General features: G+C 38.0%; 2 protein-coding genes across 4 annotated transcripts; both read left to right on the top strand.

Annotated features, from left to right (window-relative positions):
- Positions 1 to 73,903: 73,903 nt before the first annotated feature.
- On the top strand, positions 73,904 to 83,549 carry LOC121967143 (TVP38/TMEM64 family membrane protein YdjX-like). 3 transcript variants are annotated; one of them, XM_042517190.1, is made up of 6 exons: positions 73,906 to 74,140; positions 80,400 to 80,450; positions 81,453 to 81,716; positions 82,254 to 82,490; positions 82,595 to 82,812; positions 83,091 to 83,549. In XM_042517190.1, the coding sequence occupies exons 3-6, from the start codon at positions 81,468 to 81,470 to the stop codon at positions 83,314 to 83,316; spliced, it is 930 nt and encodes a 309-aa protein (XP_042373124.1). In that variant the 5' UTR covers positions 73,906 to 74,140; positions 80,400 to 80,450; positions 81,453 to 81,467; the 3' UTR covers positions 83,317 to 83,549. The 3 variants fall into 3 exon arrangements, with proteins under 3 accessions (XP_042373125.1, XP_042373124.1, XP_042373123.1); XM_042517191.1 differs by lacking the exon at positions 80,400 to 80,450 and having other exon boundaries at positions 73,904 to 74,140; positions 82,254 to 82,424; XM_042517189.1 differs by lacking the exon at positions 80,400 to 80,450 and having other exon boundaries at positions 73,910 to 74,140.
- Positions 83,550 to 99,364: 15,815 nt separating this feature from the next.
- Positions 99,365 to 137,571, top strand: LOC121967142 (ubiquitin carboxyl-terminal hydrolase 3-like). Its single transcript, XM_042517188.1, has 9 exons — positions 99,365 to 99,519; positions 99,715 to 99,858; positions 99,938 to 99,991; positions 105,313 to 105,418; positions 111,694 to 111,752; positions 111,840 to 111,914; positions 116,069 to 116,117; positions 134,140 to 134,216; positions 137,293 to 137,571. Exons 1-9 carry the CDS (start codon positions 99,460 to 99,462, stop codon positions 137,377 to 137,379), a joined length of 711 nt encoding a protein of 236 aa, XP_042373122.1. The 5' UTR covers positions 99,365 to 99,459; the 3' UTR covers positions 137,380 to 137,571.
- The last annotated feature ends 6,608 nt before the right edge of the window (positions 137,572 to 144,179 follow it).

Raw genomic sequence — 144,179 nt, 5'->3', positions numbered from 1 at the left:
GTGGCATCTCACTTAAGTAACCATGATGATGTGGAGCATCATCATTGGTCCACCTCTTGCCAACTCACTAATGATGTGGCAAAAAGTCAAGTCAAACTTGAATTTTCCTCTTCCTCTCAAGTCAAGTCAAACTTGACTTAATCTCTCTCATGGTTGATCTAATCCAACCATTTAATTCAAGCCAATTTAATATAATGAATCTAATTCATTTAATTAAATTGATTCAATGAGTCATAATCTAAATTAGATTCATTGAACACATGAATCAACTTGAGTCCAACTCAATTAGCCCAATTAAGATTACTCTTAATCTAATTTGATTAATCAAATGAATCTAATCCTCTTGGTTCATCATATGAACCTAATCTCCATCTAATTGTCCTTAGTGTGTGACCCTATAGGTTCTTATAACGTTGGCAATGCCCTAAACCCATTTAGGAGCATAAGTAATGAGCGGTATCTAGCAACACATCATTACTACCCAAGTTACAAGAATGTTGAAATCCAACATCACCTTGTGACTACTAATTGTGACTCCTCACAAAATATGACAAGTGTCCATCTATTCTAGACATCTAGATTGATCAATGTGAGGCATAGACAGTGTCATCCTCTGATCAATCTAAATCCTGAACTTCAAGTAGACTCACTAAATCAAATGAGCTCAATATCTCATATTGACTCATTTGGGCATGGACATGCACTTCGTGGTCTCACTCTATCAAGAATACCTATGTCTCTCCCGTCATATAGGAGGGATAGATCCCATCTACATCACTCACATCCCTCCGCAGAATTTGTTACACACCCAGTAATCGCCTTTATAGTCCACCCAGTTACAGGTGACGTTTGACGAAACCAAAGTACATAACTCCTTATGTAGGGAACCATGGTGACTTCAGGTCTAAGGACTAGTAGTCATACAAATAGCCATATGAGAAAGTATATAACACTCATATAACGATCCATGATACTTTCTCATGGCGGTTCATTCAGTATACATTCTCTAATGTATACCCATGTGTCAACTTGATATCTCTATATCCATGACTTGTGAGATCAAGTCATCGAGTTGACCTACATGCTAGTCTTATTGCATTAACATTGTCCCTGAATGTTAATATTCGACTAGGAATGATTAAGAGTAGTATTCCCTATATCATCTCACTATCGGTTCAACTAACCGATTGATATAGGTGAGAACCTTCTACTCAATGACGCTATTATACTTAGTTTATTTGGCACCAATACAAGTAAGTATAATAACCAAAACAAATGCCTTTTATTTATATAGAATATGATACAACAAGTCCATAATACAATCATCAAATGATTGACTCTAGGGCTCTAGCTAACAATCTCCCACTAGCACTAGTGCCAATCAGTGTAGGCTCTAAGCCCCAATGACCTAGTGTGACCATCATGCTTCCTCTGTGCCAAAGCCTTGGTCAAGGGATCTGCGATGTTAGCCTCTGTGTGTACTCTGCAAATCTTCACATCTCCTCTCTCGATAATCTCTCGAATGAGATGGAAGCGTCGTAGTATGTGTTTGGTCCGCTGGTGTGAGCGAGGTTCCTTCGCCTGTGCTATAGCTCCATTGTTGTCACAATGGAGCTCAATGGGGTCAGCGATACTGGGAACCACCCCAAGTTCAGTGATGAACTTGTGGATCCAAACTGCCTCCTTTGCTGCCTCTGATGCAGTAATGTACTCGGCCTCTGTCGTAGAATCAGCTACTGTGTCCTGCTTCAAACTCTTCCAGCTCACAGCACCACCATTAATGTAAAATATGAACCCTGACTGCGATCGATAATCATCCTGGTCGGTCTAGAAGCTAGCATCACTATAACCCTTTACAGCTAGCTCATCATTGCCTCCATATATCAAGAAATATTCTTTAGTCCTTCTTAAGTACTTAAGAATATTCTTGACCGCTATCCAGTGACTTTCACCTGGATCTGACTGGTATCTGCTCGTCATGCTCAAAGCATACGAGACATCAGGTCGAGTACATAGCATGGCGTACATGATAGATCCTATGGCTGAGGCATAAGGGATCTGATCCATGCGGTCTCTCTCCTCTCTAGAAGAGGGACCTTGAGTCTTCGAAAGACTCACGCCATGTGACATCGGCAGAAATCCCTTCTTGGAGTTCTGCATGGCAAACCGAAGGAGTACCTTGTCAATATATGTACTCTGACTTAGGCCAAGCAATTTCTTACATCTATCTTTATAGATCTATATCCCTAGAATGCGGGTTGCTTCACCTAAGTCCTTCATTGAGAAACATGTCCCTAGCCAAGTCTTGACAGACTGTAGCAAAGGGATGTCTTTCCCAATGAGCAGTATGTCATCCACATACAATATTAGGAAGACAACTATGTCCCCTACAACCTTCTTTTAGACACAAGGTTCATCTTCATTCTTGATGAAACCAAACTGTTTGATTGCATCATCGAATCGAAGATTCCAGCTCCGAGAAGCTTGCTTTAGTCCATAAATGGACCTATGCAACTTGCATACTCTGCTAGTATGCTTTGGATCTACAAAACCCTCAGGTTGTGTCATGTACACATCCTCGAGTAGGTTTCCATTTAGAAACGCAGTTTTGACATCCATCTGCCAGATCTCGTAATCGTGGTAAGCTGCAATAGCAAGCATGATCTGAATGGACTTAAACATCGCTATTAGTGAAAAGGTTTCATCATAGTCAATACCATAAATCTGCTTGAAACCTTTAGCTACCAAGCGACCCTTATAGATAAGTCCATCCATGTCAATCTTTCTCTTAAAGACCCACTTACACCCTATGGGTTTTACCCCTTCAGGTGGATCAACCAAAGTCCATACTTGGTTGGTGTACATGGATTCCATTTCGGATCTCATGGCTTCTAGCCATTTCTCAGAATCTGGTCTCATCACAGCTTCCTGATAGGTGGTAGGCTCATCCTCTATGAGCACAACGTCATCATGGTCAGACAAGAGAAATGAGTATCTCTCAGGCTGACGATGTACCCTATCAGACCTGCAAAGAGGTATGTCTACTTGAACTGGTTGTTGTTCCTCAACTCTTTGTGGAACAACATCATCCACAACACTTTGTGGTTCCAGTTCAACTTCCATCGAGGCTTCAGTGCTAGGATCCGCATCTTGAACTTCTTCAAGATCGAATGTACTCCCACTAGTCTTTCTAGAAACAAAGTCCCTTTCTAGAAAGACTCCAGTCTTTGCCACAACTATCTTGTGCTGACTGGGAATGTAGAAGTAATATCCCTTAGTTTCCTTGGGATATCCTATAAATAGCACTTGTTGGATTTGGGTCCTAATTTATCTGAGACTTGACGTCTAACGTAGGTCTCACATCCCCAAATCCTCATGAAAGACACTTGGGCATCTCTCCCAGTCCATATCCTATATGGTGTCTTTATCACGGCCTTGGATGAAACTCGGTTGAGTATAAAAGATGTCGTGTCTAGAGCATAGCCCCAAAGGAATGTCGGAAGATCTGTGTGACTCATCATAGATCATACCATATCTAATAGGGTACGATTCCTCCTTTCGGATACACCATTCCACTATGGTGTTCCAGGAGGAGTGAGTTGGGATAGAATCCCACACTCAGCTAGATAGTCACGAAACTCATGGCTAAGGTATTCTCCACCTCGATCTGATCGAAGTATCTTAATACTCTTGCCAAGCTGGTTCTGTACTTCATTCTTGAATTCTATGAACTTTTCAAAGGATTCAGATTTATGTGTCATTAAGTACACATAACCATATCTACTGAAGTCATTAGTAAATGTGATGAAGTACCTATAACCGCCTCTAGCAGCGACATTAAAAGGGTCACATACATCACTATGTATAAGTCCTAACAAATCAGTCGCTCTTTCGCTGTGCCCAATAAAAGGAGTCTTAGTCATCTTGCCTAGTAGGCATGACTTGCACGTCTCATAAGATTCAAAATCAAATGAGTCCAGCAAACCATCCTTATGGAGCTGGGATAAGCGCTTGTCATTTATATGACCTAAGCGACAGTGCCAGAGATAGGTTTGGTTCCGGTCATTTGACTTGAACCTCTTGGTATTTATGTTATAGATAGGGCTTTCAAGGTCTAGAATATAGAGTCCGTTTATCAGAGGTGCACTACAATAGAACATATCGTTTAAATAGACGGAACAACATTTATTCTTTATTGTAAACGATAAACCTTTCTTGTCCAAACAAGAAACTGATATAATGTTCTTAGTTAATGCAGACACATAACAACAATCGACTAACTCTAGTACAAGCCCAGAGGGCAGAGATAGAAAGTAAGTCCCTACAGCAACAGCAGCAACCTGTGCTCCATTGCCTACTCGTTGGTCCACCTCGCCCTTTGTCAATGCCCTGCTATTTCTCAGCGCCTGCACATCAGTACAAATGTGAGAAGCATATCCAGTATCTAATACCCATGATGTAGAAATAGATAGATTGACTTCTATAACATATATACCTGAAGTGGAAGTCTCACTTTGCTTCTTCTTAAGATCCTCCAAGTATACCTTGTAGTTCCTCTTCCAGTGCCCGGTCTGACCGCAGTGGAAGCAGGTAGCATCCTTGGCGACCCCTCCTTTAGGCTTCAGTGCCTTGCCTTTGCCCTTGGCTTGGGACTTTTCCTTGCCTTTGGGCTTGCCCTTGCCCTTATGTTTCTGAACCATCAGAACAGTGTTGGGCTTAGCCTTCTTAAGGTTCAGCTCAGCAGTTCTCAACATGCTAAGCAGCTCAGGCAGTGGCTTGTCAATCTCATTCATGTTGTAGTTTAGAACGAACTGACTATAGCTATCCGGTAAGGATTGCAAGATCAGGTCAGTGGCCAGCTCTTGGCCAAGTGGGAACCCCAACCTTTGTAGGTTCTCTATGTACCCAATCATTTTGAGTACATATGGGCCTACAGGAGCCCCGTCTGACATCTTTTACTGAAACAGTGCCCTTGAGATCTCAAATCTCTCATGCCTCGCTTGACCTTGATACAGTTGACGAAGATGTTCAACCATATCGTAAGCGCCCATTAACTCATGTTGCTTCTGAAGCTCAGAGTTCATGGTCGCGAGCATTAGACAAGACACATCTAATGCGTCATCTTGATGCTTCTTGAAAGCATCTCGGTCAGCTCGCGGGGCAGTGGCAGGAGGAGCCTCCGGAATGGGCTACTCCAGAACGTACAGTTTACGTTCTTGGGTGAGAACTATTCTCAAGTTCCTGTACCAGTCCAGGAAATTTGCTCCGTTGAGCTTGTCCTTCTCAAGAACAGATCACAGGGAGAAAGTGTTCATATTTGACGTCATGGTTATCTACAACAGAAAAATGCAGAAAATAAATATCATATTCTTTAAATCATTTAATTAGGCCTTCAACTAAATGATGCTCCCACTGAATTCTATAATTCATGTGGGACAAGATCCACATCATACTAACCCTTGAGTTAGCTTTGGCTAATACGCCCAAGATTTAGTATGATCGGTAGGTAACGATTACCAATTACATCTCTATGCAACTCTTGTTTATAGGATCATTATCCGCAGTTATATTAAAACTTGAGTTAGCTTTGGATAATACGCCCAAGAATTAATATAAATGTGATTTATGTCCTATCTTTCCAACTGTTGGAAGAATGCCTATAGTTGTACTCGATCCAACCGAGTTAACTAATTACTCAATCTAATTGAGTTGTACTCACCCATGCGTTGATAGGCGGGACCAAGATTGTCCCTCCGTACCCTACCAAGATAATATGCGTTGCTCTGCTTTGGCAGATTCAACAACACATGTGATCGAGGTAGTGATAGGTATCACGGCACGGTAGGCATTAGAGTTGACGTGATTTAGATCTAATCTAAACGTCGATGTTGTATCATATACTCGATATAGATCTAATCTAATCGATAGGGTGCATCTTGTACATGATGTAGATCTAATATAATCGTAAGGGTGTATCTTGTGCATGATTTAGATCTAATCTTAATCGTTAGGCACTAATTAATTACTTAATTAAACATGCATCACATACACAAGTAATTAACTAAATTTTGTGATTTTGTCATGGCCCTACTACGATCTTCTCAAGCCAATGAGAAGATCGGATGGTCAACCTAAGGTCAACAGCTTCTCAAGCTCCTTCCTTTTGACCACCTTGTGTTGCTCGCGCCTTCCTCGTAACTTCGTCTTGAGTGGACCTTCCACCGCTTCAAAATTTACATTACATTTTGAAACTCGAGTTACATTCGAGTCTAAATCTAATTTACAATCAGAATATAAATAGGGAGGCACGATGCGCAGGTCGCGTATCAAATATAGCACACACAAACACATGACGGCACGCAGGCCGTATTATAAATTACAACACAAATCCAATCATATTAGGTCTTTTTGGGCCATGACTATCACAAAAATAATATATAATTCTAAATTATATATTTTTCATAATTTTCTGTAAATTTTCATAATTTTTATAATTTTTATGAGTAAATTTTTCCCGGCGGTCCCGATTAGCGATTTCGGGCGCAATCGCGGAGCAAATCTCCTTGCAGGGTTAGGGGCAGTACCCCTACCCGCGATCTAACCATCGCGAGTTGCTCCTAAGCGATCCTACAGTGCCTTAGCCGACTGTCCCAAAAAGTTTTGGGTCGAAACATTGCCGTAACGGAAAAATCTTCTCGGTAGTCAAAGCCTACAAGTGTCTAAACACTTGTGCTTCGCTTCTACGAGAAAAATACCCTTTAAAACTATACAAATCATGAAATTACAGAAATTCACAGAATGTTTATTTTTCATAAAAACCAAAATAAACTCATATTCGCCTTCGTAAATTTCGGGCCGCGAAAATCACTTTTCGCGTCGCGGAAACCCCGAATCTCCCTAGCCAACGGATCCGTGCGAAGAATAAAATTTTTTGAAAAACTACGAGTACAAGTTTACCTAGATCTACACTTAGATCTACAAGGGAAAAATGTTATACCTTTGAAGCGAAGCCCTTCGCGTTCCCGCTCGTCCAAATGGTGCCGGATCTCGAAGTTGTCAACGTAGACAACTCTCTATATGTATCCACACAAACAACTCAATGGAGAGAGAGCCTTAGAGTGTGCTAGCACTCCAAAGGGTCTCGGCAATGGTAGAGGAGGAGAGGGAGAGGGAGAGGGAGAGCTTGAGGAAGAGAATGAAGTGAATGTGCCTTGAATGAAAAATTCATTCCATCCCCTCACAATAGTGGCCGACCACTTTCAAAAAGGTGTAACCCCCATTTCCACATTAAGTGCAATTAATGTGGAGCCATTAAAGTGAAGAATTGTAACCTCCATGAGGTGGCATCTCACTTAAGTAACCATGATGATGTGGAGCATCATCATTGGTCCACATCTTGCCAACTCACTAATGATGTGGCAAAAAGTCAAGTCAAACTTGACTTTTTCTCTTCCTCTCAAGTCAAGTCAAACTTGACTTAATCTCTCTCATGGTTGATCTAATCCAACCATTTAATTCAAGCCAATTTAATATAATGAATCTAATTCATTTAATTAAATTGATTCAATGAGTCATAATCTAAATTAGACTCATTGAACACATTAATCAACTTAAGTCCAACTCAATTAGCCCAATTAGGATTACTCTTAATCCAATTTGATTCATCAAATGAATCTAATCCTCTTGGTTCATCATATGAACCTAATCTCCATCTAATTATCCTTAGTGTGTGACCCTATAGGTTCTTGTAACGTTGGCAATGCCCTAAACCCATTTAGGAGCATAAGTAATGAGCGGTATCTAGCAACACATCATTACTACCCAAGTTACAAGAATGTTGAGATCCAACATCACCTTGTGACTACTAATTGTGACTCCTCACAAAATATGACAAGTGTCCTTCTATCCTAGACATCTAGAATGATCAATGTGAGGCATAGACCGTGTCATCCTCTGATCAATCTAAATCCTGAACTCCAAGTAGACTCACTAAATCAAATGAGTTCAATATCTCATATTGACTCATTTGGGCATGGTCATGCACTTTATGGTCTCACTCTATCACGAATACCGATGTCTCTCCCGTCATATAGGAGGGATAGATCCCATCTACATCACTCACATCCCTCCACAGAATTTGTTACACACCCAGTAATCGCCTTTATAGTCCACCCAGTTACGGGTGACGTTTGACGAAACCAAAGTACATAACTCCTTATGTAGGGAACCATGGTGACTTCAGGTCTAAGGACTAGTAGTCATACTAATAGCCACATGAGAAAGTATATGACACTCATATAACGATCCATGATACTTTCTCATGGTGGGTCATTCAGTATACATTCTCTAATGTATACCCATGTGTCAACTTGATCTCTATATCCATGACTTGTGAGATCAAGTCATCGAGTTGACCTACATGCTAGTCTTATTACATTAATATTGTCCCTGAATGTTAATACTCGACTAGGAATGATTAAGAGTAGTGTTCCCTATATCATCTCACTATCGGTTCAACTAACCGATTGATATAGGTGAGAACCTTCTACTCAAGGACGCTATTATACTTAGTTTATTTGGCACCAATACAAGTAAGTATAATAACCAAAATAAATGCCTTTTATTTATATAGAATATGATACAACAAGTCCATAATACAATCATCAAATGAATGGCTCTAGGGCTCTAGCTAACAATAAGGACTAATCCTTTGCTAGAGAGGCTAATTAGTGTTTTAGGAGTTTTTTCCAAATGAATGTTAGGAAGTGACTTGTGTAATCTAGGGATTGTATGACCGGGGGGCTGTGACAGAGGGTATCTCTTTAATTGGACTTTCTAGGTTACCTCTTCTACTTAATATCATTAATCTATTATTAGGAAGTACATTAGATAACTTTAGTGATTGTATGACAGGGGGGCTCTAGGGTATCATTTTAACTGGACTTTCTAGAGTTACTTCTTCACTTAATGACATTAGAAATGGTGTTAACTTTGTTATGCGACATGCCCAGGGTTACGCTGGACTTTAGTTAGAATCCCTACATGAGTGTAAACATGGAATTAAGTAGATGAACTATTCATAGGGGCATTAACTAGCATCATAGTAAAATTGAAACCCTAGAATCATTCCCCCAATCACTCTCTCTCCCTCTTAGCACACACTCTCTCTCTCGCTCTGTTGCTCTCACAAACTCTAGTTCTTAAGCTTACAACCAACCCTCAAACGTCTAGATAATTCGCCATATGAAATCAACTAGTGCTTAATCAACCATCCATGTGGATTGATATCTTTTTATTACTTGATGACGTAGCAGTGCACTTGCAGATACACATTATTTAGAAGTTGATCTTTATCAGGTATCATATATCCATCTTTCTGGCAGTTATCATTAAGTCTTTTATACTTAAAAACCATCCTAGACTGTCTATATTTTTTTTCAAATCTTTTATTTACCATAAAAGTTAGACTTCTATGCCTAGAAGTAGATCTTTGGATTGCTTTGAGAGCTAGTAATTGTTTAATATGCAGAGTGCATTCTTTTATTTCCTAATTGGTATATCTTAAGTCTTGAGCTTTTATGGTAAGGTTTGAGTTTATTATTGCTAATTTATAGTAGATATTATCTAATTTCCAATATTTGGTAGGATTTTCACTTATGATTTCTATTTTTTCTAATCAAAATATTAGAAAATCGAGGTATGGTTTGTAGGATCAGTTCGGTTGAGAGGAGGGTGAATCTCAACTCATCGTTTTCTTTTCGTTTCATTGTGTGTTTGTTCTATTAGAGTTGTTATTATGCAACGGAATATAATAAACAAAATAAAAAGATAAGCGAGATTTACTTGGTTCCTAACCCCCTAGAGTCAATACGTCCAAGACCTACGCACTCAAGTACGAGTCCACTAGTTGTCTCAATTCTGGAAGCTTTCTGGAGGTAGATAAATCTGTCTTAAAGTTTATCAAGTACAAGCATAAAAGATTAATAAAATAAATAAACTTGTAATAAAAATATAAACAAATACTTTATTGAGATGATCTGGAAGTCCTGAGCGTAGTGCACCCTTCCTAGAGCTTACCCAGTCTAAGAGCTTCGCCTCATAGCTTCCCTTTTGAGTGCACAGAGTATGAGGAGTTGAAGAATAGATATCTTGAACGTAGAGCCTTCATTTCCTTTAATAGAGTTGGATCAGATCCTTATCTAGATCAACTCTTTTCTGGATAAAGTCATATCTAGATGAATCATATCTAGATAAAGTCATATCTGGATGAACAAATATCTAGATCAAGCCTTATCTTTATCCATATCCTCTGGCTTATCCTTACTCCCATCGAAATCGTAAAGATGAACCAGATTTTTTTCCACATCATCTTTTCATGTCAATATTTCATAACTCAACAATTTAGACCGAACCTAGTTGGTCTACCAAATCATTGGTTTGGTCTACTAAACCGATTAGGGTCTGGTTTGACCCGAGTCAAGTCCGGTTCACCGATTTATATTTATTTGCTCTTTATTTGGCTTCTAGCTCTAGGTTCCTATAAGATAACTATAAAACACAAACAAGCAACCTAGCCTATATCTATAAGTTTACCTAACCTACTAGGTTTACCTTTTGTTTGGAGGTCCCTCCTCCAAGTCTATCACCCTACAATCCCTTAGAATTAAGATGCACTCCTATAAGTCTACCTGACCTACTAGGCTTAGCTTTTGCTTGGAGGATCCTCCTTCAAGTCTACCTCCCTTAGGACAAAGTCGTACTCCTATAAGTCTACCCGGCCTACTAGGCTTCATGCTTGGAGTTTACTCCTCCAAGACATCCTATTACCTAGGGTTACCTCCCCCTAGGACATTCAACTGCCTAGCCTGTAACACCCGACCTCCATGCCTTCTAGAAGTTGGGTTACTTTCTTTGGCTTTTCCTTCTTCTTTAATTTAAGCGCTACTCTACTTGGCAATAATTAAAGGAATTCCTTTTACTCTCTAAAATGAATCCACATACAATGCATCAATTAGCATACCTCACGTGCTAAAAGTATCAATCTGTAAAAATTAATTAAGCATTTCTTCATTTTATTACTTTAGAATCTCATGCATATTCCTTAAAAAACATGGAATCATAATATCCAACAAACATTAACTAAAACTAATCTATTTCATCACTAGCAACAGAAATACTAAACAATATCCAACATATGCAAAAATAACAATTTATAAAATCTTCTTAACAATGAATAGAAGCAAACTCTCTAAATTTTCTTAGTAATTTAAAGAAAAATCTTAATATGTTCTTAGCAAATTCCCAAGGCTTTCCATAGTCCAAGCATTACACACACCATCATGCATCCCCTTGTCACCTTCCTTCAAATTTATTTTCCTTTTCCTTTGTCTGCAGTAAGAGGAAATGCAACTAGTAAGCAACAAGGCTTAGTAAGTACTACCTAGCTCACAAAAATCTCGAGAGCATGTTTTTAAAAATACTTTTCATGCCAGAATCTTTACTACTACTTACACAGATGGTACATGTAAACATGCATAAATACTTTCATACTAATAGAGGAACTAAAACAGGTTTAACTCAAGGAAACATGCATATACAAGCATTTAACTTTCTTAAACATATACAAGCATTTACCTTCCTTAAACTCGCTTTTTCTTAACTTAACTTGAAACTTGGAAATTCTTCAACTTGAAAACTTTGCTAAAGCATATACTTGAAAATAAATAGCTTCACTTGGGATCCCTAAGGCGTAAGTACCATCTTATGCGCGTTCCCTAAAAGATTGGGGTAGCAAGCCACCAGTCCTAAAAGAGCAAACCTTGGTCTACCAGGGCCAAGACCTTGGAATTAGACACTTGGATTTATTTACGACAACCTTAGAAGTCAGGTACTGGCCTTTCAAAGTAAAATATCTTAATTACTTCTTCTTTAAATGTCTTGGCATTTTAACAAGCACCTTGCGTGCCAGAATCCCTAAAGTCTTGACTTTGGGATCTACTTAAGACCTTGGGCTTTTTCTTTCTTTTCTTTATCTTTCTTATACTTCTCCTAATCCCATGATACTGATTGAGTATTCTTCCATATGCATCTAAAAGTGAAATCAACTAGGTACACACACAATCATGCATAGAACACAAAAGAAATCTGCACATATAATATTTCTACGACGAGAAATCAATGGAAAACACCTCTTACTGTAGATGAGCAGTACTTACAGTGTTATCTTGAACTTACTAACGCGAAACCTCTCTAGGATTCTGGTGAAACTTGAGATCCTCGCGCTTTGCTTACGTCCACGCGTTCCTCTCGTCGAGACGAGTCAGAAAATATCAAAAGCTCCCTCGAAGCTCGTCCTAGCCAGCCACCACAGGAAGCCCTAAGCTTCTTTTGTTTTTTTTTTTCGCCCAAGCTAAGGAGGAGTCGGCGCACGGGAGGAAGAGGAAAGATTAGGTCGAGAAAATCCCATTATTTTACATAAGTTCTTCTATTTATGCCTAGGGACATATTTATTTCTACATAACACTATTCTGCTCTCTTTTCTTTCATCACACCCTTGTTGGGGCATCTGGTCATCCTAAACATTCTTAAGATTTTGCTTACTAAGGGGTTCTGGGGTCGAACCTCGGCTTGATAATTTTTGCCGCAACTTTATTTCTTTTGGTAAAAATACCAAACGACCTCTGAAAATTCTATAAAAATACTCTAAAAATTTCTAAAAATCTCTAGAATATTTATAAAGCATTTATAAATATTTATAAACACTTTTAGAACTCAAAACAAGGAAATTTGGGGTGTTACAATTCTCCATACCTTATAAAAAGTTCGTCCTCGAACTTAGAATAATTCTGGATATTTTTGTCTCATACTGTTCTCACGCTCCCAAGTAGCTTCCTCATGCTTCTGATTTTGCCAAATGACCTTCACTAGTGGTACTTCTTTATTTATTAGTCTCTTAACTTCTCTGTCCACTATTTGTGTAGGTCTGCTCTCATAGCTAAGATCCTCCTGGACTTGTACTGACTGAGGCTGAATCACTTGGCTGGGGTTGTAGACGCACTTCTTTAGTGTGAAGACATGAAATACATTGTGTATTGCTGACATGTCTTGTGGTAAGTCCAGCTTGTAAGCTACTTTCCCAATCCTCTCTGTAATCGGGTAGGGTCCTATGTAGCAAGGACTTAACTTGCCCTTTTTGCCAAATCTCATCACTCCCTTCATAGGAGCGACCTTGAGAAAGATCGAATCCCCTACTCGGAATTCAAGTGGCCTACGGCTTGTGTAAGCATAGCTTTTCTACCTACTTTGGGTAGTCTCGATTCTCTGTCGAATCTTCTGGATAGCCTGAGTGGTCTCATCTATCATCTCAGTCTGAATGTCCAACTCTACTTCCATTTCTTTCCTTTCACCTGCTTCTTGCCAGCAAATGGGTGATCTGCACTTCCTACCATACAACACTTCATACGGTGCCATCTTAATAGTGGTCTGATAGCTATTGTCGTAGGCGAATTCAGCTAAGTACAGATACTTGCACCAACTGCCCTTAAAATCAAATGCACAAGCCCTAAGCATATCTTCTAAAATCTGATTTACTCGTTTTGTCTGTCCATCAGTCTGAGGATGGAAGGCTGTGCTGAACTTGAATTTGGTGCCTAGTGCATTCTAAACACAATCCCAAAATTGAGAGGTGAAGCGTCCATCTCTATCAGAAACGATGGATTTCGGAACTCCATGAAGTCTGATCACTTCCTTAATTAACATATAGCTGTGCCAACTGCTCTATAGGGTAGGACACTTTGATGGCTAGAAAATGGGCAAACTTGGTCAATCTATCCACTATCACCCATATCGCATCATATCCATTAGTGGTTCTTGGAAGACCCGTTATAAAGTCCATGGATATTTCCTCCCACTTCCATTCCAGTATTGGAAGGGGTTGTAGAACTCCTCCTGGTCTCTGGTGCTCCGCTTTGACTCTCTAGCATGTCAGGCAGGTACTGACATATTTAGCAACATCTCTCTTGAGTCCAGACCACCAAAATCTCTGTTTCAAATCTTGATACATCTTGGTGGAACGAGGATGCATGGAGTAAGGTGTACTATGAGCCTCTTCTAGAGTCTTCTTTCTCAGTTCCTCATTATTGGGGACACAAAGGCAGCTTCCCAGATAGAGGATTCCACTGTCTGATACTCAAAATTCTGAATTTTCTTCTTCTTGTATCCCTTGCTTGATCTTTTGGATATCTGGATCCTCACTTTTCTTTCTCTGTATATCCTCAAGCAGGGTTGACTCTAAGGTCAATGCAGAGAGTTACTCATAAATAACTTCAACTCTAAAGTCTGACAATTCCTTCTGCAGTGGCAATGCAAATGACGACAAGGACATTAGGGGTGCATTGGATTTTCGGCTTAGTGCATCTGCCACTTTGTTAGCTTTACCTGGGTGGTAGATGATGTCACAATCATAATCTTTAACCAACTCTAGCCACCTACGTTGTCTCATGTTTAAATCTTCTGGGTAAAGAAATACTTCAAACTCTGATGGTCTGTGAAGATTCTGCACTGAACTCCATACAAATAATGTAGCCAGAGTTTTAGTGCAAAGACCACAGTTGCCAGCTCAAGATCATGAGTGGGGTAGTTCTTCTCATAGTCCTTGAGTTTTCTGGAAGCATAAGCTATAACCTTCCCCTCTTGCATGAGTACCACCCCAAGGCCCATCTTGGAAACATCACCGTATATATCAAAACTCTTGTCACTCTCTGGAACAGTTAGAATGGGGGCACTAGTTAGTCTTTTCTTCAGCTCTAGAAAATTTTGTTCACATTTATCTGACCATTCAAACTTCCTATTCTTTCTAGTTAGGGCTGTTAGTGGAGAGGCTATCCTAGAAAAGTCCTCCATGAATTTTCTATAATACCCAGCTAAACCAAGGAAGCTTCTAATCTCACTGGCGTTCTTGGGCCTACACCAGTTGTTGACTGCCTCTATTTTGGCAGGGTCCACTTGGATACCTTCTCTAGAAATGATGTGATCTAGAAATACCACATGATCTAACCAGAACTCACACTTTGAGAATTTGGCATAAAGCTATTTTTGCTGTAGGGTCTGCAATACTATTCTCAAGTGCGTGTCATGCTCCTCTGGGGTTCTCGAATAGATCAGAATGTCATCGATGAACACGATAACAAATTTGTCGAGATATTCTCTGAACACTCTGTTCATTAAGTCCATGAAGACCGCAGGGGCATTAGTTACACCAAAAGGCATGACTACAAATTCGTAGTGTCCGTATCTGGTTCTGAAAGTTGTTCTGGGTATATCACTTTCTTTCACTTTCAACTGATGGTATCCAGAGCGCAAGTCTATCTTCGAGAAAATTGTGGCCCCTCTCAGTTGGTCAAAGAGATCATCTATTCTGGGAAGAGGGTACTTGTACTTAACTGTTACTTTGTTCAGCGCTCTATAATCTATGCACATCCGCATAGATCCATCCTTCTTCTTAACGAACAACACTGGAGCTCCCCAGGGTGAATGAGTAGGGCGAATGAAGCCTTTGTCTAGAAGCTCCTGGAGTTGTTCCTGTAATTCTTTTAGCTCTGTCGAGGACATTCTATAGGGTGCCTTGGAAATTGGATCGGTATCAGGTACCAATTCAATTTCAAATTCAACTTCTCGTAGGGGAGGTAGCCCAGGTAGATCTTCTGGAAATACTTCAGGATATTCACAGACCACCCAAACCTCCTCCTTCTTGAGTTCTTTCTATTCTTCTGCATTCACTATGTATGCAAGGAACCCAGCACACCCTTTAGCTAGCATCTGGTGAGATGTTAAAGAAGATAGGAACTTCTTGGTCCTCCTCTTTGGTGCTCCCATGAACTCGAATGGGACTTCACCCTCTGGACTGAATGTTACCTTTCTCTTATGGCACTCTACGATAGTATTGTACTTGCTTAGAAAATCCATACCCAAGATGACATCATAGTCTTGCATAGCAAGTACTACTAGGTCAACATATAGCTCTCGGTCTGAAATTTTGACTGGTACAGCCCGGAACCACTGGTTGGACTCCATGACTTCCCCAAAAGGTAGGGGCATCAAGAACTTGGAGTCTATGCTCTCTGTAGACACCTGGAATTCTTTGGCAAAGGGTACTGATATAAAAGAATGGGTCGCCCCAGTATCAAATAGTGTAGTAGCTAAATGTTGAAAAATAACTACTTGACCTGTTACGACCGTGGAGGCACTAGCAGCTTCCTCCTTAGTGAGGGAGAATACTCTGGCACTGGCTGAAACTGGTGGGGCTTCCAACCTTCCTTGACTGAGCTGGGGTCCATCCAGAGTTGCAGACATATAGTGTAGCTGAGGCTTGCCCCCGTACTGCACCATCTGCTGCTGGGATGCTTTGTACTTGTTAGGGCAGTCCTTGGACCTATGTCCTTCTTGCCCACAAGTATAGCATCCTGTGACACCCAAAAGACATGTCCCTAGGTGTGTTCTCCCACATTTAGGACAGGGAGGGTACTTGACTTGCTTGCTCTCTGAACCCCCCTTTTGACTGCCTGGCCACTGCTTCCGCTTATTACTCTTGCCCTTCCAGTTATGATTACTTGACTGGGGTTTCTCACCCCCTACTATCTTGTCTTCTATCTTAACTGGCTTGAGTTGCGTTTGTTGTACCTTGATAGTATTCAGATAGTGCTCTGCGATTAATGCACTACTGACTAGCTCTTCACCAGTCTGCGGGTGGTGAGTTTCACTACTCACATTAAGTGCTATCTCTGGTCTCAGCATTCGGAGCATCAATCTGACTCACTCCCTCTCTGTACTTACTAGCTCTGGGCAGAGACGAGCTAGCCTATTGAACCTTTTGACTGCTTCTTCAACTGACAGGTCACCTTGTCTGAATTCTATAAATTCTTCATAGTGTTTATTGGTGACTCGAAGATGGAAGAATTCTTCGTAGAACTCTGTCTCAAAGTCAGCCTAGCTCATCTGGTTGGCTGCTCTCTTGCTCTTAATTCTCTCCCACCACATACGAGCATCTCTAGACAGACAGAATGAGGCACACTTGACCTTCTTGACTTCTGGCCAGTCAAGAAGCTCCATTGTGCTTTCTAGCATCTTGAACCAAGCCTGGGCATCCCAGGGCTCAGTCGTGCCCGAGAAGCTTTCCGGTTTCAGTTTCTGCCACTGGATAAGGTATGCTTCTTGTCTTTTAACTGTTGTGATGACCTCCGGGGCAGCTGGTGGGACCTCAGTCACCACTGGAGTCTCCACGTTTACAGTTGGGGGAGTGGTAGGGACTGGCTGCTGATTAGCCATCAGATTGACAATCACTTGTTGCTGCTCTGCTACTTGTCTCTGGAGTTTAGCAACAACTTCAAAAAGATTGGTCTCAGTTGTTCTGGGCTCCTCATTCTCCTGAGCTCGGTTCTCAGTACGAGTGGTATGGGGACGCCCTCTTCTTTCCATCTAGTCATGTAGAGGGAAAATTTGAAATCATCACTATACTTTCTAGATATATTTTACTGAAGCATGATTCTTGACTTTAAACACATATGAGCAGGTACTTCTAAACATTTCTCTATTCTGCAAGTAATAAAGGAAAAGCATAAAAGAAAGTATAAATACATTTTTACTTGAAGGCGGCAAGGTTGATGCTGATGTGTGTGATGCTGGAGAAAGGGAACCACTCTGATACCAACCTGTAACACCCGACCTCCATGCTTTCTAGAAGTTGGGTTACTTTCTTTGGCTTTTCCTTCTTCTTTAATTTAAGCGCTACTCTACTTGGCAATAATTAAATGAATTCCTTTTACTCTCTAAAATGAATCCATATACAATGCATCAATTAGCATACCTCACGTGCTAAAAGTATCAATCTGTAAAAACTAATTAAGCATTTCTTCATTTTATTACTTTAGAATCTCATGCATATTCCTTAAAAAACATGGAATCATAATATCCAACAAACATTAACTAAAACTAATCTATTTCATCACTAGCAACAGAAATACTAAACAATATCCAACATATGCAAAAATAACAATTTATAAAATCTTCTTAACAATGAATAGAAGCAAACTCTCTAAATTTTCTTAGTAATTTAAAGAAAAATCTTAATATGTTCTTAGCAAATTCCCAAGGCTTTCCATAGTCCAAGCATTACACACACCATCATGCATCCCCTTGTCACCTTCCTTCAAATTTATTTTCCTTTTCCTTTGTCTGCAGTAAGAGGAAATGCAACTAGTAAGCAACAAGGCTTAGTAAGTACTACCTAGCTCACAAAAATCTCGAGAGCATGTTTTTAAAAATACTTTTCATGCCAGAATCTTTACTACTACTTACACAGATGGTACATGTAAACATGCATAAATACTTTCATACTAATAGAGGAACTAAAACAGGTTTAACTCAAGGAAACATGCATATACAAGCATTTAACTTTCTTAAACATATACAAGCATTTACCTTCCTTAAACTCGCTTTTTCTTAACTTAACTTGAAACTTGGAAATTCTTCAACTTGAAAACTTTGCTAAAGCATATACTTGAAAATAAATAGCTTCACTTGGGATCCCTAAGGCGTAAGTACCATCTTATGCGCGTTCCCTAAAAGATTGGGGTAGCAAGCCACCAGTCCTAAAAGAGCAAACCTTGGTCTACCAGGGCCAAGACCTTGGAATTAGACACTTGGATTTATTTACGACAACCTTGGAAGTCAGGTACTGGCCTTTCAAAGTAAAATATCTTAATTACTTCTTCTTTAAATGTCTTGGCATTTTAACAAGCACCTTGCGTGCCAGAATCCCTAAAGTCTTGACTTTGGGATCTACTTAAGGCCTTGGCCTTTTTATTTCTTTTCTTTATCTTTCTTATACTTCTCCTAAGCCCACAATACTGATTGGGTATTCTTCCATATGCATCTACAAGTGAAATAAACTAGGTACACACACAATCATGCATAGAACACAAAAGAAATATGCACATATAATATTTCTACGACGAGAAATCAATGGAAAACACCTCTTACTGTAGATGAGCAGTACTTACAGTGTTATCTTGAACTTACTAACGCGAAACCTCTCTAGGATTCCGGTGAAACTTGATATCCTCGCGCTTTACTTACGTCCACGCGTTCCTCTCATCGAGACGAGTCAGAAAATATCAAAAGCTCCCTCGAAGCTCGTCCTAGCCGGCCACCACAGGAAGCCCTAAGCTTCTTTTGTTTTTTTTTTTCACCCAAGCCAAGGAGGAGTCGGCGCACGGGAGGAAGAGGAAAGATTAGGTCGAGAAAATCCCATTATTTCACTTAAGTAATTCTATTTATGCCTAGGGACATATTTATTTCTACATAACATTATTCTGCTCTCTTTTTTTTCAGTACACCCCTGCTAGGGCACCTGGTCATCTTAAACATTCTTAAAACTCTTAGGGTTCCGGGGTCAAACCTCGGCATGACAACTTTTTGCCGCAACTTTATTTCTTTTGGTAAAAATATCAAACGACCTCTGAAAATTCTATAAAAATACTCTAAAAATTTCTAAAAATCTCTAGCATATTTCTAAAGCATTTCTAAATATTTATAAGCAATTTTAGAACTCAAAAAAAGGAAATTTGGGGTGTTACAATTCCCCATACCTCATAAAAAGTTCATCCTCGAACCTAGAATAATTCTGGATATTTTTGTCTCATACTGTTCTTGTTAGGACCTTCGGATGGCTAGAGAGGGGGGGTGTGAATAGCCTCCTCTAAAAACTCAATTAATCTCCTCACAAAAGTTTGTTAGCACAGCGAAAATAAGCAAAAGGAAAACTGATGCAAGGAAAAGAAACAACCCACCACTAACACAACAAGGATGTACGAGGTTCGGAGATAACTTGCCCCTACTCCTCGGCGTGTCCGTAAGGTGGACGATCCCTTGATCTTTCGGTAGATCACACCCCGGACAGATTCTGGCTAAGTATTTCTCCTTCTCCGTGGAGTAACCTCTCCACAAAGTCTCAGAAAAGATTTGAAATGAAGCACAAGACTTACAGAGTTTAGTGGCTAAAAGGAATGAACAATAAACTTATAGCCACGATGAAAGCAAAGCGCAAAGACAGAAGAAGTTCCTTAGCCAAGAGCTCAAAAACACAGCACTCTTGCTTGATCGACAGAGAGTTTTTGAAAAATTCTCTCCCAAACCTCTCTTCTTCCTTCTTCTTATTCCTCTGCTTTCTCACTGTCTTCAGCCAGAGCCGAATCACTATCACCTGTATCGAATCACTGCGACCAACTCAGGCGTCGCCAATCACTCTTCCTCCTCATCTGGTTCTCTGAACTCACACCAATACCATCCATGGTCTTCACTGGTGTCTCTGAGCTCGAACCAATAAGCAAGAGTCAAGCTGTTGCAAACTGATCACAGTCAGTGAACGTTGACGCTCCAATTGCACCATTTGCAGCGAAACACAGCAGAAAGAGCACTTGGTCTTATTCTTTTGATGGAGCTTAATTTGAATTTAAGCATTGGCACGACACCTGCAACCTGTAACTCAAAAAGCTTATAGCAGATGGTTAGATCAGATGAATCAGAAATCGCAGAGAAACAGCAGAAGACAAACGACATCATTGTGGATCGGTCAACAGACCGATCCATGGCCCTCTGGACCGATCAGGACACATCCTGATCGGTCTGGGATGATGTTGATCGGTCTGTGGACCGATCAGCCTATGGGTGGATCGGTCCACAGACCGATCCCCCTATTGTTCTGAATCCCATCGCTTCTTACTGATCGGTCACCAGACCGATCAGATAACCCACAGAGAGCTATTGTGTGGTTACTGATCGGTCACGAGACCGATCAGATAACTAAGGTATCACTGGATCGGTCGACAGACCGATCCAGACGGCCAAAGTATCACTGGATCGGTCAACAGACCGATCCAATGCCTCTGTTGGTTTTAGAGCTTCCCAGCCCTAAACCCTAACGTCTTCCTGGTCCAGAGAATGAGCTACCGAGCCCTCTCTGACCTAGTCTGGAGAACAAGCTATCGAGCCATCTCCGACGTCCACGTCCGGGTCAGAGAACGAGCTACCGAGCCCTCTCTGACCTAGTCTGGAGAACGAGCTGCCGAGCCCTCTCCGACTTTGTCCGGTCCAGAGAACGAGCTACCAAGCCCTCTCTGACCTAGTTTGGAGAATGAGTTGCCGACTTCGTCAGGTCCAGAGAACGAGCTACCAAGCCCTCTCTGACTTCGCGTGCCAAGTATCTGTACTTGGACTTTTCCTCTCCACATGATCAACCTTGATCATTAATCAGTCTGAGTTTAATTAATATCTGATACAAACTTATATCAGTGTTAACATCAAAACAACAGCCAGGTCAGACTGTATTAACAATCTCCCCCTTTTTGTTGTTTGACAACACGATTTAAGTTTAGATCAGAAATGTTCATATTTTCCTAATTTTAGGGGAATCAAGATCCTCCCCCTAAGATAGATACAACACCATGTAAGGATAGGGTAATCAAGATCCTCCCCCTAAAGCCAAACTTTCATTTATCTCTAAACTTAGTTATCTTCTCCCCCTTTGTCAAACACCGAAAAGGTACGAATTAGGTAAGAAAATGTTAAAGGACTCCCCCTTAACCCATACTGTCTTTTTCTTAATCCACCTAGAATGCCCTCTAAGTGTATTATAAGACAGTAATAAAGAAATAAGAGACATACAAGACATGGCATATGAACAGCATATTAATAGCCAATAGGAAGTAAAACATAAAGAAAAGTAAGAAAATGAGCAGCATAAATATATGAAATCAGCAAGTATCCATGTCAGACATAAGTATCCAACAAACAACATCCAAAACATAGATGATCAAAATGACAGCATAGAACAATGTGTATCAATCAGCCTCCTCATCATGAGGAGCATCAGCATCATCAACTGGAGGAGTGGGTCCCTGAGGTGGCATGCCGCCGCTCGAGGATGGATAGCCCGAAAAATCCTGCGGAGGTGGGTATCTGGCCATCCATCCCATAATCGCCTGATGTGTCGCCGACTGCTGACTGCGTAACTCATCATAGCGCTGGTCAATCCGGACGTGCAGCCCGTGGAGCTCAGCAACCAGCAGCTCATCGTGTCGATCAAAACGACTCTCCAGCTCGGCGATCTGCCAGCGCAGATCAGGATCTGCGTCTCCATCGTCGGCGGCAGGAGGAGCAGCAGCCGCAACCTATCATGGAGGTGCCCGTGGTAACTCACCTAGTGCTCTCCCATCCTTCCACCGAACCTCCCCATTCTGTCCTATGATGCCAGACTTGGAAAATGCCCGTTCCCCAAGTCTGCAGTCCTGCCTGACCATCTTGACTATTCTACCCTTGGAGACATCAATCTGAAGGGTCTCGAGCCAATCTGTAATTATATGCCCATCTTGATCAATGCGGCTCTCCAACTTGGCGATCTGCCAGCGCAGATCAGGATCTGCCTCTCCATCGTCAGCAGCAGCAGCAAGAGGAGCAGCAACAGGAGCAGCCGTAACCTGTCGTGGAGGTGCCCATGGTAACTCACCTAGTGCTCTCCCATCCTTCCACCGAACCTCCCCATTCTGTCCTATGATGCCAGACTTGGAAAATGTCCGTTTCCCAAGTCTGCAGTCCTGCCTGACCATCTTGACTATTCTACCCTTGGAGACATCAATCTGAAGGGTCTCGAGCCAATCTGTAATTATATGACCATAAGGTATATAAACAGTGAAGTTGTTTGGCTCACTATAGGAGATGATCGAAGAATAGATGCTAGACATGATGTCAAAGTCGAGATGCCGACGCAATCCTTAAAGCATCAGGCAATGATATGGTCGGATCTTAGACAAGGGTTTAGATGTGATTGGCAGAAGGTAGTTTGTGACAATCTTAAAGAGAATGTAATCTGGGGCAGATAATCTCAAGGCTGCAAAAGTAGGAAAATCAACATCTAATTCATCTAGTCCACCCGGTCTAGGATGTCCGAAGAAATACTCATAAATGGAGTCAGATGAGACATCGAAGGGAGAAGGTAAGGGGTATGGTAAGTCAAGATATATGGAAAAGACATTTCCTGAACACCTACGGCAAGCTAAATAATCAAAGAAGGCTGAGAAACTGAAATCAAGAGTCTGCTTAGCAACTTTTGTTTTATAACTTACATCATTAGTTTGATGAAGATTGTTATAAAACTCAGATACCAAGTCGTAATTGATGTCCCATTCTAAGTAGACTAGAGAATCAAGTTTGTAATAGGCAATTATTTCTGACACAGATGGACAGAATTCATCCATGAATTTTTGATCCACAGACCTACAGGGAAGAAGTTTGAAGGTTCTTTGTTTAAAGGCTTCTTCAAAGTGATGGTTTGGAAATCGTCCAGAAACGGATGGTTGAGGTCGAGAGGGAGCCTTAGATTTGGACTTCTCAGACGACTTAGAGGTTCCTTCACCCACTTATTTCTTCCTAAGGTTTAACAATGTGACACAATGGGGCAAATATGTGAGCACCGAAGCCACCAACAACCGATAACCAGAACAAAATGCACAGATACGGTGAGAAATGAAACTGAAATGCCAAGGTGAGTAGTTCTAGGGAAGTATGGAGTTACCTTGGTGCCATTGGAGTATCTTTTGGCTAGGGCTTTGGCTAGGGCTTCGGCGTGCAAAGAGAAGAGAAGAGTTGAGGTGTAGGAAAGTGTCGGCTAGGGCTTCAGCGTGAAAGGAGAAGAGAAAGGATCGGGAAGATTTAAGAGAGATCGGCTAGGGTCCAGGTGTTGAAGTGATCGGACGGCTGTCCGATCAGGAGATATCAGAAACTTCCTGATCAGTCACCAGTCCGATCAGGAAACCTCCTGATCGGTCTCTGGACCGATCAGGGAACCTCCTGATCTGTCTGTAGAATGATCAGAAAATGATTAGTAGCCCTCTCTGCGTACCAGACTGACCTGATCGGTCCCCGGACCGATCAGGGAACTCCTGATTGGTCTGTAGACCGATCAGTAGGCTTCCTGGCGTACAAAATGAACCTGATCGGTCCCTGGACCGATCAGATTACAAACAAAAGGGTCTGGAGAGATTTTTGGATTGGTCGACAGACCGATCCACCTTCTCCTGATGGGGCTGTAGACCGATCAGTGTCTGATACTGAAGTTTCTCCAGTAATTTCAGTAACTGAAATTCGTAGAGGTGTTCGATAATTCGTAGAAGTTTCTCCAGTAAAACTTCCAAATTCAGTACCTAGAACCTGAAGAATCTACAAGCATAACTATTTCCTAAAGATTATGGTCTAAAATTGTTTATAGCCCGAAAGTTTCAGACATTTAGAAAAACAGACAACTCAAGGCTTGAAAACTGAAATTTTCGACCTTGTTATGTTCAGTTTCAAGTTTGTCAAAATATAACCAAATTGCTATCATTATTTCAAGGACTTGTCCTAGTTTCAATCAAAATCATGAAAAGTATCGATCAAAAGTATCAAACAATCCATCAACCAAAGTTACATAATTTCTAGGTAAAGGTCCAACCAAGTTTCCTTGGTTGGAATATATGAGTAAGATCTAGGAACCAAATACACATGAATTATGTAATGGTCTTCCCCATACTCAATTTATGTCTCTTCAACCTAATTATTCAAGGGATGCATGATACATTTTTAATAATTCGGCTGATCCTAGCATCTTACCCCATTTCTAGCAAACAAAAATAATTTGTTAAACCTTATAGTTTGTGTGAGATGTTCCCAAGTTGCCCAAATTAACTTTCCTTTTTTTCTTATCGTTTTAATTGTCCTTATTGATCATGACGCGGTCCTAATGACCTATTGAGCCAAACACATTCCCAATTCTCTCCTCAAATGACTAAATTCATTTTTCGGAAGAGGTTTGGTGAAAATATCGGCTAGGTTTGACTTCGACTCAACATATGTGAGTGCAATGTCTCCCCTAGCTACGTGATCTCTAATGAAGTGATGACGCACTTCAATATGTTTGGTCCTAGAATGATGGACTAGATTTTTTGTTAGGTTTATTGTGCTGATGTTATCACACAACACTTGCACTCCCTTATATGAAAGCCCATAATCTTCTAGGGTGTGGATCATCCACAACAATTGTGATACACTCTCTCCCATGGCAATGTATTCAGCCTCGGTTGTGGAGAGAGCAACGCAATGTTGCTTCTGACTTGACCAACTAACCAATGATGAACCTAAAAATTGGCAACCCCCACTAGTGCTTTTCCGATCCAATTTGCACCCAGCATAATCGGAGTCGGTATAACCTATCAAATCAAAAGACTCAGTACGAGGGTACCAGAGACCTACTCTAATTGTGCCCTTAAGGTATCTCAGAATTCTCTTAACTGCAATTAAATGAGATTCCTTGGCACATACTTGATATCTAGCGCACATGCCCACAGCAAAAAGTATGTCCGGTCGACTAGCTGTGAGATATAGAAGACTACCGATCATGCTTCTATATTACGTTAGATCAACTGGTTTTCCATTCTCATCATTGTCAAGGCGAGTGTTCGTCGCCATTAGAGTGGATACTTCCTTAGAGTCACTCATTTTGAATTTCTTAAGCATCTCTTGAGTGTATTTTGTTTGATGGATATAAATGCCATCTCGAGTTTGTTTGATTTCAAATCCAAGGAAGAATGTCAATTCTCCCACCAGACTCATCTCAAACTCACTTTCCATGTGAGTGATAAATTCATTCAAATAGTTCTTATTATTTGAGCCACAAATTATGTCATCGACATACACCTGGGCTACAAATATGTTTTCACCATCTTTACGCAGAAATAGTGTTGGGTCTATTTGACCTCTTACAAAACCCTTTTCTAGTAAGTAAATTGACAACCTTTCGTACCATGCTCGAGGTGCTTGTTTAAGCCCATAAAGAGCTTTCTTGAGCTTGCACACGTGGTTTGGAGCTTCGGTATTCACAAACCCTGGTGGTTGTTCAACATAGACCTCTTCTTTAATGAAACCATTTAAGAAGGCCGATTTAACGTCCATTTGATAGAGCTTGAAGCCTCTATGTGCAGCAAAAGCTAGCATTAAATGAATGGACTCTAATCGAGCCACGGGAGCATAAGTCTCATCATAATCGAGGCCTTCGACTTGACTGTAGCCCTTGGCTACAAGTCTTGCCTTGTTTCTTACGACTTCTCCCTTTTGGTTTAACTTATTTTTGAAGACCCATTTGGTTCCAATAATGGTAGTCTTCTTAGGTCTAGGAACTAAGTCTCATACTTGGCTCCTTTCAAATTGACCTAACTCATCTTGCATAGCTATGATCCAATCAGGATCGTGCAATGCCTCATCAACTAATTTTGGTTCGATTTCTGAGATCAAGGCGACCTCATTAGACTCATTTCTAAAGAATGATCTAGTCCTAACCCCTTGTTGAATGTCTCCCACAATATGGTCTTGGGGATGACTAGAGGCTATCCTAGATTGCCTTGGTGTTGGCGGTGCCTCATGAGTGGTCTCACTAGACACAGGCAAGGGCTCAGTATCAGGCAAAGGATCAGACTGAGCCCTCTCTTGCCTTTGCTCATCATCATCGGAGTCAATTTCGACTCTTTCTATGTTTTGATCATTTAAACTTAGATTTCTAAGTTCAAATTGAATTTCTCCTACATCCCTTGATTGATCATTTGATTTAGGAATTTCTTCAAATGCTACATCCGAGGACTCTTCAATTAATTTAGTCCTATTGTTGTAGACTCGATAGGCTTTGCTGATGAGAGAGTACCCGACTAGTATCCCTTCGTCAGCCTTAGCTGTGAACTTTCCAAGATGATCCTTGGTGTTCAAGATAAACACCTTACAACCAAACATCCTAAGATGTTTAATTGTAGGGGTTCTCCCAAACCAAAGTTCATGGGGAGTCTTTCCTAAAAACCTATGTATCAAGACTCGGTTTTGTACATAGCAAGCGGTATTTACAGCTTCAGCCCATAAGTAGCTCGGTAGTGAGTACTCATTGAGCATACTTCGTGCAGCCTCTTGCAAGACTTGGTTCTTTCTCTCCACAACCCCATTTTGTTGTGGGGTCCTTGGAGTAGAGAACTCATGCCTATATCCTTTTTCTTGACAAAATTCTAAAAATCTATGGTTTTGAAATTCTCCACCATGATCACTTCTAATTGTTTTAATTGTTGTTGATTTTTCATTTTCAGTTCTTCTACAAAAAGAAACAAAAACATCTATGGTTTGATCCTTATTTTTCAAAAAGAAAGTCCATGTATATCTAGTAAAATCATCAATGATCACTAAGCAGTATCTACTTTCATTCAATGAAATAACATTTCTGCAATCAAACAAATCCATATGCAATAAATCTAAAGCAGTAGATATACTTACAGTGCTTTTACCTTTATGAGACGCTTTTGTTTGCTTACCCTTTTGACATGCATCACATAATTTTGTCTTTTGGTACTTGATGCTTGGTAAGTCTCGCACTAATCCTTTGTTGGCCAGCTTTCGAATATTCTTCATGTTTACGTGAGCCAACCTCCTATGCCACAGCCATGATTCTTCTTCTTTTAACATGAAACACTTAGCAGAGGCATTAGTAGCACTTTTAAAAAATACTTGATAAATGTTATCTACCCTTGTGCCTACTAGTACCATGTCAAGTGTGTCAATGTGTTTGACCAGATATTGACTTGAATGAAACTCAATTGTGTAACCCGTATCACACAATTGGCTGACACTTAGGAGATTAAAGGTCATCCCCTTGACTAGAAGGACATTTTTAATTTGGAGACATTCGGATATATGAATATCTCCAACTCCTATAACCTTAAGGCTACCATTATTACCAAAGGACACATTACCTCTATTTTTGTTTTGAAGGGTAGTAAAGAGTGACTTGTCCCCGGTCATGTGCTTGGAGCATCCACTATCAACAAACCAAGTTGATAGATGCTCCCCCTTGACAAATGCCTACAAGACACGAAAGATAGATGTTTTAGGTACCCAAATCTTGGGACCTAATGCATCTACAATGAAAGACCTAGGAACCCATGCCTTGGTCACACCCTTCCTAGTCTCATGAACCCTAGAAGTATGTGATCTATGAAATTGGGTTCTAGACACTAGGGAAATGAAACTAGACTCCTTAGGTTGATATCCTAACCCAGCCTTGTTGTAGACCGCCCTTTGGGCATTTAGAATCATATCTAAGGTCTTAGAGCTAGTTGAGAATTTCTCAAGCATTTTCTTGAGTTTCTCAACTTCACTCTTTAAGGCTTTGTTTTCATCCTCAAGGAGCTCTTGATGTAGGTCATCAACCTCATCTTCCCTAAGAGTCTTCAAGTGTTCTACTTCATCTTTTAATGATTTGATTTCAGTTTTTGATTTCTTAAGCAAAGTAGATAAATGTGCAATAGTTTTATAGCATTTTTCTAAGTGAGGAGAAGTTACCTCTTCATCATCCGAAGATGATGAAGCCGCGGCTGATGTATCACTTCCGGAATCTGATTCCTCCCTTTCCATGAGCACTAATTGACGAGTGCTTTTCTCCTTCTTCTCTTCCTCCGATGAGCTTGAGGAGGATTCATCCCAAGTAGCTTTGAGAGCTTTCTTCTTCTTGGCCCTTTCCTCCTTCTTCTTGAGTTTTGGACACTCGCTCCGATAGTGTCATTTCTTGCTACACTCATAATACGTAACATTAGTCTTATCAACATTTTGATCAATAGACTTACCTTTCCCTTTGTATCTCCGGCTCCTTCTCATGATTCTCCTTACGAAGTTGGCCATCTCGCTTGATGATGATCCACCTTCATCATCGGACTCGGAGGAGGATGAGGATGTAGGAATCTCTTTCTCCTTCTTCTTTTCTTTCTTCCTTCTTCCATCCTTGCTCTTTTCTCCTGCAACTAAGGCAATACCTTTCTCTTTTTGACCCTTGTTAGCAAGTTCATGAAGTTCCATTTCACAAAAGAATTTATCTAATTTAACAATTGAAAGGTCCTTGGAGACCTTGTAGGCATCTACCATAGATGACCACAAGGCATTCCTCGGAAAGGCTTTGAGAGCGTACCTTACAAGATCGCGATTCTCTGCGCATTCATCTACGGAATGAAGACCATTGATGATCTCTTTGAACCTTCCGTGTAGTTCACTTACCATTTTGTTCTCCTTCATGGTGAGATTTTGTAGTTGGTTTAGGAACAAGTCTCTCTTAGCGATCCGAGAGTCTCGGGTTCCTTCTTGGAGCTCGATGAGCTTGTTCCACAAATCTTTTGCGCTCACAAATGGACCTACCTTGACAAGTTGATCTTTGGCTATCCCACATTGTAGAGTGACCACCGCCTTGGCATCGGCTTGTCCTTTGCGAGTTTGCTCGGCGGACCACCTTGATGACTCTAGTTCCTTACCTTCTTCGTCCTTCGGAGGTGTGAACCCTTCCTTGACCGAGAACCACATGGAGATGTCGGTCTTGAGATAATACTCCATACGGCTCTTCCAATATTGGAAGTCCGCTCCGTCGAAGTAGGGTGGACGATTGGTGCTAAAACCTTCCTTCATAGCCATCTTCTTGCTCTTTAGGGTGTTAATCCGGATGAAGAGCGCCTTGCTCTAATACCACTTGTTAGGACCTTCGGATGGCTAGAGAGGGGGGGTGTGAATAGCCTCCTCTAAAAACTCAATTAATCTCCTCACAAAAGTTTGTTAGCACAGCGGAAATAAGCAAAAGGAAAACTGATGCAAGGAAAAGAAACAACCCACCACTAACACAACAAGGATGTACGAGGTTCGGGGATAACTTGCCCCTACTCCTCGGCGTGTCCGTAAGGTGGACGATCCCTTGATCTTTCGGTAGATCATACCCCGGACAGATTCCGGCTAAGTATTTCTCCTTCTCGGTGGAGTAACCTCTCCACAAAGTCTCAGAAAAGATTTGAAATGAAGAACAAGACTTACAGAGTTTAGTGGCTAAAAGGAATGAACAATAAACTTACAGCCACGATGAAAGCAAAGCGCAAAGACAGAAGAAGTTCCTTAGCCAAGAGCTCAAAAACACAGCACTCTTGCTTGATCGACAGAGAGTTTTTGAAAAATCCTCTCCCAAACCTCTCTTCTTCCTTCTTCTTATTCCTCTGCTTTCTCACTGTCTTCAGCCAGAGCCGAATCACTATCACCTGTATCGAATCACTGCGACCAACTCAGGCGTCGCCAATCACTTTTCCTCCTCATCTGGTTCTCTGAACTCACACCAATACCATCCATGGTCTTCACTGGTGTCTCTGAGCTCGAACCAATAAGCAAGAGTCAAGCTGTTGCCAACTGATCACAGCCAGTGAACGTTGACGCTCCAATTGCACCATTTGCAATGAAACACAGCAGAAAGAGCACTTGGTCTTATTCTTCTGATGGAGCTTAATTTGAATTTAAGCATTGGCACGACACCTGCAACATGTAACTCAAAAAGCTTACAGCAGATGGTTAGATCAGATGAATCAGAAATCGCAGAGAAACAGCAGAAGACAAACGACATCGTTGTGGATCGGTCAACAGACTGATCCATGGCCCTCTGGACCGATCAGGACACATCCTGATCGGTCTGGGATGATGCTGATTGGTCTGTGGACCGATCATCCTATAGGTGGATCAGTTCATAGACCGATTCCCCTATTGTTCTGAATCCCATCGCTTCTTACTGATCGGTCACCAGACCGATCAGATAACCCACAGAGAGCTACTGTGTGGTTACTGATCGGTCACGAGACCGATCAGATAACTAAGGTATCACTGGATCGGTCGACAGACCGATCCAGACAGCCAAAGTATCACTGGATCGGTCAACAGACCGATCCAATGCCTCTGTTGGTTTTAGAGCTTCCCAGCCCTAAACCCTAACGTCTTCCTGGTCCAGAGAACGAGCTACCGAGCCCTCTCTGACCTAGTCTGGAGAACAAGCTACCGAGCCCTCTCTGACTTCCACGTCCGGGTCAGAGAACGAGCTACCGAGCCCTCTCTGACCTAGTCTGGAGAACGAGCTGTCGAGCCCTCTCCGACTTCGTCCGATCCAGAGAACGAGCTACCGAGCCCTCTCTGACCTAGTCCGGAGAACGAGCTGCCGAGCCCTCTCCGACTTCGTCCGGTCCAGAGAACGAGCTACCGAGCCCTCTCTAACTTCGCGTGCCAAGTATCCGTACTTGGACTTTTCCTCTCCACATGATCAACCTTGATCATTAATCAGTCTAAGTTTAATTAATATCTGATATAAATTTAAATCAGTGTCAACATCAAAACAAAAGCCAGGTCAGACTGTATTAACAGTTCTCACGCTCCCAAGTAGCTTCCTTATGCTTCTGATTTTGCCAAATGACCTTCACTAGTGGTACTTCTTTATTTCTTAGTCTCTTAACTTCTTTGTCCACTATTTGTGTAGGTCTGCTCTCATAGCTAAGATCCTCCTGGACCTGTACTGACTGAGGCTGAATCACTTGGTTGGGGTCATGGACGCACTTCTTTAGCGTGGAGACATGAAATACATTGTGTATTGTTGACATGTCTTGTGGTAAGTTCAGCTTGTAAGCTACTTTCCCAATCCTCTCTGTAATCGGGTAGGGTCCAACGTAGCGAGGACTTAACTTTCCCTTTTTGCCAAATCTCATCACTCCCTTCATAGGAGTGACCTTGAGAAAGACCGAATCCCCTACTCGGAATTCAAGTGGCCTACGGCGTGTGTCAGCATAGCTTTTCTGCCTACTTTGGGTAGTCTCGATTCTCTGTCTGATCTTCTAGATAGCCTGAGTGGTCTCATCTATCATCTCAGTCTGAATGCCCAACTCTACTTCCATTTCTTTCCTTTCACCTGCTTCTTGCCAGCAAATGGGTGATCTGCACTTCCTACCATACAACACTTCATACGGTGTCATCTTAATAGTCGTCTAATAGCTATTGTCATAGGCGAATTCAGCTAAGTATAGATACTTGCACTAACTGCCCTTAAAATCTAATGCACAAGCCCTAAACATATCTTCTAAAATCTGATTTACTCGTTCTGTCTGTCCATCAGTCTGAGGATGGAAGGTTGTGCTGAACTTGAGTTTGGTGCCTAGTGTATTCTGAACACACTCCCAAAATTAAGGGGTGAAGCGTCCATCTCTATCAGAAACGATGGATTTCGGAACTCCATGAAGTCTGATCACTTCCTTAACATATAGCTGTGCCAACTGCTCTATAGAGTAGGGCACTTTGAAGGCTAGAAAATGGGCAGACTTGGTCAATCTGTCCACTATCACCCATATCGCATCATATCCATTAGTGGTTCTTGGAAGACCCATTACAAAGTCCATGGATATTTCCTCCCACTTCCACTCCGGTATTGGAAGGGGTTGTAGGACTCCTCCTAGTCTCTGGTGCTCCGCTTTGACTCTTTGGTATGTCAGGGAGGTACTGACAAATTTAGCAACATCTCTCTTGAGTCCAGACCACCAGAATCTCTGTTTCAAATCTTGATACATCTTGGTGGAACAAGGATGCATGGAGTAAGGTGTACTATGAGCCTCTTCTAGAATCTTCTTTCTCAGTTCCTCATCATTGGGGACACAAAGGTGGCTTCCCAGATAGAGGATTCCACTGTCTGATACTCGAAATTCTGAATTTTCTTCTTTTTGTATCCCTTGCTTGATCTTTTGGATATCTGGATCCTCACTTTTCTTTCTCTGTGTATCCTCAAGCAGGGTTGACTCTAAGGTCAATGCAGAGAGTTGCCCATAAATAACTTCAACTCTAAAGTCTGACAATTCCTTCTGTAGTGGCAATGCTAATGACGACAAGGACATCAGGGGTGCATTGGATTTTCGGCTTAGTGCATCCGCCACTTTGTTAGCTTTACCTGGGTGGTAGATGATTTCACAGTCATAATCTTTAACCAACTCTAGCCACCTACATTGTCTCATGTTTAAATCTTTCTGGGTAAAGAAATACTTCAAACTCTGATGGTCTGTAAAGATTCTGCATTGAACTCCGTACAAATAATGTCGCCAGAGTTTTAATGCAAAGACCACAGCTGCTAGCTCAAGATCATGAGTGGGGTAGTTCTTCTCATAGTCCTTGAGTTGTCTGGAAGCATAAGCTATAACCTTCCCCTCTTGCATGAGTACAACCCCAAGGCCCATCTTGGAAGCATCACCGTATATATCAAAACTCTTGTCACTCTCTGGAACAGTCAGAATGGGGGAACTGGTCAGTCTTTTCTTCAGCTCTAGAAAGCTTTGTTCACATTTGTCTGACCATTCAAACTTCCCATTCTTCCTAGTTAGGGTTGTTAGTGGAGAGGCTATCCTAGAAAAGTCCTCTACGAATTTTCTATAATACCCAGCTAAACCAAGGAAGCTTCTGATCTCACTGGCGTTCTTGGGCCTACACCAGTTGTTGACTGCCTCTATTTTGGCAGGGTCCACTTGGATACCTTCTCTAGAAATGATGTGACCTAGAAATGCCACCTGATCTAACCAGAACTCGCACTTTGAGAATTTGGCATAAAGCTGTTTTTGCTATTGGGTCTGCAGTACTATTCTCAAGTGCATGTCATGCTCCTCTGGGGTTCTCGAATAGATCAGAATGTCGTCGATGAACACGATGACAATTTTATCGAGGTATTCTCTGAACACTCTGTTCATTAAGCCCATGAAGACCGCAGGGGCATTAGTCACACCAAAAGGCATGACTACAAATTCGTAGTGTCCGTATCTGGTTCTGAAAGTTGTTCTGGGTATATCACTTTCTTTCACTTTCAACTGATGGTATCCAGAGCGCAAGTCTATCTTCGAGAAAACTGTGGCCCCTCTCAGTTGGTCAAAGAGATCATCTATTCTGGGAAGAGGGTACTTGTTCTTATTTGTTACTTTGTTCAGCGCTCTATAATCTATGTGCATCCGCATAGATCCATCCTTCTTCTTAACGAACAACACTGGAGCTCCCGAGGGTGAATGACTAGGGCGGATGAAGCCTTTGTCTAGAAGCTCCTGGAGTTGTTCTTGTAATTCTTTTAGCTCTGCCGGGGGCATTCTGTAGGGCGCCTTGGAAATTGGACCGGTACTAGGTACCAATTCAACTTCTCGTAGGGGAGGTAGCCCAGGTAGATCTTCTGGAAATACTTCGGGATATTCACATATCACCTGAACCTCCTCCTTCTTGAGTTCTTTCTGTTCTTCTACATTCACTATATATGCAAGGAACCCAGCACACCCTTTAGCTAACATCTGGTGAGCTGTTAAAGAAGATAGGAACTTCTTGGTCCTCCCTTTGGTGCTCCCATGAACTCGAATGGGACTTCACCCTCTGGACTGAATGTTACCTTTCTCTTACGGCACTCTACTACAGTATTGTAATTTCTTAGAAAATCCATACCCAGGATGACATCATTGTCTTGCATAGCAAGTACTACTAGGTCAACATATAGCTCTCGGTCTGAAATTCTGACTAGTATAGCCCGGAGTCACTGGTTGGACTCCATGACTTCCCCAGAAGGTAGGGTCGTCAAGAACTTAGAGTTCATGCTCTCTGTAGACACCTGGAATTCTTTGGCAAAGGGTACTGATATAAAAGAATGGGTCACCCCAGTATCAAATTGTGCAGTAGCTATAGTATTGTACTTCAAAGGGTCCATGACGTCCAGTATCAAGTATATAGAATTTTTTTTTATTTTTATATAAATACACTCAATCAAGCATAAAATTTATTAAAATATTATTATGTTAAATCACTATTTAAAAGAAAATAGAAAATTTTCTATGGATTTTGAAAAAAAATTCAAAATATTTTTAATTTAATAGTCCTTATCATCTCACCCATTCTAAGTGTTTTAGCACAATCAATCAGGGTGCCCTTATGAGTTTTATGAGATGTTTTATCAATTTTATCTAATTTAAAATTTAAATTTGAATCTAACGATTGATTGACCTTATGTTAGATTTAAGTTTAACAGTTAGTTAATTAAATACATATTTCAAAAATTAGCTTTCAGGCAGTAGCAAGGCATATGGCCCTTCTTGGGTATCGAAGCAACGATCACTTTCTATGATAACTTTTTAATTAAATTATACATTTAATCAACTTGCTAAGAAACTCTAGTCTAACTAGTTTAGAATGTGGCGAGGTAGCTTCGATTAGTTCCACTTAGATAAGTAGACCAGAAGGATATGTCTTACCCCACTTGACTCCCTACACCAAGCTTCCCTAACATACTATTATCTCACCCAACCCTGGTGAAGGCCTCTGGAATTCCGTTCTGTTTAAATTTCCCTGTACAAAAATTGTACAAGAACAGAACTATTCCTAGCAACCCGCATATTCGATTAGACATGTGCTTGATCAATCAAGCAAGTTCTTGACGGATCAAAGCACACATTGATCGAAGTACAAGATCGCTGGCCTCTTGTGTTGGTATTCAAAATCGATACAAAGAAAAGAGAACTAATTACGCAGCGGAATTAAAGAACTAGTTGTACCTTTCCTTTGTAGCTAAAGACCTCTTGATCTTCTATCGTATTCCTCTTCTCTTCTTGGACGTCGTGTTGGTGATGATCTACCAAGACAACACCACCCTCCTTCTCTTCTCGGTTTACAAACCGCCGGCTACAAAAGGAGACTCTAGGATGGGGCACCTTCTAATCTTCTTCCTTCTCTTCTTCTTCCTCTTCTTCAAGCCGCCGACCACCAAAGGAGAAGGGGGCACTGGCCCTAAGCAAGGAGGAGGAAGGGGGGTGTTGGCCCTAGAGGGAGGAAAGGGGGCACCAGCCCTAGAGGGAGGAAAGGGGGCGCCGACCCTAGAGGGAGGAGGAGGTGGCGCCGGCCACAAGCAAGGGAGAAAGGAATTATAGAAAATTAAGTTTTAGAGGGCACCACCTACTTCTTTTATAACCTTTGTCGTTGGTTACAAAGAAAGAAAAATAACAGAATTCTATTTAGAAAAAATCTCCCTTTCTATAACCAAGTTAAACCAAACCAAGTTATGAATGAGTGGATGCGAGGCTTTATATAGAGGCTACAACAGGGACCTAGAGGAGGAATTGGTTTAGGCCTCCTGATGGGCTTGGACTTCCTGTGTTCGGCCCGAACACTCAACCCAAGTACATCAATAATAATCCATACCACTAAAGGGTTATTATTGAACTACCGCACCAATCCTATATTACAATATGTGCTCCTTCTTATCATGAGTGTGTTAATCTCCCTGTGTTTAAGATATCGTATCTCCGTTAATTAATTAAGTTACTAACAACCCAATTAATTAAGATATGATTCCAAGAGTAGTACCACTCAACTTTATTATCATGCCGGACTAAGTCCACCTGCAGGGTTTACATGATAATCCTTATAAGCTCCTCAAGGGGACATCATCAGCCTAAATAATTAGGACACGGATTCTTTCTATAACCAACAACATATCATATAAATAGTACTATTTCCCAACTCATCGGACCTATTGATTTAATGAATAAATCACACCCATTGATAAGTTAAAGAAATAAATACTAAGTATACGTGCTTGTTATTATATAGGGATTAAGAGGACGCACATCCATAATAACAGAGGTTTTGTTCTTTTATATAGTTAGTATAAATCGAACAACCTCAAACGGTCCTACTCAATACACACATAGTGTACTAGTATAGTCAAGACAGACTAATACCAAATTACACTACAACTGTTCTAATGGTTTGTCTCAATCCATCTTGGTTGTGAGCTACTATTTATAATTTATAAGAAACAGATAACATGATCTTCTATGTGGCACCACACACTCTGTTATCTACAATATAAATTAAATAGACAACTGCATTGACATATATATAAATATAAAATGCAGACATTTGACCAAAGTGATTCTCATTTCAAAATAGATGTTCATACAAAAGTTAGGTAACACCTGGTACTATCTTGGGTAAGTATCAATCAAACCTAAGTCCTTAACTATTCTAGATTAAGAATAAATAAAATACTAGTATGAACGATATGACATTTATCGATATAAATTAACATTAAATAATGCATGTCATTGGCAAGTATACATGTGTTAAACAAGTCAAATAATTTATAGTTGATTTTTCATCAACTTTTTGATTTGATCCATTCATGTGAACCCACGAATGTGTCAACCTATTTTGATACATTTTGATTTTTATTAATTTAATTATTTCATTGGATAAGCTTTATTAATTAGTTCCATAATTAGTTTTGTAGATTTCATTTTTCAATTTAGACTTGTTAAAATTTGTTGGTTTATTTGTTGGATTATGAAAATTAATTTTGAATTTTAATCTTAAATTTATAGCTTTATTATAATGAGTTAATTTCATATTTTATATTTAAATTATAATTAAAATTTAAACTTTTATTTTTTGAATTTTTAGTTTTAATTTTGAATTATTATGAATTGTATTTTTAAAATAGGAATTAATCAAATTACTTTTAAATTTATCTTGATTAATTAAGTTATTATTTAATTCTGAATTATTAAAAAATTTTACGATAGAATTTGAATTATTAGATTTATTTTAATTATTAATTAAATTTTATCTTGGTTCGTTAAATCATTAGTATTAGATTAGTTTTATCTTGATTGTTATTTTTTTTTAAGTTTGAATTTTTCTTTAGATTTGTTGAATTAAATATTCTATCAAGTATTTTATCCATGTTGAATTGGTCATTTTCTTTAATTGAATTTTTAATAATTATATATTTGATCTCATCCGGAAGCTGAGTCAGATGGACTGTCGGGTGAGGTGGCGAGGATGTTGACCGAGTCATGATGTCCCGAAGGGGGGTATGCAGAGATGGCTTCTGTGTTGACCAAGTCTTCAGAAGTCCTCTGGTCAACGCTACCTACAGCTAGCGACAGGGTCCCCCCGATCCCTGGTACCTAGAGGCTCGAGGCGGATCTAATGAACATATGAGTAACAGACTAATAATATAATCATGAAATAAATAAGGGGTGAGTACGGAGAATGTACCCTGGTCCGGGGGGCGCCCTCGGATGGGACGCGGCTTGAGTTGTCGTGATCCGGAAGAGCAGATGACTCTAATTAGGCTGGAGAGAGGGATCTGACGACGCGAAGCAGGATGCGGCACAGAGCCGGAAGACGAACTGCAGGTCGGGATATAATAGCGGCACACAGGCCGGGCTAAGACATTGGCACACAAGCCGAGATAAGACACCGGTACGCAGACCGGGATAAGATAGCGGTACGCAGATCGGGATACGAGATTGGCACTCAGACCGGGACATGAAATCGGCGCGCAGACCGGGATATGATTCAGGCACACAGGTCGAGATATGATTTCGGCACGTAGACCGGGAAATAATAACACCAAGGAGGCTAAACACGAATCACAATCTGAGACACAACCGCGGCTTGTAGGTCAGGATACGACGAGGCACACCCAAATAGGACCACGATGCGAGGATCGGGATATAGCCTCAACTAAAGGGCCGGAACACAACACAGATGGAGCATAATCAGATCGGAGCCTATTGGCGGCGAGGGCCCGAAGGCCCAACCCACATCGAAGACCTACAACCAGGCATCTGATCCGGAGGTGGCCTACGACGAGGCGATAAGGGAGGCAGCGCTACGGCGTCTTGGAGGAGACCACTGACGAGGCTGCGTTTGGCGGTTCGGCGGTCTAAAGGGCGGCAGCTGGAGGCTATGGGTGTCGGCTATTTGCGTCGTCAGCTGTATGCACGAGTGGGAGAGGAAACAGCGACGTCAAGGGGGGAGGAGGGCAGTGTCGTGAGGCTGTTTGGTGGCGTGTCGCAGGGAGGAGGAGAGTAGGGGCCGGTCTCTCTGGCGACGGTGTCACAAGGAGGAGGAAGAAGATGGTGTTGTCGCCGTCGCTGTGGGGAGGAAGAGGAGGGGCTGTCGTCGTGCTCGCGTGAGGGTGGCGCCGAGTCCGTCCAGTGGTGACGTCGCAAGGAAGAAGAAAGCTCTCCTCTCCTCTTGCTCATGGCGGCTGCGACGAGAGGAGGAGAAGAAAAAGAGAGGCGGCTCCAGCGCGAGGAAGATGGATGACTCTGAGGCAGCTCCGGCGAGAGGAGAAGAGAGAGAGCCGGTGGCCGACGTCGATGCCGGCAAGGAGCACCGGAGAGAGGAAGAAGATAATCTCCCTTGGCGGCGGAAAACAAGCCACGAAGAAGACCCTCTTCGCATGCTACAGTGTCCCCACTTTAAACCCTACCCTGTGCTTTTACCAAATTACCCCTCCCTTTTCCACTAATTCCTCCCCTACCCTAAACCATATCCACGTCACAAGCCTCCCCTTCAAGTCTAGTCAAAGGAGGTGCAAGTCCGACTGACTAGACCAAGCCCTAAAACGGAATCGCTACCGAACGCGGAATCAGATCACCGGGCTCATCTTACCACGTCGAACGAGTAGCTATGGTGATGCTGAACAAGTGACTCAAATAGTATTGAACGAGCGATGATAAATAACGCGAAGCGCATGTCGAGCAAGTGATCGATCAAATGTCGAGGGAGACCGAGTGATATCGAGAAGACGCTTGAGCGATATGGAATAGAATGATCGGGCAAGCAGAGCTGTGAGCGTGACCGAGAAAAATAACGACAAAGCGTCAATAAATCACGACCGGGAAATGGAGAGAATGATGGACGAGCAGAGCCGTGAGCGCGACCGAGAAGAAATACTGACCGAGCGACAGTAAAATCGCGACCGAACAATAAAGAGAATAATGGACGCACAAAGTCGTGAGCGCGACCGATCAAGTGTTGACCGAGCGACAAAGTAAATCACGACCTAGCAATAAAGAGCGTGACCGAGCGAGTGTCGATCGAGCGACAGTAAATCGCGACCTGGCAATAAAGAGCGTGACCAGGCGAGTGCCGACTGAGCGACTGTAAATCGCAACTAGGCAATAGGGAAACTGATAGACTAGCAATATCATGAGCGCGACTGAGAAAGTGCCAACTGAGCGATGGTAAATCGTGACCTGGCAATAAAGAGCGTGACCGAGCGAGTGTCGACCGAGTGACAAAGTAAATCGCGACCTGGCAATAAAGAGAATAATGGACGAGCAAACCCATGATCGTGACCGAGCGAGTGTCGACCGAGTGATAGTAAATTGCGACCTGGCAATAAAGAGCGTGACCAGGCGAGTGCCGACCGAGCGACAGTAAATCACGATTGGGCAATATAGAGATCGATGAACGAGCGAAGCCATGAGTGCGGCCGAGAAAAATACTGACCAAGCGTCAGTAAAATCGCACTGGGCAATCGAACAATGCCGATCTGGCAATCGAAAAATACTGAGCGGGTCGAAAGACGATGGACAAGCAGAACCGTGAGCGCAACTCAGGAAATGCTGACCGAACGTCAATAAAATCGTGACCGGGTAATAGAAAGAGTGATGCCTGGACAACAGGGAGAAACCCAAGCTAGCGGAATGACAATGGGCGAGCAGTGACAAGCGCGCGATGGAGAAAAAATGTCAAGCGATAGATCGATCGGCATAAAACCAGTAGTCGAGTGGTACCAGTGAATGGTCAAGCAAACGGCCAAGCCACATCGATGAGTGAAACACGAACTGAGAGTGTCGGGCAGGGCGGCAAGTAAACAGTAAGTGCCGATCGAGCAACAATGGTGAGCGAAAATGCGAACTGAGAGTGTAGGGCGGCAGGTGAACAGTAAGTGTCGACCGAGCAACAGCGGTGAGCGAAAATGTGAACTGAGAGTGTAGGGCGGCAGGTGAACAGTAAGTGTCGATCGAGCAACAACGGTGAGAGAAAACGCGAACTGAGTGTAGGGTAGCAGGTGAATACTAAGTGTCGACCAAGCAACATCGATGAGCAAAAACGCGAACTGAGAGTGTAGGGCGGCAGGTGAACAGTAAGTGCCGACCGAGCAACAGCGGTGAGAGAAAATGCAAACTGAGAGTGTCAGGCAGGGCGGCATGTGAATCAAGTGTGATGAGTGTCGGGCAGAGCGGCAAGTGAAGCAAGTATGATGAGTGTCCGGTAGAGCTGTAAGTGAGCGATGAGCACCGACTGAGAGGTCGTTGAGCGTGAGAGCATGCTCACTTATAACTCGCTCTGGGGCGAGAGTCTGGGACCTGACCTGCCGGTCGTTGGGCGTGAGAGCATGCTCACTTATAACTCGCACTGAGGTGAGAGTTTGGAGGTGTGAGAGCATGCTCACTTACAACTCGCACTGGGGCGAGAGTTTGGGATCGGACCTGCCGGTCGTTGGGCGTGAGACCATGCTCACTTATAACTCGCACTAGGGCGAGAGTCTGGGACCCGACCTGCCGGTCGTTGGGCGTGAGAGCATGCTCACTTATAACTAGCACTAGGGCGAGAGTCTGGGACCCGACCTACCGATCGTTGGGTCTGAGAGCATGCTCACTTATAACTCGCACTGGGGCGAGAGTCTGGAAGCGTGAGAGCATGCTCACTTATAACTCACACTGAGGTGAGAGTCTAGAGGCGTGAGAGCATGCTCACTTATAACTCACACTGAGGTGAGAGTCTAGAGGCGTGAGAGCATGCTCACTTATAACTCGCACTAGGGCGAGAGTCTGGGACCCGACCTGCTGGTCGTTGGGCGTGAGAACATGCTCACTTATAACTCGCACTTATGCGAGAGTCTGGAGGCGTGAGAGCATGCTCACTTATAAACTCGCACTAGGGCAAGAGTCTGGGACCCGACCTGCCGGTCGTTGGGCGTGAGAACATGCTCACTTATAACTCACACTGGGGCGAGAGTCTGGAGGCGTGAGAGCATGCTCACTTATAACTCGCACTGAGGTGAGAGTCTGGAATCCCGACCGGGAGGTGTTCTGGAGGCCTGACCAAGAAATGTTCTGGAGGCCTGACCAGGAAATGTTCGGGAGGCCTGACCAGGAAATGCTCTAGAGGCCTGACCAGGAAATGCTCTGGAGGTCTGACCAAGAAAAGATCTGGAAGTCTGACCAAGAAATGCTCTGGAGGCCTAACCAAGAAATGCTCTGGAGGCCTAACCAGGAAATGTTCAGGAGTATTGACCAGGACTTGATCTGGAGACCTGACCAGGAATTGGTCTAGAACCTCAACTGAGAGATCGTTAGCGATACTTCGATCCGAAACCGGTGGTGATACTCTGGTCTGAGACCAGTGGCGATAACTCGACCCCGACCGAGGGAGAGTAAGCCTTGAAGCCCATAAAAGCGGAGCCCATAGCAATATGAAGGGACAGAGCCTTTATTATACCTGATGGCGAAGTGATGTCTGTTAGGATCCTTCGTACGGCTAGAGAGGGGGGTGTGAATAGCCGACCCCAATCTTTCTCGTTTCTTCCTACGATTAGGTTAGCGCAGCGGAAATACAAAGTAGAAAGAAAACAGGAGAAGAAAGACAAACCATATAACGAGGTTCGGAGATGAACTCCTACTCCTCGGCGTGTCCGTAAGGTGGACGAAGCCTACCAATCCGTCGGTGGATGAGTCCCCGGAAACCCGGCTAATAGATACTCCTTGTGGGTGGAGAAACCTCACCACAATCTTTGCAACAGCAATAGGAGTACAAATAGGAACAAGAAAACAAGAACAGAAATGTAAACAACACTTGCTTGCCTTCTTGAAGTCAGCAGGAACCCTGGTGAAGCAGCAGCTTCTCGGATCCAAGCCTAGCTAGAAAACCAACAACAGGATCACACGAAGCTTTAGCACCCAACGAGCTCAACAAAGCTCAGCAGAAGAAGAAGCGAAGCTTGCGTAAGAGTACTTCCGAAGAAAGAAGAAGAACCCTCAGAGAATCCCTCCCTTTATACTGCGAAGAAGAAAGCAGTGAAGAAACTAGCCGCTGCATCGCAACGTTAGAACTCGATCGGCGCACCGATCGGTGGAAGATGGATCGTCTCGATCGGTCGTGGACCGATCGAGAGGAGGTGATCGTTCACGCCGATCCCTTCCTTTCCCTTCTCGCGATGCTGCGTCTCGATCGGTCCACGACCGATCAGACATCTTTGATCGATCGTGGACCGATCTGATCGGTGCGGTGATCGATCAACACTTGTTCGATATCGATCGGTCACCGCCGATCGAGATAACCATCGCATATCTTGATCGGTCACTGATCGGTCACCAGACCGATCAGATGAGCCATGTATCATTGGATCGGTCTGCAGTCCGATCCAAACTTCTCAGCCCTAAACCTAAGGCTTCCACACCAACATCCGGTCAACCTTGACCTGTTGGTACATCATGCCTAGCATCCGGTCACTCCCTTGACCTGCTAGCACTCCCCGCTAAGTGTCCGGTCAATCCCTTTGACCCACTTAGACTTTTCCACACCAGATGTCCGATCATCCCTGATCCATCTGGATTTTCCTCTTCGTGCCAAGTATCCGATCACTCCCTTGACCTACTTGGACTTTCCAACACCAGAAGTCCGATCATCCCTGATCCATCTGGATTTTCCCTTGCCCGGCTTCACTCACCAGGACTTTCCACCTGGCTTCACTCACCAGGATTTCCACACTGCCTAACATCCCAGTTAGGACTTTCTCACTGCCTGGCTTCACTCACCAGGACTTTCCAACTGCCTAACATCCCAGTTAGGGCTTTCCCATTGCCTAACATCCCAGTTAGGACTTTTCCTCGTGCCAAGCTCCCTGCTTGGACTTCTCCGTGCCAAGTCTCCATACTTGGACTTTTCCAGTGCCAAGTCTCCATACTTGGACTTTTCCCGTGCCAAGTCTCCATACTTGGACTTTTCGCGTGCCAAGCTCCCTGCTTGGACTTTTCCGTTGCCAAGTCTCCACACTTGGACTTTTCAGGTCAACCAGGTCAACCTTGACCTAAGGTTGCACCTACAATCTCCCAAACATCTATTCTTGTCCCATATCAAGAATACAACTCTTCCACGAGTGTCAAACATCAACATGCAACTCAACTAGGTCAACCTTGACCTAAGGTTGCACCGACAATCTTCCCAAGTCAAACATCAAAATACAACTCGAGTCAAGTTACCTCGAGTTGGGTCAACCAGGTCAACCTTGACCTAAGGTTGCACCAACAATCTCCCCCTTTTTGATGTTTGACAAAACCCATAATCAAGTTAGGTTAACCCGATAACCTAACTTAGGTTTTCCAACCATCTTCCAATGCCCAATGTTCTTTCCTTGAACATTCTCTGGACATTCTCCCCTTAGGTTAACCCGATAACCTAACTTGGGTTCTCCAATAATTCTCCCCTTTTGACACACATCAAAAGAATTCTAATGTTCTTCCTTGAACATTCCTTGACATTCTTCCCCTAGCTTAGGTTAACCCGATAACCTAACTTGGGTTCTCCAATAATTCTCCAATGAACACTCTCCCTTTTGACACACATCAAAGAAAAGGAGAGTATCAAGATCAAGAGTTTCTTCCTAATGAAAGTCCCATACCTTTCATTGAAACTCTTAATTTCCCCCTTGATACTAAACTCAACAATCAACTTAGTGATAATGCCATATCAGTAATACGCAAAAGTCTTAAGGAGTAAAAACTCCCCCTAAAAGTCAACTCCCCTTGACAATTAGGTAAAAACTCCCCCTAAAGGTCAACTCCCCCTTGACCATTGCACCAACAATGTCTTGGAGAGTTTCAAACCTTTAGAAATCCACAAAACCCAATTTTCAGCTGAAATTTCAGACCAACAGTCGAAATTCAGCTTCTGGCACGCCCTGATCGGTCACCAGACCGATCAGGATCCCATTGGATCGGTCCCCAGACCAATCCACATTCACTGGGATCGGACTGCCTCACTGCCTCTTACTGGATCGGTCTCCGGACCGATCCACACCTCCCTGGATCGGTCCAGTGACCGATCCACTCCTTTCTGGATCGGTCCAGTGACCGATCCAAGCTCCCTTATCAGAATTCCTGAATTTCCTTTACCCGAAATTCAGAAACCCATAAACAATTCCAGAAAATTTCAAAAATTATGAAACTTTGAGGATACACTCCTCATAACATATACAATCATGGAAAAATAGTTTTCTATGAAAATAACTTCCATTTTTCAATCTTGATACAAAGTTCAAAAACTTTGAAATAGTTCAAGTTTTAACTCAACTTTGTATCACAATGTTCAATGATGAATGCAATCACTAAGATGGTTTCATCAAGGTTTTCCAAATCAATTTCAAAATGATTTTAAACCTTTTAATTTAGGACCACAATCTTAGGGCTAAATGTACATGACTTGTACACAAGCTTTCCCTATGATCCCCAATTTCTTGAATTAGGCTCATCTAGGTACAAGAACTATGCACCTTGATCCTAACTCATGATCCTAATATCTCACACACATCTAAGGTGTATCAAACCACATTCAAGTCAATTTGATGTGAGATATGGGTTAAGGTCAACTTAGGCTAAGTTCTCATGCATTTTCTAAACTACACTTTGATCTCAATATCAAAATGTGTTTTTATCCTTAAATCAATTTCATTGATTATTAATGCAAGAGATGATGACATGGCATAAATGATATCATAAGTAAAAACATGTGCCAATGTCATGATGTCATGGCATAAAGCTTGAAAACTTAAATAAAGCATGACATATAATAACCTAAGCATTATCATGACATTTCAAATGATCATAAATTAAATATGGTGTCATGACATGGCATATGGCAAACAACCATGGTAAGTTAACACAAATAAAATACCTAGATTACCTATCTAAGTATCCTTAATCACTTAGCTAACTTAAATTCTAATCCTAGATTGCCCAAAGTGCTCCAAGAAAATGTCAAAACCCAAGTTGGCATTTCTTGATCTCTTGTTTGATTTATACCATTTAAAATTCTACAAGAGTAGCACTTCTAAGTTAAGGCCCGGATTGCCTTGATTACCTAAGAGAATATCAAAATCCCAATTTGATATTTCTCTAGGTTTTTCAAAATTGTGTCAATTTAAAGTAAGATTAATATATTCTCACTTTGGCACAACTTACTCTTCCAAGGAGTGAATGACAAAGATTATTCCATTTCATTTTCAAAGGTTCCCAAACACCTTGAAAATGCTCCTTGAGTGTCAATTTCCTCAAAGTTGGGTTAACTACCCTTCTTATTGGAGTTGACACTCTCTAACCCATCTATGGGGTAGAGAAGATGCTCCTAGGAACCCAATACCTATTAGAGCTCATTGGGTTCACTAAATATTCACTAGGGATAACTTCCCTAGCAACCCTCCTAATGACCCTCTTAGGCTTTAAAGCCTTGGTCATTTGGGTCTCATCAAGGTCAACTATAGGGGTGACTTCCTTGTGACCTTGGTAGTGGTCTTCCTAGCCCTAGGTTTTGTTCCATAATCGAATGGAACATTATGATAGGTGGGCTTGACCAATTGGGACTTAGGTTTGTGACCCAAACCTTTCTTGTCCTTGGACTTGGGTTTTTGACCCCTAGACCCTAGAGTCAAATCCTTAAGAGCCTTTTCTAGAGAGTCAAGTCTTGACCTTAAGGCTTGATTTTCTTTCTCTAATACCTCAAGTTTTGATTTGTCATTCTTTCTTGAGGTGTTCCTAGGCATGTGTCTAGTTGATTTAGGGTTTTTACCTAGGTTTTCCTTAACCTTAGAAGTGTTAATCCTAGGGTTAGCATTCCTAGTAGTATCCCTATCTAGGTTGACATGTTTAGCACCTAAGCACATGTATTGATTTCTAGTGTTAACATGCTTATCATTATTGACTAATGCAATAAAATTACTAGCATGTATCCTACTAGAATTGCACGAATGAGCCTTAAAAGATACCTTAGGGTTTGCCTTAGCTCCCCCTATCGATGTGCCCGGTCTCTTGCCCTTATGAGGTTGCCTCCCCCTTGGACAATGGCTCCTATAGTGTCCCCTTTGCTTGCATTGGAAGCACACGATGTGCTCCTTGCCCTTGCGTTTCGGGACTCCGGCTTCCTTGACCTTTGGCGCCGGTGGAGTCTTTCTTACCCTCTTTGGACATTTACTCTTGTAATGTCCACGTTCCCTACACTCAAAGCACATAATATGTAATTTAATTGAACTTAAATTGCTTGAGTTACCTAGGGTTGAGGGTGGATGCGAGCTCTCTTCTTCATCCCTCCCGGAGGTAGAAGCTTCTTCTTCTTGCTCCGAACTTGAAGAAGAACTCTCCTCCTCTTCTTCCTTAGATGTTGAGTAGCCCTCAACTCCCAATTCGCTTCTTCCATGATGTGAGCTACTTGGCTCACTAGTCTCCTCTTCATGGCTTGAAGTGGAGCTCTCCTCATGGAGTTTGGCCAAGTTGTTCCACAACTCCTTGGCATTGTTGTACCTATCTATCTTGCACAAAACATTATTAGGTAAAGCAAATTCAATAATTTTGTTACCTCGTCATTGATTTCGGATTGTCGGATTTGCTCTTTCGTCCACTCCTTCTTCTTGATAGGTTTTCCTTCCTCATCCATCGGAGGAAAACCCTTCTTGTACACAAAACCAATTTAACATATTAGTTCTAAGAAAATACGTCATCCTTACCTTCCAATATGTGAAGTTGTCGTGAGACTCGTAGAAGGGTTGAATGGTGATGTCTTCTCCATAGAGATCCATCTCTAGCTTTGCTCCCACGGGTGTTGATCCGATGAAGAGCAACCTCGCTCTGATACCACTTGTTAGGATCCTTCGTAAGGCTAGAGAGGGGGTGTGAATAGCCGACCCCAATCTTTCTCGTTTCTTCCTATGATTAGGTTAGCGCAGCGGAAATACAAAGTAGAAAGAAAACAGGAGAAGAAAGACAAACCATATAACGAGGTTCGGAGATGAACTCCTACTCTTCGGCGTGTCCGTAAGGTGGACGAAGCCTACCAATCCGTCGGTGGATGAGTCCCCGGAAACCCGGCTAATAGATACTCCTTGTGGGTGGAGAAACCTCACCACAATCTTTGCAACAGCAATAGGAGTACAAATAGGAACAAGAAAACAAGAACAGAAATGTAAACAACACTTGCTTGCCTTCTTGAAGTCAGCAGGAACCCTGGTGAAGCAGCAGCTTCTCGGATCCAAGCCTAGCTAGAAAACCAACAACAGGAAGAACTCTCTAAGGAAGATTGATTCTCGGCAGAGAAGAGGGGACAAGCTCTATGCTTAGCCTACCTCGTAAGAAGAAGAAGAACCCTAAAAAAACGAATAAGGAAACGGAGAACTTTCTATATTTATGCTAATATAAAGTCAAGTTATGATGATCTCTTTTCGTTTACTGAAAGCTGTGTACCGAGTTACTACTCGACGCACCTCTATCAATTCATTCTTTGCCACATATCCTCTTTCTTTTAAGCGTCCATCAAGTCTGTAGAGTTCAGTCCCGCTAGAATTGATCCAATCTTGTTTGGGAATTGCCTGTGGGAATCCCCTTCGTGACGGTCGATCTTTTCCTTTGCTTGGGTCCACTCATCCTTGATCGGTCACTGATCGGTCACCAGACCGATCAGATGAGTCATGTATCATTGGATCGGTCTGCAGTCCGATCCAAACTTCTCAGCCCTAAACCTAAGGCTTCCACACCAACATCCGGTCAACCTTGACCTGTTGGTACATCATGCCTAGCATCCGGTCACTCCCTTGACCTGCTAGCACTCCCCGCTAAGTGTCCGGTCAATCCCTTTGACCCACTTAGACTTTTCCACACCAGATGTCCGATCATCCCTGATCCATCTGGATTTTCCTCTTCGTGCCAAGTATCCGATCACTCCCTTGACCTACTTGGACTTTCCAACACCAGAAGTCCGATCATCCCTGATCCATCTGGATTTTCCCTTGCCCGGCTTCACTCACCAGGACTTTCCACCTGGCTTCACTCACCAGGATTTCCACACTGCCTAACATCCCAGTTAGGACTTTCTCACTGCCTGGCTTCACTCACCAGGACTTTCCAACTGCCTAACATCCCAGTTAGGGCTTTCCCATTGCCTAACATCCCAGTTAGGACTTTTCCTCGTGCCAAGCTCCCTGCTTGGACTTCTCCGTGCCAAGTCTCCATACTTGGACTTTTCCAGTGCCAAGTCTCCATACTTGGACTTTTCCCGTGCCAAGTCTCCATACTTGGACTTTTCGCGTGCCAAGCTCCCTGCTTGGACTTTTCCGTTGCCAAGTCTCCACACTTGGACTTTTCAGGTCAACCAGGTCAACCTTGACCTAAGGTTGCACCTACAATCTCCCAAACATCTATTCTTGTCCCATATCAAGAATACAACTCTTCCACGAGTGTCAAACATCAACATGCAACTCAACTAGGTCAACCTTGACCTAAGGTTGCACCGACAATCTTCCCAAGTCAAACATCAAAATACAACTCGAGTCAAGTTACCTCGAGTTGGGTCAACCAGGTCAACCTTGACCTAAGGTTGCACCAACAATCTCCCCCTTTTTGATGTTTGACAAAACCCATAATCAAGTTAGGTTAACCCGATAACCTAACTTAGGTTTTCCAACCATCTTCCAATGCCCAATGTTCTTTCCTTGAACATTCTCTGGACATTCTCCCCTTAGGTTAACCCGATAACCTAACTTGGGTTCTCCAATAATTCTCCCCTTTTGACACACATCAAAAAGAATTCCAATGTTCTTCCTTGAACATTCCTTGACATTCTTCCCCTAGCTTAGGTTAACCCGATAACCTAACTTGGGTTCTCCAATAATTCTCCAATGAACACTCTCCCCTTTTTGACACACATCAAAAAGAAAAAGGAGAGTATCAAGGTCAAGAGTTTCTTCCTAATGAAAGTCCCATACCTTTCATTGAAACTCTTAATTTCCCCCTTGATACTAAACTCAACAATCAACTTAGTGATAATCCCATATCACTAATCCTCAAAAGTCTTAAGGAGTAAAAACTCCCCCTAAGAGTCAACTCCCCTTGACAATTAGGTAAAAACTCCCCCTAAAGGTCAACTCCCCCTTGACCATTGCACCAACAATGTCTTGAAGAGTTTCAAACCTTTAGAAATCCAAAACACCAACTCCCAGCTGAAATTTCAGACAAAACAGTCGAAAAATCAGCATTCGGCACGCCCTGATCGGTCACCAGACCACATTCACGGATCGGACTGCCTCACTGCCTCTTACTGGATCGGTCTCCGGACCGATCCACACCTCGGATCGGTCCAAGGACCGATCCACTTCCTTTTCTCCCGAGCTTCAAGCCTTCTGATCGTTATTTCCTGATTCTTTACCCGATCAGAAACCCATAAACAATTCCAGAAAATTTCAAAAATTATGAAACTTTGAGGATACACTCCTCATAACATATACAATCATGGAAAAATAGTTTTCTATGAAAATAACTTCCATTTTTCAATCTTGATACAAAGTTCAAAAACTTTGAAATAGTTCAAGTTTTAACTCAACTTTGTATCACAATGTTCAATGATGAATGCAATCACTAAGATGGTTTCATCAAGGTTTTCCAAATCAATTTCACAATGATTCTAAACCTTTAATTTAGGACCACAATCTTAGGGCTAAATGTACATGACTTGTACACAAGCTTTCCCTATGATCCCCAATTTCTTGAATTAGGCTCATCTAGGTACAAGAACTATGCACCTTGATCCTAACTCATGATCCTAATATCTCACACACATCTAAGGTGTATCAAACCACATTCAAGTCAATTTGATGTGAGATATGGGTTAAGGTCAACTTAGGCTAAGTTCTCATGCATTTTCTAAACTACACTTTGATCTCAATATCAAAATGTGTTTTTATCCTTAAATCAATTTCATTGATTATTAATGCAAGAGATGATGACATGGCATAAATGATATCATAAGTAAAAACATGTGCCAATGTCATGATGTCATGGCATAAAGCTTGAAAACTTAAATAAAGCATGACATATAATAACCTAAGCATTATCATGACATTTCAAATGATCATAAATTAAATATGGTGTCATGACATGGCATATGGCAAACAACCATGGTAAGTTAACACAAATAAAATACCTAGATTACCTATCTAAGTATCCTTAATCACTTAGCTAACTTAAATTCTAATCCTAGATTGCCCAAAGTGCTCCAAGAAAATGTCAAAACCCAAGTTGGCATTTCTTGATCTCTTGTTTGATTTATACCATTTAAAATTCTACAAGAGTAGCACTTCTAAGTTAAGGCCCGGATTGCCTTGATTACCTAAGAGAATATCAAAATCCCAATTTGATATTTCTCTAGGTTTTTCAAAATTGTGTCAATTTAAAGTAAGATTAATATATTCTCACTTTGGCACAACTTACTCTTCCAAGGAGTGAATGACAAAGATTATTCCATTTCATTTTCAAAGGTTCCCAAACACCTTGAAAATGCTCCTTGAGTGTCAATTTCCTCAAAGTTGGGTTAACTACCCTTCTTATTGGAGTTGACACTCTCTAACCCATCTATGGGGTAGAGAAGATGCTCCTAGGAACCCAATACCTATTAGAGCTCATTGGGTTCACTAAATATTCACTAGGGATAACTTCCCTAGCAACCCTCCTAATGACCCTCTTAGGCTTTAAAGCCTTGGTCATTTGGGTCTCATCAAGGTCAACTATAGGGGTGACTTCCCTTGTGACCTTGGTAGTGGTCTTCCTAGCCCTAGGTTTTGTTCCATAATCGAATGGAACATTATGATAGGTGGGCTTGACCAATTGGGACTTAGGTTTGTGACCCAAACCTTTCTTGTCCTTGGACTTGGGTTTTTGACCCCTAGACCCTAGAGTCAAATCCTTAAGAGCCTTTTCTAGAGAGTCAAGTCTTGACCTTAAGGCTTGATTTTCTTTCTCTAATACCTCAAGTTTTGATTTGTCATTCTTTCTTGAGGTGTTCCTAGGCATGTGTCTAGTTGATTTAGGGTTTTTACCTAGGTTTTCCTTAACCTTAGAAGTGTTAATCCTAGGGTTAGCATTCCTAGTAGTATCCCTATCTAGGTTGACATGTTTAGCACCTAAGCACATGTATTGATTTCTAGTGTTAACATGCTTATCATTATTGACTAATGCAATAAAATTACTAGCATGTATCCTACTAGAATTGCACGAATGAGCCTTAAAAGATACCTTAGGGTTTGCCTTAGCTCCCCTATCGATGTGCGTCTCTTGCCCTTATGAGGTTGCCTCCCCTTGGACAATGGCTCCTATAGTGTCCCCTTTGCTTGCATTGGAAGCACACGATGTGCTCCTTGCCCTTGCGTTTCGGGACTCCGGCTTCCTTGACCTTTGGCGCCGGTGGAGTCTTTCTTACCCTCTTTGGACATTTACTCTTGTAATGTCCACGTTCCCTACACTCAAAGCACATAATATGTAATTTAATTGAACTTAAATTGCTTGAGTTACCTAGGGTTGAGGGTGGATGCGAGCTCTCTTCTTCATCCCTCCCGGAGGTAGAAGCTTCTTCTTCTTGCTCCGAACTTGAAGAAGAACTCTCCTCCTCTTCTTCCTTAGATGTTGAGTAGCCCTCAACTCCCAATTCGCTTCTTCCATGATGTGAGCTACTTGGCTCACTAGTCTCCTCTTCATGGCTTGAAGTGGAGCTCTCCTCATGGAGTTTGGCCAAGTTGTTCCACAACTCCTTGGCATTGTTGTACCTATCTATCTTGCACAAAACATTATTAGGTAAAGCAAATTCAATAATTTTTGTTACCTCGTCATTGATTTCGGATTGTCGGATTTGCTCTTTCGTCCACTCCTTCTTCTTGATAGGTTTTCCTTCCTCATCCATCGGAGGGGAAAACCCTTCTTGTACACAAAACCAATTTAACATATTAGTTCTAAGAAAATACGTCATCCTTACCTTCCAATATGTGAAGTTGTCGTGAGACTCGTAGAAGGGTTGAATGGTGATGTCTTCTCCATAGAGATCCATCTCTAGCTTTGCTCCCACGGGTGTTGATCCGATGAAGAGCAACCTCGCTCTGATACCACTTGTTAGGATCCTTCGTACGGCTAGAGAGGGGGGTGTGAATAGCCGACCCCAATCTTTCTCGTTTCTTCCTACGATTAGGTTAGCGCAGCGGAAATACAAAGTAGAAAGAAAACAGGAGAAGAAAGACAAACCATATAACGAGGTTCGGAGATGAACTCCTACTCCTCGGCGTGTCCGTAAGGTGGACGAAGCCTACCAATCCGTCGGTGGATGAGTCCCCGAAACCGGCTAATAGATACTCCTTGTGGGTGGAGAAACCTCACCACAATCTTTGCAACAGCAATAGGAGTACAAATAGGAACAAGAAAATAAGAACAGAAATGTAAACAACACTTGCTTGCCTTCTTGAAGTCAGCAGGAACCCTGGTGAAGCAGCAGCTTCTCGGATCCAAGCCTAGCTAGAAAACCAGCAACGGGAAGAAGCTCACGCGAAGCTTTAGCACCCAACGAGCTCAACAAAGCTCAGCAGGAAGAAGAAGCAAAAGCTTCAGGCAGAGTACTGAAGAAAGAAGAAGCCCAGTGCTGATCGGTCCCCATACCGATCAGTTAGTGCACAGAACCTTCTGTGCGTGCTCTGATCGGTCTGTGGACCGATCAGGACACAGCTGGATCGTCTCTGATCGGTCCACAGACCGATCAGAGAGGAGGTGGATCGGTTTTACAGACCGATCCCCTTCCTTTCCCCTTCTCGCGATGCTCGTCTCTGATCGGTCCACAGACCGATCGGTCCAGGGACCGATCAGGCTGTTCTCTGATCGGTCTCTACGACCGATCAGGAGAGTTTCAACCTCTTCATTCGACCTCTCTGTTTGACCTCTGATCGGTCCGGGGACCGATCAGGCGATACTGGATCGGTCTGTCGACCGATCCAGAACGAATCCATAACTCTCTGTTCACCAACATCGGTCCAACTGACCGGTCATCATGCCTAGCATCCGGTCACTCCCTTGACCTGCTAGCACTCCCCGCTAAGTGTCCGGTCAATCCCTTTGACCCACTTAGACTTTTCCACACCGGATGTCCGATCATCCCGATCCATCTGGATTTTCCTCTTCGTGCCAAGTATCCGATCACTCCCTTGACCTACTTGGACTTTCCAACACCAGAAGTCCGATCATCCCTGATCCATCTGGATTTTCCCTTGCCCGGCTTCACTCACCAGGACTTTCCACCTGGCTTCACTCACCAGGATTTCCACACTGCCTAACATCCCAGTTAGGACTTTCTCACTGCCTGGCTTCACTCACCGGGACTTTCCAACCGCCTAACATCCCAGTTAGGGCTTTCCCATTGCCTAACATCCCAGTTAGGACTTTTCCTCGTGCCAAGCTCCCTGCTTGGACTTCTCCGTGCCAAGTCTCCATACTTGGACTTTTCCAGCCAAGTCTCCATACTTGGACTTTTCCCGTGCCAAGTCTCCATACTTGGACTTTTCGCGTGCCAAGCTCCCTGCTTGGACTTTTGCCAAGTCTCCACACTTGGACTTTTCAGGTCAACCAGGTCAACCTTGACCTAAGGTTGCACCTACAATCTCCCAAACATCTATTCTTGTCCCATATCAAGAATACAACTCTTCCACGAGTGTCAAACATCAACATGCAACTCAACTAGGTCAACCTTGACCTAAGGTTGCACCGACAATCTTCCCAAGTCAAACATCAAAATACAACTCGAGTCAAGTTACCTCGAGTTGGGTCAACCAGGTCAACCTTGACCTAAGGTTGCACCAACAATCTCCCCCTTTTTGATGTTTGACAAAACCCATAATCAAGTTAGGTTAACCCGATAACCTAACTTAGGTTTTCCAACCATCTTCCAATGCCCAATGTTCTTTCCTTGAACATTCTCTGGACATTCTCCCCTTAGGTTAACCCGATAACCTAACTTGGGTTCTCCAATAATTCTCCCCCTTTTTGACACACATCAAAAAGAATTCCAATGTTCTTCCTTGAACATTCCTTGACATTCTTCCCCTAGCTTAGGTTAACCCGATAACCTAACTTGGGTTCTCCAATAATTCTCCAATGAACACTCTCCCCTTTTTGACACACATCAAAAAGAAAAAGGAGAGTATCAAGATCAAGAGTTTCTTCCTAATGAAAGTCCCATACCTTTCATTGAAACTCTTAATTTCCCCCTTGATACTAAACTCAACAATCAACTTAGTGATAATCCCATATCACTAACCCTCAAAAGTCTTAACGAGTCAAAAACCCCCATAAAACTCAACTCCCACATGCCAATTAAGTAAAACACCCCTTAAAGGTCAACTCCCCCTTGACCATTGCACCAACAATGTCTTGGAGAGTTTCAAACCTTTAGAAATCCACAAAACCCAATTTTCAGCTGAAATTTCAGACCAACAGGCGCAATTCGGTCCCGAGACCGATCCACATTCACTGGGATCGGACTGCCCCACTGCCTCTTACTGGATCGGTCTCCGGTCCGATCCACACTTCCCTGGATCGGTCCAGTGACCGATCCACTCCTTTCTGGATCGGTCCAGTGACCGATCCAAGCTCCCAATTTCCTTTACCCGAAATTCAGAAACCCATAAACAATTCCAGAAAATTTCAAAAATTATGAAACTTTGAGGATACACTCCTCATAACATATACAATCATGGAAAAATAGTTTTCTATGAAAATAACTTCCATTTTTCAATCTTGATACAAAGTTCAAAAACTTTGAAATAGTTCAAGTTTTAACTCAACTTTGTATCACAATGTTCAATGATGAATGCAATCACTAAGATGGTTTCATCAAGGTTTTCCAAATCAATTTCAAAATGATTTTAAACCTTTTAATTTAGGACCACAATCTTAGGGCTAAATGTACATGACTTGTACACAAGCTTTCCCTATGATCCCCAATTTCTTGAATTAGGCTCATCTAGGTACAAGAACTATGCACCTTGATCCTAACTCATGATCCTAATATCTCACACACATCTAAGGTGTATCAAACCACATTCAAGTCAATTTGATGTGAGATATGGGTTAAGGTCAACTTAGGCTAAGTTCTCATGCATTTTCTAAACTACACTTTGATCTCAATATCAAAATGTGTTTTTATCCTTAAATCAATTTCATTGATTATTAATGCAAGAGATGATGACATGGCATAAATGATATCATAAGTAAAAACATGTGCCAATGTCATGATGTCATGGCATAAAGCTTGAAAACTTAAATAAAGCATGACATATAATAACCTAAGCATTATCATGACATTTCAAATGATCATAAATTAAATATGGTGTCATGACATGGCATATGGCAAACAACCATGGTAAGTTAACACAAATAAAATACCTAGATTACCTATCTAAGTATCCTTAATCACTTAGCTAACTTAAATTCTAATCCTAGATTGCCCAAAGTGCTCCAAGAAAATGTCAAAACCCAAGTTGGCATTTCTTGATCTCTTGTTTGATTTATACCATTTAAAATTCTACAAGAGTAGCACTTCTAAGTTAAGGCCCGGATTGCCTTGATTACCTAAGAGAATATCAAAATCCCAATTTGATATTTCTCTAGGTTTTTCAAAATTGTGTCAATTTAAAGTAAGATTAATATATTCTCACTTTGGCACAACTTACTCTTCCAAGGAGTGAATGACAAAGATTATTCCATTTCATTTTCAAAGGTTCCCAAACACCTTGAAAATGCTCCTTGAGTGTCAATTTCCTCAAAGTTGGGTTAACTACCCTTCTTATTGGAGTTGACACTCTCTAACCCATCTATGGGGTAGAGAAGATGCTCCTAGGAACCCAATACCTATTAGAGCTCATTGGGTTCACTAAATATTCACTAGGGATAACTTCCCTAGCAACCCTCCTAATGACCCTCTTAGGCTTTAAAGCCTTGGTCATTTGGGTCTCATCAAGGTCAACTATAGGGGTGACTTCCCTTGTGACCTTGGTAGTGGTCTTCCTAGCCCTAGGTTTTGTTCCATAATCGAATGGAACATTATGATAGGTGGGCTTGACCAATTGGGACTTAGGTTTGTGACCCAAACCTTTCTTGTCCTTGGACTTGGGTTTTTGACCCCTAGACCCTAGAGTCAAATCCTTAAGAGCCTTTTCTAGAGAGTCAAGTCTTGACCTTAAGGCTTGATTTTCTTTCTCTAATACCTCAAGTTTTGATTTGTCATTCTTTCTTGAGGTGTTCCTAGGCATGTGTCTAGTTGATTTAGGGTTTTTACCTAGGTTTTCCTTAACCTTAGAAGTGTTAATCCTAGGGTTAGCATTCCTAGTAGTATCCCTATCTAGGTTGACATGTTTAGCACCTAAGCACATGTATTGATTTCTAGTGTTAACATGCTTATCATTATTGACTAATGCAATAAAATTACTAGCATGTATCCTACTAGAATTGCACGAATGAGCCTTAAAAGATACCTTAGGGTTTGCCTTAGCTCCCCCTATCGATGTGCATCCCTTGTCCTTGTGAGGTTTCCTCCCCTTCGGACAAGGGCTCCTATAGTGTCCCCTTTGCTTGCATTGGAAGCACACGATGTGCTCCTTGCCCTTGCGTTTCGGGACTCCGGCTTCCTTGACCTTTGGCGCCGGTGGAGTCTTTCTTACCCTCTTTGGACATTTACTCTTGTAATGTCCACGTTCCCTACACTCAAAGCACATAATATGTAATTTAATTGAACTTAAATTGCTTGAGTTACCTAGGGTTGAGGGTGGATGCGAGCTCTCTTCTTCATCCCTCCCGGAGGTAGAAGCTTCTTCTTCTTGCTCCGAACTTGAAGAAGAACTCTCCTCCTCTTCTTCCTTAGATGTTGAGTAGCCCTCAACTCCCAATTCGCTTCTTCCATGATGTGAGCTACTTGGCTCACTAGTCTCCTCTTCATGGCTTGAAGTGGAGCTCTCCTCATGGAGTTTGGCCAAGTTGTTCCACAACTCCTTGGCATTGTTGTACCTATCTATCTTGCACAAAACATTATTAGGTAAAGCAAATTCAATAATTTTTGTTACCTCGTCATTGATTTCGGATTGTCGGATTTGCTCTTTCGTCCACTCCTTCTTCTTGATAGGTTTTCCTTCCTCATCCATCGGAGGGGAAAACCCTTCTTGTACACAAAACCAATTTAACATATTAGTTCTAAGAAAATACGTCATCCTTACCTTCCAATATGTGAAGTTGTCGTGAGACTCGTAGAAGGGTTGAATGGTGATGTCTTCTCCATAGAGATCCATCTCTAGCTTTGCTCCCACGGGTGTTGATCCGATGAAGAGCAACCTCGCTCTGATACCACTTGTTAGGATCCTTCGTACGGCTAGAGAGGGGGTGTGAATAGCCGACCCCAATCTTTCTCGTTTCTTCCTACGATTAGGTTAGCGCAGCGGAAATACAAAGTAGAAAGAAAACAGGAGAAGAAAGACAAACCATATAACGAGGTTCGGAGATGAACTCCTACTCCTCGGCGTGTCCGTAAGGTGGACGAAGCCTACCAATCCGTCGGTGGATGAGTCCCCGGAAACCCGGCTAATAGATACTCCTTGTGGGTGGAGAAACCTCACCACAATCTTTGCAACAGCAATAGGAGTACAAATAGGAACAAGAAAACAAGAACAGAAATGTAAACAACACTTGCTTGCCTTCTTGAAGTCAACAGGAACCCTGGTGAAGCAGCAGCTTCTCGGATCCAAGCCTAGCTAGAAAACCAGCAACAGGAAGAAGCTCACGCGAAGCTTTAGCACCCAACGAGCTCAATAAAGCTCAGCAGGAAGAAGAAGCGAAGCTTCAGGCGAAGAGTACTTCCGGAAGAAAGAAGAAGAACCCTGTAGAATCCCTCAGCCCCTTTATAGCTGAAGAAGAAAGCAAAGAAAGGAGTCGTCTTCGCTTGCGAGAAGAAGAGAACCAACTTGCCTTGCACTGATCTCCTTCCACTCTTTATATGGCCCTCCGAAGGGACCTCCCTGAGTCCATTAGCTCTCTTCTTGAGGAGTGGTTACGGACCATATCCGACAATCGTTACCTGCTTCTCCATTCATCGATCGTCACGATCGTTAACCAACAGAGCTTGTTCGATATCGATCGGTCACACCGATCGAGATAACCATCGATAACATCTTGATCGGTCAGCGATCGGTCACGGACCGATCGAGATGAGCTATATCATTGGATCGATGCGGTCCGATCCAAACTTCTCGACCCTAAACCTAAGGCTTCACACCAACATCCGGTCAACCTTGACTGTTGGTACATCATGCCTAGCATCCGGTCACTCCCTTGACCTGCTAGCACTCCCCGCTAAGTGTCCGGTCAATCCCTTTGACCCACTTAGACTTTTCCACACCAGATGTCCGATCATCCCTGATCCATCTGGATTTTCCTCTTCGTGCCAAGTATCCGATCACTCCCTTGACCTACTTGGACTTTCCAACACCAGAAGTCCGATCATCCCTGATCCATCTGGATTTTCCCTTGCCCGGCTTCACTCACCAGGACTTTCCACCTGGCTTCACTCACCAGGATTTCCACACTGCCTAACATCCCAGTTAGGACTTTCTCACTGCCTGGCTTCACTCACCAGGACTTTCCAACTGCCTAACATCCCAGTTAGGGCTTTCCCATTGCCTAACATCCCAGTTAGGACTTTTCCTCGTGCCAAGCTCCCTGCTTGGACTTCTCCGTGCCAAGTCTCCATACTTGGACTTTTCCAGTGCCAAGTCTCCATACTTGGACTTTTCCCGTGCCAAGTCTCCATACTTGGACTTTTCGCGTGCCAAGCTCCCTGCTTGGACTTTTCCGTTGCCAAGTCTCCACACTTGGACTTTTCAGGTCAACCAGGTTAACCTTGACCTAAGGTTGCACCTACAATCTCCCAAACATCTATTCTTGTCCCATATCAAGAATACAACTCTTCCACGAGTGTCAAACATCAACATGCAACTCAACTAGGTCAACCTTGACCTAAGGTTGCACCGACAATCTTCCCAAGTCAAACATCAAAATACAACTCGAGTCAAGTTACCTCGAGTTGGGTCAACCAGGTCAACCTTGACCTAAGGTTGCACCAACAATGTCAACCGGCTGGCTCGAATCCCAAATGCCCATACAGCTAGTAAGAGAAATAGTGTCGCTCCCTTGACTCCCAAATGTCCGTGGAGTCAGGGAGAAGAATAATCTGAGCCCTGACCATCAAAGGGAGTGAAACCCATAGTCATATAAGGGAGCAGAGTATGTGGACGTAAAAAGCACTCAAAACAAGTGGAGAATACAGAGCATATAGTAATAATAGAGTGAGGTGCCTATAGTAGTAAAAGAATGTAGAACCCCATGGTGAAGGGTGCAGAGCATGTAAAGTAAGAGGATGCAGACCCTCATGGTGAAGAGTGCAGAGCCTGTAGAGTAAGAGGATGCAGACCCTTATGGTGAAAGGTGCAGAGCCTGTAGCAGTAAGAGGATGCAGAGCCTCATGGTGAAGGGTGTAGAGCCTGTAGTAATAAGAGGATGCAGAGCCTCATGACGAAGGGTGCAAAGCGTATAATACACCTGATCGGGGAGCTGAGCCCCGGGTCCCTGATTAGAGAGTAGGTCCCTAGCCTGTAATCAAAGAGTGAGGCCTTTAGATCATGATCGGGAAGTCATACTGCGAGTCAATGATCGGTGAGCTGTGTCCCTAGTGCATGAGCGGGGAGCTGTGTCCCAAGTGTATGAGCGGGGAGCTGGGCCCCTAGTGTCCGATCAAAAATTGAAGGCCCTAGTCTTTGATCAAGTACTAGGATCTTACTCTATTATCAGGGATCTATAGCAGATCTTATAATCGTAAAAAGAGAATAGAGCTTGTAGCGTACCTAATCGGGGAGTCATGCCAACCGGCTAAGGGTTTGTCTCGGTCCCTTAACTCCTGAATACCCGTGGAGTCAGGGAAAAAACATAACGGAAAACTAACCTGTCAGCCAGCTGAAGCTCCACTCGATTCCTCGACTCCCGAATACCGGTGGAGTGAGGATAGAAGATAATATGTTCGTTGAGATCCTCCGGGATTGTGATAATAGCAGAGAACCTCCCGACGTCGTCCATCTTCACGTTTCAGAACAGGTGAAGGAGATTCCCACAGACGGCGCCAAATTTGATCCCGTCCGGAAGCTGAGTCAGACAGACCACCGGATGAGATGGATTGAATGTTGACCAAGTCATGGTGTCCCGGAGGGGGGTGTGCTGAGACGACTTCCGTGTTGACCAAGGCTTCAGAGGTCCTCTTGTTAATGCTACCTGTGGCCAGCGACTGGGTCCCCCCGCTCCTTGGTACCCCGAAGCTCGAGGCGGATCCAACGAACATATGAGTAACAAGCTAATAATGTAATATAATAATGAAATAAATAAGGGGTGAGTACGGAGAATGTACCCTGGCCCAGGGGGGCGCCCTCGGATGGGACGCGGCTTGAGCTGTCGTGACCCGGAAGAGAAGATGACTCTGATCAGGCTGGAGAGAGGGATCTGACAATGCGAAGCAGGATGCGGCACGGAGCCGGAAGACGGGCTGCAGGTCTGGAGATAATAGAGGCACGCAGGCCGGGCTAAGACATCGGCACACAAGCTGGGATAAGACACCGGTACGCGGACCAGGATAAGATAACAGTACGCAGATCGGGATAAGATGCCGATACGCAGACCGGGAGACAAGATCGACACGCAGATCAAGACGTGAAATCGATGCGCAAATCGGGATATGATTCCGGCACGCAGGTTGGGATATGATTCCGACATGCAGGCCGGGAAATAATAACACCAAGGAGGCTAAACACGAATCACAATCTGAGACACAACCGCGGTTCGCAGGTCGGGATACGACAAGGCACACCCAAATAGGACCACGATGCGAGGATCGGGATATAGCCTCAACTCAAGGGCTGGAACACAACACAGATGGAGCATAATCAGATCAGAGCCTATTGGTGGCGAGGGCCCGAAGGCCCAACCCACATCGAAGACCTACAACCAGGCGTCCGATCCGAAGGTGGCCTATGACGAGGGGATAAGGGAGGCAGCGCTATGGCGTCCTGGAGGAGACCACTGACGAGGCTGCGTTTGGCGGTTCGGCGGTCTAAAGGGCGGCGGTCGGAGGCTATAGGTGTCGGCTACTTGCATCGCCGGTTGTATGCATGAGTGGGAGAGGAAATAACGATGTCAAGGGGGGAGGAGGGCAGTGTCGAGAGGCTGTTCGGTGGCGTGTCGTAGGGAGGAGGAGAGTAGGGGTCGGTCTCTCCGGCGATAGCGTCACAAGGAGGAGGAAAAAGATGGTGTTGTCGTCGTCTCTATGGGGAGGAAGAGGAGGGGTTGTCGTCGTGCTCGCGTGAGGGTGGCGCCGAGTCCGGCCGGTGGTGATGTCGCAAGGAAGAAGAAAGCTCTCCTCTCCTCCTGCTCATGGCGACTGCGGCGAGAGGAGGAGAAGAAAAAGAGAGGCGGCTCTAACGCGAGGAAGATGGATGACTTTGAGGCAGCTCCGACAAGAGGAGAAGAGAGAGAGCCGGTGGCCGGCGTCGATGCCGACAAGGAACACCGGAGAGAGGAAGAAGATAATCTCCCTTGGCAGCGGAAAACAAGCCACGAAGAAGACCCCTTTCGCATGCTACAGTGCCCCCACTTTAAACCCTACCCTGTGCTTTTACCAAATTGCCCCTCCCTTTTCCACTAATTCCTCCCCTCCTTGAACACCCACACCTATTCCCACTATCGCTAATAAGGATATACCTTCAGCATTCACCTTTATTACTGATAATGATACATGCCAATATATAGATAAGACCTCTTGCAAAGGTTCTTGTTTATTAACGTAGGAACTATCATGTGCATTCACGTTCCAAGAACTACAAGAAAACTACCGGTCTTCTTCTACGCCCGACAACTACAGCAGCTTGACCTGTCGGTATAGCCCGACCGGTCTTCTTCTGCGCCCGACCGATCTGCTTCTTCGCTCGCCCGACCGACCGATCTGCTTCTTCGCCCGACCAGTCTTCTTCTCCTGACCGATCACCAGCCCGCCCGATCTGTCTCTCCAGCCCAACCGACCGATCTGCATCTCCCAATCGACTTCTTTGCTCGGCTTGTCGCTGAGCGCCCGATCAATTTTTCTGCTTCGGTCGACTTGTCTGCTCTGACCGCTCTGCTCGATCTGTCATTGTTGTTCGACTGATCGGCCTATCTCACTCGCCCGACCAGCCACTCTGCTCGCTCGGTCGACACTTGGATAAAAACCAGCCCCTGCTGGTAGCCTGAGATTATCTGCTCAGGTCAACTCTATTGTAAGTTGAATTTAACTTCCGTGTAATTTTAAATTCAGCTAAATTTCAAAAATCTCCGGCTATAGATTGCTCGTGTCCAACAATAATCATGTATGTTATTTGTTATATTAGATTTTGATGCATATGTATATGTAATTATGTGAAAATTTGTTGCTGGAAATTAGGGCATGCTTAGTTGTTGGATAGATGACTAAGTGGATCGATATACTCATATATCCATCCTCCTTGGTTGTGAGTATCAGTTACAAAGCAAGATAGGTAGGGGGGGGGGGGGGGAATTCAAATTTATCCATGACTAAATAATACAAATATTTTTTACTTATATATCCATGACTTTTTATTTCTTCCAACGCTACAACTCAACTAATTGTCATACTAATTTCATGTTAGCTTTTTGTACTTGACTTTTTTTTTCTTACTTGGATCGTGTTTATCTTAGTCACACAAAGCTAAAGCAGGAGACTAGATATGAATTTCTTGTACAATTTCTAAGACAAAATGTGTTTGTTGCTTATGTTGATGCAGGCACAAGTTGCATACGATTTTAATGTTTGAGCAAATTTTAAGTTAGAGAGATTTTGTTAATCTCACATGTGTGTTGAGTGCGTATGCATAGGAAACTTAACATTTATTTTGTGGGCAATGATGATTGTCCAAATAGATTGACAAGGATCAAATACTTATCAAGTGAGCAGACCAAGTGGGTCAATGAGAATTTAATATTTCAGACGTAAGAAGCCTAAAATGTCAAGGTTTAGATACTTATCATGTGGAAGCTCAAGTAGGTTGAGGACTCAAGACCTGATGAAATGAAATCCCCATCAAAGAAGGAATAGATGCTAGGCAAACTAATGAAGTTCCAACGACAAGAAGTCTCTAGGCATAAAAGACCCAAATGCAAGAAGGTATCTTAGCACGATGAAGTCTGAGAGGTATGGAAAGCCTCTTTACATGAACATAAGCGCTTCCAAGGAGGGTTAAGTGCACTTGTACTTGGGGTACATGTGTGACTAGACTTTGGAGCAGACTTGACCTTTGAAGTAGTTAGAGTCAGGAGAATATTGTTGGTGTAATTTATTGGACAAAACAATTTATTGTCGTCGGAGATTTTGAGAATTAGCTGAATTTAAATACATCAAATTAAATTCAACTTATCTGTTGAGATTATCTAAGCAGATAATCTCAGGTTGCCAATAAGGGATGATTTCTACCAAATGCTGAACATAGACGAGTGATCGGCCGGGTGAGCGAGCGGACAGTCGAGCGGACCGAGCAAGCGGAGGCCGAACGGGTGTGCAACCAAGCGAAGAAGAGGTCGAGCGAGCTGTGACCAAACAGGTATGCAGCTGAGTGAAGAAGATGCCGAGCTAGCAGAGGGTCGAACGAACACAGAAGCCGACCGAGTTAGCGACCAAGCGAACTCAAAATTCGAGTGGGCGGATGGATCGAGGCCTGCGAGGGTCGCAGTTTGCTTGAAACAGATTCGCTCCATCTCTAGTTGTGCTTCGAGATTTCCTCGAGTCATCTATTTCCCAAGATACAACGATGAACTATGATTCTCACCAAGCACTGATGGTCACGGCGAACTGAGAGGTATCCGACTCCTGTCACGGGCACTGCACTCCACCGAGCGAGAGATGTACGACAGAAGAGAAGGGAAACGTAGGTGGAGAGCTTCAACTTTTTGAGCGTGTAACCTTTTACCTGTGATTGCAGCCTCCTTATATAGAAGGTCAGGCCAATGGGCAGCGTTAATAATCATTTAATAGTAATTATTCGCCAGCTATGAAATGCCAACGTTTCACTCAGCTACATTAATATTTAATTTAACACATCCGTTACACCCTTAAATAAGCAGCAAAAAGTTTATGTAGTAAAATGTTGGTTGTTCCGCTTGGGAAAATTTTGCATGATCGGTCTAGCATTCGGTACGCGTCGGTCGTGCTCGCACATGAGTCAACTTGATTCAGTGTAATTTGGACCCTGGATTTGCAACCCCCCCCTCCCTGCGCACTCACGCGTGAGAGAGAGCTGCTCCCCATGCATTTGTTCATCTCATCAATGTATGTGAATCAATATAAACCAACCAATATGTCTTGAAACTCCCAATGTGAGACCAAAGTCCCATTCACAATGAAGTGTCATGCCTCTTCCACCTCTTCTCCATTCACATATATTTAACACAATTAATCTCAGGTCAAAGTTAGCCAGGTTGACTCAAATTTAGATTTTGATGTATGATCAATATATTAGTAAAAGGTCAAGTAGGTTAAGGTAACTGGATATTTCACTAGAAGTGAAAAATCCAAGTGGATCATGGAAGACCAAACACTTGCTGATTGAAAGTCCAATAAGAAGTTGACAAGAGAAAAGTCCAAGTGTGTCATGGAGGAACAGATACTTGGTGATTGAAAGTCTAATGGAAAGTTAGCAAAAAAAAGACCAAGTGGATCGTAGAGGACCAGTCACTTGGTGATCGGAAGTCCAACTGAAAGTTGGCAAAATGAAAGTCTAAGTGGGTCATGGGATACCAGACACTTAACATAAGAAGTCTAAGTGGGTCATAGAAGACTGAACACTTGGTATGAGAAGGAAAAATTCAAGTGGGTCATGGAGAACCAAACTCTTGGTGATGAAGGAAGTCTCGGCTATTCACGATGAACTGGACGCTGAGCAAAGGAAGTCTAGTAGGTTGAAATCAATCGGATACTAGACAAGAGAAAGTCCTTGCAAATCGTAAGACTGCATGCAAGGAAGGTCAACAAAGGTCAAGGATCATATTCTTGACGAGAGGTGGAAGCCCGAACAGATTATTGAATCAGATGCAAGGGTGATAATGATTCAGAAGCAAACCGATCAGCTAATTTGGAAATCAATTCAACGGATTGGGAGATCAATTCAACTGATTGAAAAAATTAATTGAATTAATTTGATCCAAAAGCAAGAAGAAATAAAACAATTCAATTGATTTAGGAAATTAGTCGACTGATATGGAAATTAGTTGAATCAATTTGGAAACCATTTGAATCAATTTGATCCAGAAGCAAATTAGTTAAACTGATTTGAGAAATTAGTTAACTAATATGAGAAATTAGTCGACTGATATGATCAAACAGGTTAAAAATGAGCCGTTCTGCAGGTTTCAACGGTCAAATTCATCAAATCAATAGACTGATTAGTAAAATCACTTAATTGATAGGCAAAAATTAGCCCGAGCAGCAGCCTTTAAAAGGTGATTTCGAAGAGGTTTGAAGAGGTCGGTTCTTGGAGATTCTGAAGCGAAGTACTAGTGCATTTTCGAGTCAACAAGAGGCATTTTCAACTAACAAGAGATCAAACACACAAGGTTTTGATTGTAAAGTCATTTTCGATTGTATTTGTGTTTGTTTTCTTGTTTCTTGTTGTGTTCTTGTAAGGACAAGTTGGTAGAGGCTTTTTCACCTCCAAAAATCTTTCGAGAAGAAAAGAGTCCATGGTGGAAGAAGATCAATAGTGTGGACCCTTGAATTAGTTATTTCAAGGAGGTGGATATCAAATAAACAAAGGTGTTGAACATGTGGAGTCGAGTTTGAAGCAAGGTTTCTGTTGTACATTGAACGACGAGCACAAAGCAATGATGAAAAGTTATCGAAACTATTCACACCCCCCTTCCCCCCCTAGCTCGCACGAGTCCTAACAAATAGTACAGTAGACTAGTACATAAGTTAATTAGGCAATAGACTTAGGGATGAATACAAACGAACAAAATGCTTTTGTTTAGGTGTTAGTCGACTAGGCAATTGACTAATACTTGAGTTGTTTTGCATCAGTCGACTATCCAAACCTAAATCTCCAAACACAAACAAAATGAGTTATTCAATTCTTTTAGATGTTAATTGACTAATAACTTGATCAATCATCTTAGCACCAAACAAAAATGAATAGATCGTTTTTGTTGGGGGCTAGTCGATTGGATGTTAAGGTCAATCAATTAATAAGTAGTCGAAAACTTTAAATAGAATTATTGATTAAACAATAACAACATGCAACGATTGGATACATATACACTATTGTTGAAGTAGTAGATTGAAGTATCCATTGCAGTATAGTAGGCTGATGAAATCATGTCAGCAAACGACTGATCAAGGATTTAGTTGATTGATCACAACTTGGAAAAGAACCAAGGTTGAAATGAAGCTGAAAGACGATAAATAAAAAAACTTGGGGATTCAGAATGGTTACTGAAATTTTCTTTCTTGTGATCATTGTAAAAGCTTTCTTTGGCCCCCTCTCTTCTACTCTTTTCTTGTACAACAGATAATTTTCAAATAGGTTCAGTCATTTGAATCCACACATCAGCGAATTGAATTTTGAAATTCATATGTTCCATGCCTTTTATTGATAGTTCAGTCAACTCAACCAAAGATCTAGTTGACTCAAATCTCATTCAATTGATTTCTTATTTAGACGACTCAATCCCAAAGAGAGCATTTTGTTCATGAGCCCAATAATTTGCAAACAACTCAACGCTTCAATTGACTTGATCAATAATTAATTGATTCAATTTGCTCGCTGATCCTAACTTTGCTTGGCTACATCTTGTAAGCCCATGCAAACCTATAAAATTGAGCTTGATCAACAGCTACAACCAAGAGCTTATTTATTGCTCCTTAGACAGAGGTTCTCTATCATCCAACTAAGTAGTCCTTACCTAATTTACCCACATCATCCACCAATGGTGTTGCTCAACATTCATTTATAATCTCTCACAACTCAATGTCTTCCAAGACTTTAAAAATGTCACATCAAATATGATGATGCCTCTAAAAGCTTTATACTGTAGGTCTCGACTAGCTTACCTAATACTCCATGCCTTCAAATCTTCCTTCAAAAGGTCTCACTTTTTTGCATGCCTAAAGATCATGCTTCCAAAACTTCACATATTCAATGTTCGTTCCTCTTTCTTCATCCATTTGTTGAAAACCCTTGCTTCTAAGACTTCAATCATCAACTTTCATATACCATCCTTTAACAATGTATCGTATGCAATAGGCTAAGTTCCTAATCAGTAGCATAGACAAGCCTAATTTAAACCTTTTGCCAAAAATATCTAGATATCCTAGTCAAATCCAATCACTTAGGGTATAATTGTACCAACATGACTTGTGTGTTAAAGCCTTGGACTTTGATTCCAAGTACTTAATGAGTTTGAGCACCTGCTCACAAGAGAATTCAGAACAATTTCTTATCAAGTTGTTGACTCAAAATTTTAAGGGTGTGTTTAGTTCAAGTTATCATGTATAACTTTGGTTATGTGATTATCAGGAAATCACATAACCAAGGTTATGAGAAATAAAACATAACCAAATATTATTTGGTTCAATTTAGGTAATGCAACAAAAATTTATTTGTTTGAAGGTATTAATGAATAACCTAATTTAATATTTACTATATTACCCTCAATTACAAAACAAACTATACATAATAATAATAATAATAATAATAATAATAATAATATTATTATTATTATTATTATTATTATTTAAACTCTACTATATTTTACTATATTTTCACGTTTTTCTTTATTTTTAGTTATTTTATTATTTTTTTATGTTTTTTTTATTTTTTTAATTTTTTTACTTTTTATTTATTTTAGGTTTTTTATCAATTTTTTTATGTTTTTTTACATTTTTTCTATTTTTAAATTTTTTAAACATTTTTTATTATTATTTAATTTTTTATGTTTTTTTTATTTTTAAAAATCTTTTTTATTTATTTCTATTTTTAATTTTTTTCTCATTTTTTAAATTTTTTATGTTTGTTCTATTTTTTTAATGTTTTTATATTTTTTTAAGTTTTTTTACAATTTTTTATTTTTTATGATTTTTTATGTTTTTTAAAATTTTAAATTTTATTTTTTATATTTTTCATTACTTTCTTTACGTTTTCCTTTTTTGTCACATTTTTCTCTTATCCGAGGGTATTTTGGGTAAAAAAAATCGTTAACCCCGAAATCAAGAAAAACCTCAATTTTTCGATTCTTGGTTGCATGTTCCTCTTACTGACATGTCAGGCATGGAACATTACTCAGAAATCATCGATTACCTAAATCAAACAGGATTTTTGTTGATAACCTTGGATGAATAACCAAGATTATCAAGAATAACCCCTAACCAAACGCAACCTAAGGGTGTGTTTGGTTTAAGTTATCATGTATAGGTAATCATATAACTAAGATTATGGAGATTAAAACATAACCAAATATTTGGTTCAACTTAAGTAATATAACAAAAACTTATTTATTTGAAGGTTTTAATGAATAACCTAGTTTAATATTTTACTATATTACCCTCAGTTACAAAATCAACCAAACATTTTTTCACGTTTTTCTTTATTTTTATGCGTTTTTTATTTTTTACGTTTTTTAAAATTTTTTATTTTTAATCTTTTACAATTTTTTTTATTTTTTTTATGTTTTTTATTTTTGTTATGTTTTTTTATTTTTATACGTTTTTTTTCCTTTCTTTTATTTTTTAAAAGTTTTTTTATTTTTAAGTTTTTTTTCTATTTTTTATTATTTTATGTTTCTTTATTATTTTTTTCGTTTTTTAATTTTTTTAAATTTTTTTTACGTTTTTTTAATTTTTATTTTTTATGATTTTTTAAACTTTAATTTATTTTTTATTTTTTTAGGTTTTTTATAAATTTTTTATGTTTTTTACATTTTTTCTATTTTTTATTTTTTAAACATTTTAAATTATTTTTAAAATTTTTTTTACTTATTTCTATTTTAATTTTTTTTCTTTTTCTCATTTTTTATATTTTTTATGGTTGTTCTATTTTTTTAATGTGTTTTTTTATTTTTTTAAGTTTTTTTACAATTTTTTATTTTTTTTTTATTTTTTATGATTTTTTATTTTTTTACGTTTTAAAAAAATTTTAAATTCCATTTTTTATATTTCTCATTACTTTCTTTACGTTTTTCTTTTTTACCACATTTTTCTCTTATCCAAGGGTATTTTGGGTAAAAAAAATCGTTAACCCCGAAATCAAGAAAAACCTCAGTTTTCCGATTACTAGTTGCATGCCCTTTTTGCTGACGTGTCGGACATGGAACATTACTCGGAAATCATCGATTACTTAAATCAAACAGGATTTTTGTTGATAACCTTTGATGAATAACCAAGATTATCAAGAATAACCCCTAACCAAACGCAACCTAAGGGTGTGTTTGATTTAAGTTATCATGTATAGGTAATCATATAACTAAGATTATGGAGAATAAAACATAACTAAATATTTGGTTCAACCTAAGTAATACAACAAAAACTTGTTTGTTTGAAGATTTTAATGAATAACCTAGTTTAATATTTTACTATATTACCCTCAGTTACAAAATCAACCAAACATTTTTTCATGTTTTTCTTTATTTTTATGCGTTTTTTATTTTTTACGTTTTTTTAATTTTTTTTTATTTTTAATCTTTTAAATTTTCTTATTTTTTTACGTTTTTTACTTTTTTTTTGTTTTTTTTAAGTTTTGTTTCTATTTTTTATTATTTTATGTTTTTTTTTTATTTTTTACGTTTTAAATTTTTTTTTTTACGTTTTTTCTATTTTTATTTTTTTAACTTTTTTTTTAAAATTTTTTTATTATTTTTATTTATTTTTTATGTTTTTTTAGATTTTTTATGTTTTTTTTTTTACATTTTATCTATTTTTATGTTTTTTTATATTTTTTTACATTTTATTATTATTTTTTTACGTTTTTAAATTTTTTACTTTTTTCGATTTTTTATTTTTTTATGTTTTTTCTATTTTTATTTTTTCTATTTTTTTTTATTTTTTTATTGTTTACATTTTATCTATTTTTTATGTTTTTTTATTTTTTTTACATTTTTTTATTATTTTTTATTTTGTACATTTTATCTATTTTTTATGTTTATTTTATTTTTTTTACATTTTTTATTATTTTTTATTTTTAAAATAATTTTATGTTTTTTTATTTTTTACATTTTATCTATTTTTTATGTTTTTTTTTATTTTTTTACATTTTATTATTATTTTTTTTACGTTTTGTTTTTATTTTAAATTTTAAATTTTAAATTTTTTGTTTTTTTCTTTAGGTTTTCCTTTTTTGGCACATTTTTCTTTAATCCAAGGGTTTTTTGGGTCAAAAAAATTTGTTAACCCCGGAATCAAGAAAAATCTTAATTTTTAGAGGTTTATCGATTTCGGATTATATGTCCATTTTGCTGACGTGTCGGATATGGAACATTACTTAAGAGTCATCAATTATCTAAACCAAATAAAATTTTCATTGATAATCTTAGATGAATAATTAAAATTATCAAGGATAACTCTAATCAAACACACCCTTATTTAATACCAGTTCCAACTAATACATTTTGTCCATTGTGATCGATTAGAAAATCCCCTAGTTAATTACTCAGGCAAATGTTATTGTTGGACAACCAACAACATATTACCAATTGTTCTAGGCCTTCCAATATAATTGACTGTTTAAACCGCCAATAAACGAAGGTAATATTTTTTCCCCCCACCAAACTCTCACATTTAATTGACTAGTTATTGATCAATTGAACTGCTCTAGTTGACTAAATTACCATCTAATCGACTAATCCTGTCAATGATCCCTCCTTCACTTAGCTTAATTGCACTCTTGTAAGCCTCGTGAAGTCGCACAACCTTGCTAAGTCAATAAAACATGAGATGAGATTGATAGTTCCGTTGACAAAGGCTCCAAACCAAACCCATTAGGTAATCTAATCTACCTAGATAAAAACATTATCTCTGATGGGTGCTATCCAAAAACAAAAGGCCTAAATAATAAAATAATTCTCATGATGATCTCTTATAACTTTCATACTTACAGGTCGAAACTTCGTCGATGCGATGCAGTACGTTATCCTTGAGTCCACCTCTTATTAAGCCTCTAGAAAATTCAATGCACCAAGATTCCCCAACTTGTTTCGTGTCATATGATCCTCCATGCTTAGAAGTACACCGCACATTTAACCATGAGCTATGATACATCCATGGAAAAATTTCAATAGATACATCATTTCATTTTTTTGGATCACATTATTTTATATATCTACCTTTGAACATTTTATTGAGATTCTTTCATTAAACATATCATTACTAAGATCCATCTAATGCCAGCCTGTAATCCATTTGATGCACCAATCTCGGATATATAGCTTGTTCTAAGTCATCCTTGCCTACAAGTTCACCTTTTGCACCAAACCTTCAAGCTATCACACCTACGTACAATCTCCATAATCACATCTACACCAACTTAATGCTCCTCGCCTTAAAATACCCTCCAACCTCCTATAAATTAAAGCCCCAACATTTTTTTTTTTAGGTCTACGAGCAATAACTGTAAATCAACTAAGTCATCAAGTTTGATATGAAGAATTGGCTACATTTGATAGGATATAATCTATTTTGTAATATAATTAAGATTATATTATAATATTGATTACTTTATTTAATAGAGTTTAAAAAAAATAAAAAGTAGATTTGTTATTTTAATGGTACCCCTAGTGTCGGCCTTACGGATATAGAGAAAGGTACATATAGGTACACAAGCAATAGGTGCATAGTAAGGTAAACCCTAGATCGTCAATTCCTGAGAATCGACCCCTGACCATTACGTCAAAGATGTCATGCGCCCACTGTCTGCACTACGTCCTGGGGATTACAAAATATAATAAAATTTTGTAATATGGATTACAAGACCAATACCATATAATCCGATTACATTACGAGGTCACAGTTTAACTAAAATTTAAATACCAAATATATCCCTAATCCATTTTCGGTATCAATCGGTCATTGACGTCACTTCTATCGCCGACCACCGGGGGTCGCTTCCGGTCGCCTTTCGTCGAACGCCACTAGCCGCCACCTCCGAGCATCGCTGGCCACTGCCTTCGGGTGCCACAGTCAACCACTACCGCCAATAGCCACCTCCAGGCACCGTCAACCACTAGCCGTCAGCGGCTACCGCCGCCGCTGGTCATCGGGCGTCACTACCACCGCCAGTCAATGAGGCCGCTGGCGCCACTGTCGCCACTTCCGGGCACCATTGGTCACCATCACCAACCGTCACTGTCGGCTCCGACAGAGGTGCGACGGTCGTTGCCATCGGTCATCGTCTTAGTAAAGGTCGCAAGATTTTTTTATCATTTTATAATAATACAAATTACATTTCTTATAAAAAATACATATATTATATTACTAAATATAATAATATAATACAAATTAAATTATAATACCAACTAAATTAATCAAACACAGCATAAGGTTAAATCAACTCGATCGTCTCAAGTCATCAAGTTTCATGAACTCCAAGTGAATTATTTCACGTCTATGCACATTTAATGCATATATCAAAATTATAGGTAAAATCTAATTAAAACATATGTAAATTAAAATAATATTTTAATTTTTAAAAAATTGAATCAAATATTTGTTAAATACAAATATTGATGTCGATAAATTTAAAGGAATATAAAAATAAAATGAAGTTTGAAATATTCCTTGATTCTCCTTCTGGAAGCAATTTGAAACGAACCGTGGCAGCAGCTGCGCGCAACGCGGGTAAGAACACGCCGTGCCCCGTTGACTGGAGGATGAAGTGGTCGAGGAGGGGTGACATGGCATGCCATCACTTGCGCTACCTCCCCCTCCCCATCTGTGGCATTCCAGTAAATAACTGTTCGTCCCTGCCCTTGCTTGTTTATACCGGCAGTAGTTGCCTTGTTGGAGCAGCCTTTGAATACGCAGCTGCTTTTCCTCCCCCCTTCTCCTTGGTTGCATCGGGAGAAGAAAAGAGGAAGAAACGAAACCCGCAAACGCCGTCGCCAAACTCGGCGGTCCTTCTCTTCCTCATCGATCGCCGAATTCTTCATTTCCAAAGGATCAAAAGGTTAGATTTGTATCCCCTCTTCGTATTCTTCGACCTTTTTGGCTACCGGTTGTCCATCCTTCTTCCGTCAAAATCTCTCCTCTTGAAATCAGTTTCTTCAGGGACATGGATATAGAATGTTATGTTGTAATTATTATTATTATTATTATGATGCTTCGGCGTTTGTTCTTCTTGTGTATACGAGTTTAGATAAAGTGTTATGTTGTGAATATTATTATGCTTTTCAGTTGGTGCGGTAAAGTTCAAGAAATATTTATACAGTAGTAACGAGGAAAGGGTTTGTCTTTTTTGCAGTATGCTTGAAAAGATCATCATGATCAAGCTGTGTAAGACTGCATAGATCATCCATCTATAAAAATGTATCCAAAATTATATCGCTAGTGCCCAAGGTATTATCTTTATTAGGAAGTAAGTTTACTGAGTTTTGTCTCACATTAATAATTCTAAGTTTAGAGTTTGATCATGAGTTTATAGATACCCATGGAATAGAGTCCAAATCATATGTGGTATTAGAGTCCAAATTCTAGGGTTAGAATTCCAAAAATTATTCACAAGAGGCTGACCTCTCGTCTACCTATCAGCCCCTTTTATTCAAATCTCTCTTCTTCCCCTCTAACAAGCAAGCTTATTTATCATTAGATTCTTCTTTCTCTCCTACCTTCTTTTCCTTGGGCTTCTCCGTTGCTCTGACAGTGTCCACATTATCTACACAATGAATGAAACTGTGATAACTGCAATAACACTTCCCAGTCGGATTAATGCTAATTTCTCTCTTCAAGCAGACCGGGCTTTATGCTATTCTTCCCATTGACTTGGATAGGAGAACGTCAATCCCCTCACTTTCGACTTTTGCTTAGACTAAAGGATAAATCTAACATTGCCATTGCAAGGGTGGGAGCTACTGCCAAGAAAGTGAAAAGGGTACAATTCAGGTACATTTAACCTCTTCTTCCTTCACCAAATCTAGAGTCCTCTCCTGGATCCACTAGTTCTCTTGGGTCCACTACACCTAGTTGCAGGTCCACAATGTCATATGGCTATTTGGATCCCCATCTATTTTGCTTCATTGTGCAGTGCTTCTACTTGAAAACAACCAGTCATATTGGTTGCTACACTTCTGCTCCTGCCACACACATTGTCTGCAAAGAGATCTCTTGTAAGCATAAAACAATAGGTCTTCCTTTCATCATATTGGTAGCAAACATGCATCCATTCGATGTGTTGTCTCGCATTTCCTATCCTAGCTGTGATGACCTCTTTTGTGTCATCTTTTGCGACCTACATTTCTAGAACTCGTCATCGTAAGTAAGATTTGAACCTATCTTCTTATGCTTGTAGTGATCTAGGTCTATTCTCACTAAATCTTGTTGCAACTGTATATCACCTTTACTTTAGAGCTAGTTAAGCTCCCTTGATCTTGTGTTGCCAATTGGTGTTCGAGCAAACTATCTTCCTATTTCTCCCAATCTTTGGTTGTGCTTCTTCCTATCAAGAAGCTTCACTCTTCTATAATTTGGTGCCTATTCAAATTGAGTGTCTTTCACAGTTGATGTGTGGCTTCCCCCTTCGTTTAACAAGTCTAGGAGGAGAGATATTCTTATCTTCGATTTGATGGTCTTCCAATGCCATCAGTTGTTTCATTTTCCTTAATTTGCTCTTTGGACTTTTGTAACTTGCCCTCTTTTACCTCTTAGTACAATTTTTTTCCTTCTAATAGAACACCAAATCAAATTGAAACTCCCATGGAAATCGATACCAAGTTGATGCTGCACGGGATAATTATCTCATATGGAGAACAAACGTCACACAGAAAATATTATTAGAATCGAAAAGTTAATTTATACTAGGAGGTATAGGGCCTTTTACATAACAAAAGGGCCTAATCTCCTTAACAATTTTTCTTAAATACAAGGACTAACTTACCCTAAGAAATCTAGCAAGCTTTTAAAAATTTATAACTCAAAATTAAAACTAATTCTAATTAAGCATAAACTTTAAACTGCATCAGTCTCTTGATTAAAATAAAGATCATATCTTTGATCTTAAAGATCATTCTTTAAAGATCATATCTTTATTTCCTCTATGAATTTATGACCAAAATCCACTAATAAATTGATGGTGGGTACACCAAGGTTTTTCTTTTATACCGCAATGCCTCTATTAATTATATTTTAGCACACATAAGAATGATTATTGTAGGTTTATAATTTATTATGTAATTAATCCTAAAAATATAGTGGAACACACTTTTCAGTTAGTTTAACTGTTTCACTCAAACCATTGTGCTATGGGATTTTTTTCTATCATTTAATAGTTGTCCTCAACAAGTCAGGTTTGTTCAATTAATATGGGCAATGCTTCACAATTGAAATGTCTTCTGCGTTTGCTAAGCAATCAAGAAATGTATTAGAATTCAATCATCCATCTAAAGTAACGGGGCATCTCCTTTGCATGTCTAGGTTATGTCAATTTTTGTTTTAGTAAAGTGACTAGATTTTTCTCTGAAAATAGTGCAATATGATTGAGGGCAAGGTTGCCAATTATCTATGGAGCTATATATATATGGATGATAATATTCATTAAAATTATTCGAATGATTCAATCTAGTTTTCATAACACTAAGTTCATTGTCAAAATGAATATAGTTGGTTACATCTTTTATGTATTTGGTAGCAACAATGGTGTTTCGTCTTTTTATGTGGATGCAAGTATTTTAATCACAATTTTGCTTTTAAAATAAAGCAATGTGGTAAATTAGGTCGATAACGAAATTTTTAAATGATGAACCTATTCTAGCTAAAATATGATGGATGATGCATAAACTAGATGAAGGATTATTTGTATGATCTTTTTGTTTTTAGTTTTTTTAAAGACGTATGATGGTTGGATAAAGAAATGATGAGTTTATTAATGTGACTGATGATGAATCTGGAATGATGGTACAAAGGTTTTATTTAAAAAACTAATTAAATGCAAGAATTTAAACTAACCAAATAAATAAAAATTATTTTCAGAAATAGAGGTTGCGCTCCTATCAAAATTATACAACTCAACTCCATTTGTTGAAGTTATTATCCATATATCTTTGTCAATCAACAAGATAGTAATGCAGAATATGCATTTCAATTTGCGAGACCTCTTGGCATAGACACTAAATCAGTCTTACTTGAAATACTAATCCTTTCACAATATCCATATATAAGTCCATAGACAATCCAAACCTGGACAGAATTTCAATGTGTTGAACTGACAAGTTAAAAGTTATTTTTTCTGTTGCTACTCTTTTTGAGCTATGGAAAAGAGAGGATCAATCAAAATGTCACCAGGCAATTTACCGTTTGGTCTTGTAGTCTCCAGAATAACCTAATTCCCATGCCTATAGAAGAATAATGTCTGAATTAAGAGAAAAAGGATGCAGAGAGTTCATGCTGGAAAAAGATGATGTAATGGCACATTGTTTTTTTTTTTAAACATATATATTTTTTATTTTGAAAACAAAATGAAGTATAAAGTGTATGGTGCTATGCCATTCAACACTAAGGATGTGGACCTTGATGCCCCATAGGAGGCAGAATACTTCTTCCTGATTTGAACTGTTTGAGACTGGGTCTTTGAGCAAAGACTATGCACTCACAATATAAACAAGGTTGAAGATTACAAGCACACCTTTAATGGAGAAGAGGAGGGCAGTGTGTTGGTGTTGGGCGTTAACAGAGGTTCGACGTTCTAGCATCGGCCAACACATGTAATGGCTAGAGATGGTTCTAACACTAGTGGAGGCTTGATGTCATTTGAACAAAGAGCCAACAGGCAGGGAACATGTGTGCAACTCACATGAAAGGCAATTGTGGAAGGAGGTTGGACAATTCACAAAGGTGCTGATAGCTCAACTCGCAACTTGCAACTCGCTAGAGAAGTGGTAGGTGATGGTGCTTATAGTGCACTGAGCTATGCTATAATTTCTACTAGAGAAGTCATTCAACAATCAATAAAGGTGCTCTCTCTCTCTCTCTCTCTCTCTCTCTCTCTAACAACTATTGGCTCCAAACCTCACAAACAACGGTGTTAAGATCATACGAATTTATACAACTCTTATCAAATAAGGGTTTGGTCTCATGGGCAAAAATTGCCTATAGAGAAGATTTATAGTTCTATTTTTGGTGAGTTAAAAAAAAAGTGTGTTGGAGAAGAGGTAGACACATCTAAATGGGTATTGAACGAGGGTTCATGTGTAGGATCGAGGAAAGATGGTTGTGACTCCTCTCATGAAAGCGGGGAGAGAAAAGCGGACAGGTTACCATATGAGCCAAATAAGATTTGTTCTCTATGCCAGTTGCAAGATGAATCAAATGCGCACATCTTCTTTGACTGCCCCATCACTCGGGCTCTATGGGATAAGGTAAAGAGATGGATAGACATTAGATATGAGATCCGAACAATTGAAGAGTTATTCTAGATTTTTGGCTAGCACTATAAAAGCGGAAGTTGCATCATAAAAGCAAGGCACCTTGCTGTTTCGAGTATGATTTATGTATTGTGGGAAGCTTGTAATAGATATTGTTTTGAAGATCTTGCTCCCGATCTTGATAGGATGTTCCGCAAACTATAGATACATGTGTATCGACTTATGGATTTCTAGTGATTGTATGCTCTTTATTCTAAGCTCTTAGTGCTACTCTCTTGAGACATTTATAAAACATTCACCTTTCCCCCAAAAAAAAAGGGAGAGAAAAACATGAGAGAGAACATTAGAAAAATACCAAACACTAATCAGGATTCAGCTTTAATTCCACTTGATGCAGCACCAAAATTGAATTAAAACTCATAGAGAATTGACCTCAAATTAACACGATATAGGGGAATAATCAGCTCACTCTAAGAGCAAATCTCATACAGAGAAATCTTACACTAGGAAAAGTTTTATTAAAATTGAAGAGTTAACTTATAAGAGAAGAGAGGTCTAGAAACTTTTTATAGAACAGTTAAAACGCTTAATCTCCTAAACTAATTTAACTAAAGACAAGGTCTAACTTTTCCTAATAAATATAACAATAACAATAACAACAACAACTAAGCCTTATCTCACTAGGTGGGATCAGTCATATGGATCCTTTTACGTCATTGAGCTCTATCTCTTACTATATCATCATCTATACTTAAATAAATTTTATTTTATTTTATTGTTGCTAATCAAATCTTTTTTGGTCTTCCTCGTTTGATATACGTGTTTGTCATAGTTTCACATCGTAATAAATATTAAAATTAGATTGTTCCACTCTTCTTTCAATGTTGTTATCATTTTTGCTTTGTCCAACAAAGGGAAAGGGTTGAGTTATGCTATCCATCCCTAGTGAAAACTTGAAGAAGAAAAAAAAAAACTGTTTTCATTTTTCTTAGCAAAGTGTTGAATTGTGCTGTCAAATCCTTTCTGTGGACCTCTCGTGCTCTTTCTTTTTTCCTTTAATCTATTACATGTTGTATGCACACCTTTTGGAAAAAGTATTCGAGATATGTCCTGAGATGACTTTTCATTCTTGTTTCGCCTTTTCCTTCTTTTTTATCTTGTCTCCTTGTTGATGTGTTGGTCTAGGGTCAAACACATCAATGGTTGATCCTACATTGAAGGGATCATCCCTTACATGCCTCAGCTATTTCTAGATTTTTATTGATCTGAGGTCAAAGGAATTACTGGTTGTGTGCTTCATTAACTCCTTAAGTTGTTTTCCCATACATGCTTGTCCCATGCTATTTCTAATTCAAGCAACAAATTGGATAAAGATAGTTTTTATTCACGGGCTTAAAGGAGAGTGTTAAAGGTATTGGTTTATTAGGCATTACATGGCGGGATTCAGTCCCACATACTTTTAGGTTTACGGTTCCATCGTGAGTATATATACACCCATGTATGACTATTTCATCATAATTCATAAGACAATACAATATTTTCCTACCCCAAATTCTACATCTAATAGTATTCACTTTTTAAAATTCTTGTATATATCTTATTTGCATTTTGTTTAGCTTCTTTTAAAGCTTACAATTTCTACTGTAACCTATTCAAGTTATCTACCTACATGTTTTATTGGCTTTCTTTGAATATGTCCATATCATCTTAGTTTTTCTGGATATTTTTTTATTTCATCTTTCCTACTAATACCAAACAACATTTCATTATTGTGAAAGTACTGAGAAGTCTCACATGACTCATCCTTTGCCATCAGTTCTAGACATAACAAATGATTTGCTGTACAAACGCTAGGGTCCTGGAGCTGGGTAGAACTGAGATGCACAAGATCCACCAACTTACAAGGTCTAAACAATATGTCATTGTATAGTCCTGATCATCATCTTAGAGTTTTAACTGAAAAGGCCTTGTAAAAGCCTTTTAACTCAAGATTGAATATCAGTTAGGCATATCATCCTCAAACTTTCATGATGTTTCTTATCTCATTTGTGAAAATTTGTACATATATTGTCTAAAAGTTCTCCGTTAGACACACTAGAATCAGATAGTTATGTTGGATGCATCTCCAGGAGACAGGAGTCCAATACTAGGATTGCGACATAGTAGAATCCTTTTCCTATGATTATTTCTTTGCAAAGCTACTCAAACATTTATTTTGTTTCTTTTGGCTTATAATAGCATTCATGCAAACCTCAGTCTAGTCATCACTAAGATCTAGAATTGTGTAATTAAGAATTTAGAGTAAACTAGTTTTATTATCTATCTAGCACTAACTCAAATTTTAAAATGTAACACTTTTATCTACCTGACTTCTGTTATCCTTATGTTGTAGCACCGGAGTTGCTTTCTTTGGAAACAATTGGTTGTCTTTTGTCTGTATTAAGCATTGAAGATGTAATCCTAATGCATAGAGTCTTTTATTTAGTTTTTTTACATACAGATCTTTATGGATCTTTCTTTGGCTATTTCTTCGAAAGGTTTAGAGTTTATTATTTTTGCAATAAAAATTTGTCTATGTACAAAATAAGAGCACATTTTGTGATTGCTATTTCTCCCTAAGCTTTAGCAAGAATGGAATGCACTTCCTAAGGTGATAATACCCAATAATTTTCTCTAATGTTTTAAAGAGAGATCTTCTCAAATAAATTATCTACCTATTCTCTTTGCTAAAAGAAACATCAAAAAGCATGACTAGTAAAAAGTTGTGAATACATTTCTTTTTTCTTTTGTTTTAATTGTATCAAGATCATTCCTTCCCTTATATTTGGCATATCCTGTTTTATAAACATGATAGCACTTAGCACTTTTCAATTGAATTTCTTCCTATTCATATGCCTTGTCTAACAGGTTTTCTCGACTACCATGTCAAATTCACCTGAGATGTTAGTGAAAAACAGTGATACCCCTGAGCTACACACAATGGAAGAAGAATATGCAAGACTAGTGTTGCCAAGAGAGACCATATTATCCAATTTTGATTCTCGGCAGTCGTCAGTTCAAACAGATAAAAAGTCCTACATCTGGTGGATGAAAATGCTTTTCATCTGCCTTCTTTTGGTGCTACTCATTTCTATCCTTGTGAAATGGGGAATTCCATTTGTTTTTGAAAAGGTAACTCATTTTCCCTTTCTCCATTCCGTTCACTTAAATTTCTTGATCTTCTCTATGTTAAGACAGGAAGTTTCATTCCAGCACTCCTGGCTTATTTCTAGGTTGCATATGCTTGTGGTATTTGAGCAGGAAGTCTTGTGCAACATGAATTAAGAAGCTAACACCTCATCAAAATAAAACCTCATGTGAGATTTATTGGTATATAAATATCCAAACTACTCCCTAACATGGTTTTTAGGTCCAATAACTTCTTGCTCTGCCAATGATATTCTGCCTTGATGTTTTGTTAGTTTCTCACCGGCAGTACTATAAATTCACACATTCATGTTCCTTGTTTGGCTCTGATATTAAGCTAGATTAGTTTTGATCTCAAAATAATTCAGTTGTTTTGATAAATTTGTAACCTATAGAACATGTCCTGGTGGTATCACCATGGTATGCAATTTTTATAGATATCTTTGTTTAGAAAAAATATACAAATATTTGCACAAGTATCATTTATTTGCCATGTTGATCTTGTGCTCAACTGCTCAATAGATTCTTCTACCAATGATGGAGTGGGAAGCAACTGCTTTTGGGCGGCCAGTTCTTGCTTTAGTACTCGTTGCATCCTTGGCTTTGTTCCCAGTTATTCTAGTTCCTTCTGGACCATCCATGTGGCTTGCGGGAATGATTTTTGGATATGGTCTTGGATTTATCATAATCATGGTAGGAACTACAATTGGCATGGTGTTACCTTATTTTATCGGTTTACTATTTCGTGAGCAAATACATGTACGACCTTTCTCTTCTCTATTTTCATTTTTTCCCCATACAAATAAACCCAAACTGAAGATCCAAGTTAATCTTTGTTTTTTCTCCCTGATCAACATATGCAGAGGTGGTTGAGTAAATGGCCACAGCAGGCTACCATACTTAGGCTGGCAGGGGAAGGAACTTGGTTTCAACAATTTCAAGTTGTTACACTATTTAGGATTTCACCATTTCCATATACGATCTTCAATTATGTAGTAGTAGTGACGAGTATAAAGTTTGAACCTTATTTTTGTGGTTCAATTGCTGGAATGATACCGGAAGCTTTCCTCTACATTTACAGGTTAGTGATCTGTTTGCTGGTCCATTTAAATTTCCATCCTCTTCGCTTGTGAACAGATCAAATATTTGTTTATTCTCAGTTTAAGACTCTGATATATATATATATATATACACACCACCATGTGAAAGAGTTGGTTAGCCTTAGCACATTGATCTCTTTGACCATATTCCTTCTTGACATTCCATTTTGCTGGAAGCTTTTTCCGTGTTTCTAGTTTATGTATACTTGTGACTAAGTTAATCATATTTAAAAGTTTACTGAATTTTGGGTTGATGCAGTGGACGATTGATACTGACATTGGCAGATATGCAATATGGAAAGTATACCATGAAACCATTGGAGATTGTTTACAATATCGTATCCTTTATAGTTGCTGTTGCCATTACAATTGCCTTCACAGTTTATGCAAGGCGAGCTTTGAATGATCTTAAAGAGGCAGAAAGCAGTAACAGTGAAGACATCCATGCAAATCATAATTTGATGGAGCTTGATAAATTTCCATAAGAGAGAACATGGTCTTGTTCTCTGCCAATCACTGATGTGTGATATAAAAGCATAGTGGAAGTCTCTAACCATCTTTGCTTGTAATATAAAAAGATTCATGCTCTTGAAGATTGGTAAGAAAAAGATAAATAGATTGACCATGCAACACAATTATCAGGCGAATCATTACGCAGACAATTACAGTGTACAATTTTGCTGGCTAGTTTCTTTTATTTATCAGCATTTTGTATAAATGTATGTGTTCTTTTGTTTATCAACTTTTTGTACAAATGCGTGCTTTCTTTCACCAGCATGATGAAATTCATTTTCCAGGAAACGTGAATCAGTGTGAAGAAATAATATTTGGATCGTTGGGAATAGAATTGTATGAGTTGATTGTAGTAAACAGTGATTATACTCATTTTAGGTGTCATTCATAATTCGTTCCTAGGTTATGTGAAGCGAGAAAAATTATGGGGTTAGTTTATAATTGACCATTATGTTGATTAGGGGGTGGAAGGATTTTTTTTCGAGGGCAAATACCCGTTAGAATAGACCTTTGTCAATCCGTCCTTAAATCAATACGGAGAAGGTAAATTATGGATGGTTATTAGTCATTAGTACAAGCCTAAATATGGGGAAAATATGCTTAGAGCCGAGCATGTGTTGATGTGGCAAAAGACGATTCACTCGCCCCTAGCGCCCTTGCCAATTCGTCCCTAGGCTAACACGGAGGAAGTAAATCACGGATGACTATTAATTATTAGTGCATGTGTTAAGGCATGAGAGGAGGCAATTCGGACACGTCGAGTTTTGACTCTAAAATTTTATATGGTAATATCTTATATTTTAACCACCGCACCGTCTCGAGGGGTCGTCGGGCATGTGTTGAACTATAGTCAAGTTGAGATGTATGTCATTGTCTACCAATGACATTTTACGGTCGTAAGCTTTTCCTGGAGTCCGGCAGCACCTCCAGTACGTTAAAGTGAGGTTGATGCATCTATCAATAAGAATACAATATTTTCTCAAAGGGCGCACTACATTTTAGTGAGAATGGATTGCATATCAGAGGGTGATTCATTTTATGAATTGGTTCATTTTAATAGATCCTATTATTTAAATAGATGAGATTTATCATAATCCACCAATCACAATCAATGGACTATCCTCTGGTCTGTAATTTATGGATCATCCTCTGATCCGCAATTTGCAGACTATCCTCTGGTCTACAATTTACGGACCAGAGAATCCTGTTTACATTTTGGTACCTTGCTTGGAGGAATCATTCCAATGTCTTACGTCCTACGCCTTACGTCCTACGTCCTACATCCTACGTCCTACGTCTTGTACATAAATTGTTAGAAATTATAAATGAGAAATCAAAAGGTTTAAGTGTTTTTTGGATAGTTAAAGAGTAACATCTTATGAAGAGGTAGTGTGTCTCTTAGGAAAGGATGCAATCTACATCATCCAATTCAAAATGGATGGATATGATCTAATTGAACCAAGAGATTCTTATATCCCTACATTTAGTATAAATAAAGTCCTTCACATCCTCATTTCATTCACTTAATTCCTTCCAAGCAAAGCAAGCATTGCATTCCATACTTGCATTGGAGAGTTCGAGAAACCTTCTTCTGTTCGGAGGTCTTGTAATTTGCAGTACTGCTATCGCAAGATAAAGTCGTTGTATCTTGGGAGACGATTGTCGTGTTCCGTGAGCACCGTGTGCGGAGCAAATTCGTCTTAAAGAGATAGAGTCTAACTCTAGCCTCGACTTCGTCAAAATGGTGGTATACCATCATTCTGCCCGCGCTCAGATTGCACCAATACAAAGATCCCAACATTTTTAAGACGAATTCTAATCGTGCAAACTGATGGTTGAGATCAACAATGGTTCGACCGCCATTCCACACGGAGAAAAGCCGGAGAAGTTCAACGGAACCAACTTCAAACGATGGTAGCAAAAGATGTTGTACAACGCTAAACCTCGTACGATTTCTGCATAAAGACCCACCAGCTGCTACGGAAGGAAAGTCCAATAATAAGGTTGCATGTGATACATGGGCGCATGGAGATTTCTTGTGCCACAACTACGTTCTCAACGCATTGGACAACACGTTGTATAACGTGTATTGTTTGATGAAAACGACAAAATCTATGTGGGAATCACTTGAAAAGAAATATAAAATCGAAAATACTGGATTGAAGAAATTCATTGTCGAACGATTTCTCGATTTCAAGATGATGGATTCCAAGAGCGTGACATTTCAAGTTCAAGACATGCAATTGATAATGCATAATCTGGATGTCAAAGGCATGAAGCTGAACGAGTCGTTCAAAGTAGCTGCGATAATTGAGAAACTCCCTCTGTCATGGAAGGATTTCAAAAATTACCTGAAGCACAAGCAAAAGGAGATGGAGCTTGAAGACCTAATCCTAAGGCTACGAATTGAGGAAGATAATCGAAAGATGTCCGACTCCAGAGGAACAAAGTGGGCAATCGACGAGATGTCGAACATGGCTAAGCCAAAAGCCGAACCAATCCAAAAAGAAGGCTCAAGGCAAGAAATTCAAGGGCACATGCTACAACTGCGGAAAGCTAGGGCACATGTCCAAAGACTGCAGATGCCCGAAGAAACCAACCAAGAGTCAGAAGAATGCTACGAATCAGGTTGTAACTTCTGATGACATGGAATTAGATCTCATTGCGGTCGTGTTTGAAGCCAATACGGTGATGGATAACCCGAAGCAGTGGTGGATCGATTCTGGAGAAACACGTCATATATGTTATGATAAGGCGATGTTCTCCAAGTATACTCCGATAAGTGGAAGAAAGCTCTATATGGACAATTCCAAGACATCCCCGATTGTCAGACTCAGGAAGGTTGTTCTGAAAATGACATCTGGGAAAGAGCTAATGCTCATTGATGTGTTTCATGTTCCCGATATCAGGAAAAACCTAATTTCTGGATCGACACTTGTTAAAGTCGGTTTTGGACTAGTGTTCCAGTCAAACAACTTTATACTTACGAAGAATGGTGTATTTGCAGGTAAGGGGTACTTAGAACAAAGTATGTTCAAAATGGTTGTAATGACTATACATCGTGACTTTGATGGTAATAAAATAAAAGCTTCCAGCTATGTTGTTGAGTGTTTTAATTTTTGGCATAATCGTGACTTGGGCATGTCAATAATAATACTCTTAAACGTCTCGTCAAGTTAAATTTATTACCAAATGTCAATATGGACAAAACATACAAATGTGATGTGTGTGTGGAAGCAAAAATGACGAGACTATCTTTTCATTCAGTGGAAAGGTCAACGACTCCTCTAGAGTTAATACATAGTGATCTATGTGACTTAAAATTCATACAAACTATAGGAGGTAAAAAGTATTTTATTACTTTTATCGATGACTGCACGAGGTTTTATTATGTCTTTCTTTTAAGAAGTAAAGATGAAGCCTTAGAACCTTTTAGAACCTATAAAACAAAAGTTGAGAATTAACTTGATAAACAAATTAAAATAATTCGTAGCGATAGAGGTAGAGAATATATTGCACTGTTTGATGAGTTTTGATCAGAATCTGGCATTATCCATTAGACAATGACGCCTTACTCGCCTCAATCAAATAGTGTTGCCGAACGTAAAAATTAGACATTAAAGGAAATGATGAATGCCTTGTTGATAAATTTAGGCTTACCCCAAAATTTATGGGGAGAAGCTATATTATCAACAAACCACATTCTCAACAAAATCCCTCACAAGAAAAATGATAAAACACCATATGAGCTATGGAAAGGCCGCGAGCCATTGTACAAATATCTGAAAGTGTGGGGGTGCTTAGCAAAGGTTGAAGTACCCAAGCCAAAACAAGTAAAAATCTAACCTAAAACGTTTGATGCGATATTTGCCGGATATGCCCATAATAGTAGTGCATATCGTTTCATAATTCACAAGTCAAACATTCATGATATTTATGTGGGAACAACCATAAAATCTCGGAATGCGATATTCTTTGAAAACATATTCCCGAATAAGAAGAGAAACATTCAAAGTAATAACAACGAAAGTTCTAAGGAAAATGATGTTTCTGAACTTAGTTGTCATAAAATGACAATTGACAATTAAGCGAAGAGCCACGTCGGAGCAAATGGGCTAGAGTTGAGAAATCATTCGGGCCGGACTTCATGACTTTTATGTCGAAAATGTACCCAAAAACATTAAGCGAAACTCTTTCTAATCTCGACGCCCCATTGTAGAAAGAAGCTGTCAATAATGAAATCGAGTCCATCATGAATAACCATACTTGAAAATTAGTGGACCTCCTTCTGGTACTAAACCATTAGGTTGTAAATGGATACTAAAATGCAAGTATAAAGCTGATAGATCGATTGACAAGTATAAAGCCAGACTTGTAGCCAAAGGATACAAGCAAAAGGAATGTATCGATTACTTCGATACCTACTCACCGGTGACAATGATTACGTCCATACGAGTGCTGATAACCATCGCAACATTGTTTAACCTTGAAATACACCAAATGAATGTTAAGATTGCGTTCTTAAATGATGAGTTAGAAGAAGAAATAAATATAGAGCAACCCGAGAGGTTCGTAGCTCCAAGAAAAGAGGAAAAGGTGTGTTGACATATTAAGTCATTGTACGGACTTAAACAAGCGCCTAAACAATGACAAATTTTTTTTGACAAAACAATGTTATCAAACAAATTTAAAATAAATGAACATGACAAATGCATTTATGTCAAACACACACCTAAAGGTCATGTAATTGTTTGTCTATATGTAGACGACATGCTTTATAATGGGCAGTAATCATAAGGTAATCATGAGTACAAAGAAAATGTTGACCAAGAATTTTGATATGAAAGATATGAGTCTAGCAGATATTATATTGGGAATTAAAATTCTCAAGAAATCCAATGGGATAGTTTTGACACAATCTCATTATGTAGTGTTAGTGTTGAAAATGTTCAATGTGTACGATCTCTCTATAGTAAAAACACCTATAGATCTAAGTTAACACTTAGCAAAAAACCATGGGGAGCCCATATCACAATTGGAATACTCTCGGTTAATAGGTAATTTGATGTATCTCGCAAACTGCATATGTCCAGATATTACTTGTGTGGTAAACAAGCTGAGTCATTTTATGAGTAATCCAAACGACACCCATTATAAAGCATTGATGTGAGTTCTTAGATATTTGAAATATACTATGAACCACGGATTATATTACGGAACGTATCCCACTGTCTTAGAGGGATATTGTGATGCTAATTGGATATTAGATACAAAAGATTCCAAATCCACTAGTTGGTATGTATTCATAATCGGTGGAGGAGCGGTATCTTGAAAATCCATAAAGTAGTCATGCATTGCTCGGTCAACTATGGAATCCGAGTTTATGGCACTAGACAAAGAAGCAGAAGAAGATGAATGGCTGAGGAATTTCTTGGAAGATATTCTGAACTGGACGAAACTTGTGTCACCGTACTTATACACTGTGATAGTCAATCGGTGATTGGAAGGGCACAGAGTAATATGTATAATGGTAAGTCTCGACATATATGTCGCAGACACAATACCATTAGGTTGTTGATCTCGAACGGAGTGATTGTAATCAACTATGTCAAGTCAAAAGATAACTTGGCAGACCCTCTTATGAAGGGGCTAAGTCGAGATCAAGTATACTGCACATCGAGAGGAATGAGACTAAAAATCTACAACTAAAACGACTGTAGCGGTAACCCAACCTTGTTGACTGGAGATCCTAAGATCTTAATTCAATGGGACAACGAAGTTACAGAAGTTGTGTTATAACACACGAGATATATTATCTCTATCCCAATCCTAGGATGAACTTGTGTTATCCTATCACATGTAGTGAGGTTAAGCGTATGCTTTTAATGACTTATATACCTTTATAAGGTGGAGTATGGTAGGAAACTCTTGATAGAAGTGTCACCTATGTGAGTGTGAAGATTGGCTACTTCAATGAAACACTCATGAATCCAAGATGGTGCTCATGGCCAAAACGGAACCAACCATGAGAACCAAAAGTAGTTGAGATAAGTCTCTGTGTGGATGTTATTGTCTTAGTATATACAAATAACTGAGCAGTTCAAGACATCACGTTCACTACGTAGCCTAGTATGCTCGATAGCATTCCACTACGGAAGGTTCAAAGCCACAAGTTACCTCTCTCGATGCATTAACTTATCGATTGAACTCTCCTTAGGTGATAACATGCATGCATTAATTTTCATTTATGTATGGGATTGTTAGAAATTATAAATGAGAAATTAAAAGGTTTAAGTGCTTTTTGGATAGTTAAAGGGTGACATGTTATGAAGAGGTAGTGTGCCTCTTAGGAAAGGATGCGATCTACATCATCCAATTCAAAATGGATGGATGAGATCTAATTGAACCAAGAGGTTCTTATACCCCTTCATTTAGTATAAATAAAGTCTCTCACATCTTCATTTCATTCACTCAATTCCTTCTAAGCAAAGCAAGCATTGTATTCTATACTTGCATTAGAGAGTTCGAGAAGCCTTCTTCGGTTCAGAGGTCTTACGATTTATAGTGCTATTATCGTAAGATAAAGTCGTTGTATCTTGGGAGACGATTGTCGTGTCTGTGAGCACCGTGTGCGGGACAAATTTGTCTTAAAGAGATAGAGTCTAACTTTAGCCTCGACTTCGCCAAAACGATGATATACCGTCATTCTGTCCACGCTCAAATTGTACCAATACAAAGATCCCAACAAAAATAACTAAGAGAACAATAGATAAATAAATTATGGGGGGAAACTTGGATTCCAACAACCATCAAAGTCTAAATTGGAGACACTATCAGATAACTTCGTCACGGTTTAGAGTAAACAAAATGGGAAGTTTGAGTGAATGCACCAAGACATAGGATAAGTGCCCAAACAAATGGGAGGTAAGATAGACGATTTGTACAATCATACTAAAATGTTGAAAATCAAATTGCGCAGATCAAGCTCCAAGGAGATTTCCAAGGCAACTAGAGGCAACCCCAATGGAGCATTGCAACACTCTTACCTTGAGGAGCGGTAAAACTTTGACAATCTGAGGGAAAGCAATAAAAGTGAAGGAGCTTCTATTGACAAAGAAGATGAAAGAACTCACACATCATCCATTAGAGAGGAGCCTACAAAGGAATCTAAAGAGACAATTGAGTAACCTAAAGGCAAGATACCATTGAGGAAACTTGTTGGCCAAGGAGAAACTAGACGAACAATTCAGCCAATTCCTAGAAAAGATCAAGAAACTTGTTGTGAACATACCCTTCCTTGACGCCTTACAACAAATGCTGACCTTTTCAAATTCATGAATGACATTCTTTCGTACCAGAGGAAGGTAGTGGACTACAAGACCGTAGCTTAACGGAGGAGTGTAGCGCATTAATCCAAATTAAGTCGTCTCCTAAACACCAAGATCTACATAGTTTTTCTATCCCATGCAATATTGGTGATACTAAAATCAACAAATCTTTTTGTGATTTCGATGCTCGCGTGAGCCTCATGTCTTTATCTATTTGCAAGAAACTTGGTTTGGGTGAGTTGAATTAACGACTAGGCTTTACAACTTGTGGATTATTCCGTCAAGTACCTATTGGGTATTCTTGAGGATGTGTAAGTAAAGGTAAGAAAATTTATTTTGCCTACCGACTTTGTGATATTGGTGATGGAGGAAGACCCTCATATCCCTATTATTTTTGAGATGCCTTTCTTGGCCACCACTAGAGCCATGATAGACATCAAGAACCACAAGCTCTCCTTGATAGTTGGCGAGGACAAGATCGAATTTGATTTATCTAAAGCCACTAATCTAGCTCCTACAAAGAATGCTTGTTGTAGGGTAGATTGTTTGCAGATGGTTTGCAGATGGATGATAAATTACCATGGGGATGCCCACAAATTGATCCAATAAAGAAGGGGAGCATTGATGAAGGATTTGAATTTGAAAATGGAAAGTTTAACATATATATCATTGCAAAGCAGGTGAAGAACAAGAAATACTGGAGGTGGTCGAATATAACCCCCTCAAACCAAAGGCTCTGAGTTAAAATTGATAGGGGTTGAGCTTGCGACCTAAAATAAGCAATTCTTTAGAGATAGCCCAAGTCTTTTCCCCCTTTTCCTTTAGGTTTTCTCCTTTGGTGCTTCACTTTTAACTTATTCTTTGTTTAATTTCAGAGTTAGAAAATTTCGTGGGCTAGCCATGGCAACTGCGATAGCCATGGTAAACAATCTAGGAAGTAGCATGGAGCAGTCGCAGCAGCTGCCACAGGCGTGCCAGACCTTATAGAACCCAACACGGTTGTGCCACCTGCTGAAAAAAAATCTACCAGTATAGATAAGTGTGCTTAATAAGAAATAAATAACAATTCGATAATATCTATTCTCTGACTTTGGCATCGAGTGTTCCTTTGAGGCCTTGTATGAGTAATGCAAAACATTATTGGGCGATAAGTCTTGAAATTGATAGGTAAGTGTTAGTTAGAGCCCTAGAGCCAATCATTTGATGATTGTTGTATAGACTCGTTGTATCATATTGTTGTATATATAAATAAAGGTATTTATTTTTTATTATTATATTTACTTGTATTGGTGTCAAATAACTAAGTATAATAGCGTCCTTGAGTAGAAGGTTCTTACCTATATCAATCGATTGGTTGAATCGATAGTGAGATGATATAGGGAACACTACTCTTAATCATTCATAGTCGAGTATAAACATTCAGGGACAATGTTAATGCGACGAGACTAGCATGTAGGTCAACTCGATGACTTGATCTCACAAGTCATGGATATAGAGATATCAAGTTGACACATGGATATGCATTGGAGAATGTATACTGAATGACCCGCCATAAGAAAGTATCATGGATCGTTATATGAGTGACATATACTTTCTCATGTGGCTATTAGTATGACTACTAGTCCTTGGACCTAAAGTCACCATGGTTCCCTACATAAGGAGTTACATACTTTGGCATCGTCAAACGTCACCCGTAACTGGGTGGACTATAAAGGCGATTACTGGGTATGTAACAAATTATGCGGAGGGATGTGAGTGATGTAAATGAGATCTATCCCTCCTATAAGACGGGAGAGACATCGATATTCTTGGTAGAGTGAGACCACTAAGTGCATGACCATGCCCAAATGAGTCAATATAAGATATTGAGCTCATTTGATCGAGTGAGTCTACTTGAAGTTCAAGATTTAGATTGATTAGAGGATGACATGATCTATGCCTCATATTGATCAATCTAGATGTCTAGGATAGAAGGATAATGTCATATATTGTGAAGAGTCACAATTAGTAGTCACAAGGTGATGTTGGATCTTAACATTCTTGTAACTTGGGTAGTAATGATGTGTTGCTAGATACCGCTCATTACTTATGCTCCTAAATGAGTTTAGGAGCATTACCAATGTTACAAGAACCTATAGGGTCACACACAAAGGACAATTAGATGGAGATTAGGTTCATTTGATAAACCTAAAGGATTAGGTTCATGTCATGAACCAAATTGGATTAAGAGTAATCCAAATTAGGTCAATTGAGTTGGACTCAATTTGGTTCATGTATTAAATGAGTCTAATTTGGACTTAGACTCATTGAATCAATTTAATTCAATGAATAGAGATTCATTAAATTAAAATTGATTTGAACCAATGGTTAGATTTGATCAACCATGGGAGAGAAGTGGTCAAGTTTGACTTGACTTGAGAGGAAGATGAAGAGTTAAGTTTGACTTGACCATTTGCCACCTCATTGGTGAGTTGGCAAGAAGTGGACCAATGATGATGCTCCACATCATCATGGTTGCTTAAGTGAGATGCCACCTCATGGGAGTTACCAAGAGTTGTGACTCTTGGCATCCCATGGAGGTTACAATCTCTCTTAAAATGGCCGGCCACTTTAGATGAGAGAGTTAGTGTATTTTGTGTGCTTAGTGAGTAACTCCTTCTTCTTCCTCAAGCTCTTCTCTTCTCTCCCTCTCCTCCACCATTACTGATCTTCTAAGGTTGCTAGCACATCCTTAGAGGTTCTCTGCATCGAGTTGTTCGTGTGGATACACATAGAGGAGTATCTACTTTGATACTCTCGAGATCCGGCGACGAACCTTGGACGAGCGGGATTACGAAGGACTTTACATCAAGGGTAACCTTTTTCCTTTTGTAGATCTAATGTAGATCTAGAGTAGAAAACATGTATATGAAAGTTTTACATAATTTTATTTCTTCGCACGGATCCGTGGCATGGGGGTTTCGGGGTTTCCGCAACGCAAAAAGTGATTTTTGCGGCCCGAAAAACCCAACAGTGGTATCAGAGCCACGTGTGAAGCGTATACATGTTTTAATTTGTATTTTTATGAAAATTACAAATCTGTAACTTTCTGTGAATTTATGATTTTTATAGTTTTTATGGGTATTTTTCTCGTAGAAGCGAAGCACAAGTGTTTAGACACTTGTAGGCTTCGACTACCAAGAAGATTTTTCCAAAATGGCAAGGTTTTGCCCCAAATCTATTTTCTTCCGGGGCACCTTATTTAAAAGGTAATTAGCTGTAAACACAGCTTCCCCCCACATGGACTCTGGCAATCCAGAGCTTAATAGAAGAGCATTCATCATCTCCTTAAGAGTTCGATTCTTTCGCTCAGCAACTCCGTTTTGCTGAGGAGTATATGGAGCTGTTGTTTCGTGTCTGATCCCATGTTCAGCACACAACTCAGCGAATGGTGACACATATTCACCGCCTCGGTCACTTCGAACCACCTTAATGTTCCTATTAAGTTGGTTTTCAACCTCATTCTTATAGAGAGCAAATTTCTCTATAGCTTCATCCTTACTTTTGAGAAGATACACATAACAATATTTTATGTTATCATCTACAAAAGTGATGAAGTATTTATTACCACCACGTGTTGGTGTACCTTTTAGGTCGCACACATCAGTGTGAATTAGGTCAAGTGGTTCATTATTTCTTTCAATATGTTAAAAGGATAACCTTGTCATTTTCGCTTCAACACAAATCTCACACTTGTGTTTGGGGTCAAGGTGGAATGTAGGTATGCTTTGCATGTTTATTAATCTATGCAACACATCGTAGTTAACATGTCCTAGTCTACCATGCCACAAACACGAAGACTCAAGCATATAAGTGGAAAAGCTTTCATTTTTATTTATCTTGGGCCTAATGGACATTACATTGAGCTTAAACAACCCATCAAATACATAGCCTCTTCCTACAAACATTCCATTTTTGGACAATACAACTCTGTCCGACTCAAAAACAATGTGAAAGTCATGCTTACTTAACAGTGATCCGGACACTAGATTCTTCCGAATCTCCGGAACATACAGCACATTGTTCAGAGTGAGGTCCTTACCCGAGGTCATCTTCAGCACCACCTTTCCTTGGCCTATGATGTCCGAGGTTGCTGAGTTCCCCATGAACAGTTTGTCTCCAGTGACTTCCTCGAAGTTGTGGAGAAGCTCCTTGTTGTAGCACACATGTCTGGTGGCTCCAGTATCGATCCACCATTGTGCTGGTTTGAACCGATCAGGTTCAACTCAGAGACCACAGCGCAGAGGTCGTCCATTTCTGGTCCCTCGTTCAGGATGACCTCTTGCTTCTTCTTCGGCTTTCTGCACTCCGAAGATTTGTGACCCACTTTATCACAGTTGAAGCACTTCCCAGAAAACTTCTTCTTGCTGATGTCTCCTCTGGGTCCCATCTTGGAAGACTTGGGGTTCTTCCGCTTCGAGCTTTGACTGAGCTCGACCACGTTGGCTTTCACAGTAGCCCGAGAGAACAGTTTCCTCTCTGAACTCTTGTTGTCTTCTTTGATGCGAAGTCGAATAATGAATTCCTCCACATTCATCTCCTTCCGCTTGTGCTTCAGGTAGTTCTTGAAGTCCTTCCAGCTGGGAGGCAGTTTCTCAATGATAGCAGCCACCTGGAAGGTTTCACTCAGAACCATCTCTTCTGAGTGGATCTCGTGCAAGATCACCTGAAGCTCCTAGACTTGGCTGATCACCATCTTGGAGTAAACTATCTTGTAGTCCAGGAATCGACCCACGATGAACTTCTTTGCCCCTGCATCCTCCGTCTTGTATTTCTTGTCCAGGGACTCCCACAGCTCCTTAGTCGTTCTCTTCATGCTATACACAGCGTACAGCGAGTCAGCAAGGCAGTTGAGGATATAGTTTTGGCAAAGGAACTCAGAATGAGTCCATGCCTCCACTATACTGATGGTTTGCGCATCAGCATCCTCAGTGCGCTTGGGAGGGTCCTCGGTCAAGAACCGAGCTAGATTGAGCGTGGTCAGGTAGAAGAGCATCTTTTGCTACCACCTCTTGAAGTTCAGTCCACTGAACTTCTCTGGCTTTTCTCCATGACTGATTGACACAGTTCCAATTGGGGCGGAGGGGGCCTGCACGTGTTGAGTCTGTTGCACCTCAACATTTCGTTTCGTGACCATCTCAACAGAATCGAATCTGTTTCAAGATTGTTGGAAACCAAATAATCTGTAGCCGGAGATTTACAGGAAATTAGCTGAATCTAAATACTCGAATTAAATTCAACTCATAGTTAAGATGACCTGAGCAGATAATCTCAGGCTGCCAGCAGGGGATGGTTTTCTGACCTCAGAGTCTGAGCAATCAAAGTGTCCGAGCAGACTGAAGGATAGACAGACAGAGCGGGAGATCGGTCGGGCAGATCAGAAGGGCGAGTGGCCGACCCAGCAGATGAAGAGTCCAACCGAGCGGACAAACGGAGCAGCGGACCGAGGCCTGCGATCGACGCAGTTTCCTTGAAACAGATTTGTCCCACCTCCGGCTGTGTTTCGAGGTTTTCTCGGATCGTCTGTTTCCCAGGATATAACGGCAAAACCACGAACACAACCAAACACTGGTTGTTCGTGGTGAACTGAGAATGCACCTGAGTGCTATCACAAGTAGTTTAGCTGAGCGGATGCACGACTGAGAGAAAAGAATCGGGGAACGAAGGTGGATGAATTCTCTTACTTTTGCTTTGCTTTCGCTTTCTCTTCGCTTTGCTCAAGATTTAGTCTCCTTATATAGGAGCTCTCATCTTGCCTACAATAAATGATCAAATTATGACCATTTAATGCTGAGTTTAATTTCATCATTAATGGATTTAATGTCTTCATTAATGTCGAGACGTTACAGGATCAACATTAATTTCACATTAATGCTTCCATTACACCCTTGAACAAGATTCAAGTGGCAATATGTTGGTTCATTCTTTTGGGTAAATTTTACCTCAACCGGATCGACATTCAACATGCGCAAGTTGTGCTCGCGCACGAGTCAACCTTGGTTCAGTACAATCCGGGCCCTGGATTTGCACCCACCCCTGCGCACTCACACGTGAGAGAGTCTCTCCCCATCATATGTTTACAATGCATGCGTCATAATTTAAACCAACAATAAAGGCAAGAGACTTCTAATGTGGGACTAAACCCATGCACAGTAGAGTCTCTTCGTCTCCACTTCTTTATTCCATTCACATTTCCAACACTAATTTTGTCTAAAAAAAATTGTTAACCCCGGATCAAGAAAAATCTCGCTTTTCTGAGGTTTTCCGATTCCGAGTTGGATGCCCAAATTACTGACGTGTCAGACATGCATTATAACTTGGGAATCATTGATGATCTAAACCAAACAAAGGTTTTGTTGATAACCTTGGATAGATAACCAAAGCTATCAATAATAACCCCCAACCAAACGTATCCTCATGGTATTTGATCGTTCCTATGACTCATTTGTATTTTTTTAATTTATCTGATGATCGATGAAAAATTTATGTACGATTGAATTAATCATCTCTAGTTAAGTGAATAAAAGATAAAAATACTTGGAGATAAATAGAAAAATTAGACGGGACAAAACAAAAAATGTTTGTGCACCTAGACGACTTTTGATCCACGAATATTAATTTAGCTTCATCTAATTGTTTTATCTAATGTTAGGAAGGTTCTGGGCTGGTCATCCCCAATGCTATATAAATGAGAGGAATGTTTGATTGACACAAGTTAAAATTTTTAGTTTTAGTTATCTTTGGTGGGACCTTATGTTCCCAACAAATATTTGGATGACCGAAACAACTAGCTGAAAATAAAAAAACACTAGTTTTTTTAACAAATTCTTTTTAAAAAATAAAACTAAATCTACCTTTTTAAATAACTTGACAAATATATTTTTTGAAATATTAAGAGAATATTGAGTCTGGGTACATATCGACTTAATCATGCGACGGCTTGGAATTATCGATTCAACTATTTTAAACATATCGACCTTTAATCTCATTTGTCTAATTCAGTTACAATTGATAGTTCTAAATCATCAATTATCTATTTTTCTGAATTAAAATAATGTAGTTCATTAAATATTTTTATTATTTTTGTGTTTAAGCTTCCAAAAAACATTGAGAGTCAAATAAATCAAAATAATGTTATATTAAATTTTGAATCATCTTTAATTTTTTTTATATTAATAAATTTTAGCTAACATTAATATTATTATATATTACTACCATAAGTTATATATTTTGATTAATTTTGTATGTTTAATAATCTTTATTATATATATACAATTATTGTTAAATAAATTATATCATAAATTTATTATTAGATATATCATATAAATAAAATAATTTATAATAAAAAAGATAAAATAACACTAATAAATAATATTAAGAGAGTTAGATTAATAAATTTAATGATTTTTAAGACAGATAAATTAAAAAATTGACTTAATAACAATAGTTTTATATTAAAAGATTTTAAACAAATGAGTTAATTTATATTAAACTATACTATTAATATCACTAAAATATTATTAAATAATTTAAAAATTCTAAAATAATTAAAAAACATTTTATAAATAAATAGACGATTGTCAATTGAGTCTGTTGAACTAGATCAATGGATAATTAGTTTACTGTTTGGTTTCGATTTCGACTCGATTCGTAAGTAGGTTTAGATTCATGCTGGCCAGGCCTCATGCCATTGAAGTTGACAGTTGAAGCTAACTAAGAGTCTAAGACTGTGCTAGTAGGTTTAGGGCTGTAAATGAGTTGAGCCAAACTGAGGGGTGTTCAAGTTTATTTGATAAGTTAATTAAGCTAAGCCGAGTTGAACTTAAAATAAACTAAGTTTTTGAAATGATTGTTCAAGCTTGACTTGGTTTATTTTTTATGAATTTGAGCTTGTTTAAAGTTTGACATGAGCTTGATTCGATTAGATGTTATTGAGCTCTTAATTTAAGCTTGACTTAAGCTTAGTTCATTTAGATGTTATTAATCTCTCAATTCAAGCTTGATTAATTATTTGAAACTTTTAGTTATTTGATTGATTATTAAGCTTCATAATTCAAACTTATTTGTTTTTTTTTATTTTATTTTATTATTTATTTAGTATATTGACAAGAGTTCTATTAATAAATATGTTTTGTGAATATTGTTTACGAACGTTGTTTAATATTTAAAGGGCAGCACGGTGCACGAAGCTCCCGCCATGCGGGGTCCCGAGGAAGGATCCATTGTACGTAGCCTTACCCTGCTTTTTGCAAGAGGTTGTTTCTAGGATTCGAACCCGTGATCTTTTGGTCACATGGCAATAACTTTACCGTTACGCCAAGGCTCCCCTTCACGTTGTTTAATATTTACAAGCTGAATATATATGTGTTTAAGATTATTTATTTAATTTAATGAGTTATTTAAATTTATTTATTTAATTAATTATATATATATTGAATAAATATAAATAAATTTTTATTAATCGAACATCAAATTTATTCACGAACATGATTCATGTTGGGTCACGGGGTGGTGCGATGGTTAAGATATATGATACTACCATCCGTGATTTATCTCCTCCATGTTAAGCTAGGGACGAGCGGAATCGTCACATTTGAAAACTGAAGCTCAATCCATTTACATCACTGCTTTCCTTAGCCTGGTCGATCCGCCGCTGGCCCATTGGCACAAATATTTACATCCCTCGCGATTGCCTGTGATGTTTTGTTACGCCTTGTATGCTCTCATATCTGGTCGAGCAACGAGAAGATGGCATCAGAAAAGAAACGATGGCTTCCCCTCGAAGCAAACCCCGATGTCATGAATCAGGTTCATCTCTCCCCCGCCTCCGTTATTGCTGCATCTCTTCACCTGATCCGTTTCTTTCTTTCTTTCTTTCTCGGGCTTTTACAATCTGTTCTTTGCCTTTTCTCATCGTTCCTAGAGAAAGGAATAGCCAAACTGCTCCTATTTGTGTCATCTAATACGACAGAAAATTGATCTTGTTTTTCTTTTTCATCTCAGTTCATTTGGGGTCTTGGTGTCCCGGAGGGCGAAGTGGAGTTCAACGACGTGTATGGCTTGGAGGAGGAACTCCTGGAGATGGTGCCTAAGCCTGTGCTCGCTGTGCTGTTCCTGTTTCCATACTCTTCTGACTCGGATTCGGAGGTCACACTCTGTTGCGATTCATTGTTTTTATTAAGAATTTTGTTTTCTAACGTAGGATTTGGTCTCCTGGTTGGTCCAGGCGGAAGCAGAGAGGGTAGCCGATCCAAAGCTGATCCCAGTAGATGAAAATAAGGTGCGTATATACATATTGCAAGTTGTGCGGATTATCCATACTAATCTCTGCTCGAGGGTAATTAATCTGTCGTCCGATGCAATTTGTTTCTTCTGTGAATCTTTAATTGTTCAAAGTCTATATAGGGATCCCTGAAGCTAGAAAGACAGATTCTATAATATGTTATGTGTTTCTTTGATCGTGTATGGCCAAAGTTTTTGCAAATTGTTATGATAGCCAAGTATCTGCAATAGAGAATTTGGAATCGGTTTCTAAAGATATACATTCAGTTTATTGTAAAAATGCTTCAAGTCATGTTGAATGCTTAACCCTTGTGTCATAGTCGTAAGAGTAGGCTTAGTGACTGTTAAGATGTTTTTTCTTGTTTTATTCAAGAAGTTCTTATGACCATTAATATTCTTTTTTTTTTTTCTTTTGAAAAGGAAAAGTGAGCCAAACTCACTTAAATGCATCATGTGAGGAATAATTACAAAGTAATTACTATAATAGTTTAAAAGAGTAGACAGGGAAGTCCCATATAATCAACAAGAGCCAAGCTACTCTACAAGATCAATTGAAGACTCTTGGAGGACTCTAAATAGATTGTGCTACATTAAACTTTCAGGTGGGAGAACATGTAAATGACCAACCAGACAGGTTCTTGTAAAAGGAATACTTAGTGATACTCAGTGTTCACATTTTGAGTACTCTGGTGTTATACACTATGAAAGCATAAATGCAGCAGACGCTCATCCTATCCATTATTGCAGGAGAAGTCTTACTTATTGGTTTCTCTTGCTGAAAACAAATCTATCACCTTTGATTGTGTCAATAGTATAAGAAGAGGTCACAATATACAAATCTTTTGTTCACAACTTGGATATCTTTTTCATTGTAGAGACTAAGAGTTTCGTTTGGGTGAAAAAGGAGGGAGAGAGAAAGAATGACAATTACATATGGAGGTTTATCACTCTGTACATCCTTCTTGTTACTTTCCCTCTTCCCTTCATATTCTCCATTCAGGTAAATAGACCCTATATATCATGGGAAAAAGAAATGATATTTATTTGTTATAAATCACTATTTTGCATTCTCTTTAATTTATATAGATGAATTGATTGCAAATTGCTGTTACTCACATAGATGAAATAACTGCAAATTTCCAAATGGAACTAGGTTGACTCCTCATGGGTGACTCAGACCTTATTCTTAAATCTTCCAACAGATATGATGGGATCAATTGATATTCTTATCTCTAAATAGTGCATAATTGATCAAAGGGTGTGGTTAGTATACTTTGAGAATATGCACGTATGTTAAGAGGATATGCGTAATAACTTTTTAAGCATGTATGTTATACCCTTAATCATTTATAAAATTTGTATCTCTTTGTGGCCTTAGTTATTTAATTGTATTATTATTTGTACTCAGATTTGTTTTATTACAAAAATAAATATAATTAGCTGACCAATAAATACAACAGTGTGATAATTAGTTTGTAAGTATCACCCGTCTCTTTCTCTATCCTGGCACTTTTTATATAATTTATTTTTCTAGAGTATCTAAGGAGATTACATTATATATGATCCTTTGGAAAATATTATAAACTAGCAAACACTAAATATAAATTCTAAGAAATAAACATGAGTTTAAGGGTACACAATCAGGGTATTAATTATATGTAGGGTCTCACACTGACAAAGTTGAGATCATGGGTTTTCTTACCCTTTATTAACACATGCATTTAAAATCTTGAGCCGTGCTAGACTTTTGGTCCTTAATTGGAATGACATTATTTTGATATCGTGTTGATGTTTCATGGTGTTGGTGATTGATTAGAGGTTAAAGGAGGAAGAAGGCCAAGCAGTGGAAGATGTGCCGAATGATATTGTGTTTTGGTAACTTTCGAGAATGATATGTTTCGATTGTTTCGCCCATTGGATACGTTATTTCAAAATATGCATGCATCATGAATTGCATACTATAGTATTTTTCTTTCCTATGGAGTGTATGTCTTAGCTTTTTATAATATTGCACGTCTTAAATTTTTAACATACTAAATGTGTAATTTAAATTCACATACACTTCTTGTTCTTTGTTTAATCCTCATCATGGTAATAGGGAGGGTCAATTATTTTCTATAACATTCACTTATGGTTAACTCTAAGGACCACTTTTCCTTAATGTGGTGGAGACATTAATATTTTAAGCTTAAACTCTAAATTATCATGTAAATATTAAACTTTAATGTTCTCCGTCTGAATCCTCCAAAAGTAATGAAGATGATTGCTTTTGTGAAAAGGAAATCTTATATCTTTTTTACATATCTTTTAGTTTTAGTGTACATATATTTATGCATATCCTCTCTAAAATAAAATGTTGAACTTGGTAGGCGTTCGCATAAAATAATAAATATTGTTAAACACATATAAAGGGAAAGAACCACAAGTTGTTCAACAGGTAAATCACAATTACTTTAAGCTTTATGCTGGCCCAAATATTTAACATTACTATTAAAAACATCCCTAAATATGAGCTTTGTGAAAGGATATGTAATCATCTTGTGTCGGGAGACATATTGAATTTCTTATGCAGACATATCTCTTGTGAAGTTGTACTTGGTGTCAATGTTCTTGGTTTTTGAGTGATACTTGGGATCTTTTGTGAATGCAATTGTAGCTTGAACTATCATAGTTACTTAACACAACCGATGATTAATAAAACATAACAATTGTTAATTTTCTTCATCTATATCTTTTCACTAATTGAAGGGGAGCCTTGCCACAATGGTAAACTTACTGTGACCTAGAGGTCATGAGTTTCGAATATCGGAAATAGACTCTTACAAAGCAAGGTAAGGCTGTGTACAATAAACCCTTCCTCGAGACCCTGCATTGGTGGGAGCTTCGTGTACCGAACTGTTAGTTTTTTTTATCTATATCTTTTCACTAATTGATATCCAATATCCATACAACCTATTAGATGCATATCATTTTATTTAAGACATGATGAATATGTAAGTACCCCGGGTAGTTTTGATGTGGCCAACCAAGTTCAATTAGGTCCTGTTATGTTTGATCCTTGTGTTTAAGTGTGCAGGATCTTAGGAACACAAGAAGTTGAGCGAAAGATGCAGCCAGCGAGAAGGATGACACAGGAAGGGAGTCGACGGGCTCAATGCATCCGAAGGACGAAGTGCTGTAGAAGAGTACATCGGCGGACGAGAAGGACGCGCATGGCGGTCTGAGGGACAAGAAGCGGGTGAGGAAGGCTGCTCGAGGAGAAGGCCGGAGTTGGGTTCGGGTGAGTTCAATTCCGGATGGCCGGAGCATCACCCAAGCGAACAGAGCGAAAAATGATTAACAAGGGAAGTTAATCATTTTCGGATGAACAGTGCTGAAGGCGCCCTCAAAGGCTTTGAAAGCGCCTTCTATGAATAGTACTGAAGGCGCCTTCAAAAGCTTGGAAGGCACCTTCAATGAACAGTATGAAAGCACCTTCCAGCCCTTAAAGGCGCCTTCCGACAGCCGTTAACAAAGATAAAGTTTTATCTTTGCACGGATAAAACTTAACCAATTGAAGGCGCCTTAAACCCTCTTGAAGGCACCTTCCATCCTTGGATAAGATTTTCTAGGAGTGATAAAATGGCCCCTGGAGGTAGGAAATAAATAACAACTGTAACTACAACTCTTGTAATCTTTCCTAATCTATTTTCTAAGCTGTCAACGTCTGTAAGAGACTTCTCCGCCTGCAACGAAGGAGATCTACTAGTGCTCTTCAGTGCCTTGGATTAATAACCATTTAGGTTGTAATCAAGTTAATTTCTTGGCCTCTTCTATTTTTAGTTGTTCAATTTCTTTTGTTATAATTGTGCTACTAATATGAGTTGAGACACTGAGAAAGGTTAATTTTTATTTTATAGGCAATTCACTCCGCTCTTGCTTGCCTCGCTTGAAGAAAATTCTGAGAGACACGTTTAAGGTGGTACGGACATGTACTTAGACGACCAATAAATGTTCCAGTTAGGCGATGTGAAACTATGACAAATGTCCATATCAAACGAGGAAGAGGAAGACCAAAAAAGACTTGGTTAGCAATAATAAAATAAGATAAAATTTATTTAAATATAAATGATGATATAGTAGGGGATCAAGATCAGTGACGTAGAAAGATCCATGTAACCAACCTCATCTAGTGGGATAAAGATTGGTTGTTGTTTTATTAGAAGTTAGTGGAGAGGACATGGAGTTTCATTGCTTACACTAGACATAATTTCTTATATTGTACTCTTCTAGCCTACAAATTGCATGAACATATGCTCTATAGTTTGCAAGTGCAAAACAGCACTATCAGTGTGACTGAAATTTATTATTTTGATTATGGACTGATATTGATACTTTATTAGAACAAGTAAATGTCATTGTGTCTCTGCTGACATAGTTTTGTTGGTAACAACCAAAATAAGATCTGTCTTGGTGTACCTTTAGAAATATTTTCATGACTCATACTTTGATTTTGTTTGTCAGTCATGAGAATGAGATGAAACACTAAATTTAGAGAGGAAGGAAAGAGAAGAATTAGTGAGTGACACTAGTTAAGACATGAAGATTCTTATCCTTCGATTTGTCTGGGGTTATGGAAGGAAATAAAAACACAAGAAAGAGAAGGGTAAGGAAGAGGAGATGAACTAACAAAACACTAATAATAACAAAAAGGAGTAACAAGAATTATGTTAGTCTTAAGTCCAAGTCCATTCCTAGTGGCTAATAAAAATGTATCAATGGAGATGCGAAAAAAATTTTTCTGAGAGTATTATTTGTATGGTTCTTAAAAGTTATGGAATTAATCTAAATAAATGTTGCAAATCCCATGCGCTTATCTAATGTAAAAAGATGCTTGTTATATTTTTGTAAGATGTTGCTCCAAAATTATAATTTACTTTCAATTTCTATGGGCTTATATTTGGAGGAAAACAAGATGTTTAATGAAATTATATAGCATTATAATTTATTTGAGTTTATGTTGGAACCTTTTGGATTCGAAGTGTCTAGTTTGGACACAGGATCATACCGCTGATCGTGTGATTAAGGCTAAAATTTTGACACAAATGAAAGTTTTAAAATTGGCATACTATGTAATGTTCATTATTGAGTACAATTGTTTTTTATAAATTTTTTGTATGCTTAGTAGAACATTACTTGCTACATGACTGAGGTTTCCCATATTCAGGAATATAGAATGCTTGCTTGAAAATGATTCTACCTAGCGAGTTTTAATATGGAGTTAATGCAATATGCTACTTTCTGTGATTTTGATATGTGAGGTTTCCCTTTTTCTATCAGGCACAAATTAACAAGGTATACTTCTTGAAACAAACTGTTGGTAATGCTTGTGGAACAATTGGTGTTCTTCATGCTCTTGGAAATGCAACTTCGCAAATCAAACTAGGTGAGCTACAAAAAAAGATACTCTCATGATTCTACTTGTGGCGTTGTTGAAGATTCTCTTTCTTCTGGAGTCAATCATGGTTGACCCTAAGGAAATTGTTGAGTGCATAATCTTTATTCTTTCTATCAATGCCTGATAGGGATTACATATTTCTGGTGATTGGAGTGCATGCATATACAAGATATGCATGTAGATGAATATTTGCCAGTTCTTTGCAGTATTAGATCAACACCTTAATATTCTGAGAGATATTCAGAGTTTTGCATATGCAGATATGCAAGGAATGAATCAATTATGGCTCACTTCGGTTTGCAAGTGATAAAATTTAATTGATTGTGTTAAACGACATGAAATAAAGGTTTAGTAATCTGATTGATATGATGAGACAACTATTACAACTACCAGTCTTCTTTCGTCTTTGCAATATATATAATTGGAACTGGTGAACATTTTCTTTTATTTTAAGTTACTTGAATTATACTTGTCACACCCCGAGAGGGACTTTTTCTTGATAGAAATGGTTAACTCTCAAGCCATGTGGTAATTTTGAACAAAAAAAAATCCCTATATATATATTTTTTAAAAAGATCAGTCTCTCGTGTTTTGAATATATAATCCTGTTTACAACTCCAATATTTATGTATACTTATCACATATTGATATATATCAAAATTTAAAATACTTGGCCACATTTACATTACATTACCATTACATATACAATTACATAATAAACACAGACAAAAATATACGACATAAGATGCACAAGATGACACCAACAAGAGATTTATTTTTATTTTTAAAAAATTTCTTCATATTTCAAAACCAAACTCTAATCTTGTATTGCAATCTCCCTGCAAAACTAAAAGCAGGTGAAAAGTAAGTAAAATAATACTTTTTAGGTAAATACGATGAATAAAGAGCACAACTATAACAAAATATAAACTATCAATATGCAAGGCTGTACACATAAGAAAACAACTTATACACAAAACTAGAGCGCAATAAATCTATAAACTATATCTGTTAGTGTTCTTTTACGCTTTGCCATCAAATAAAGTAAATTAGCTGTAATCGACCATAACTTGGATTTCCCTCACACTGACTCTAAGTAGCACCCTGTGCTTGTCTTGCAGGGGTATAGGTCTATTGATTGACTTGATGGTGTTGCACTCAATGACACTAGTGACAGAGTATATAAATCAATGCATGTGTGACAATAAGAATAATGTATCCGTAGCAACAATAGGTTGAGGCCTTCAAAATCTTGGCATGACATTCCATATTATTTATCATAATCATATACCATGATGATGAAACCGTGCATCTATTTCATTGATTACTAGGAGAAATAAAAGTTCCAACTTCTACATGTAATCAAAAAATGAACAGGGTGATGTTGATTTAAACAAGCATGAATCTTATGATTCCTTTGTGTTATACTAAAACAACTTGAATACATCTGAGTGTCATGTGTGTGTCCAATTTGATTGCCAATATTCGTATAGAAAAAAGTTAACAAATATATCTAACCATATAGAATAGCATTAAGATTAATGGCAATTAATGTCATAGAGAAAAGAAATTGAATCCTATAATTTATATCTCTAGAAAGTTACTACCAATTTAATAACAAGAAGCAAGACTAGTATGATACAACAAAAATGAAAATCCAAAAAATTTATGACAAGATTAACATATTTATAAGAGAAAGCTATGTTACCCTATGAGTTCATCATATCAAAAAGGGAGAGAGGCCATGAATCTGAACTTAAAGGGGAGTCTACTTGATTTTGTTGTAGGGAATAAGCTTCTCTTATTGGCCATCACCACCTATGATTGTTTCCATAGATTGTTATCAATGCGTTACTACTTAATGTAGTACTGAATATTAAAACACCCACGGAAAGTGTCACAAATTTCTATTTATTAAACTAACATATAATAATAAATATAAAAGTAAAACAAAAATTAGATTATAAATTTCAAATAAATTTTTTTTTACATACTATTAATTTTTTATAAGTATGAAAAATTCAATTTGACCAATGTTAGTTTGACTTTTTTTTGAATAAAATGGACATCCTGCATTAAATTACACTTTCAATTATTTTTTTAAACTAAATCATTTGAGTTTGTTAGAGAGATGAAGCATCTTAAAGTTTTGATTGAATAGTTCATTATTTTATCATTATGATTTAATAGTTGAACTTAAAAAAATAATATCTAATGTTAATTCAATTCGAAGTAAATTGAATCAGTTTTTAATTTTATCTTAGTGTAAACTTAACACATATATGCTAATGTTAATTGGTTTCGCTCCATAGAATTATTACCATTAATTTACATAATGGTATAACGACATTATGAGTTTTAAAGCTAATTTTTTATTGGAAAGAACAATGGTTGTGATAGTTAATTTTAATAGTTTGATAATTTCATATTGCATGGTCATTTTAGAAAAAAAAACTTAATTATAAAGTTGAGGTAAATTTTTATACATAGTTTTTATTGATCGATATCTTAACACCTGCATGTTAAGCTGATGAGGAAAATTGTTTTTTATAATGAAAAATAGGCAAGTCAATCAAGGATTAAAGTGTTAAGTCGTGCCAGTGGCACAAATGGAGTTTTACCATTCCTCTCGTTGATCAACACACAAGACAACTTGTTGCACAATGGAGACAACTTTGACACTATAGCAGCGATGCATGTTGAAAATTGAAAGGCGGATTGAAGGAGAGAAGAGAGACCGAAGGAGAGAAGAGAGGAGAGGAGTACCTTGGAGGGAAGAAAGGGCAAGGGTGTGGCGATGGACGTTGTGAGCGAGCGATGAATGAGAGGAATCAAGGAGAAGAGAGGAGTGTGTGGTGAGACAAGGAAGAAGAATCAAGCTGGGTTTGAACTCGATTTTAATCATCATGTCTGCTTGATGGACTTCACTTAATCCTAAATCAACTTCCACTCGACTCCAATATTGTAAATTGGAAAGTTATACAATTGACATAATAAAATATTATATTTGTTTTGTAGGAAAAAAAAATTACAAAATGGATCCTTTGCTTTGATGTTTAAACTTCTTTTGTTTCTTAATAATGTTTTTGAAGAATTGAAGCTACTGATTGATTCATAGTCTCTATGCTTCCTCTAATTAACTCTTATGAAGCAAGATGAAAATAGTAATATCAAGATATTACAATATCCTATGGATTTCTACACCTAAGATATCTTCCAAATTCTCTCTCTCTTTCTATAGTAAACTACTAATGAAACCTACGCTATAATATAATTTGAAATTGAAATTTGTTTGAATAATTTCTCTAAGTTATAAGTTTAAGTTAATAGAAGAAGTTTTATTTGCTTAATCTTTCGACTTAGCTTAATTAGTCATCTATTTTTTTTTAAAAAAATTAAAATGTAAAAAATTTAAATAGGCTAAAATTTAGTATCTAACATTGAAAAGTTTTTTTTTTAATTTCGTGTTATCACTTTTATGATATTGGAAGATCATGTGCGTATTTGACAAAAAAATTAGGGTTTGGTTAGATTGTGCCGAGCTTATTCTTTGTTATTTTTCTCTCAACTTTGGTTGGAGCGTTAAGGAAAGACATTGTACCTTGTTTGACGGAAGCAAAAAGTTGGAGGGATCACGAATTATATGTTAATGTCATTCCCGTTTGTAATTTCTGGTGTGTAGCAAGTAACTTTACGTTATGTGGTGAGTTCAAAAAGTCCTATTTGTCAAGGCATGATGATGAAGATGTTCGTTCGTGGCATCAAGTATAGGTAAATTATAATTTATTTTTAGAATTTTTAATAACATTAATAATTAAAATGATAATTAAATTGTTAATAATAAGATAAGTAATTTAATCAAATTAAATAAAATTTTGAAATAATACTCATTAAATTAAATTAGATTTCAACTTAATTAATTTATTTACAATTAAGTGACTTTAAATCAAAATTTAAATCTAATAAAATTATTTATAAATAATAAAATTGAGATTGATTTAATCTGAATTCAAATTTATTTAAATCAGATTTTAAAATTGATTTAGTTTAAATTGATTAAATCAAATTTTATATTTGAATTACATTAAATTGGATTTTAAATAATTAAATTAATTTAGTTAATCAAAATTTAGATCATATATTAATATGATTAAATTAAATTGAATTTTTAAATTAATCTAACTACAATTATGCTAATTTATGCATATTTTTAATCACTGAGTTAATTAAATTTTTGTTTTTTATATATTATTTTAGTTTATTGATTTTTCTACCAATTGCAACCCAAAGCCCACTGATTTGTTGCTGTTGATATCTAAATTTTTAAAATTTTTTGACAATACTTCAATGAAGAAATTTGAGACTAGGTAAAGAAGGTATAAGAATGTGGAGATGTGGGGGTACTACTCTTGTAGAAGATTACCATGCCTTATCCTTGACTAATAAGAAGGATAGTTATTGTGTGGTCATTGGATTAGGTCTCATATTGGTTCGGTTAATGATGGTTGTTAGATTATTCCCTTAGCAGCTCATGCAAGAGAGGAGGGGTTGTAAGATGAGTGGGTGGATGTAGGGAGATTAATGAGGGGAATTAGGTTGGGGAGGCAATGAAATCTCTATGGTTGAGTCTTATAGGGCCAATGTTGCATGGGATTGGACACAAGATATTGGAGAGGAAAGAAAATAGAATAAGGGGAAATGACTTGGTCAATGGGATTGGTTGAATAGGAGGAAGGTTGTTAGGGCTTAGGCCTTTAGTTGTTAAGTTTTCTTATAACCAGTGGCTGCAACAAATAGGAGGACTAAGTTGTCAGGTATAATTGCAGCTAAATGATGTAAGGGAGGGGATCACTACGACTCTTTCTCCTTGTTGCTTGGTCTCTAACTATTGAGTTCTCATCTCTTGTTCTATGGCCACAGGAAGAGAAGGGGTTGGGTAACTAGCTGTTTGATTTTCTTTGTTCATATGTTCTAGACTAAATTTATTGGATTAAGGCCATTAATCCAATAGTTTATCCAATAATCCTGTGGTTAATCTAATAAGGTCCAATTTTCTCTACCTATGAATTTACTCCAATGTGATAGATTTAATTTCTCTAAATAACTTGTGTTTTTAATCAATTGGCACCTTCAACTAACATTATACTTAAATAGCCTCATGAATAATTTGACTTTATGTACTAACTATGATAAAAACCTTAATGAAATTTTATTTATTAGAGTATTGAGGTAAACGTCTAAATTTTTTAATTATAGTAATATTGCCAACCAAACCATCAAGATGAACAATCATCTTGAAAATAAATTCTATATGAGCAATGCGATATTATTATCATGCTACAATGGCGACACATGGTGTCAATGATGAATTAGGGTTGGAGGAAGGAGATGAAAACGAGAGAGAAAATAAAAGAAGATTTGGCTACATATGTAGAGGAGCTATTTGGTGGCTTCCTCGCTCGACAAAAGCTGATTGAGATTTCATCCATTTTGAATTTGCAAGTTAAAGGAAACACTCGTGACCTCATGGAGCAATTTGTGAACTGAGGAAAAGCCTCACATAGTTGTATTGCAAATTGTGCATTCGTTGCCGAGCAGTTTTGGGTTGTTGTGATCTTTGTGGAGTTATAGTGAGTCATCGCTGAGCTGCCGAGCTTGAAGAAGCTCCTTCACCGGTAGAAGATGTTTGCAAGATGTGCAGAACCATTCCAAGTTGTTGCAAGGAAGCTATACTCCAACTCAACTCACTTAAAAGAATTTATGAGTTATAGTTAAAACTAAATAATCCCATATGGTTGTTTGACCTTCGTGAGTATTTTTTCACAGGACTAATTTATTAAAATAGTATAGATAGCCCATGCCCTCAAGTCCAGTTGTAAGAATATGTTTACCAAGAAAAATCTGGTCTAGTTGAAAGATGATCAGCTCATGCTTTAACCTCCATTCAGTTAAATAACTAAATCATGGTTCAGTTTCAGCAACTGTGAAGATGCATACTTTTGTTATGACTGCAATGCCTGATCCCATCATTATGTTTCTCCTTTACAATTTGATATATTGGGTCCCAGAAATGGCAATAGTCTATTTTCTTATAGTTTAACTTTTATATATTAATTGACTGGATATCACGTTCTCAAGCTGTGTGCATTAAGCCACTGTTTCTTAGCTTTTCAACATTTTTTTGTTGGATTATCCTTGTCTTTATTGCCTTTCAACTTTCAACTCAAATTGTCTAATTCTACTGTTGGATTTTTCTTATGTAGTTGAGGAATCATTTTTGGATAGGTTTTTCAAAACAACAGCCAACTTAAATCCATTTGAGGTTGGAATAAATCTTTGATATTTTCTACTGAATTTTCCAAATATATTCTTTGTTGTGCAACCTTTGTAGTCTGCTTCTGCTTGTCAGCGTGCTTCTGTTCTTGAAAAGGACAAAGAAATGGAGGATGCACATTCATTTGCTGCTACTGCTGGGGACACTGAGGTTAGTTCACTTACAATTTTTATGTTGGGTTCTAAAGCTACCCAGACACTGTAATAGACTCCTAATGCTAGTTTTTGTAAATGTCTAGTTAGACTGAATCATAAATATCTAATAAGGCTGAAGGATTTTATGCCTCAGTTATACAGTACAAACAGATTAAGTCGTTTATGACTTGTAATGTTTTTACCATCAAGGAAGACTCTTGATAGTTGTGTGTTTCATAACCTTTGATGTCACGAATCTTTAGTTGGAAACTTGGAACAATCATAATTTTCCACTCAGATCTTTGTAGTAATAGTACATAATCATTATTTTAAGTTGGCTTATATCTATATTCAAATATGGAGATCAATTCTGACAGTTTGTCTATGCAATGAATACAATTGTAGGTAATTACTTGGAATTTGTATTAAATCTGGAAAATTCATCACTTAAATTGCCCAGCATTCCACTTTTATGGTATAATGTTTATTCTTTGTGAAACTATTTTTGTACAATCATAACAAAAACTATAACTTGGTGCAGTGAAGAGATGGTATAATCCTAGGTTCTATAATTCTACTGCGTCCAACTCAGTGTGCAACATGGATTTGTATTTATATGTATTTTTTTTTGAGAATAGACAATGTTGATCACTAACTGAAATGATTTTAATAGGAGACGATCTAAATGAGCATGTCAGATTAAAACATGAGGAGTATGATAAGGTACATGGGGGTTATGAGTTTGGAATAAAAAATGAAAACGAGAAAATTATATTGGATTTTGTGATAGCATATGATTTTATACTAGCAAATATGTTTTTCAAGAAAAGAGAAGAATACTTAATCACGTTCAAAAGTGGGAATAATAATTTACAAATTGACTTTCTTATTATTAGGAAAAATAATAGAAAGATTTATAAAGATTGTAAGGTTATTTCTAGAGATAACTACCCAACATAAGTTGAGTAGTATTGGATATGAGCCTCAAGTATAATATCAATAGACGACAAATGCAAGGTTTAAAATTTCGACCCGTGCTGAGGTTTCGGTCCTGGATCGAAACGATACGGTTTCGGTACCATATCGTGCCGTACCGATATAGTTTTGATATTTTTTAAATATAAAATATATTAATTAAAAATTAAAATATTTAACATAAATATTTAAAAAATAAACAAGATAAAAAATAATATTTTAAAAATGAAAAGATATGAAAATAGATAAATAAATAAATAAAAAATTTATTATAATTTTTAAATTAAAATAAATGAAATATAAAATTAATTAGATAATTTTATTAGGGTTTAATAAAGTCTCTTTAGATTATCTCTATCATAGCTAAGAGTTAATTAAAATAATTAACCTAAGTTTAATTTAAAAAAATATGAAATCCGACACCACTCGCGAGCCCGCACGACTTCGGCGCTGTCGCGGGGTTGCGCGACCAGCTATAGTTGCGGGGATTGCGTGACTCCTTCAGCGTGACCACGTTGGCCGTGCGACCCCTTTGCAGTGATCGCAGGGTCGCACGATGCCTCAACGACGGCAACTGAAGGGTTATGCGACCCCTCCGCTATTGTTGTAGGGTCGAGCGATCCCTCCACTGTGACCACGGGGTCGCGCAACACGTCGCACTTGTCGTGGGTCTAATGTCGGGGTCGTGCCGGTGCTGTTCGCCAAGCGGAACGAGACGTTTCGACCGTTTCGGCATGACACTTTAAACCATGGACAAATGTGCACAACTCCTAAAATTAAATGGTGGAAGTTAAAAGATGGTAAACAAAACATATTTAATGAGAGGATAGGAGAGCAAGTATTAGGAGAAATATATAGCGACTTAAATATGATATGAGATAAAGATGACATTAAAGTTGAAAATGTAGCCAAGAGTGTACTTTGATGATTTAACGGGACTTGCATCACTATATAAAGAATCTTGGTGGTGGAATGAGAAAATACTGGAGAAAGTGCAAGAAAAATAAACAACTTATAAGTGATTATACACTTGTGAGAACGAGAAAAACTAAAGCCAAGAAAGAGACTAAGAAAATGAAACCTATGAATGCTTATGTTAAAAATTGGATACAAAAGAAGGGGAAAGAGATGTTTAAGTATAACTAAGATGAGAGAGAGGAAGACAAGAGATCTTATCCAAATAAGATACATTAAAGATTAATATAATAGGATACTATTAAATGATGATGAAATAAAAGAGCGATGAAAGAGATATTTTCATCAATTTTTCAATGAAGGTTTAGGTGTAATTTAAGTAGGTCAAATGAGTATAGAAAATTTAAATTTTTATTGTAGAATTCAAACTTTAGAAGTAGAACAAGCTTTAAATGGGATGAAAAATGGAAAAGTAGTTGGACTAGATGATATTCTGATAGAGGTATGAAAGTACCTAGGAAAACAAGGTATTAAATGACTTACAAAGTTATTCAATTTGATATTGAAAATAAAAAAATCTTGATAGGGTAAGTACTCTAGTTCCCTTATATAAGAATAAATGAGACGTACAAAAGTGTACAAACTATAGGAGTATTAAACTAATAAATCATACTATGAAACTTTTGGAAAGAGTAATAGAAAAAATACTATCCAGTTGGGAGCAGGAGCTTCCCCAGCTTTGATCGATCCGTAGATCGATCAGCAGGCCGGCAGGTAGTTGGGAAGTTAGTTTCTAGCCCCTAGCTCAGTTGGGGCGTTCAGGTTCCCCTCCGTAGCATATGTACACCAGCAGAGAAGGTCTTTGGACCTTTCTTATCAGTTGTATCGGTCATTAGTAGAGTAAAATTTTAATTAGCCCAGCTTTCCGCACAGCATATAGACAGTAGGAATTGTAGCGACCGGCCTTACAGCCAGTACCCAGAAGGTGGGTCGTTACAGAGTGGTATCAGACCAACCGAAAATCAATCTGGATTTATGGACAATAGAAGTTATTCATCTTCTCGGCAATTAATTGAAAAGTATTGGAACAGAAGCAAGACTTACATATAATATTCGTCAGCTTATGATAGAGTCTCGAAAGGAAATTATATAGACAATTTTAGAAAAGAGAAGTGTTAACATAGCATGTATTAAACTAATTAAGGATATGTATGAGGATGCAATGAGATTAGTGAAAACTTAAGGCGGATTAACTGAAGTATTTCCCATGAGAATGAGGTTATATCAAGGATAACTCACTAGTACCATGGTGTTTATTATTTGTAGACGATATTGTTTTGGTAGATGAGACACGTGAATGAGTAAATGCTAAACTCAAATCTTGGCAGGAAATGCTAGAAGTGAAAGATTTTAGACTTAAAGTAAAGATAGAATATATGAAATTTAAGTTTAGTAATGTTAGACATAATGTGATAATTGTTAAGATAAGAGATGACGAGTTACTTTAAGTATCTAGGATCTTTTTTGTAAAAGGATGGAGGGATTGAGAGATGTCTTATATAGAATACAGCCAGAATGATTGAAATGGAGGAGAGCTTGATCATAAAGTATCTTTAAGACTAAAATAAATTTTTTACAAAATGACGGTTAGACTTGCTATGTTATATAGAGCTGAATATTGTGTTATGACTTGAGCACATTAGCAGAAGATGAAAGTTATAAAGATGAGGATATTAAGGTGGACGTGTGGACATATAATGATGGACAAGATAAGAAATAAAAATATTAGAGATATTTAAGATACTATGAACATATATGTAGACGACTCTAGATGCTCCAGTTAGACAATGTGAAACTTTAATAAATGTGCACATCAAACGAGACAAGGAAGACAAAAAAAAACTTGATTAGCAATAATAAAATAAGATAAAACTTATTTAAATATAAATAATGATATCGTAGGGGATAAAATTCAATGGCGTAAAAGGATTCATATAGCTGACCAGCTTGGTTGTTGTTGTTGTTGGTCATCCTACATAGTGCATGTAGCTACAATATGAAATATAATTTGTATGCTCCTACATTGTATCTAAAATATGAAATGTGCATACGCATTTCTATTATATTATGTAGTAAATGCACCCTGTAATGCAAATTTGGAGGATCTTGAATAAGTAGCTAGTATTTGTATTTGAATTGTCTCCTTTCTGATTTACAGCCAGTTAATACTGGCTTTTCCTTCTATGTAGTTCTAAAATGTATTTACAATTGTTTAACCAGGCTGCTTCAGAGGTAGACGAACACTATATTTGCTTCACATGCATTGACGGTAGGGGCAATGAAATTCTTACTTTTTCTTGATAGATAGCTGTTGTCTGTTGATATGACTGTATATGCTAATTTATTGGATTAATATCACTCAGGATCATTAAATTATACTCGAAAGGGCAAACTGTTTTTATCAAATTTAATCTTCTATCAGTGCTCACTGGTTAGTTAGACAGTTTAACCCCAGATTGTTAAACCCATGTCCATACAAATACTAATCTCATGGTGCTAACAGTTGTCCTTCCACCAGTTGTCTGCCTACGCATAGATATGTTAACCACTTGAAGTAGCTAGAAGAGTGAAAGGAAGATAAAGAAGAGCAGGTGGAAGGGGAAGTGTGAAAAGGCTGAAAAGAGACAGGAGATAATGGTAGTAGTGGTACATGGTGAGTAGGCAAAGATAAGATTACATTATTGAGATGGGAAGAGGCTAATGCAGGAGGGGCTGGAGGGTACATATGAACTGTGTTCTCAGACAAGTTCAACACTAGGCATCCTAAGAGCTCGTTTAACATGGTTCAACACCAACAAACTAACACCAACAAGCTTGAACATTTTTTTAAGCTTGACAAAATAAACAAAGAAAATTAATAGTACTGAACATGGCTTGCTAATGTTCATGTGCAAAACTCATGAAACTTGTCATGTGTAGTGTTTGTTTATATGTTTTATGAATTTAAGGTTCTATTGTTTATGATTTGTTAAACTGAGTAAATTATATAAGTTTCATGTATTGGGCCATTATATCAAGGTTTAACTAACACATGAAATTATGTCTATAGTTGAACTTAGTACAAAGTTGGTAAGCTTTTAAATAAATAAGTTTGAGTATTATATATTATCTTGGCTTGAGCTTTTTTATTTGTCCACTATACATGCTTGAAAGTATTTGAGCTTTTCTTGTCTTGGGTTTATTCAGTCCGTTGACGCTTTTTAGGAGTGAAAGAAAATTAGAAAGAAAAATATTTTTGTGAAAGAAAGTCCTTTAAGGGAAGAAGTATATAAAACTTTTCACCCTTTGTTTTCTTAGTAAGAGTAAATTTATTAATTTAATTTTTAGCATACAATGAGAAATAATGACCACTAAATCTATACTAATAATTTAATTTTTTGTCATAAAATAACTAGTGTTGTAACTTGTTATACTGACTTTCCCATTCTAGTTTAGTGGAAGCCAAATGTGAGTGTAGAATTTTGAAAAAATTATTAATCAGAGGTAGGCCTCTGTAACTTAATATAGATTACCATTATTGTTGTTATTCATTTACACTCCTCATGGTGCTATATTTATAATTGAGCCTTATAACTTATTGCTCAATGCTTCCCCTTGAATTAGTCAAAAATATCCTAAAATCTTGTTATTATAGATATACTCAATTGAAGGACCTCTCAAAAGATGACCTTTAGATCCTAGAGAAGGATCAGTGAAGATTGCAATGTGATGCTGGTGGCTATTGGAGGGAAAGGAAAGGGAAGACGATTATACGTTCAATAACATTAGAGGAAACAAGTTAGGTGGTTTAGTTTTATATAGAAGGGAAAGCCAACATTTACTTCTTAGGGGCAACAGAAGAAACCATTGATCCTTTTCTCATTTGGAAGAAGAGGAAAGAAAAGTGAAAAAAAAAATCCGAAGATGCAAAGGGCTTGGAAGGAAATATATGTGATGAAGGGTGATTCTAGAATGCCACATCGACTTGTGAACAAATCTAGCTAGTTGATCATTTGATTTACAAAAGCTGTGAAGATCTTCTTGGACCACACCTTTTTCTGGGTGAAGTGAGATTCATTCTTAATATATTTCATGATCTTATCATGGACAAGATGGAAGCAATCCACATGACAACTTGAGTATCACTATGTAACTTTATTGCTTTACTAGGAAAGTTATCTCGATCATTAACTCTTTGATCTAGATAAGCTTATACACAACAGGACCTATAGCTCTACTCTATCTTTACACTTAACATGGCAATGAACATACAATGTGTAAATGATCATGGTCACAATATAAAAGACATTTTCCTAGAGCATTCTGGAATCCCTTATAATTTTTAAGGTCACTTCTTACCAAGGTATAAATTTCGACCCGTGCCAAGGTTTCGGTCTTAAACCGGAACGGTACAAGTTTCGGTATCGTATCGTGTCGTGCCGATACAGTTTCGGTATTTTTTTATTTATCTATATAATTATAAGATAAATATGTTTATTGTGTATATAAAAATAAGTTGTATATTGATTTATTATAAGTTCTCAATTATTGAATAATTTAATATTGTTAGAAAAAATAATTAAAAATAATTTTATTTAAATAGAATTGATATATCAATAATTCAAATTAAAATGAAAGTATCTATAATAATAATAATAATAAGTATATAAATTAATACAAGATATTACTTTATATTAATGATTATATAAATTAACTATTTATTCATTTAATTAATTATTAATTAAATAATATATCTTTTAAATAGTAAAAAAAATCAAGTAAAAAAATTTAAAAAATAAAAAAAATATCAGAATATAAATATAATTTATTAGATTTTTTTTTTTAATTTTTTTAGAATTTTTTAAAAAATTTAAATGAAATTTAAAATAATAAAAAATATATTAGAATATAAATAAGAATTATTATACATTTTTTAAATTTTTTAAATAAAATTTAAAACATTATTTTTTTTCAGAATATTAATTAATAAAATTTATTTAATTTATTTTAAGTTTTATATATTTTATTAGGATAATTTAATTAGGGTTTATAAAAGTCTCTTTGAAATATCACACATCCTCCTTAGGAATTGTTTAAATTAATTAAATAAAATAAATAATTATTAAAAAAGAAAAAAAATCTGCGTACGTGAGATCACCCGCGATCATCGCGGGCGATCCCGCGATCATCGCGGGCGATCTTGCCATCATCGCGGGCGATCTCGCGATCATCGCGGGCGATCTCGCGGGGGGCATCCTGCGGTGCTGGAAGGGTCGCTGGAACCGTCCGGCGACCCTGCCGGAGACCTTCGGCGCCACAGAAGGGGTTGCGCACGACGCCTTCGGCGCCGAAGGCGTCGCGGGACGCCGCCGGAGCCGTCCCGCGTCTCCTCTGGCGCCGCCGAGACGGGGACACCTCTCGTGCCGGTTTCGCCCGCCCGGCGGAACGGTAAAAACCGTCTGTGCCGGGCGGCACGAAACGACATTTCATACCCTGCTTCCTACTAATCATGATATACTTGTTGGTACAATCGTGTCTTAGAGACTTAAGTTAAGAGGGAGATTGTTGGCATATATGATTTTGAAGTTGTTGGTAAAAGGTTCAAGTTAAACTTAGTAATGAGTGTCAAGTGTGTTGCGCAAGAACTTTAGAAATTACATCAAGTTGGCTGGATACTTAAAAGAGTTCAAGTTGGTTAGAGTGATTAGATGCTTGGCAGATGAAGTCTAAGTGAGTCAAGGTAGCAGAGAAAAAGTCCATGGGGTGTTTGGCAAACGTGGAAGAAGTTTAATAGGTGTTGGTAGAAATCTAAGAAGTCCTTGGCATCGGCAAACAATGAAATTTTACAGGAGTGAACTCTCAGTAGATTGTTTGTGGAGCAAATAGCTATTAATCGATAAGTGTCGAGGAAGATATGTTTGTGACATGTTGATTCAATGACTTAAGGACCTGATCGATTGAGTAAAACTTGAAGGCAGGGCTAGCATGGAAAGCTAGAATACTCCTAAAGATTAAAGGCTTGTCGAGAAGCATTCGAGGGAGGAATATCATCAACATCAAGGAATGTGAAATAAGAGTACAAGTGAATGTCATTTTGACCTTTTTGGCTACAAATTTTCTACTTAGGCATATAACTGACCAAAGAACATGTGGTTTGGCACAAAGTCAAAGAATAAGCTTGAAGTCAAGTCGATTCGTGTGACTAAAAGTTTCTCAATCAACTAAATAGTCAAGTCGACTCGATAGTCATTGCTTGTGAACAAAAATATTTTGTTTGGGCTTGAGTAGACTAAAGTTGACAACTTAATTGACTCAAGTTATGTTTGGTTGAGTTGAGTCGACTAGAATGGTTGTGAGTCGACTCAAGACTTGTTCTTTACTAAATGGCATACGTGGCAATATGATTTGAGTTGATTGAGATACAACAAAAGGACCATAAGATGCAAAAAGTTCACAAGGTTATTCAAGTGAATTGACTGAATGCTAATTGAGTTGATTAAAGATAGTCGTAACAAGAAAAGGTTAAAGGACTATCCAGATGAGTCGATTGATAGTTGGATTTAAAAACTAAAAATTTGAGTTGACTGATGAACAATGTGAGTCGATTGATGAGGTTGGAGTCAAAAACTAAATATTTGAATGGATTGATGAACAATGCGAGTTGATTGAAGACACAATTGTTGGTGGAGAAGGAATTATTGAGTTGAGTCGGCTAATATGATTTTGAGTCAAGTGATGAAGATTGAGTTGATTGGATGGATATTGAGTCGATTGGAGAAGAAAGAGTTCCTACGTTTGTATATAAGTATTCAAAATCGACATTTTAGTATTGATGTGCAAATTATTTTCAAGTATTGTAAACTACAACTATAAACGAAATACAAGAATTTGGATTAATGACAAGCTTTTAACTTGCATTTTAGAAGTGTTCTCGATAGCCTTGAAGGGGATAGTCTTGGTTCATTTATATTGTTTCTATTACTATTGTTGGTGTAAGGAGACACTAAGTAATCTTTTAATGTATGACAAATGATTTAAAGTTAATTATTATGTGATGTAACATTAGTCACTGTGTGAGCTAACATCATGTGTGCGTGTAGGTGCAGAAAAACTTCATAGGAATGTTGCAGGAACAATGGAAAAGACCAACAGGAGTTGGTAGGAGAAAAGACCCCAAATGAGTCAATTGGACCGAACATTTGACAAAGTTAAAAGCCCCAGTAGATTGAGGACTACATGATAGGTTGAGCACAATCGAATACTAGGCAAAATTACCAAGTTCAGGAAAGAACCTTCTGGTAAAGCATGCTATGAGGGAGCAAGGTAGCCTCTTGTAACATAGGAACTTGTCTAATAGGAGTTTCGAAGTAAAAGTGAAAGAGGCAATTGACAAGAGTTAACTGAGATCAAAACACTTAGTCCACTATATTTGACTTCTTAAGCCATAATCAAGTTTGATCAAAATTATCATTATTCAACATCATTCACTGTTATTTTATCTACTTCAAATATTCTATATTTGTCTATTACTATTTTGGAAAATAGAATATTGGTGGATCAAATTGTAGGACTTAGTTGACCACATTGGCAGCTAGTTTATGTTTGGGCACGAATCAAGTAATTCTAATTTATTCAAAGTTGGTCAACCATATGGTGATGGGTGGTCGACTAGATGTCAAAGTCAGTAGGAGATCAATCAACAAATAAAGCCATATGGACGTGGTCGACCACATGAATAGTACTAATTGACGACTTGCTTGGCAAGCAATTGATGTGGCTCCCAGAAAAGATCAGAGAAAAACATCAAAACTTGAAACTTATTTGAGTTGGCCCACCACATGAAGAGTGTTAGTTGACCACATGCTCGATGAAGCAAAAAGATAAAGTCTGAATAGCGAAACTTATTTGGATTGGTCGACTAGCATATACCATGTGGTTGACCAGATGACATAATTGACAAGTGAACCAAACAAAGCGCTTATGTGGCAGTCAATCTAGTTGATTAGAATCCGAAAGTGGTGGTCGACCAGATAAGTTGGTCGACTAGAATGAAGTTAGTCGAATAGAATAGGATAATTGCTGCTATGGATAACAATCAAATCTCTCAATTTGGTTGACCAGGATGGATAAATTGGTCAACCAGATCAAATCGAACTGCAACTATAAATAGAGGCCTATGTTGCACGTCCAATTCACTCAACATACGTTCATTGCAATTAAAAAAACTCTCAATTCTTCCTTCTAGAAATTCTCTGCACACAATGGCACATTCATATCCCAGACAATTCTCTATATTTATGTATTTCAGTATTATTTTTTAAGTTATATTTCTATTGCTTGCTTGCTACATTGCTTTTGACTTTCTACACTTTATTTTAATATTATTCTCAAGTCAAACTAAGTCAAAGTGTTGTAAAGGTTTCTCCGCTTCTAAAGGTTTTCAAAAAGAAGAAACAATAGTGGTTGTTTCTTGAGGGTTGATTCACCTAATGAATCATAGGCCGTGGAGTAGGGACTTAAGGTTTCTGAATCATGTTACCTTTTATCTTTATTACTTTTATTTTCATAAAACATGTTTATTTTTTAACCATTGAAAAATTAAATTTCTATTCCGTTGTGCATCTCATTTCAATAAGATTTTTAAATAATTTCTTTAAAGCTTTTAAAATTTCTCAAAATTTTTAAAAGTACTATTCACCTCCTTTAGCACTCAATTATCTTTTATGCATTACTTTCATATCATTTGTAAACGAGAAAGATGTGTGTGTCTATGCTACAATGGGAACTTATTTCATATAAGGGATTTTGAAGTGTAATTTACCTTGAGTCATAGGCCATGAAGTAGCACTTGATCAAACCATGTTCAACACATTGTCTTACTATTGATTGTTTTTTTCCCATTGCATATCTTTGATATTAATTGTTATCTGATTATCTGATTATCCAAGCTTTGCATTTATAAGATCAAAAAAGAAATTTTTTAATTCCAAGTAATATTTACCCCTTCTAGCCACATCGATCCTAACAATAGTGCTTAAATAATTGGTCAATCACACACAAAAATGAGATATTAAGCCTAGTGGATGTAAGTTACTTGGATCAAATAACAACTCCTATTTTCATTTAAATGGCGGTAGGCAGTGGTGGAGCCGCCTATGCGGTTGAATTTTTGTTATTATTTTTATACATAATATTATTTTACTATCCATTCTCCGCCATTAAATTTCAATAATTAAATAAAGGATAAGAAATTTAAAAAATATTACTATAAAATATATTAACTAAAAATAAAAAAACTAATCTAAATTTTTTTTAAAATAATTAAAAAATTATATATATATATATATATGTATATATAAAATTAACAGTATAATTTTATTAGACTTTAATTAAATCTATTTAAATTATCTCAATCATAGCTTGATTAAAATTATTAATCTAGAGTTTCCATGAAATCCTAAGTTAAAAAAACGTGCTGTTTGATGTTTCGGGCTTGGCCTCAGACACGTCGCTGGACCTGGCAATGCGTCCGGACACGTCACCTAAGCCGGGGGACGTGTCCGGACACGTCGTCTGATCTCGAGGACAAGTCTGACCAGTTGCCTGAGCCTGACGATGAGTTCGGACCCATCGCCTCACTTGGTGAACTCACGTGAGCCCACACACATCACCCAAGCCCGGTGACGAGCCTTGAAGAATCATCCAGTTCTCTTCCGAAGCCGAAATAGTTTGATTGCTATGGCAGCGGCAGCTGTTTGAGGCAGGTGGAAAAATCAAAGTTTTTTTTTAAACTTAAGTTGACTTTGATCACCACCTAAACCATAGCCTTTCACAAATGCGGTGCGGTTGAGGTCTGCCTCCTACTTGGGCGGACACCTCAACTGCCATTTAAAACATTGCATATGTTTAGGATGTATGGAAATATTAACTTGCTTTCCTCGACTAAAGATAATGTTCACTGTCTCTGAGTGAATAACCTTTGCTAAGAAAATACTTTAAGTTCACAAGATCTTTGGTTTTTAAGTGCTTTAGAATGTATGCTTGCAAACTTTTGACTTTAGTAGTCATCATCAATGATGATAATATATTCACTATGATAAAAAAGACACTTTCTAGACATGAAAAAAAAACAAGTGATTTAATCAGGGTTTGAAATAGTGTCATGCTTCCCAAAACTAGTGGTATTTATTGTTTCGACACAGGACCGACACCAGTACCTTATAGGCATCTTGACCACGAGGCCGTTGTAACCTCACGGCGGCCTCACGAGGACACCTTGAGGTTGAGGAGGGTGCTAGGGTCTGCGGGGGCACGGAGGGGGTACGAAGGGCACATTGACCATCCACGCTCGAGGTTGTCGCAAGGTTACGACTCTACTAGGGTGTGGACGGTGTCGCGGTCCTCTGTGGTCGCGATTTGCACTATCTTGATTTTGTTTTTAAGGTTATTTTTTAATTTTTTAAATAGATACATTTTTATTATAAATAAATTGTTAATTATTATTTAAATAAACATAATATATCATTAATAATAGTTATAAAATCATAGGAATTATTTTCTAAAGAAGGTTGTATTGAGCTTCTTCTGCCTTTTCTTAGCTTTTGTTTGTGTCAAAAAGCAACTAGGTTCGACACCAATGTTCAAAATATCGAGCTTTGTTGGAGTTTCAATTTTTGACTAGAATAATATTATTTCGGTATTGTGCATATTTCGGTGCATGGTGTTGATGATAGATTGGAAAGGAGATGAAACATAGGAATGAGACATTATTTGAGTTGAGTGATATTGAGTTTCAATAATTTACTTCCTATGACATTATTTGAGTTGAGTGATATTGAGTTTCAATAATTTACCGAATTCAACACCTGGCTTTGATTAAATGAAAATTTATTTATTAAGTTGAATACAAGTATTTTTTTATTTTTAATTCATGTTATTAAAACATTTTGCAATCAATATGGACTAATGGAATTATTTTTTAAAATTCTATCCAGTTCAATTTACAAATATAAAATAATTTCAAATTCAAATTTAATTTTATAAAAATATCAAAATTTTAAATTTGATAGAGTTTGATTTGAGTTCCATATTCTACATTTTTACAAAAACTGAAATAGCTTAGATCTCTATATATATATTTTTTTTGACCATTGATCATTCTAATAATTGTTGTTATGTGTAGGAAGGGAAACTAAATTAAAATCAAACAAGAAAATTTTAAATTGTTTCACTACATTCAAAAGTTTTGTACAATAAACGAAGATTCTATTAAATGCTCATGAACATTTTAAATCCAATTACATAAATCTAAAAATTTACATTCATTTTAAAAGTTAAAAGGTGACAATTAACTGACCTCAATTAGTAAACAAAGTTTAAGTTATAATGTTCAAACTAAAAATTCATGAATTATGTAGAACTTGTAGTTCATGAATCATATTTATTTATAATATATAAAGATTTAAGAAACATTTAAAATTTGAAATCATTTCTAAACACATTGTATCAATCAAATCACCTGTAATACCCCAGTTCTGAGATTCTGGTTAAGTATTACTTAAAATGTTAGATGGTACCATCCATATCATCAAGGTGCACCTTCCTTTTCGGAAGCCCAAACTTAAGAACTCCAAAGTTAAGCATGCTTGGCTTGGAGAAATCTAAGGATGGGTGACCTCCTAGGAAGTTTTCCGGGGTGCGTGCGAGTGAGGACAAAGCATGCTGAAAGGACCTCCGGTGGTTTGTCGAGCTAGTCGTCAACCCGATGGGTAATTATGGTAGCGTTCCCGGTTCGGTTCGGGTGGGGCCTGCCCGGGCCGGGGCGGGGGCGTTACATCACCAACAAAAGTATATAAAACTAGAGCATAATTCAGAATGAAATGAAGTTTTTAGAATGTTTAGTATGTAATTGTTACAACATGTAGAATCTATAGTGCTCATAATTAAGCCCCCAGGGCGTAGCACAGACGGTGGGCGCATGGTATCTCTGGCGTAATGGCCAGGGGTCGATTCTCAGGAACTGATAACCTGAGGTTTATCCCGCCATGCGCCTATGGCCTATGTACCGGCATGAACCTCCCTCCATATCCGTGGGGCCGGCACTAGGGGGGCCGCTAAGGTAGCGGATCTACCTTTTATAGTGCTCATAATTAAGAAAAATTATAATGAGTGCATGTATTTATCAAATGTTAAGAAATTATCTAAAACAAATCATAAGCATTATTAATTTCTCTAATACCTTTAAATCTGAAATTACTTCAATATTGTAGAATCTGAAAGAAAAACAAGTCTCAGTTTATAGAAGACTAGTGTGGCTCCCATTCTCTTAGTTAAGTAGATTATAAAACTTTATGGAACAAAAGAGAAATTATATGGAGAATTCTAGAAAAGAGAGGTGTTAGTGTAACATATATTGAACTAATTAAGAATATATACGAGGATGTAACAACCAGAGTAAAGACTTCAGGCAGAGTAACTGAAGCATTTCTAATAATGATAGGGTTACATAAAGGATCAGCTCTAAGTCCTTATATTTTTACACTAATTATGGACGAACTCGGCACATTCAAGACATAGTACCGTGGTGCATATTGTTTGCAGATGATATTATTTTGGTAAATGCAACACGTGAAGGAGTAAATGCTAAATTCAAGGTTCTAAAATTCGCTAGGCGCTAGTCGGGCGACAGACCAGCGCCTAGGGCCTAGATCGTCTAGGCGGGGACTAGGCGCCGCTAGGCGGATTCCTCGGTATCCCTTGTTGTATGTGGACTATGGACAATGTCATATGCAAATCTAAATGTTGTCTTAAACAATTTCATAGCAATGGAGATCTAACTATGTATGTTGAAATAAATGCATACTTTCCAATACTAAAAAATGGAAAACTATAAAAGAAAACTAACAGTTTTGTGCAAAGGAAATATACTAGACTTAGTAAATACGAGTAAAAGAAACAGTTGAACAGTAGAACATGTAGTAAGTTATCATAATCATGTAGTAAACAGTAGAACATATATGCAACTTGAATTTTAAAATTGTGCTATAAGCTAAAACAACTTTAGTGGTGGAAAACATTAGAAAATAGTAGCAATAGTTCAATTCAAGATTATAATGCATTGTGAACCAGTAACCACTAAGCAAAATATAATTATTGAATAACATAAATCATGTCTTAACAAAATGAGTTCAAAATTATACAACTAATAATATCTCATAGACTTATATTTATTCTACTTCTTCTTCATAATTTTTAATAACTTGTTCTTCATCGGACACAAACTCAATATCATTATTGTGATCCTCCTCTTCTTCTTCGGATGCAAAATCATCTTCATGAAGTTCTCTCACTCTAGAGCTTCTTCGGAGTTGTAGATTTTCATCTGCTCCACTTGCTTCATCAACCATTTGCCAAGTGAGTCTGGAACCTAGTTCAACTTCATCATCTTCCCCACCATCCATAATCCAACCTTATGCATTTGAAGCATCTTTTGCAAGAAGGACATTGACATTCCTTTCTTTTTCTCTTTTTTGTTTGTTCAACAATCTAGCATTAAATTAGACAAATACTAGATTGTTCACTTGTTGGCATCCAACCTATTTTTTTTCTTTGTATGAATCTAAAAAAAAATAGAGAAAGTAGATATTATAGTTAGTACCTGAATATAGAGTATAGACGTTAAAAATTATAGCTAATTTAATTAAAGACTGAAAGTTTAAAACTTACTCCTTCAAATGTACTCTAATTTCTTTCACACCCAGATGAACTTGTAGTTAATGAAAGTATCCTCAATGTCACCCTTAGCAAGTTAGGTGTGTGAGCACTGTATGTACTCCACCATGCAAATGGATCAAATGTATCATTATTTTTTTCATATACTTTTGCTGCCAATGTTTTTCTAAATAATCTAGTCTTATCTCTATATTTTGAAAATTCCTTGTTAATAATTGTATCTTGTAGATCTAACTCATTGGTATGTAAAGTTTCCATGCATTCAAAAATCCCCATCGCGACCTCCTCATAAAGAGCAATAGAACTATCTTTATAGTAAAAATAAGGATTCAACAAAAAAGCAGTGGTATGCAATGATGTATCAAGTCTATCCTTCATTTTTAACTCAATAATGACTATGATAGACTGATAATTTGATTCCACGTTGTTCAGAGCCACCTTAATATCTTCTTTAGCTTGAAGAAGCTCCCCATATAGAAACCCCATCGATGGTTTTCTATCTCCATCTACCAATCGAAGAACTCTTACCAAAGGAGCAAATATTTTCAAACAAAGTGTCACACCATTCCAAAAACTCATGCTCATCATTGTAGAGTAAGCCAATTTTCCTTTGTTTGTTTTTAACCATTTACATTTCTCCCACATATCACTTGTAAACATGACCCTTAAACTAACTTTTTTTTCAATCAAACTTTGCAATGTGAGGAAATTTGATGCAAATCTGGTAACTCCCGGACTATGTCTCTCTTCTTCGTGAAACTTCTCATGAATGATAGTCTTATGGTGAGCATAGATGAAAATGGTAAAAGACTTGGATTGCTCAATAACTTTTTATATCGTGGAAGTTTGCCAATACTTTCAAGCATGAGATTAACCGTGTGAGTTGCACATGAACTCCAAAAAATCCCAGGTCGCTTTTCTCTCATCAATTTAGCTGCAACCATATTGTTGGTGGCATTGTCTGTTACAATATGAACAATATTTTGAGCTCCTACTTGTTCAACACACTTGTCAACATACTCAAAAATAAGTTCAGCTATATGCGCCTCGTCTGAAGACTCCTTAGACTCTAAAAATGTAGTACCCTCCTTGCAATTAACACACAAATTTAAGATGCTTCTTCTTTTTCTATCACTCCATGCATCTGTCATGATCGAGCGTCCATTCTTTGCCCATTCTTCTTCATGTTTCTTCAGCAATTGTTTTGTTCTTTTAACTTCGGCTTTCAATAGTGGCTCCCTAAGTTGATATTGAGTTGGAGGCTTGAATCCTGGTCCAAATTGACCCACTGCCTCCATTAGTTGCTTGAAGCTATCATTATCAACAACATTGAATGAGATTCCATTTTCATAAACCCATCTCCCAACATATTGTTGAACTTGTTGAGTTCTCTCTTTGAAAAAGCCTCATTTATATTTTTTTGGCGAAGTACTTTACTTCCACTAGAGCCTGCATTTTCTGGAGTAATTGCCGATGCATATCTATCCATGGGGCCAAGTGGAAGAGGTTTTTTAATTCCATCCATCCCTTCAATTTCAACCACCTTCTTCGTTTAGAGAAATAGCCACCTCTGCTCTACAACTTTGTTCTTCCATTATTTTGTTCTTCTTTCTGTTCCTCCCTTCTAAAATAGCCTGTTTGCACTTATTTTTGTCTTCTTGAGATGCTTTTCGACAACTAGATACATTTCCAGGTATATTTCCAATGTGTTCCTTTATCCTATACACTCTCCCTACATTATTTTTCCACATAATTTGCATTTAATTTTGTCGAGGTTCTTAGGATCAATCAATATCCCAAACTCCCATCCAATGTCATTTTGACTTTCTTCTAAGAATCCCGGATTCGGGTTGAGTGACAAATGTTGTCGAAGATGGATTGCTTGCCATTATGATAATAGATAATCTGAAAAAATTATATATAACAACATAACATGATAATAAAATTTAATTTTTGTCATACGATACAAAATAATGAAATATAGCATTAACAAGTCTGAGAATATTTATATATCTTAATCTAATTAAAAAAATTTATTAGATATTTGTTTAAAAAAATTAAATTTTAACTATATTTTTTATATTTTTAAATCTGTTTTATATATAAATTATTAAATTAATAATATTTATTGGAATTTTTAAAATTTTAATTTAATTTTCATATTTTTAAAACTGATTTATATAAATTAATAATATGTATTATAATTTTTAAAATTTAAAATATTTTTTTTATATTTTTAGATCTGATAAATGATAATAGTTATTATAATTTTTTAAATTTGTTATATAAATTAATATTTAATAATATTTATTAAAAAAATTAAATCTATTATTGAATCCTATTATCCTATTAGGCTTTATGAATCCTATTATTGAAATTATCCCATTTAGGAATTGCTTTAATTTATTAAATCTAAAAAAAATTACAAAACAAAAAAAAAACGCCGTCGCGTGACTGCACGGACGCCACCGGCGCCTTGCGGGAGGCCTCCGGCACCGCCGGAAGCGTCGTCGGACGAGTCCGGTGCATCTGGCGAAGTCCGGCGTTGCTTCCAGTGGTGCCGGTAGCGTCGCGGAAAGCTTTCGGCGCAGCCAGAAGCATCGTGACGCTACCGACGTTGCTGGAAGCAACGCCAGACTTTGCCGGATGCATCCAGCGACGCTTCCGGCAGCATTTGACGCCTTGCGACGCGTCCAGCGTTGTCGGAGAGTTGCCGCGACGACAAAGAAACAAAAAAATAAATTAACAGAAACAAAAAATAAAAACTTACCGAAAGCACGCCGCGATGAGAGAAGACGAAGAATCTGCGATGAAAGAAGACGCAGATCTGATTAAAGAAGTTAGATCTGATTAATTAGATACAAGTTGTTTCCTTCTCATAATTATGTTGGAAAATATGAAATCATAATCAACTAAAATTGACATATCTTCATAGAATATGAAGCTTATAACTATGCCCTACTTAAAAAAATTAAAATTTTCATTGACACCGATAACCAAGCATAGTTGGCATATCAACCTTAATCTCAGACTATCCTATTACTCTTCCTTTATTGTTGACAACTCTCTTATCCAAGGTTCAAAATCTTAAGTAGTGTCGAAGTTTCTGGAACGATACTATTTTGGTATCATGCCAATGTTTTGATGCATGATGTTAGTAATGTATTTGGAGTTGAAGAAAGGAGATGAAGCATAGGAAGAAGACATTGTTTGTATCGAGTATAGTTTTAAATCTTGTACAATGCTAGACGAAGTAGTCAAAATATATCATTTCAGTAAATTATCAAAACTCAATATAACTCAACACAGACAATGTCTTTTTTCTTTGCTTCATCTCTTTCTTCCTTCAACTTCTAATTTGTCACTGTCACCCTACATCATAACATTGACATGATAGAAATAGTATCTTTCTAGTCAAAGATTGAAATTAGTATCTTTCTAGTCATAGATTTAAATTAGCATGATCCGAGATTTATAAATTAGCATAACGTTGACATGATCCACCTTAACATCCTCATTTATGTGACTTCATCTTTGGCTTGTGTGCTCGTTTCATAGTTAAACATTCTGTTTCATATAGTGCAGTAGGTCTAATCTCCGATTTGTAGAATCTCTCTTTAAACTTTCGGGGTATCTTACCATCATAAAGAATACTTGAGGTCCTCCTTCATTTCAACCATTTTACTTGTACCAATGTAAAACATCTCTATCAACTCTTCCATTCTTTTGCAAAATGAATACCATATGTAACTCCGATTTTTTTCTTTATCCTTTTAAATCAGTTGTTTAAGAAGATGTTTGACTTTTATTGTCGACATTCAAATATGAATTTGAATTGATTTTGAGTTACATTAGCCTTCTTTCTTAATATTTTTATATCATTTCTCTAAAATATCATACTATAACTCATTAGCTTAATGCCCTATAATTAGCACAATTTTGTACGTTTTTATTTTTATACGAGGGACTAAAGTACTTATTCTCCATTGATTATATATTTTCTTTGTTTTCAATATCAAATTGAATAATTTCGTAAACCATTCGATACCTTGCTTCCTTAGACATTTCCATACCACTTGGAAAATCATCTGGTCTAATTGCTTTTCTATTTTTCATTTCATTTAATGTTTATTCTACTTCTAAAATTTGAATTCCCCGATAAAACTTTAAATTTCTATACTCTTCTAACCTATTTAAATTTTCTAAGCTAAATTAGTCACCTATCCTTCGTTAAAAAGTTGATGAAAATACCTTTTCCATTATTTTTTTTTTCTCATCTTTCGCTAGTACCCTATCGAATTCATTTTTAATGCATTTTATATAAGATCCTTTGTTTTTCCCTCTCTCTTTAACTATTGTATAGATGCCCCTTTCCCCCTTTTTGTATCAAGACTCATTTCTTTTTGAGCCTTCTTCTTGGCTACTGTAAGTTTTTTTTTATTTGTACAAGTGTACAATAACTTATAGGCTGTTTTCTCCCCTTCAATTTATCTTGTACTTGTTCATTCCACCACTAAGATTCTTTATGTAGTAGTACTTATCCTTTTGACTCATTGAGTATGCTCTTAGCTACTACTATTTTTAAAATTTGATGTCATTTTATCCTATGTTATATTCAAGACACCATTTATTTCTCATAATATTTGTGCTTTTATCCTCTCCTTAAATATACTTTGCTTTTCATTCTTTATTTTTCACCACTTGATCGAGGAGATGCATATTTTTCATGATATTATACTTGAGACGCGTACTAACACCACTAACCTTTGTTGAGTGATTAACTTTTCTCCAATAACGGCCGTACAATCTTTATAAATTTTTCTATCTCTTCTTCCAATTAGTCAATTTGCGACTTGTTGTTCTCACTGTTGAAAGTAATTAGATGTGCTCTCTTCTTGAAAAATATTAGTTAGTATAAGTTCATATGTTATTACAAAATTCAAGATAACTTTTCCTTCTTTATTTCTTTCTGTTTCAAAATTAGTTCTCATACACTCTATCATATTCCTCCTTTCTTAGTCCTACATGCCTATTTCTCTTCCTATTAAAATCCTCTAGGTTTTGAGAAAACCTAGATATGGTAGTACAAAAAAATCTGACAAACAAGATAATTTGGGGGAAACTATTGAATTTAATTATATTGATAGGATAAAAAATATACTTCATTGTGTTCTTACAAGTGTTGAAGCTACTTGGAGTATGACATGATCTTTTTGTGTTGTGAATTTACATCAGGGGTTAGTTCTAAATCTTTATTATTATTATTATTATTATTATTTTGTATTTGTAGTATTTGATGAAGTAAATGTATTCAAGATTAGCCATTTTCGTCGTATTAGACAATATTGTGTAAGCTAATGAGAGTGTAATTATGTGAAATTCGAAACTTGATTTATGGAAGAAATACTTTAGAAAATAAAGCTTTTAATATATCTAAAACTAAAATTGAATAAATCAAATATAAAAAAAAGGGGCAGCTCGGTGCACGAAGCTCCCGTCATGCAGGGTCTCGGGGAAGGCTCCATTGTACGCAACCTTACCCTATTTTTTGCAAGAGGTTATTTCCAGGATTCGAATCCGTGACCTTTTGGTCACATGACAACAACTTTACCGTTGCGCCAAGGCTCCCCTTCAATAAATCAAATATAATTTCATTAATAAAAAGAATATTGAAATAGCTAAGATGAATAGATATGAAATCCTATAAATATTTCTAGATATTTGATTTATTATTTTGTAAGAAATGGATATAGATATCTATATTATTAATATGATAAAGAATGAATGATCTAAATAAAGAAGTTCTGATTGTTTTATCCCCTTGGACTAAAAGAAATTTTTTATAAGATTGTGTCACCATGCGCCATACTTTATATATTAAAGGATTACATTGTTAAGAAATATGTACAAAAAATTAATATAATAGATTTGAAAAAGAAAATGCATGAAGTTACTAAAAATGATACAATAAAGAATATTAATATTCAAGAGAAATTAGCCATAATTTTACTAGATGATAAAATGAGAGAATAATTTGAGATGGCATGAATATATTGAAAGACTACCAATAGATTCTATAATAAGCAAATTGAATCTATTAGAGCAGGTGTGAGGTATAAAAGGATGCAGAAAACATTAGTTGCTCTAGTAACAAACAATTTCATTAAATTGGATACTGCAGTGCTATAGCTTTGCATCGAGCTCAATGAGGATAAATAGTTGGGAGTTGGGATAAACATGACTTGGATATTAAGAATATGGAGTACATATACGCATTCACATATTGCATATGCATTATAGGGCAAATTTACCATATTTTTCTTGCATACGCTCGTTAAAAACTTGATGTCATAGCTCAATTGCTTGATGTCATATGTTAATACTAAGAATTTTCAAGATTTAATTAGATGTAGGCAAACACATCTTAGTACAATTTATTCATTTAGCTAAACCAAAGTCTAGACTTATGATATTAAGTTGCTGGTTTGGATATGTTTTAGAGACTGTATGAATGTGTACAAGTTAAGGATCCATATTATCTACTGTCTATGCAAAGTTCCATAATCTTGATGTATTTCCAGGAGAGCTTTACGAACTTGATGGAGTGAAGTCTAAACCAGTAAGTCATGGTCCATCATCCCCAGATAACTTATTACAGGTAAATTCATTTCCATGTCTCTTGGTTATTACTTTTATGTGTAGTTGGAATAAACCTTAAGCAAAGGATGTAGTTGGACAAAAAATAATCTAAACAGAATTTCAGATTACTTTCTCAATTTTTTGGACTGATAATGACAACTTTTTCATGTATCCTTTTCCTTTCCTTTCCTATACTGAAATCTTAATAGAATTACTTGTTCTGAGCATTGGTTGGCATTTGAGTAATAACTTAGGAACCTAGTTCCTGTGGGGGAAAAACATAATTGAATTACTCCAATTTCTTGTCCACGGTGGTCTTTGATAGTCTGACAGATACCAGACTTAAAAATTTGAAACTACTTACCTAAATTCATCTGTTTCTGGTATTAATATGTTAGCAATATCTAAGTTCAAAGTCTTACAAAACGCAATCAAATACCTATTGTTATGTCAGATTAAGCATTTTATGTTAAATGATTGTATTGAGTCAATGCCAAGTGAACATTAAGCCAATTATCCATCTTGTCTTTGTGCTTTCTCTCTGCAAAAGGTTCTAACACAAAATCACTAGTCTGGTGGGTGAGATGGCCTCCAAAATCACTAACTCAAATCATAATCAAGTCATTCTTTCTTTCTCTCCACCCTATTGTTATTTATTTATCTTTTTGTCACGGACCTAAGCCTAAAGTCCCACTAGAAATCACTTGCCACTACAGCAAGACTACCCTTTCATTATTATGTTCATCTGTTAGCATGATCGCAATGCTCTTACAGCATCCGCATTAGTTACCCTATCCAAAGATTTTATCCTAAATTTTAGATAGGATAGCTAAAAAACCTTTACATCAACTACCTTATCCATTCTCTAAATTTAGTATTTATGAAAAATACTTTTCTAAATTTAGGGAATGAATTTCATTCCCTAAATATTATAGAGGAGGGAGAAAAAAAAATAAGGAAGTTGATATATGGTGTAGTGAAAAGTGGATATCCAAATTTAATAAAGTGACTTTTTTACCCTAAATTATGCATTTTGGATAAGGAAGTTGGTATGGATACTCTTATTGATCCAATACTTGTTGCTTAACTCATCATTCAGCCCAACATCCATAGGCAATGATGCTTTTATTGGTCCAACACCTATTTTCTTGGGCTCAACTTCCCCGAGGCAACTCACTGCTTCCTATGACCCAGCATACCCTTTACCTTGATCAGCTCCCTCTTTGGCTTATTAATTATGTTGAAGAGTATTGGATACTGGAATTGACAATAGGAGCCTTTTTTTTTTTTTTTTTTTTTTTTTTGCATTGGCCATTGAATTCTTGTCTATTTTGAGTAATTTTCCCTTAAACCTTCATTTGAGCAAGGTAAATCAATCCAAGACACATCAATTATCAAATTTTGAAGTCTATTATCATGCTCAGGTAGCTCACCTCACGGAGCAAATGGTCCTAACTGATAGTGATATGGTTAGCCACCTAGAGGGGTTTTCCTTTCACCAGTTGATACATGGAAGCTCTCCACGTACCCTTCTTAAACTATGTTTACTTGGAGGGATCAAGATTGAACATAAAAGAAAGGAAGGAGAAAAGGGGGAGGACAAGAGAGGAGAGAAAATTATGTTTATTTGGATGAGGAGCAAGGGGAGAATGAAAATTCCATATATACTTTCTTCTTCAAGTTTCTGTCCATCCCAAGTTAGGAAGGTGGCTTTGGTGGCAATGGTGTGCTGGCATGCAATGGTGATGAACAAGGGTCATCCAAGAAAAAGATTGTAAGTCTAGGTTAATGTCACTTCCCTCTCTTCCCTTCTAATCTCTTCTTTGGGACACAACATGGTTTGAAATCTTATACCATGCCAGGTGAAATGGTCGAAACATATTATTTCGGTAAATCACTGGAACTTGATATCACTCGGCACCAAAGTTATAAATTTCTAAATCTCGAGTTGTGCCATAGTTTCGGTCTTTGACTTAAAAGATATTGTTCCAACATTGTGTTGATACTCTGATGCATAGTGCTAGCGATAGATTGGATGGAGTTTGGAGGAAGGAGATGAAGCAAAAGAAGGGGACATCCTTTGTACTAAGTGATATCGAATTTTGATAATTTATTAGATAATTTATTAGCATCATTTATTAGAATGATTTATTAAAATCATTCTCGACACACTGCACTTCATCTCCTTCCTTGTTCAATTCCAATCTACTACTGGTTATTCATCAAAACATTGGCACCTTATTGAAACGGTATTGTTTTAATTCAAGACCGAAACTTTAGTATGACTTGAGATTTTGAACATCGGGACATATCACTTTTGATGGAAAAAAATGACCGAGGGATCCCTCTTTCATTCCCTTCTCTTTGCCTCTATGCTTATGTAAATAAGATTTGTATCCTATCCCCTACCTGTCTCTTTGAATCCATACTCTCTCCAAGTAAGCAAGCCTTCGGTGTTTGTGTCTGCCTTGTGGTCGCTACCTATATTGCTCCAACTTTGTCATGCACACTGGATAACTTCCCACTAGTAGATATATGTATCTTCATTTCCTAAAAGTTAGTGTTTTTGATGATCAAGCCTTCTGTCACATATGCAACTTCTCTAGATATTCAAAATGATTGTAAACATATCATTTGTGAGTCAAACTTCCATATCTTTTGTTCAGGTCTGTGGTCAAAAGCTATGTAATCTTCTCCATGATTACTCTTACTAATTTTCTGTGATTTTTGGCAGTTTATCCAAGCTTAGATATAAATTTGCTACATGATCCTGGATGTTATTTTAATATTGGCCGATCACTTTGGTCTTGAAACCTTCATCTTAATGATTTAGCCAAAATCTATGCATATTTTTGGTATTGCTGTCTACCAGTCTAAGGTTTGGCACAAGTGTCAAGTAAAACTGCCACCTTAAAACAATCGGCATCCATGTATTAGTCGTGTTCAATTACACTTATGTTTGATGCCTCTGCAGTGAGGTAAGATGAATCAATTTTTGCGTTGTGACCTTAATAGGATTTATCCAATTTCAAGCGAGCATGTACAACATTTTTGTTTTCTGCTTATACGTTTAATGCTATGAGTGCTTTTGATAGGATGCAGCAAAGGTTATAAAAGCCATGATCAACATGACTCCTGACTCCTTGAACTTCAATGTTATGGCGCTTTCAAAGAAAACATGATCCACTGTCTGCTTCAAGATGACGGCCAATTTCTACGCACCAACTTTGCTTCCACTGTTAAGGAGTGCCGCATAAATGATAGATGGTTCTTTGTTGAGCAGGGAATTACAATTCCTTAATGCAGTTCGTTGTTGATAGAATAATATTTGATCCTTGCTCGATAAATTATTATGAAGAGTTGTTTCTGTGTTATAGACTTGAGTGACCAGGAGATCAAAATTATCATCAGTTGGTGCAGACAAGGTTTTGAGAAATTGGCGTTGTTGCTTGTGTGGATGTTGCAAGATATTTGAACATCTCATGTAGTATTCAACAAATTGGCAACAGCTAGTCTCAAGAGCGCGACATACGCGTGGTGATAAACCTACACTGTGTATGCAATAAGACACGTGAATTCCCTACTGCAACAAGTAACCAGAAATGAACGCTAGGAGGCTGCCATGATAAGCAAGGCCTTCTGCACTAGCAACTGCAGATTCTGCACTAACCATTCAATCTTGATACTCTTGCAGTCTTGCTTTCGAAAATGATCCTGCAGTGCTGCAGATTTTCTAACACCACTGCCCTGAGCTTGTCCAATTGAGATTCTAATAGGGGCAGGGTATGACCATTGGCAGACCTCAAGGGGGCATAGGGGATGAATCTTTTGTGGTCTTGTCATTGAACTAGATGTTCGCAATATGAACTATCCCTCGTCCTGCAAGTTGATCTAACTGCTCTTGTTGTCTTTGCTAGCCATTGATTGTAGGAGGTTGGTTTGTCCGTAGAACCCCTTGAGGCTGTGAGAAAAACTAACATACCTGAAAAAAACTTAAGCAGCATGAAAAAAAAAATTAACCAGGCAGCTAGGAAAAATCAGGAAGTGTTCGGAAGGCTCATCATCCCTTGATTGCATATCTTATTTAGAGAATTTTTTTTTTTTATAAATATATCATAATTGAAAATCGAATCATGGATATCTAGGTGACAATTAGACGCTTTCACTATACCAGTCTTGAGGGTAGCATACAAACAAACTTCGATGTTAACAATATATGTTAAATTATTAAGAAAACTTATATGTTAAATCATTAAGAAAATTTAAACAATAGTCGAATTTATGGAAACATAAACAATAAACAATATGGTTGACCATCCTTTATCTGCTTTATAGAAAATTTAAAAATTACTCATTGAGGGATTTAAATAAATACAATATGTTTAAATTAAGGATTTCAGGGTATTTATTTGTAGCATTTTATTTTATTTTTAGCATAGTAATAAAATAAAATAGTTTGATCTTTGCCTATTAAATCTTATGACATGAGATTTTCTAAAAGCTTAAATGAGATTTGATGTAAGGACAGTTTAAATTAGGATCGTGTAGCACTTGATGGATATGCATATGAAAATAATGTGGAATGACAAAGGTTCTAGAGGACTCGATGACTCAGTTTATAAGAGATCGGACAAAGATGATATAAGACATTTGAGGGACAAACAAGATGAAAAGCAATAGAGTGCAACTAAATTAGAGGCGGCAAACTATGCAGGCAGAATGTGAAAGACAATATATGAAATTAGCTGAGTGCTTGGGTGCGTTAAAGGGATAAGAAGCCTAACCAAAGATGCCCTCATGGAAAAGGACTTGTGAAGTAAACTCTTAAGTGAATTGTGTTTGAGAAATTATATCCAAGAGAGGGGGAGTCCTCAACTTAGGCGAAGACTTGACCATTAGTGTTAGGGCAATTAGGTCATGAGTGATTGAGATCAATTATATTTTTTTTATGTTTAGGTAAACAATTTAAGTTATTAGCATATTTGTATTTGATATGTGTCATGTTCTACACAAACTAGGTTTGTTGTGAAGCTAGCTTCACTTATCATATGAAAACTACAATAACATTAGAGCAAAAAATATAGGCAAATGTCAACCAAGCTAGGTACATGCATATCTTGAAGAAACTCCACCAACACTTGTAGGATGTGATGGTCAACTAGAGGAGAGGGGTGAATAGTTAGCATGCTTCTCTTTTGTGTTTTGCTCTACAAGGCGAGCTAATAACAACGCAAAATAAAGACCAAATACACAAGAGATAGGAAGACAAAATGAACAAGGTGATGCAACATGGTAGAGACCTTTGATTTCTACTCCATGTTTAGGATGCTTCAAGTGGATCAATCTCGAAAGCCTCTATATCTTTCTCCTTCTCAATACTAAATCAAAGGTGGAGAAACTTCTTACAATACTTATGGATTACAAAGAATACAACAAAAAAAGATTATAGGGAGAATAAGACTTCTAATAGATGTTTGACCAATATTATTTTGCCATTAGTTAAACTTCCTTCCGAGTTTCCATTTATAGCCTTTGAGACCTTGTTGTAAGTGTTGTCTATTGCCCAATAGTTGGTTGGTCCTTACTACTCAACCGTTATCAGCAGTAATGACTCTTTTTTACTTTCCTCATAGGTCATTAGTTGACCAAAACTTTCCAGTAGTTAATTGATGCTATTAATAATTTACCCAATCGATTCAACCATGAAGAGAATCATTTTATTTGCTAATTTCATGGGTCCAATCAACTATCTAGTTGACTGAAATACACATTTCAATCAATCAATAAATCCTCAAACCTTGAATTAATTTGGGGTATTGGATTTCTTAGTTATTAGTTGATTGATCTCTAATACCAATCAACTGATAAACCTTGATTACAATTCTCTAAGGTTAATTTTGCCTAAGTTGAGATCTACCCTCGTCCCCACATTGGTACAAGTTACTCAACCCCGGGGACATACCCTTGTAGCTTGACCTCACATTAAGTCTTCTTCCTTTCAGATGCACTCGTCATAACTCTTCTATGTGCCATCCTCCATCCCTTTTCCTTTGAAGTCTACTTCCTTCAGTTTGTCTTTGTTGTGTCAATTATTCTTGTCCTGCGATCCCTCGATCTATCTTAAACAACTTTATCTGATCTCTATGAATCTCGAGCCATAGAGTAGCCAACCTAGTTGTGCAATCAAAGCTCTAAAGTTGCTCTATGTGTGTTCTTTAAATGTATGCACACTTAAACACATACATCAAATACAATAGGTAAAAACCTAATTTAAACCCAATCATCAAAATCCAAGGTTACACTGAGACAATTGCACTAACAGTACTATGCATAATTCTCAGCAAGAAATCTAGAGGTCAAAAATCCCAAAATGCGACAATAAAAAAAAATACAAAGTGGGTATAAAATAAAAGTACATAACATAATATATCTTATCAAATAATCTAACAAATAACAAATAATCAAGGACATCTATTTCTACCAATTTAACCTCATTAATCTCTTATCATAATTTTTTTAAACAAAAATCATTTAGATGGTTTTTATCATTTCTTGTGATTTCTTGGTGATTTCTCTTTTGTATTTTACAAGTTCTCTCTCTCTTAGATTTCAAGAAATCAACATCTAAATACATATTATATAGGGACGAACGATCACAATCTACCTAGTAAATAATCCATCACATATAAATATGAATAACTCACAATCCATCTAAAATCACACACACACAGTCTAAGTAGGCACTTGGCATGGAAAAGTCAAAGTGGGCACTTGACATGAAGGTTCTTGTTTGTGCCCTAAGTAGTCTAATGTGACCTAAGATTTTGATATTTGGGCAAAGAGTTTAAATTGGATTGTCTGTTGTATTTGATGTGCATGCACTGCAAGAACACACATTGAGGATTATATTTTAAGAATTGATCTAGCGGGGCCAGAATGACAACTCGATGGCACAAGAAGTCTATTGAGATCGAAGAATGATGATATGAGAGATTTGAGGGACAACAAGATGAGAAGCATAAAGGTAGCAAGGACAATGACCAAAGGAAGTGGACTTCAAAGGCAAAGATGTAAAGGATGACACAAAGAGGAGTCATGGGCTTAGTGCATCTGAAAAACCTAGGGCCTAGAGGAAGAAGACATTGAGTTCAAGTCAAGTTACAAAGGTAAGTCTTTAATAACATGTGAGAGTTGAGTGACTTGTACCATAGGGAATGAGAGTAGAACTCAGCTTAGGCTGACTTCACCTTAGGATGCCATAGTGAAGGACAATAGTCAACTAGTGATCAAGAAATCTAATATCCCAAATGGATTTGAGATTTAAGAGTTTATCAGTTGGCTAGAATGTGTATTTTAGTTGACTAGGGAAGTTGATTGGGTCTATAGAGCCAATGAACAAAATGATTTTGTTCATGGTTGAGATGATTGGGTAGTCGACTGAGTTAAAAAATAGTCAAATTAAGAGTAGTTGATTGATGGCAACAAACTAGTTGACTACGGGGTGACAAACAAAACTTGCAACAAAAAATTTGAATGATATAAAGGAGGCTCTGTTTGAGATTTGTGGGTTTGCAAAATTGTGTTGGTCACACTATTAGAGTCTTGTATTTCTCTATTCATTCTTCTTGTAATTCCATGAGGTTGTAAAAGGTTTCTCTACCTCTGGTAATTGATCTAGAATGAGAAAGATAGTGTCTTTTTAGAAAATAATCCACCGATGGATCATAGGCAGTGAAGTAGGAGCCCAGGGGTTGTCAAATCACATAAACACTTGTTAGAAATTTTGCATTCTTGCTTTTATGTTTGTTTTAATTTGGGCGTGCTAATTTGTTTGACCTTACTAAAGTAATTAGAAAGAGTAGGTAGAATCATAATTGTAGGTGTCCATCACTTTTCAGTTCCGCTAGTCAACCATTTGAAATCAATAGTTTGAAATCCTCAATTTTTTACTTCATGGCCTTTGATCCGTAAGGTGGATCACTCGTAATCACTACTACCATTCTCTTTTTGAGATACCTTCTAGAGGTAGAGAAACCTCTTACAACATCTATTATTACAAGAAAACAAATACAAATGAAATACAACAAATGAACAATTTCAAGAATTGAGCTCTTATTTTATATGCTTGCTTGTTGATTATTTTTTTAGGCTTAAGTTAGGCTTTGGAACCCAACAAAATTTATCCTAGAACTAGCCAAGATCTCCCTTTTTGAAAGTCTCCCTTGAATCAACCTTCATAAGCTCCTATTTTGGTCTAGATGATGCTCATCAGTCAATTGATGAACACCTCTAGCCAATTGCTCCACTTTGCCACATGATTATGACTGTTTTCCTACATCTTTTCTCCAATGATTCATTCTGGCCTTCAAACTTCAAACATGACTAAATAGAAACATTTTGCTCATTTTGATTTCTAGATGAATTGACTGCATAGTTGATTTCTTCATCAATTGATTGATTATATTGAAAATTCACTCAAACACAGCTTTATGATTTTGGATTCACTAGTTAACTAATAATGTTTTCCTGATCGACTGACACTAATTCCAGCTACACTTAGGCTGAATCCATGCCATGCCTAGAGACCATATGTCTTCGATGCTTTTAGTGCTCCCGTTGACGTCTCCTTTGATCCCCTACAAGATAAAGTTCAAATCTTAGGAAATAATGCTCTAAATGAAAGAAAATTTTGATGAAGCTCCAAATTAACCCTTGCTAGTGAAATATGATATAAATTAACATTAAGCATATGAGAGGATTAAAACATTAAGAATAAGATCCAAAATAATGAGTCAAAAAAGTTGGTTATCAAATACGGTGACTTGTCGATGCTCAAAACTTTTATTGACTATAATGTTATTTCATTTTCTCATGTGAGTTTCATATTGGGATTAAGATGGGAAAGATTGTTTAAAAAAATAAAATGGATATTTTGAATTATTCTTCTATTAATACCTATCTTTAGATTTGTTTGATCTTTCATATTGTTGATACTTCATATTATTGATACTAATTTCATATTGTATAATTTTTATTTGTAGACCCTATGATGATACCTTGATGAATTAATATGATTTATATTAAAATTTGACTTGGATTGGTTGTTCAGACTAACCAATAAGATATGAACTTAGAATTAAACAATTATGATAAACAAGTTAAAATGAAATAATAAAGATGTTAAATGGAAAATACTAGAGTACTAGACTACTCACAGGTTATGATAAAGTGGTCAGTGGTGATCCAGTGTACTTGACAACCCACATGTTGTTGTGATAGCGTGCTCGCTCGAGGTCAATGTGTATTGTGTATTACACTAGTGAGAAGGGCTAGTCCCATATTGTTGGAACTGGTGTGAGCTAGAGGGGGATGAATGGTTCTTTTCACATCAACTTTGAGAATGCAACAGAAAACCTTGACAAAAGAAAAGAATGACATACCATAGCACAACATAGTAGATTTACTTGGTTCACAACCTCCCAAGGCTACTACAATCAAAACCTAACTTAGTGTTTTACCACCAATAACAAGCTTTCTCCTTCTCAAATCAAATCCAGAGGTATAGAAATCTCTTACAATAGTAGATTACAGTTTACAACTCAATGGAAGAGTGAAAGAGAAATGAAATGAAATTAGAGAACATTGAACCCAAGAACTCTTCTTCTTTATACTTGAGATTGTTGAGAGTTGAGCCTTTGAGTTGAGCAAGAAATTTGAGAGACAAGAGATATGCAGAATGAAGCCAAACCCTCTTTTCAAACAACATTTAGTTGAGCTTGTTTCTACACCTTTTCCCACCATTAGTTGACTGATCTTACTTATCAATTGAATGTTATAGATGTTGGTTGTTGACTCAGTCGTTGAATGGCTATAACCTATAATTTGTGGCTAAAATCATCCTAACATTTGAATGTCAATCGACTACTACGAAACATCAATTGATTGCTAGTCACTGGTCAAGTTGATCAATTGAATCGAATAC

This window comes from Zingiber officinale, chromosome 3B (genome assembly GCF_018446385.1).
Source record: "Zingiber officinale cultivar Zhangliang chromosome 3B, Zo_v1.1, whole genome shotgun sequence".
NCBI classification, from domain to species: Eukaryota; Viridiplantae; Streptophyta; class Magnoliopsida; order Zingiberales; family Zingiberaceae; genus Zingiber; species Zingiber officinale.
This window is presented reverse-complemented; position numbering and strand designations above follow the sequence as displayed.

Coding starts and splice junctions, on each gene's coding strand:
- LOC121967143 (XM_042517190.1), top strand. CDS start 81,468: ATGTCAAATTCACCTGAGATGTTAGTGAAAAACAGTGATACCCCTGAG. Junction 82,491..82,594: donor TATTTCGTGAGCAAATACAT/GTACGACCTTTC, acceptor CAACATATGCAG/AGGTGGTTGAGTAAATGGCC. Junction 82,813..83,090: donor GCTTTCCTCTACATTTACAG/GTTAGTGATCTG, acceptor GGGTTGATGCAG/TGGACGATTGATACTGACAT.
- LOC121967142 (XM_042517188.1), top strand. CDS start 99,460: ATGGCATCAGAAAAGAAACGATGGCTTCCCCTCGAAGCAAACCCCGAT. Junction 99,520..99,714: donor ACCCCGATGTCATGAATCAG/GTTCATCTCTCC, acceptor TTTTCATCTCAG/TTCATTTGGGGTCTTGGTGT. Junction 99,992..105,312: donor TCCCAGTAGATGAAAATAAG/GTGCGTATATAC, acceptor TTTTTCTATCAG/GCACAAATTAACAAGGTATA.